This window comes from Hemibagrus wyckioides, linkage group LG26 (assembly GCF_019097595.1).
Source record: "Hemibagrus wyckioides isolate EC202008001 linkage group LG26, SWU_Hwy_1.0, whole genome shotgun sequence".
Lineage (NCBI taxonomy): Eukaryota > Metazoa > Chordata > Actinopteri > Siluriformes > Bagridae > Hemibagrus > Hemibagrus wyckioides.
The window spans coordinates 19,294,797-19,421,416 of record NC_080735.1 but is presented as its reverse complement, the minus strand read 5'-3'; the positions used below and the strand labels follow the sequence as shown (position 1 = coordinate 19,421,416).

At 40.7% G+C, this 126,620-nt stretch overlaps 7 protein-coding genes across 9 annotated transcripts; 5 read left to right on the top strand and 2 right to left on the bottom strand.

Moving 5' to 3' along the window:
• Positions 1-5,614: 5,614 nt before the first annotated feature.
• Positions 5,615-25,782, top strand: LOC131346874 (complement C3-like). Its single transcript, XM_058380600.1, has 41 exons — positions 5,615-5,774; positions 6,670-6,865; positions 7,660-7,828; positions 8,103-8,179; positions 8,361-8,449; positions 8,612-8,694; positions 8,778-8,865; positions 8,945-9,047; positions 9,350-9,470; positions 9,572-9,687; positions 9,924-10,070; positions 10,426-10,623; positions 10,791-10,982; positions 13,109-13,270; positions 13,479-13,608; positions 14,457-14,528; positions 14,719-14,910; positions 15,257-15,374; positions 15,460-15,551; positions 15,688-15,827; positions 16,038-16,244; positions 16,462-16,525; positions 16,684-16,770; positions 17,355-17,558; positions 18,128-18,203; positions 18,287-18,446; positions 18,571-18,666; positions 18,783-18,933; positions 19,010-19,173; positions 19,386-19,544; positions 22,189-22,248; positions 22,341-22,431; positions 22,569-22,617; positions 22,762-22,852; positions 22,965-23,054; positions 23,142-23,247; positions 23,332-23,427; positions 23,542-23,622; positions 23,793-23,876; positions 25,189-25,324; positions 25,465-25,782. The coding sequence occupies exons 1-41, from the start codon at positions 5,707-5,709 to the stop codon at positions 25,604-25,606; spliced, it is 4,947 nt and encodes a 1,648-aa protein (XP_058236583.1). The 5' UTR covers positions 5,615-5,706; the 3' UTR covers positions 25,607-25,782.
• Positions 25,783-30,463: 4,681 nt separating this feature from the next.
• Positions 30,464-41,940, top strand: prkacab (protein kinase, cAMP-dependent, catalytic, alpha, genome duplicate b). The gene is made up of 10 exons (XM_058380727.1): positions 30,464-30,913; positions 32,489-32,550; positions 34,114-34,242; positions 34,623-34,721; positions 34,816-34,898; positions 35,402-35,528; positions 37,199-37,294; positions 37,481-37,603; positions 37,752-37,916; positions 38,561-41,940. Exons 1-10 carry the CDS (start codon positions 30,868-30,870, stop codon positions 38,684-38,686), a joined length of 1,056 nt encoding a protein of 351 aa, XP_058236710.1. The 5' UTR covers positions 30,464-30,867; the 3' UTR covers positions 38,687-41,940.
• Positions 41,941-46,577: 4,637 nt separating this feature from the next.
• On the top strand, positions 46,578-58,008 carry samd1b (sterile alpha motif domain containing 1b). 2 transcript variants are annotated; one of them, XM_058380633.1, is made up of 8 exons: positions 46,654-47,836; positions 50,215-50,512; positions 50,589-50,683; positions 50,764-50,824; positions 50,960-51,056; positions 51,547-51,661; positions 53,427-53,595; positions 53,882-58,008. In XM_058380633.1, exons 1-7 carry the CDS (start codon positions 46,811-46,813, stop codon positions 53,574-53,576), a joined length of 1,842 nt encoding a protein of 613 aa, XP_058236616.1. In that variant the 5' UTR covers positions 46,654-46,810; the 3' UTR covers positions 53,577-53,595; positions 53,882-58,008. The 2 variants fall into 2 exon arrangements, with proteins under 2 accessions (XP_058236617.1, XP_058236616.1); XM_058380634.1 differs by having other exon boundaries at positions 46,578-47,836; positions 53,427-58,006.
• A 1,569-nt stretch (positions 58,009-59,577) lies between these two features.
• On the top strand, positions 59,578-64,650 carry ndufb7 (NADH:ubiquinone oxidoreductase subunit B7). Its single transcript, XM_058380771.1, has 3 exons — positions 59,578-59,859; positions 63,166-63,334; positions 64,456-64,650. Exons 1-3 carry the CDS (start codon positions 59,745-59,747, stop codon positions 64,535-64,537), a joined length of 366 nt encoding a protein of 121 aa, XP_058236754.1. The 5' UTR covers positions 59,578-59,744; the 3' UTR covers positions 64,538-64,650.
• A 339-nt stretch (positions 64,651-64,989) lies between these two features.
• On the bottom strand, positions 64,990-76,899 carry tecrb (trans-2,3-enoyl-CoA reductase b). Of its 2 annotated transcripts, XM_058380733.1 has the most exons (12): positions 76,801-76,899; positions 72,508-72,558; positions 71,422-71,473; positions 70,507-70,551; positions 70,032-70,135; positions 68,795-68,910; positions 67,793-67,898; positions 67,095-67,167; positions 66,831-66,874; positions 66,357-66,414; positions 66,153-66,241; positions 64,990-65,718 (listed from the first exon to the last, which is right to left on the bottom strand). In XM_058380733.1, the coding sequence occupies exons 1-12, from the start codon at positions 76,813-76,815 to the stop codon at positions 65,545-65,547; spliced, it is 927 nt and encodes a 308-aa protein (XP_058236716.1). In that variant the 5' UTR covers positions 76,816-76,899; the 3' UTR covers positions 64,990-65,544. The 2 variants fall into 2 exon arrangements, with proteins under 2 accessions (XP_058236716.1, XP_058236715.1); XM_058380732.1 differs by lacking the exon at positions 76,801-76,899 and having other exon boundaries at positions 72,508-72,848.
• Positions 76,900-79,516: 2,617 nt separating this feature from the next.
• On the top strand, positions 79,517-83,910 carry dnajb1b (DnaJ heat shock protein family (Hsp40) member B1b). The gene is made up of 3 exons (XM_058380737.1): positions 79,517-80,013; positions 81,014-81,555; positions 81,887-83,910. Exons 1-3 carry the CDS (start codon positions 79,794-79,796, stop codon positions 82,118-82,120), a joined length of 996 nt encoding a protein of 331 aa, XP_058236720.1. The 5' UTR covers positions 79,517-79,793; the 3' UTR covers positions 82,121-83,910.
• Positions 83,911-85,611: 1,701 nt separating this feature from the next.
• Positions 85,612-123,314, bottom strand: LOC131346704 (uncharacterized). The gene is made up of 20 exons (XM_058380280.1): positions 123,185-123,314; positions 122,710-122,776; positions 122,045-122,389; positions 103,565-103,810; positions 102,649-102,906; positions 102,273-102,542; positions 102,106-102,190; positions 101,985-102,030; positions 101,680-101,763; positions 101,481-101,580; positions 97,910-98,001; positions 93,055-93,121; positions 92,391-92,735; positions 90,434-90,673; positions 89,518-89,775; positions 89,142-89,411; positions 88,975-89,062; positions 88,851-88,896; positions 88,107-88,372; positions 85,612-88,022 (listed from the first exon to the last, which is right to left on the bottom strand). The coding sequence occupies exons 2-20, from the start codon at positions 122,765-122,767 to the stop codon at positions 88,007-88,009; spliced, it is 3,180 nt and encodes a 1,059-aa protein (XP_058236263.1). The 5' UTR covers positions 122,768-122,776; positions 123,185-123,314; the 3' UTR covers positions 85,612-88,006.
• Positions 123,315-126,620: the final 3,306 nt, after the last annotated feature.

Sequence of the window (126,620 nt, the reverse complement as noted above, 5' to 3'; positions counted from 1 at the left end):
ATTTTCTCTCACCTGAACTGTCGATTAGCAGGTTTTTATGTGTCCTGAAACTGAAAAAATGCCGGTTTCTTGTAGGTAAAACATCCGACTCGATTTGCACCAAGACGCTCAGCCGAAAGCGTCGATTTTCTTTTTGTTATTAAAGCCGGCGACCTTCGCGCTTACTTGTTCCTCATGCAACTGAGCAGCGTCCACCTGTCCGACAGTCACGTGGTTCAGTGCGCGCGCGCCATCACAGAGCACACACCTCTCTTTTCTCGTTCCCTCGTATTTTATTATTAAATCTAGCAATTCTATCCTACGGACTGAAATGACTCAGATTATCTCCCCCTCCATCATTTGTAATGCATTAAATTATGAAGAATGTTTCCTATCCGTACCTATACCGTCCGATTTATGGACTGTTTCCACGTGTTTATTGGTTTTTTTCCCCCATACCTGCTTCTGACCGTTTTTTAGAAAACAAACTCATCTTTATTTTTTATTAATTTTGTAGTTTTTCTTTCTTAAGAGAAAAATAGCATGAACAGAAATCTGAAGCGTTCAGGGTTAAGGGTCTGAACTAGCTCTGTTTCTCGGTCTCTGTACGTCTTTCTCTCTCAAACACACACATACAAACACATAGACACAAATACTTGCACAACGCATGACCTATAATGTTTTGTTTTGTTTGTTTTTTTTGTTTTTTTTGCATTACTGCATACTATTTTAGCCATAAGTCAGGGGCGTATCTAGGATTTGAAAACATGAGCCCGAAACATCAGGGACTAATTAGGGAGAGGGGGTAAGCAAGAATAACATGTTTTGTAAGAGCATTTTTATGTAATATTGTTTAATAATGAACACAAATTAACACAAACAGTATGCAACTTTAGAAAATTTCATTCAATCTTTTTTCTGACTCCTCCCATCATTTCAGAGTCTTGCTACCAAAAAAGGAGTTCATTAAATTCATTCCATTTTCTCTCACAGGTAAATTATCTCTTTTACAGCTTGTGTGTGAAGCAGTGTCCTGTAGATCCTTTTTATTCTTATTATTTTACAATAATCTATATTATACGTGCACCTCTTATTTCATTCCTGATTTATGCTGCACTACTGTATAAATTATTCTTTGTTTCTTTTTTTAACAGTCTCTCTTCTCTTCTCTTATTGTTCTCTCATCTCTCATTCTCTCATCTGTCTTGCTGCTTGTATCTTGTCTACTTCATGCTCTTGGTGACTTTTCTATCCTATTTTTTTGAGGGTGGAATCATCAGAGAGTATCTTCGAGACTTGACTTGAGTAAAATGGTCAATCACCATACTAGTATTTATAGAGCTGAGAATTCCTTTATCAACAGACAGAACAGCAGAATGATGGAGTCTGTTCTGGTCCATTGTTCACCTAAGCCATGTATGTATTTTAACTTAAATACTGTGTTAGTTGAATAATAGAAAGTCATGATGTTCAGACTGTAATGTCTTAGTGCTTTAACAGTTTATATTTTATTTAGATCTACACTATATTGCCAAAAGTATTCGCTCACCTGCCTTGACTCGCATATGAACTTAAGTGACATCCCATTCCTAATCCATAGGGTTCAATATGACGTTGGTCCACCCTTTGCAGCTATAACAGCTTCAACTCTTCTGGGAAGGCTGTCCACAAGGTTTAGGAGTGTGTTTATGGGAATTTTTGACCATTCTTCCAGAAGCGCATTTGTGAGGTCACACAATGATGTTGGACGAGAAGGCCTGGCTCTCAGTCTCCGCTCTAATTCATCCCAAAGGTGTTCTATCGGGTTGAGGTCAGGACTCTGTGCAGGCCAGTCAAGTTCATCCACACCAGACTCTGTCATCCATGTCTTTATGGACCTTGCTTTGGTCACTGGTGCACAGTCATGTTGGAAGAGGAAGGGGCCAGCTCCAAACTGTTCCCACAAAGTTGGGAGCATGGAATTGTCCAAAATGTCTTGGTATGCTGAAGCATTCAGAGTTCCTTTCACTGGAACTAAGGGGCCAAGCCCAGCTCCTGAAAAACAACCCCACACCATAATCCCCCCTCCACCAAACTTTACACTTGGCACAATGCAGTCAGACAAGTACCGTTCTCCTGGCAACCGCCAAACCCAGACTCGTCCATCAGATTGCCAGATGGAGAAGCGCGATTCGTCCCTCCAGAGAACGCGTCTCCACTGCTCTAGAGTCCAGTGGCGGCGTGCTTTACACCACTGCATCCGACGCTTTGCATTGCACTTGGATGCTTGGCTTGGATGCAGCTGCTCGGCCATGGAAACCCATTCCATGAAGCTCTCTGCGCACTGTTCTTGAGCTAATGTGAAGGCCACATGAAGTTTGGAGGTCTGTAGCGATTGACTCTGCAGAAAGTTGGCGACCTCTTCGCACTATGCGCCTCAGCATCCGCTGACCCCGCTCCGTCAGTTTACGTGGCCTACCACTTCGTGGCTGAGTTGCTGTCGTTCCCAAACACTTCCACGTTCTTATAATACAGCTGACAGTTGACTGTGGAATATTTAGGAGAGAGGAAATTTCACGACTGGATTTGTTGCACAGGTGGCGTCCTATCACAGTTCCACGCTGGAATTCACTGAGCTCCTGAGAGCGACCCATTCTTTCACAAATGTTTGTAAAAACAGTCTGCATGCCTAGGTGCTTGATTTTATACACCTGTGGCCATGGAAGTGATTGGAACACCTGATTCTGATTATTTGGATGGGTGAGCGAATACTTTTGGCAATATAGTGTATCTTTAGGTTTATTTAATTTAAAGCTTTTGTACGTCTTGGGTATGGAATAATAATCAAAAGGGTCCTATATGTCAGGGGTTTTCAGAATCAGAGACAGTGGGCCTCCTTTTTGACACAACATACATTTCTTAGCCTACTTTTATCAACTGTGTTAACATTAAATATTAAAAGTTAGACTTTTATCTGAATAATAAGATTGTTGTGTTTTTCTGACCGTTTTTTTAATTGCTGTCCCGCTCAAGGGCTGTAAGGTGTTTTAGTCACGTGGTGTGAAAGAGGCAGACCGACAAGTGTAAGACATTAAAGTATCGCGAGAGCGGTTCTAGAGAATATTCCAGCGCACACTCTCGCGGTATTTTAGTGTGTGTGTGTGTGTGTGTGTGTGTGTGTGTGTGTGTGTGCGCGCGCGCGGAGAGAGATGTCAGTCAAAATCGTGTACAGTAAACGGTAACAGTGATCATCCGATCAACATTTCATTAATTCCTCTACACTCCGGTGGCAAAATTCGGGATAAAACACTCGGGGCTAGATTAAAATCATCCGGAGTTCGAGCCACGAATGAATATCCCTAGCGATGCCCCTGAATCATAATCTATTCTGAATATATATTTTTTTTACCTGTCTTCTCCATACACTGCAAATTGTTTTGTACATATATATAGAGTGCATATATCCCTATTTATAATACCTACTGCACCTCCTGTACATAATATATACACTCCCCTGTATATATCTACATCCATAGCTGTATATATTTATTTTTAATTCATTGTAAATATACCACTTATGCCCTCAGTGTACAAATGTTTCTGCAAGGTGAAAAGCTTGATAATATTAATAATCCAAAAAAGCCTTTCACTTGTTGGCCCAGACGCAATCAATAACAGAATCCTAGTGGGGAGTTCCAAAGGTTCAGAGGTTAAATTGACACAAGAAGATGCCAGCAATTCTGCTGATTTACGGGAACTGTGCTGGATTAACCCTTCACATGCTTCTGTGCAGCAAAGGCATGAAGATCCCTTAGACCCAGGAACGGGTTGGTACAATCCTCCCTATCAATCCTTTGATATTACTCCCTAGTAATATCAAACAGGTGTTATTCTCCTGGATATGTGACTGGCCAAAGGCCTATGAGGTTTGAGTAAATGTTTTGGGTGAGAGGGGTGGGGTGGCCTGTATCACAGTCTAATCAAACAGATTTCAGAAAATAGTTAATAGAGAAATATGTTTATCAAAATGACATTAATAAATGATTTACAAACAGAAAAATGTATTAAAATCTGCTACTGCAGCTACCGAATGTGAAGGGCTGAACTGTTGCTTACACTGCATCACACACAGGAGCTCATGAGCTAGAGCCGCTATGATTGACAGGTGAGAGAAAATAGGCCACTCCCACCCAGAGAGCATGGACAATTTTGCTCACATGACTTGGATGGCTGTGTCATTGTCAGATTTCAAACTCACAATCTCCTGCTGAAAGAATGAACTTCTGTGTTGCACCACTTGGGAGTCAGATATTCTATGTTTGATCTAGATTCTAAGCAAAAGAACCATGATCTCCTATGAAGTTAACAAATAAAACCTCTGCTGTTTGTCTCTGGTACTTTCATTATTTTTGTAGCCTCTTTGTATAAAGTTGGAAACAGCATGAATTTAAATCTGAGTAGATCAGGTTTGAAGGTCTGACTTAGTCAAAGAGTATACATGGTTTTGCCTGGATTTGTCTCTTTCTGGCTCTCTCTCTCTCCTTCTCTCTCTCTCTCTCTCTCTCTCTCTCTCTGTCTGTACACACACACACACACACACACACTCTCTCTCTCTCATACACACACACAGCATGTAAATGAATTTTAAATTTGGCAGCAAGCTAAAATCAGTGTATAATGCGTCTGTCAGGTGGAAATATTCATCTTTCACACAGTTTTAAATAAAGATTTCCTGTTTCAAATGATCAAAGGTTAAATTGACACAACAAGATGCCTGCAGTTCAGCCAATTTACAGGAACTGTGCTGGATTAACCCTTCACATGCCTCTGTGCAGCAAAGCCATAGCAGAAAGATACTTCAGACCCAGGAACGGGTACAATCCTGCAGAAAATAATAGCAAACAAGAGTTAATATAGTGGATACGTGACTAGGCAAAGGCATATGAGGTTCCTGTTAATGTCTTGGGTGAGAGGGATGGGGTGGCCTGTATCACAGTCTGATCAAACAGATTTCAGAAAAATGCAGTAAATAAATAATATAGTTAACATAGAAATTTATTTCTAGAAAAAACAGCGCTTTAATGCAAGTTTTACAAAAAGAAAAATATATTAATATTAAAAAACTGCATCGTAAAAGTTTTATAAACAGAAAGAAAAATCTTAGTGATTTTAACTGATTTTATCGATTTAGTAAAATTTCAAGAAAAATAAATATATATTCACCTTAAATGTATCTAAGAAAGATTTAGGCAATAAAGCCTGCAATCTGCAATAATTTATAAAGAGGAAACACTACATTAATAAATAATTTAGAAACAAATATATCCAGTATAAGATAAGGAAATAGACCATGTACTTTTAAATTCAAGAATTATAATTAGTTTGGTGAAATGTTCAGATTCGTGCAAATCTCTTTAAAAGTATAAATGTTCTTCACAGATCTTTTTATGTCAGCACATTTGCGTGTGTGTGTGTGTGTGTGTTTAAACTTTGTGTATTGCACAATATGAAGTAGAGGCAGTGAGGAGTAAATGCCAGGATTGAGCTTATCTCTAAAAGTTTGTTTTTTCCATTCTGTTGAAACACCACTGCACCTCGTCCCATCACTTAACTCCCCCAATGTCAGTGTTTCATAATCACAGAGAGGGAGAGGTGTTCTGTAGCTGGTGTGTATAAGGTTGGTATAAAAGCTGTGATACTGCTTGATAACACACACATCCTCAGACTGAGCTCGGACCAGCAGGCAGGATGCATGTAGACCGGGTGTGGCTGACGGCTGTGCTTCTATCTTTTCCCTTGCTCACACTATGTGACCTGTGAGTATACATACACACACACACACACACACACAGACTAACATTAACTTAGCAGTGCACCGACTCTTATTGTTCCACACAGTTTTTCACATTTTGTTATTTCATATTATTCATACGTATGATTTTTCTCATTTTGTTTCATGTGTAGTACATGTGCTTTTATTTTTCACACCTGATCAAATTGTTTACATTGTTAAATGATCTCATGTCTTTACCTGACCGTAGACAATAACATTTTGTACATTTACATTCTTTTCACACAGATATTTGATACTTATCTTGAAAGTATTTTATTGATTATAGTTCAAGATAAAGTTATAAAAGCTGTAATTATAGCGCACAAGGAAAAATCCTGGTTTTGAGAAATTTACGTTGGGTGTTTTTCCCATTTTTTTCCCCATTTTTTCCCTATTTTAGTCACCTGCCAAATCCCACCCACTATCTAACTGTCCACCCATATTATGTAACAGCTACCAAATGTGGAGGGCTGAACTATAGATTCTGCTGAATCACACACTTGGAGGAAAGCGCTGTCCATCCTCTTCTGTGCACATGAGCTCTTGAGCTAGTGTTGCTGTGAGTGACAGATGAGAGAGAGAATAGGCCCCTCCCACAATGAAAGCATGTCCAATTAAGCTCTACTGATGTCAGAACTCCAAATCTACTTATGAAATTGAAGAGCACTTTCCTGGTGCACCACTCAGATGTCAGACGTGTTTTAAAGTGATTTATGTGAAACATACACATAGGTTGATAATGAAGTAAATATATCTGTGTATAAAATGTCTTTTATCTTTACCTAATGTTTTGTAAAGTAATACATGGAATCACTCTAAATATCACATTCTAATATACTTTTACTCTACAGTAAAACTTTTCCTTAATGTCATAACAGCAATGTCATGGTGGCCCCGAACCTGCTGAGGGTGGGCACACCTGAGAAAGTGTTTGTAGAAGCTCAGGATTATAGTGGAAATCACTTCAATGTGAGGATCAGTGTGAAGAATCACCCAAAGAAAACTTCAGAACTGACAACTGCATCAGTCGACCTCACTGCTGCTAACAACTACCAGGGAATTGTAGACATAAAGGTGGGTTCTCTAAGATTACTGGACAAAATGAACAGTATCCATGCATGTCTAGGCCTTTAACAAGGGATTTATTTATTCCCTATATTAGTATTTATTTCTCCACTTTAAGGAGTGGACAGTTAAATACAGTGTAACACAATGTAAAATATGATATGAGCTGTATTTTAACCAGGGGTCCCCAAAGAGGTTCTTTTTTTTCCCCATTTCACTGCAAATTATTACTAGTAATTATTACTTCAATAATGCCACGTCTGATGTTTACAGTAATAATAATAAAATCGCTGACCCCAGTGTCACGGCTAGCCCGGACATTTCCACAAATGACCACTGGAGGGCAACCTATTAAACCTTTTTGAACTTCATGATGCTGTTGTGTTTTCCATTTACCTCTGATCATGATCATCTATTGTGTATTAGTCCATAAATCACCTTATTCAGGTTTCTGGATTTTACTGTTTCTTTGATACCAAGTGTTTTTGTTTCGTTTTGTTTTGCTATTCATATTCTCCTGCTCCTGGAAATTAGTTTGTTTTGTTCACTTTTGTGCAATTAAAATAAAAAATTTACTTGCATTCACCTTCATTTTGTGACAAGCAGTCCATGCTTCACATTAATAGCTACTGTTAAATCCTTTCTTGTGTCAAAACAACAAAAAATAAATAAAATAAAATTTTATATACATAAAAATGTTTCAGAAATTTAGTCTGAAACAGAATGCATTTTAGGTGGTGTGTAGTAGATTATTCATCTGTATATTTATTGAGAATTAAGTGTGTAATTTTCCTTTGGTTCAGATTCCTGACAATAAGGGCTTCTTTAATGATGACCCACTGGAGAAGCAGTATGTGTATCTGCAGGCTGAGTTTCCTTCTAAAGTGCTCGAGAAAGTGGTCCTAGTATCGTTTCAGTCTGGCTACATGTTCGTTCAGACAGACAAGAGCATCTACACACCGGGAACAACAGGTAAAACAGTAACATATATATTTCTTTAAATATATATCAATATTGAATTATCGTATATATATATATATATATATATATATACAATATATATCGTATATATGTATTGATATATGAATATATCAATACATAATTTAATATATACGTCATAAAATATATAGTATTCCTTTCTTTCTTTCTTTAATTAAGCTTTCATCAGAGTCAAAAGATTTTTTGGCCGAAATCATGTTCAGTGTGGGTGTTCTAATACAAGGCGAATGAATCATCTTTGTTCCAGTTTTTTACAGAATCTTCCCAATGACTCCTGATCTGCAGCCTGTTGACACGAGTGTAGGAATCTATGTGGAAATCATAGTAAGTGCTCAAACAGCTCAGCTGGGGTTTTATCCACTCAATAGTTTCTAATTGTTTCTATTATTTCATCCTGAGGTACAAATACTGTATATTCTGATCTGCTTATCTCTCCATTATGTATTTTCTGTAAGATATTTGAATGATATCACAATTATTTTTTTATTTTTATTTTTTCCCCAAGAATCCTCAAGGTATCACAATTAACAGGGACACAATCTTTCCTAAGGAAGGAACCATAAAAGGGTCATACAGCATCCCTGAAGTTGCAAAGTTAGTCCACTGCATTAATATTTCTGATATGAAGTGTTAGAAAACAGTCATTATACTGGATTATGTTTATATGTAATAATGTTTGCACTATTATATTATTATTATTATTATTATTATTATTATTATTATTATTATACTATATTATATCCTTTTTTTTAACAGATCTGGAATATGGACTATAGCTACACGGTACAAAAACACCCCACAGAAGAACTTCACTGCTGAATTTGAAGTTAAAGAATATGGTAAGATTTATAATTCGACTACAAAACCACCCTACTTTTGTTTTGTCTACGTGTGTGTTTACATGTTGCTTTTCACTTTGCAGTGTTACCGAGCTTTGAGGTAGCATTAAAACCATCCAAACCTTTTTTCTATGTGGATGATGAGGATCTCAGTGTTGATATAACTGCCAAGTAAGTAGAACATGACAAAGACAATAAATTACTCTAATCCAATTCTGTGCATCATCTAACATTTGGGAATTACATGAAGGTACCTGTTTGGAAAAGATGTGACTGGTGTTGCGTTTGTGGTGTTTGGCGTTAAGACTGATGACACTAAAACCACTCTGCCTGCCTCTTTAAAAAGAGTACAGGTAAGTTCCATAGCTTTCTAATATTTCAATTTAGAACATCTGTGAGGAAATAATCACTGATTCATTCAGTCACTTCTGTTTGGTTAATTTCTTGAATTCAGATTTAAACCCAAAGTAGGCCAGGCCTAAACCTTGTAAATTATTAATTTCTTCATATTACACAGAAAGAAAACCTACCTGTGCAACTTTTGATCCCAGGTCTGATTTACATCTATAGTCTCTACCAGAGAACCTGTGACTCTTGTGACAGAGACAATTGTATATTACTACTACTTATGTGTAGTATTTTATGTTGCATATAGATTCTTAATGGAGAGGGACAAGCCAAGCTCACTAAAGATATGATCCAGCGTTCCTTCCCTAATATTCAGAAGCTGGTCGGAAGCTCTTTGTACATTTCAGTCAGTGTTTTAACTGAGACTGGTAAGACCCCAGAAAGTGTGTGTGTATTCATTTTTATCGACATTCCCACATAACATAATGCAATCTGACTCCTTCGTTATTTATCATTAATATTATTTCAGGTAGTGAAATTGTTGAAGCAGAGAAGGGCGGCATTCAAATTGTAACATCACCCTACACCATCCAGTTCAAGAGAACCCCAAAATTCTTCCATCCTGGAATGTCTTTCGATGTCACGGTATGCATACCTTTATAGCTCCTTATAATCTTGACAAGACTGACAAGTGACTTAATAATTTGCTGGGGAACTTGATAATATGTTTAAAAAATTAGAGTTGATGTGTTACTGTTATTAAATGTAATAAATGTCCATGATATTATATATAGCATTTTATTAGATGTATCATTTAAATCTCATTAAAAACTATTTGAATTACACCAATTACAATTTATGTCTGATCTGGGTATGAAAAGGTTTATGTGACCAATCCGGACCAGTCACCTGCTGAAAAGTTGGATGTGCTGATCAAACCTGGTGACGTTAAGGCTGTAACCAAGAGTAACGGCATGGCCAAGGCCACACTGAACACCCAGGAAGGAAATAATCCTCTACAAATCACTGTGAGTCATATACAGTAGGGTTTTAACTTGTATTTATGGAATAAAAAATAATTACACAGGAATAGTACTTATAAGCAAACATAAAAGTCCCAGCTCATAAAAAATCATAGGCCAAGCTGGTTGAACAGGTAAACCATCTTTTTCAGATGCTAAGTTATTTTCCAGGTTGCTTGTTAATTGACTGTTAATTGTACTGATCAGTACATGTTTGCCTTACAGTAGCATTATTATTTGCTGGTGTTTTGGAAGCTGGTAGCTGGATCAAGATATCTTTTTCTGCAGTGGTGTATTTCAATAGCAGTAAAGCATTCTGTAAATTTCAGACCTAACTAAAATGGTTTTGCTATGTAACCAGGCAAGAACTGCAGCCCAAGGCATACCAGATGAAAGACAAGCTGAAAACAAGATGACTGCCCAACCTTACACCACCAAAGGAGGCTCTGGCAATTACCTACATTTAAGTGTTGATGCTGCAGAATTGGAAATCGGTGCTCAGTTGAACATCAATGTGAACTTCAAAAGCACTGTCTCCAATCAAGATTTAACTTATGTGGTTGGTATCTCTTACATATACATTTAAAGATCTTGGTGACATTGTAAAGTATTTTTACTGGCTTGTGTAATAATAATAAAACCTTTTCCTAACCTTAAAACCTACACTGAACTTTGGTAACTTAGTTTATTATTATATAAATTAACTGGGGCTTCTCTTTGTGTCAGATCCTTAGTAAAGGACAGATTGTAAAAGGCTACAGGTTTAAAAGAAGAGGGAACTCGCTGGCAACTCTGTCTCTACCTGTCACCAAGGACCTGGTTCCTTCTTTTCGAGTGGTTGCGTATTATCACATAGGATCCTTAGAAGTTGTGTCTGACTCCATCTGGGTTGATGTGAAGGACACATGCATGGGAACGGTAGGCAATCTGATTTAAAAATATTAAAATATTATACTGAATAGTATTATGTTTATTATTCATTAAGTTCATCAGCATTGTAGGGAGTCTACATATGGAAACACACATCTATCTATCTATCTATCTATCTATCTATCTATCTATCTATCTATCTATCTATCTATGCGAAGATGCATAATGAATAGGTATATTAAAAAGTAAGTAAGTAAACAGATTAACAGTGCAGTGGGAGCGTGGGCGTGATTCCCAGCATGTCTGAAGTCTACAACGTCCTCCTTTGTTTTCCTGGTGTTAAGTTACAGGTTATTGTCCCTACACCATGCAGCTAGGTGCTTAATCTCCTCAGTATAAGCCATCTCAGCTTTACTGATCAGGCCCATCACCGTGGTGTCATCTGCAAACTTGATTGCAAGTTGATTGGAGGCATACACAGGTATGTACTCGTAGGTAAGTGGGAGTGTAAGAGAAGAGACAATACACTTCCCTGGGGTTTGTCCAGGGTCCTGTTGCAGAGAGGAGTATTGATGCCAAGCTGTTTAATCTTCAAGATTAACTTGGTCAGGTTGACTGTGTCGAATCCTGGAATAGGTGTTGTCCAGGGGATGTCCAGGTGAGTCAGAACAGAATAAAGCATTGTGGAGATGGCATCCTCTGTTGACCTGTTGGGGCCATAAGCAAACCGGTGTGGATCCAGAGTGGGAGGCAGACAGGCTTTGAGGTTGGTGAGGACCAGTCTTTCAAAGCACTTAGCTATGACAGGGGTGAGTGCAACAGGATTCTTCCTGATTGAGTCACTGATTGACATTGCAGTAGAGTGCTTGAAGACCTCCGCCCAGGCTCTAAACCCTCTGCCAGGGATGCCATCAGGGCCAACTGCTTTCCATGCATTCATCCTGCTTAGAGTAGCATATACTTTAGAGGTGGAGAGTGTGAGTGTCTGCTCTTTTCAAAACAAGAATGGAAGCGATTGAGCTTGTCTGGGAGTGAGGCAGAGCTGGTTGGACGTTGGAGTGAAGCAGGAGACGTTGTCTACAAAAATACACAAGACCCCACCTTTGTTTTTACCTGTGGCTGGTGTTTCTCTATCAGCCCTGAAGATAGTGTGCCCTTCTATCTCCAGCACACTGTTTCCGATGCCAAGTTTCAGAGAAAACCATTATGTTGCACTTCGTTATCAGTCTCTGAATAAGTGTCCAAATTCTGAGATCGTTCACTTTATTCACAAGGGACCACACATTGGTGTGAAAAACACTCTGCATGCTGGTCGGTGTAGATTTATCCTTAGCTTAGCCCACAGCTCCCTGCATCTCCCCTGTCTTTGTTTTTTGGCCTCTCTGCTGGCATCAGAACAAAAGGCTCCGGTGGTAGTGTTTGTGTGCGTGTAATTGATATTAAGTATCGACTGTCTGTCATATGTTAAAATAACCACTAATATGATAAATCTGAAGAAACGCTGAGCCTCGCGATGTATATGTGCCATCATCTTTGTGATGAGAATATCTAAATGGACAAATGTCTATAGCCATAATCAAGAAGAGTGAAGATTATCACTCTTCTACTCACTCACTACTAAGGCAGAGGTAGCTCAAGAGGTAGCTCAAGTGGTAGCACCTAAGAAAGGCCCGTAACCTTCCTTGCTTTGGGGCAATGCATTATGTCTGACCCCAACTTCCAAAGCTGGGATATGTGAAAGAAGAATTTCACTGTGCTCTAATGTATATGAGAAAAATAAAGGCTTTTTCCTGAATGGAATGTTCGACAATCACATTTGGGGGTGATATACAATTGCTAGGCAGTCTTGAATAATATTTGCACATGCAATAAAAGAATAACCTCAGTTTTTTCATTGCCAAAATTTGCACCACGTTCCAGTGAGTTTCCCAAACACACTGTGCTACATGAAATACTTTTAGACACCACTTTCCCAGGAATTTATGAACTCATTTTCCATTTGTCAGCACTTAACTAGCTGACTAGCTTGCCATAAGCTAGTACATTGTTTGCTACCATGTTTTGCCCTTTTCAGTTTCCAGGGCAATCAGAGCATTTGTGGGTCAGATATAGAATTTGTTCACTCATGACATATTTTGTTTCTCTTTATCCTTTCTTTATGTTATGTAATTTAGCTGAAACTGGATGTAAAGGAGCATTTAGATGTCAAGAGGGCATTTGAGCCTGGTGATGGCTTTCATTTAATAGTTACTGGAGATCCAAAAGCCAAGGTTGGTCTGGTAGCTGTGGATAAAGCTGTCTTCATCCTCAACAAGAACAGACTCACACAGAACAAGGTGAGTAATACCTGGCAAGGTTTTAAATTCTCTTATTCATGTTGTTTTATGTTTGGGTAATTCAGGAATTAGGTAAAGTGTTCAAAACAGCGTCCCCAGATTGGTAGTGAGACCCAGCTAGTCTAACTTTGCTATAGAAAATATATACTGAACATATTTACAGTAACAATATTTCTTTTTCTAATCTTTTTTTTTATTCTGTTAATAGATCTGGGACATTATTGAGAAGCATGACACTGGCTGTACAGCAGGCAGTGGTAAAGACAGTATGGGGGTTTTCTATGATGCAGGTCTATTGTTTGAGTCTGACAAATTAGGAGGAACCAATGAAAGAACAGGTAAAGCATATATTTAATTATAAATGAAACATTTATAGCATCATGCTATAATAGATAAGTAATACATCCCCAAGAGTTTCATTCTGCTAATACAACAGCAATTTCCCAACAATTAGAATTAATATTTATTAAAGAATCACAATGCATATTTTTTTAACCCATTTACAGTTAAACTTATCCCTATGTTAAACTGTTATAGCAGCTGTAAGCATTTGTTCTCTCACCAGCCAACTTAGTTACAGCTTTACTTGTAAAGTAAAGTAAAAATTCACCATATTAGTAATTACATCATATGGTTTGTGGATACTTGAACATCATGCCTATTTGTGGTTCTTTTGTTGAAAAAGAAGGAATCATGTAGTTCTTTAGAATGTCTTTGTGTGCAGTTGTATTATAATTTCCCTGAAATGGATCTAAGTAGCCAAAACCACAACCACCCTCTCTGGTATTAACTAGAATGCCAACTGCAGTCTTTTCATCAAACACAAGTGTCTGACCTCAGTCTTCACAAAGTTCTTGTGGCTGAATGGATAAATCCCCACAGCCATGCTCCGAAATCTAGTGAAAACCCTTCCCAGAATAGTGAAGGTATTTAGAACAGCAAAAAAGGTTTAAATCTGGAATGGCATGTACAACAAGCACTTATAGTGTGATGATAAAGGTGTCCATAAATATTTGGCCATTTAATATTTGGTTTTCGCTGTTAAATGACAGGGATAGATTATGTGGACTATATCTGTTAACTTTTAATGTATTACATATGTACAACAAAAATATGGGCGAAAAACTACAGGTCTATACTTCAGCTACAAGCCATTTTATTTTAAGAATTTTCCTTCTTTTCATAGCTCCTGAGTGTCCAACCCCACTGAAGAGAAAACGGAGAGCAGAGACTCTACTCCAGGTTACCCAAACGCTGAGTAAGAAACTAAGACTTTTTATTCACCAATTTTGTTCAGTTGTCATTAATTTCAATCTTGCCACATATTTTCTGTAAATAAAAGGGAGTTAGAGAGGCAGGCAGGCATAGACAGATAGATTTATGGTGAAGGGGTTAAGGGTGGATCCTCAGAGCATCACTAATGATTACCATTTATAATTTTTCTCAAGTTTCTAAATACAAAAATGAACAGAAGAGATGCTGTGCAGACGGTCTGAGGCAGAACAGGCTGGGCTACACATGTGAACGGAGAGCTTCATTTATTTTGGATGGTGCAGAGTGTGTCCAGGCCTTCCTGGACTGTTGTAAGGAGGTCCAAAAACACAAGGATGAGCAGAAAGACTTGTTGCATTTGGCTCGCAGTATGTACCCACTTTGTCATTTACTTTTATTACAGTTGTTAAAGGTTTCTAAAAAAAAAAAAAAATAATAATAATTATTAGCTTTACACCAAAAACTGTCCATGAATGCTTTGATTGGCCTAATTGATTAGGCTAAATGTGGTCATAACATAGTTGGCCAGTCCAGTACTTCAATACAGAGTAAATTTAGCCATAGCCATAGTTTATCCATAGTCTTTATCATACCTATGCCTGTTAGAAAATCTTATTTGATCAACTGCATGAAAAATAAAGGTGATGAATTGTTAAATCGATAAGTGAATATTTGCCTCTTCTCCAAGGCATGATTTAATATCAATTTGTTCAGGTCAAGATGATGATGACGATTTCGTAGGCTCTGAAGAAATTGTTACTCGAACACAGTTCCCTGAGAGTTGGCTGTGGGAGGACATAGAACTGCCAGACTGCCAAAGAAACACTCACTGGTAAATGCAATAATCTGAGATTCTTCTTTGCAAAGCATTCTGGAAGTAAATGGTATAACTGTTCTGTTTTTCCGTTTCACTGAAGCCATACAACAAGCCTCACGTTGGAAAAAAACTATCTAAAAGACTCTATTACTACTTGGCAAATCCTAGCCATCAGTCTGTCTAAGACCCATGGTCAGTGTCACATCCTCTTTATAGATCTAAGATATCTTGATTTTATCAATGATCATATGTTAAAAATCTGAAATATATGCCTGCAAGGACTGGCATATGATGGCAAATATTAAAACACATTGCTTTTTCCATGTAGGCATCTGTGTGGCTGAGCCCTATGAAATAACAGTGAAAAAAGATTTCTTTGTGGATCTCAAGTTACCTTACTCAGCAGTCCGCAATGAACAACTAGAAGTCAAGGCTATTTTACATAACTTCTCCAGTAGGAAACAGAAGGTATTTTTATTTTTGTCCACAGTTCAACATATTAATATGTTTTAGTAAATTTAGCAGGTTTTTGCAGAATTTTCGGTTGCTGTCTCAAGGGTTCTCACTTCGATCCTGAGCTCAGATTAATGTCCAGTAGAATTTCTGTTCATGTTGTCCGACTGGATTTTATGCATTGCTCACATTGAAGACATTTGTCTCACTTCCTTTTCCCACCAGGTGCGTGTGGAGTTCTTAGAGACAGAGCATATTTGTAGCGTAGCCAGCAAGAAGAAGAAATACCGTTCCATAGTTAATGTTGAAGCTGATTCCACAATTTCCATCCCATATGTGATTATTCCCATGGAACTAGGGGAGTATCACATAGAGGTTCTGGCTGCTAGTTCATCACTTCATGATGGAGTACGGAAAACCCTGAAGGTGGTGGTGAGTATGAGTGATTTTCCAAGACATAATTAGTTAAAGCTCTTAACTGGAAATGGGCTGAATTTTAAAGGAATAGTTACATGTTGCTGAAGAAAACAGAAATGCATGAACTGTCTTACAGATGTGAGAAAAATGTATACAAAAATAATTATATGATACTATGATGCAATCAAATGCACTGCTTTGATAAACATAAGGTCTTTTTTCCCTTGCTCAGTCAGAAGGTGTGCTAACTGAACTCCCTGAACAAAATTTGGAATTAAATCCCTCTAAAGTGCCTGGTGAGATCTTCTAAATTTTATAATTAAGCAACAGCAAACACTTCATGTTATTGTGTTACGTATTTGTCAGCATTTATCCTGCACATACTGATTTTCCATTTTTGCATGCAAAAATAAGTTTTAATTTTTTTTTGCTCTTTCTATGTGTTTTGGAATAGGTGGTGTACAATTTGTGCCGTTGAAGACTGAAATACCACCTGGGCAGGTTCCAAACACTCCTGCACAAACTTACATCACTGTGGCTGGTAAGAACAAACTCAAACACATAAATATAGGCCCATATGGACCAATTCAGGTTTGGGTCCATTTTCATTATCATCATCATATAGTCATACATAGTGGGATAGCTTCATCTCTTTAAGAGGACAAAGTTGTTACTAGCTTGGCAGTTATGGACTAGACCCTGCAGTACAATTTTTTTTTCAAGAAATAAGTAATATCTAAGAAGTTTTTACAGGGAGGTGTCTGAGCTATTTTATTTAGTTTGAAATGCATGGTAGACATGAAACCAGAAAAACTGTTCTCCATGACATGTGCAAAAATGACAACTATACTGTGTGCTTTCGAGTCCCACTGCTTACTGCACTACACACAGTCCAAGGTGCAATCTTGCTGAAGGATGAAAAGTTTCAAAAAGCTTTTTTATATATGATGAAACCAAAGCTGAGAGTAGGTGGAAACACTCATAGTCCACCTCCCATATTATTTTGCAATTATATTGTCCTTTTTAGACAATCATTAGACAGTATAATACATAATAATGTCTGCCACAAAGAGGGTTGTCTGTTTATACATTTTAACAACAATCTTTCTATTCATATATTTGCAGGTCAGGAGGTGAGTCAGACAATTGAACAGGCCATCAGTGGAGATTTTATGGGGCGCTTGATTGTACAACCACATGGCTGTGGAGAGCAAAACATGATCTTCATGACATTGCCTCTAATTGCCACACACTACTTAGATACCACCAACCAGTGGGAAAGGGTTGGCCTGCAGAGACGTAGTGAGGCTATAAAGCACATCCAGACAGGTGAGAAAACTCTTTCCTTACACTATACAGCAAACATAAAGGTCTGCTTTGCAATATTTGCCAAATGAATATTGCATACTTCTTTTCTTTTTAATACAGAATTCTTTCTGGTATCTAAATAAGCCTAAAAAGACCATAGACCATAAGCTATAGAAAATTACATTAAATCATTCTTACTTTATTCTTGTCAGAGTCATGGTCAATCCTAAACCTGTGAGGCATTAACACCACCTGCTATGCCACAGCATCATGCTAGAAGATTGGGGTTTAGCTTTATTTTATTGGGCTGATAGTGTTTTTGGTGCTTAGAATGTACGTATGTACGAGAATGTCAGTATTGTCTGGATCCACAGTTTGGAGATACTAAATGTTACTGCCTTTAGTTTATATGTTTTTGAGGTGCTATTAATAAAATGGCTCACAGTTGTATTTTATTTTATTTTATTTTTTATTTTTTTGGAAGACATTAGATGGTTTGGTGCTTGTATCAGGGCATGTGTATGCGAAAGTCTTCCGTATTTGCACTGCTTTGACTAAGAATATTAACCTTCCTTCTCACATACTTTTAGGATATGAACGAGAACTTACATTCCGTAAACCTGATGGTTCTTATGCTGCATGGATTCATACACCTAGCAGCACATGGTAAGAGACCAATCAAATTTTGGATAATTCGTCCATTTTTCAATCCTAGGCGATATGCTGACTGCTTGTTTTCTGTGTTAAAGGTTGACTGCATACGTGGCCAAAGTCTTTGCTCTGGCCAGTGACCTCATTACCATAAATGAAGAAATTCTTTGCAGTGCTCTCAAGTGGTTGAATCTGCATGGACAGATGCCAAATGGCTTATTTAAAGAAAATGCCCCAGTGTATCATGCAGAGATGGTTGTAAGTAGAGCTTATAGTTGTTTTGTCTTAAATTAGTGCCATGTATAAAAACCTTCACATCAACCATTTTTTAGAAATCTTGTATACTTATGTATACTGTTAAGAATTTTCTGTGCTATTCCAGGGTGATGTACGAGGGAAAGATGCTGATGCATCTCTGACAGCATTTGTCTTGATTGCCCTGCAAGAAGGAAACCATCTTTGTGCTAAATCAGTTGGAGTATGTCAACATATTTCACACCATATATCTGCATATCTAATAGTCCAAAACAATCAAGCACACTGACCAGTTTTTGTTGAATTCTGTCTATAATTCTACCTATTTTGGTCATTTAGAGTCTTCCAGAGTCTTCCAGGAAGGCCACTGAGTATTTGCAAAACAGACTTCCTTCTTTGACCAATCCATATGCAATTGCAATGTCTTCCTATGCCTTGGCCAATGCTGGCAGGTTTAACAAACAGCGCCTGCTGCAAGCTTCCTCTGGAGGTCAGTAAATCTTAATATCATATTAGTTCAGTCCTGAAGAAAGCACAATTTAATTTCATTCATATCTTATGCACAGACGGTGCTTTCTGGCAAGTTGCTGGAGGACATCACTTCTCCCTGGAGGCAACAGCGTATGCCTTGCTGGCTCTGGTAAAAGCCAAGGAGTTTGATGCAGCAGGAAAAGCTGTTCATTGGCTCAATAGGCAGAGCAGTCATTATGGCGGTCATGGCACCACCCAGGTAGATTGACAGGTTTTTCTGTTTTTCCTTCCAGTTGGAAACTTACTGAGTATGCTAAACAGATGGATTTTTTGTTTATCAAGAATTTATGTTACCAGCTGTTTATGAAGGACAATAAATTAGTTTTGTTTGATGGAATCACTTTAAGCAAACGATAGAGATTTTTAATCCGAGATTGTACTGAATCCTCTTTGCTTTTACATGTCAACTAGGCAACCATAATGGTGTTCCAAGCAGTGGCTGAGTATTATAAACAAGTAAGAGATCATCAGAATGCAGACCTTGATGTGGAAGTGAGCGTGAGTGGACGAAGTCGTCCCATCAAATGGAAATTCAGCAAGGACAGCGCACATCTTACACGCTCAGACAAGGTTATTTTCAGTTATAACAAAGCAAATTTACTGTTTATTATGCTAGTGTTTTATGGAGCAGATATTAAAGACAATTGTTTTGAGGAAAACAGAGAATTGAAGCTAGTAAGCATAGCAATTTGTTAAAAATATATACACTATATTGCCAAAAGTATTCGCTCACCCATCCAAATAATCAGAATCAGGTGTTCCAATCACTTCCATGGCCACAGGTGTATAAAATCAAGCACCTAGGCATGCAGACTGTTTTTACAAACATTTGTGAAAGAATGGGTCGCTCTCAGGAGCTCAGTGAATTCCAGCGTGGAACTGTGATAGGATGCCACCTGTGCAACAAATCCAGTCGTGAAATTTCCTCGCTCCTAAATATTCCACAGTCAACTGTCAGCTGTATTATAAGAACGTGGAAGTGTTTGGGAACGACAGCAACTCAGCCACGAAGTGGTAGGCCACGTAAACTGACGGAGCGGGGTCAGCGGATGCTGAGGCGCATAGTGCGAAGAGGTCGCCAACTTTCTGCAGAGTCAATCGCTACAGACCTCCAAACTTCATGTGGCCTTCAGATTAGCTCAAGAACAGTGCGCAGAGAGCTTCATGGAATGGGTTTCCATGGCCGAGCAGCTGCATCCAAGCCATACATCACCAAGTGCAATGCAAAGCGTCGGATGCAGTGGTGTAAAGCACGCCGCCACTGGACTCTAGAGCAGTGGAGACGCGTTCTCTGGAGGGACGAATCGCGCTTCTCCATCTGGCAATCTGATGGACGAGTCTGGGTTTGGCGGTTGCCAGGAGAACGGTACTTGTCTGACTGCATTGTGCCAAGTGTAAAGTTTGGTGGAGGGGGGATTATGTTGTGGGGTTGTTTTTCAGGAGCTGGGCTTGGCCCTTTAGTTCCAGTGAAAGGAACTCTGAATGCTTCAGCATACCAAGACATTTTGGACAATTCCATGCTCCCAACTTTGTGGGAACAGTTTGGAGCTGGCCCCTTCCTCTTCCAACATGACTGTGCACCAGTGACCAAAGCAAGGTCCATAAAGACATGGATGACAGAGTCTGGTGTGGATGAACTTGACTGACCTGCACAGAGTCCTGACCTCAACCCGATAGAACACCTTTGGGATGAATTAGAGCGGAGACTGAGAGCCAGGCCTTCTCGTCCAACATCAGTGTGTGACCTCACAAATGTGCTTCTGGAAGAATGGTCAAAAATTCCCATAAACACACTCCTAAACCTTGTGGACAGCCTTCCCAGAAGAGTTGAAGCTGTTATAGCTGCAAAGGGTGGACCGACGTCATATTGAACCCTATGGATTAGGAATGGGATGTCACTTAAGTTCATATGCGAGTCAAGGCAGGTGAGCAAATACTTGTGGCAATATAGTGTATATACAGTGTATATATGTATTGCTTGCTACTACTAGTTTGTGCTATGTTCTCATCTGATATGGATAATACAGTGGATATTAGAAATCAACACACCCCTGGCAGGTTTTTGTGATGTAAAGGTCCAAGGTATTTGACATCATGGGACACTGTAAAAAAATCAACAAGTATAGAAACTATGGCATAAGAATGGCATTACTAAGAATAGGATGTCCCTCCAAAACTAATTAGAAGCCTAGTAGAAATTTGTTTAGGGAAGCTGCCAAGGGGCCTACAGCAACAGTAAGCAACAGCAGAAATTTCTGCCGAGTGTTGGGTTGCTCCTACATGTGACAATTTCCTGAATTTTTCATATATCTCGGTTATGGGGTAGGGTTGCAAGATCGTTAGCTTTTTTATATATATCCAAAGAAAAATATTCAAGCTGTCATCTTGGCAAAAAGTCAAGTTTAAGCTGTCAAAAATATATCTAAATATATCTAATATATCTAAAAATAATAATGTGGGACAAAAGTTTTGTTTAAAATAAAACCACAGCACCTCAACAAAAGATCACAATCCTCAAAGTGAGGCAAGGAGGTGGCAGCATCATGCTTTGAGATTGCTTTTGTTCAGCTGAAACTGATGATATAATCAGGGAGGACAGAATAATTAATAGCTCCAAATACCAGTCAATTCTGGGACTAAACCTTAAGGTTGCTGCTTAACACCTATAAGGAATTTCAGCATGATGGCACCCAAATCTAATCTGGGGTGTCTGACAGGAGATAGATGGACAACTGATCTGTCAGAGTTCATATAAGGAAGAGTAACAAAAAATTGCTAACTTAGGATGTGCCAAACTGATCAAATCTAACAATGCTTAAACCAAGAATTAGTTGAGGGATGTACACACTTATGCAACCAGGTTATTGTGCATTATTTATTTTAAAATTTCTCCCCCAAAATGATTCTTATTGTTTTTAGTAAGTTGCAATTTCAAAAGGGATGTGTAGAATCCAATATATATATTTCACACTTTAGGCCACATTCTAAACAATGTCACCACACTAATTACACCAATTGTCTAAGTTGCCTCCCAGAGTCAGCAGTTACTCTCACACCTTTACAAAATCTTCTTCCACCTGTTTTGCGAAATAGCGTTTTGTACCAGAGAGGGCAAAATTTCGATACCTCTCACCCTGCAACTTTTTAGATCTCTGTCGTATATTATGGTAAAATGAAGACTAATTAGAATGTTTCTGTATCTGGACTTTTACAGGTTCAGCTCAGGCAAGAGTTTAATGTTACAGCTAAAGGAACTGGTGCTGGAGTTCTCAAAGTGAGTTTCCATTTCAAGAAAATCCTTTGTTTTGTGTTTGTAGTTGATTTATTACAAAACAATAATTTGTCCCTAATTCCTCTCTTTCATAGGTAATGACACTTTATTATGCTAGACCCACAGAAAAGAAAAGTGACTGCCAAAAATATGAGCTTTCAGTTGAAATGAGAAAAGAAGCAGAGGGTAAGTTTTACCTCATGTTTAAATCCCTGCATTCAACTCTATTTCCATTTGTGATGCCAAAATATATTGTAATCATTTCTGAAATATTTAAAATATCCATGCTATAATGTTTTGCTGCTCTATAATTTCTCTCTCAGTATCATACCCAGGTGCAGAAGAAAGTTATGAGGTCGGCATTGACATTCTGTAAGCAAAAGAGCATGTAGTTCTACACATTCATTAGTTGATTTCCATTATTATTTATATCATTTCACATTTTTTATTTAAATATTAAAACTTAATGCACTGTCCATTTAGAATGTGAAATTAACCTTTCTTCCATCATTTCAGATTTAAGGATCCAGAAAGAGATGCCACTATGACTATTTTGGATATCGGCATCCTAACAGGATTCGTGGTGGATGAAAATGATCTTGCAGATGTAAGCAGAAATCTGAAATATACTCAGATAATTCCGATCATTTCTGTACAATAAGCATGAGAAATCTTTTCATAGAAGGCAATGTCTGACTTTTTGACACTCATAATCTTAGCTAACCACTGGGGCAGACAAATACATACAGAAGTTTGAGATGGACAGACAGCTTTCAGAACGAGGCTCCCTCATCATGTATTTAGACAAGGTATATTGAAGGGGTGTTTTTTCAGTATTTGAATTATTACAAAACTGTAAAAGCTCCTCTGTTGAAGCTGATTTGCTCTCTTGTCAGGTATCACACAAATTGCCAGACAGGATTGTTTTCAGAGTGCACAAGATAAATAACGCCGCTTTGCTTCAACCTGCTGCTGTCAGTGTGTACGAGTACTACTCTCCAGGTAAATAATGTGCACACAAAGCCACACACAGGCATGCACAAACACACACATATACATTCAAGAAAACCTTTGTGTTCTTCTTAGGGGAACGCTGTGTTAAGTTCTTCCATCCTACAAAGAAAGATGGAACCCTGAACAGATTGTGCAGTGACCAGAAGGATCTGTGCCAGTGTGCTGAAGGTACACACATTTACAGCTGACAAAGATAATCAATATAAACTAAATTAATCAGATATAATAAAGATATATTTTGTCCAATTGTGTAAGAGAGAAATGGTCTATATTCCCTGACAGAAAACTGCAGTATACAGAAAAAAAGGAATATTGCTGAGGGAGATCGAGAGAACACAGCTTGTGAAGCCGGCATGGATTACGGTAAACATCGACAATTATTTAAACACCAGATTCAAAAATACATGCTATCTGCACACATTGCTCACTCAAGTCAAGCTTTAATATATAATAAGACAAGTATAATAGCAAATAAAATAATGTTTAAATAAATAATATAAATAACATAAATTAATAAATATTGTATTTTTCAGTTTATAAAGTGAAATTCATAAGAGTGGACCAGAGACCAAACACAGATTATTATGAAATGAAGATTGAAGATGTCCTGAAAGAAGGTAAGTTTTATTTATCTGTATGACAGTAGATCACAGTAATGTATCTGTAATGTAGAACAGTGCATCACTCACATCAAAAACTACACAATTAAAACCAAACTCAGGGTTATGCTTGTTTTTAGCAATACATAGTGTGATGTAGTGATAAAGAGAGACTGGTGTTGGAACACATATGAAATAACAGGAACTAACATATTTCATAGACATTTCACAAAATTGGGCATCATTCATCCATTGTTTAGAGAAGTTCTGCATAAATGTTTGTGTAACTCAAACAAAACAAAATTTCTGCCAAATTTACAAAAATGATGGAAATGCTGAATTTATTCTTAATGTCTATGTTATACCTATATACACCAGTCATGGTTGGATTTGATTCACAATACTGGCTTCATGATTTTGATTTAAATAATTAAAATCTTAAAATTTTATGAGCAAAATTTGAATGATGAAAAATGATAACTGAAAAGACATTATTATTAAAAATTATTATTATTATTATCATCATTATTATTATTATAAGACCCGGTGCAGCTGGATCCTAGGCTTCCTGTCAGGTAGACATCAGGTGGCAGTATGGGGAGCAACAACTCCTCCCTGCTGACACTCAACACTGGAACTCCACAAAGTTTGTTCTCAGACCTCCCCTGTATACCTGATACACCTATGACTTGGTGGCCACAAACAGTTTGTGAAATGTCATTATCAAATTCATGGATGACACAATGGTAGTTATGATCAACGACAATGATGAAAGAGCCTAACAGTGTGTAAGGAAAGTAAAGAGGATCGTTACAGTACAGTACAGTGGAGTTACAGTAACTTTATTTAACTCCATTTATCCTAATTAGGGTCACGGGGATCTGCTGGAGCCTATCCCAGCATTGGGCGAAAGGCAGGGGTACACCCTGGACAGGTCACCAGTCCATCACAGGGCCACACATAGACACTCACTCCTATGGGCAATTTAGAATACCCAATCAATCTAATGTACATGTTTTTGGACTGTGGGAGGAAACCAGAGTACCCAGAGTAAACCCACACAGGCACAGGAAGATCATGCAAACGCCACACAGAAAGGCCCCTGTCTTATCAAAGGCTACAAACTACATAATTAGAATTTATGGATATTTACATGCCATGAAAGTTGGAGTCCATAACATAGTTTTAATGCTATCTGGTCTGGAGATTCTATAAACGTTGCCAACGCTCATGACAGACAGTTTTTTATTTGACTCTCTCTATCAATGTCAATCTAACAAAGGATCCAGTGTTTCCATACAAATGCATGTGTTTGGGTTTTATTCTACAGGTACTGACCATGATGTACATGACAAAATGAGGACCTTCATGGGTCATGCTAATTGCAGAGAGTCTTTTGGATTTGTGGAAGGCAAGAGCTACCTCATCATGGGCCACAGTGTTGACCTCCCAAGGATAGATGACAAGTATGTTCACCACAGTCATCATGGGCTGAATCTAAAGTAGTTAAAGAGGGAAAACAGAAATCTCTGTAGTTTTCAGATAAGTTTGTTAATAATGTTATCTGTGTGAATGAGCTCACATTTGTATCATTTGTTCTTGTCAGGCTGCAGTACATCTTGGGCGAGCAGACTTGGATTGAATACTGGCCCACGGACCAGGAAGGTCAAACTGCAGCATACAGATCGCAACACATCGGCATCACTGCACTGTCTCAAATGCTTAAAGACTTTGGATGCACTACATAAACATATATTTTGTTTTTTTCTATACAACTTTCAAAACTTCTTTTCTATTACTGTGATGGTGAATTTATTGCCATTACACACCTAAGCAACTATTCATCATAACCTTTATCCTGTCCTCTCTCACGCTTTCTGTAATATCTAAAAGTAGAACACTGAATAAAATGTCTTTCTTTGAATCTGTTACATGTTCATCATTTGTTAAATCAGCTGTACAACCGATTGTACATTCTTCATAGTTGGGCAATTTTTAATAGTGGCTTACATCAAACTAAAGCAGCTATAAGAACTAAAGGTTTGTAGATCTGGTCCCATGTGTAACTGTTACCACAATATGCTTTCTGTTTTAGCCACTATTTAAATGAAAGTCATGCCCATATTAGACCAATTTATCTGTCATCAGTTTCCATTTTAATTGCTTACTTAACAGTCCTGATTTGTGTTAACTATGACAATACACAATCAGGATGAAGGGTATTAATTATCTTAATATTAATTAACACACACACACACACTGTCAAAATGCCTGCTGTGCTCCTGCACATTCACATCATCAAAACAAAGAAAGCTTAGACATCCTCTGTACAGTTGACAGCACAAGCATTTAAATGACCTAACAAAAAGACAAGAACTTTAGCCAGCATAACAGAAATGAGTGCATGAATCAGTGATTATTATTATTTCCCCAAAGATGGTAGTATGGACAAAGATCTGCGGTTTGAAAAGACGATGAAGAAGAGACAAGAAACCTTGTGTTTAAAAATGACTGACTTTTAACTCAGGTGGTGAGACAGAGACAATATGAACATAAAATTCTTTAAAACTGTCACTAATTTCTTTACTGATGGTAGATTGGGCTATAAATGTAAAGGAAGGTGGTGTGTGTGTGTATTATTTTTCAAAAACAAGTCTTTATTGAATCAGTTGAATAACAACACAAATTACATTAAACTATCACTAAAATCAATGCTTTTATGAATATTTAGGGATATTTTGTCTTGAAAATATTAACTAAAAACTCCCACTACACCTAATATTGACTGTCTTTGCCTCATGATTCATACATTCAACTTGAATTATCATGAAATAATTAAGTCTAATTTTCATCCTTTCAGTGTGTTTCCTCTATTAATTTATATAAACAATTGGATAAAATATATATTTTGTGTATTATTTGTAATTTCCATAATAAAATAACACATTTTGTGACTGCCCCTGGACACGTTCTGGTCAACTCTGTTATAAGAAGGCATAAAAATCTTTAAAGGATTCATAGAAAATGCATGTGACTTGCACCAAGTGATGACGCTTCCTTTGGTGGGAAACTCTGGAAGGCATTTAGGCATGTCATTATTCTTCTTTCACTAATTTGTACAAAATTTTCTCGGACCAATAGTAGATTAATTATACGTCAAATCTGTTAGTTATATTGCAGTGATATGGAATAATATGATGGAAATCCATAAAAAATCCATAAAGTTCGGATTTTAGACAGACAGGCCATGTGGCATCTGGCTTGAGGTTCTATGTGTATATAGTTGCTTGCTATAACATTAAAAGAAAACAGAAAATTAGCCAAATAAATATCGCCATCTAGTGGGAAACAGGAGAAACAGCAACACATCCAATCGCATGACAAAACCTACTGCCCAGCTGTAGTCATATATTTTATTAATAAAACATTACACTTCAACTGAAGGCATAAATGTCGCCTGATGATAATGCTATCCGCTAACCCTTATTATTATTGTTGTTGTTGTTGTTATTGTTATTATTATTGTTGTTGTTGTTGTTGTTGTTGTATGTTCTATGAGAAAATAAATTTTTCAATTCATTCTCAACTATGCTTATAAACATTTGATAGTTTAGGTCTTATTTCATTCAGAAAAGTTTGTTTCAATGCTCCATGATTATTGTTGTCATTAGCGATGTTATCAGTACCTGAATAATTGCACCAAGCTTCTCTTTGTATATTGCAAATGGTTTGTTTGCCTCTAATGCAGCCCATGCAGCATCAATATTTTATTTGTCTTCACCTATGAATCCATCCAAGGCCCTTGTGAGTGTAGCCTGTTATCTTGAGTCAGGGAATCTCACGTTTTTATCATCACATTCTCCTCTCATTTCTGGGATCACTAAAGACAAGCCTTTTATAATCTTTGTTTTGTCTGTCAAGTGTGTCTGGATCCCTCTGCATCAGTGAATATGTCTATAATAATTAGACTTTATGCATGGCTGCCTATGATGTGTTTTTAGAAGGATGTTTCAGTATTACACTATTACAAATTTAAATGCATGTAAGACTCCCTTGTTTTGTTTTTTTTGTTTTTTTTTACTAAGAGTCACAGAGGCCACACCTCCTGCACAGTTACTGTTACTGACTAAACAGAGGCCACACCTCCTGCACAGTTACTGTTACTGACTAAACAGAGGCCACACCTCCTGCACAGTTACTGTTACTGACTAAACAGAGGCCACACCTCCTGCACAGTTACTGTTACTGTTACTGACTAAATAGAGGCCACACCTCCTGCACAGTTACTGTTACTGTTACTGACTAAATAGAGGCCACACCTCCTGCACAGTTACTGTTACTGTTACTGACTAAATAGAGGCCACACCTCCTGCACAGTTACTGTTACTGTTACTGACTAAATAGAGGCCACACCTCCTGCACAGTTACTGTTACTGACTAAACAGAGGCCACACCTCCTTCACAGTTACTGTTACTGTTACTGACTAAATAGAGGCCACACCTCCTGTACAGTTACTGTTACTAACTAAACAGAGGCCACACCTCCTGCACAGTTACTGTTACTGACTAAACAGAGGCCACACCTCCTGCACAGTTACTGTTACTGACTAAACAGAGGCCACACCTCCTGCACAGTTACTGTTACTGACTAAATAGAGGCCACACCTCCTGCACAGTTACTGTTACTGACTAAACAGAGGCCACACCTCCTGCACAGTTACTGTTACTGACTAAATAGAGGCCACACCTCCTGCACAGTTACTGTTACTGACTAAACAGAGGCCACACCTCCTGCACAGTTACTGTTACTGACTAAATAGAGGCCACACCTCCTGCACAGTTACTGTTACTGACTAAATAGAGGCCACACCTCCTGCACAGTTACTGTTACTGACTAAATAGAGGCCACACCTCCTGCACAGTTACTGTTACTGTTACTAACTAAACAGAGGCCACACCTCCTGCACAGTTACTGTTACTGACTAAACAGAGGCCACACCTCCTGCACAGTTACTGTTACTGACTAAACAGAGGCCACACCTCCTGCACAGTTACTGTTACTGACTAAATAGAGGCCACACCTCCTGCACAGTTACTGTTACTGTTACTGACTAAATAGAGGCCACACCTCCTGCACAGTTACTGTTACTGACTAAATAGAGGCCACACCTCCTGCACAGTTACTGTTACTGTTACTAACTAAACAGAGGCCACACCTCCTGCACAGTTACTGTTACTGACTAAATAGAGGCCACACCTCCTGCACAGTTACTGTTACTGTTACTGACTAAATAGAGGCCACACCTCCTGCACAGTTACTGTTACTGACTAAATAGAGGCCACACCTCCTGCACAGATACTGTTACTGTTACTAACTAAACAGAGGCCACACCTCCTGCACAGTTACTGTTACTGACTAAACAGAGGCCACACCTCCTGCACAGTTACTGTTACTGACTAAACAGAGGCCACACCTCCTGCACAGTTACTGTTACTGACTAAATAGAGGCCACACCTCCTGCACAGTTACTGTTACTGACTAAATAGAGGCCACACCTCCTGCACAGTTACTGTTACTGTTACTAACTAAACAGAGGCCACACCTCCTGCACAGTTACTGTTACTGTTACTAACTAAACAGAGGCCACACCTCCTGCACAGTTACTGTTACTGTTACTAACTAAACAGAGGCCACACCTCCTGCACAGTTACTGTTACTGTTACTAACTAAACAGAGGCCACACCTCCTGCACTAAGTGTAATATGAACAGAGGCAACACTTTGTTTTGGAACAATGTTGTGGATGAAAACAGAGTGTGTGTGTGTGTGTGTGTTTCAACCACATCAACCACAAATACTACAGTTGGTTTTTTTTACTGTTTTTTATTGTTCTTTCTCATTATGTCATTTATCTAACTGAGCAGTTGAGACTTAAGGGCCTTACTCAAGGGCCCAGCAGTGGTAGCTTGCTTGTCCTAAGATTTACAACACTGACAAGTGGTCCAACACTAACCAGTGAACTACCACTTCCATTCTGTCACATAAACACACATGAAATTTTCTGGCTATTTAGGGCCTGATTTTTACAATTCATATTCACATTACACGGCCAAACGTTTATGGACACCTGACCATCCCAACCACATGTGTTTGTTGAACATCCCATTCCTGATTTCTTTCCCCTCTGCTATCACAATAAGGTCCACTTTTCTGAGAAGGCTTTCCATTAGATTTTGGACCATGGCCATGGGCACAGGTTTGGGCCTTTTAGTTCCAGTGAAGAGAAATGAACATGCTGCAGCATATAAAGACAGTTGTGTGCTTCGAAAATTATGGCAACGGTCTGTGGAGGAACCATGTTTGGGTGTGATGGTCAGGGGTGCACATACCTCTGACGTTATAGCTGAGATTATCTTAACTAGGTATGTCTGGTAGTTGGAAAACGCTGGAAAACTGTCATATAGAGCAGTTTCTAGCGGAGGCGGGACATGTCACGCAGAGAGCTGACCAATAGCATCGCTCCAATTACCGTTGCGCCCACGTTCGTGTCCAATCACATCGCTCTGTCCACCTGCCAGTCTGCGCCAGACGAAGCCAATGTTCTGCGCCGAGAGGCGGGACATGGAAGCGAAACGGTCGCCTGGTTGCATCCTTCCGTGATGCTGCTGTTTCTGCTCTAGCGTATTTTTCATGACCGATTTTAATTTCGGAGTTTTCGGAGAGCCCCAAAAAAGGGACTTGACCGACGTATTATCTGCAGAAGACACGGAAACAGGGTGGAAATCGGGGCGAAGGACGGCGCAGAGGGGCCGTCGGGGCCCGGGCTCGCTCCGGCCTGATGCGGATGGATGGTGCGCGGCGGCCCTGTAACCTGAGTTAAAGATATCGTTTGCGTCTAAAAGCGGATTTGATTCATCCTTGTGGTTTCGTTTCAAATCAACCGTCTCCAAATCCAGATTGGTGGAGAGAAAGAAAATCGAGCTGGTGTCCAGCGCTTGGACTCCCAGTCATGGGCAACACGCCGGCCGCAAGGAGGGGAAACGAGATGGAAAGCGGTGCGTCTTCATCAGCATCTCTGTATATATCTCGAATCCCTCCCTCCCTTCATCCCTCTGTTTCTCTCCCTTCATCCCTCCATACGTCGTTCTTCATATTTCTGCATCTCCCTCCCTACCTTTATCCCTCTGTGACTCTCTCTCTCTCTCTCTCTCCTTTTATCCCTCTATATTTATCTCTCCCTTCATCCCTCTGTGTCTCTCTCTTCATAACTGGGCATCTCTTCTTTTATCTTTCAGTATGTCTCCCTTCATCCCTCCACATCTCTTTTCCTTCATCTCTGTGATCTCTCTTCATCACTGTCTTTGTTTCTTCTCTTTCCTACTTCTCTCCATCCTAATTTTCCAGTGTGAAATGAAACAAGCTTCATAATTTCTATTGCTTATAACGGCATTCTTGGTTTTCTGAATCTGAGTCTTAGATATTAGAATATGACTGGGCAGAAGAAATTTCAAGTACAAATAAAAATGAAAAGTCCAGATTTTAAATGAAATAAGGCAATGCAAGATGAAAGGAGATTAAAGTTCTGAAAAGCAAACCAGGTGGGACAAATTTCAGGTCAAGAAAATCTATTTGCATCTTGGAAATCCAGGACAGGAGCTGAAAGTTTAGCACCTTGTACTCATTTGCATATGCACATTTACAGCAGTCGAAAATTCAGATTTCACCGTGCTTATGAAAATGAAGCAATGATTAGGAAGGTGAAGCAAAAATTCAGGTTGAAATAAACAGCAATATGTAAGTGATCCTATCATCCTAACTAATCCTAGAAGCTTGAGAACAGTTCTCTTTATTAGGATGCTTCCTGCCATTGTGCCGATGCAACAATTAATTTGGTAATCGTTTCAGACCAAACAGCACAGGCTGATCTTTAAACATGTTTACACGCACATTATCAATCAGATCAACTGATCTGTGCATTTATCAGATTATTGCAGTACAATAAAGTATCTTGGCCCAATACTCTGGTTAATTAGTGCATGTTAATTAGTGCTCACATGTACAAAAAGATCTGTAAAAAAATTTTTTAAAAGTGCAAAAGTAAACACCAGAATTACCTATTTACCAGTAACAGTAACCTCGAGTCAATTCTGCATCTAACCAACTAACCAGAAATACATGATGGATTAAAAAATGGATACTCTGTATGTTGAAAACAGAACAATGGAGCATTTATCAGTGCTAACACCTTACTATGGCTAAGTAAAATAGCAGCATTACGTGCTTGAGACTCCAGTTGCAGTTTATCCCAAAGGTGTTCAGTGCTATTGAGTCAGACTCAGGCCCTGTGCAGGACACTCAAGTTCTTCCACTCCAGCCTTCACCTCTACACCATGTCCTCATGGAGTTGCTTTGTGCACAGGGGCATTGTCATGATGGCACAGGGTTTGAGCCTCTTTGTTCCAGTAAATGGAAATTACAATGCCACAAAATACAAAGACGTTCTATAAAAGTGAGTGCTTCAAACTTTATGGTATCAGTTTTGGGGGAAAAACAGGTATGGGTGTCATGGTTAGGTTTTTGATTATATAGTATATGTTTGTGACAGCATTTTTTACCTAATTCCTCCATAGTTAAAGAGTTCTTGGCCCTCGCCAGGGAAGACTTCCTCAGGAAATGGGAGAATCCCGCTCAGGTAAGATGGAGATTGAGAGAGTGTATGGATGTGACACCAGCATTTCTGCAAGTCGTGACAAACCAACACACAGCCGTATAAACTCTCATGTTTTTACACATATTTCACGCATGCTACAGCGGTAAATAGCTATGTTCCTGTCTGTGTTTGTGCTGAGTTTTTAACAAAACTAATTGGAAAGTTGGAGACAAACGTCACGTTCACACTACAGAGTCGGGACAAAAACTTGGACAATATTTAAGATAAACATTTATGATATACATTGATCAGGCATAACATTATGACCACCTGCCTAATATTGTGTTGGTCCCCTTTTTTGCTGCCAAAACAGCCCTGACCCGTCCTGCACTGTGTATTCTGACCCCTTTCTATCAGAACCAGCATTAACTTCTTCAGCAATTTGATCAACAGTAGCTCGTCTGTTGGATCGGATCAGCCTTCTCTCCCCACGTGCATCAATGAGGCTTGACCGCCCATGACCCTGTCTCCGGTTCGCCACTGTTACTTCCTTGGACCACTTTTGATAGATACTGACCACTGCAGACCGGGAACACCCCACAAGAGCTGCAGTTTTGGAGATGCTCTGATCCAGTGGTCTCGCCATCACACTCACTCAAATCCTTACGCTTGTCCCTTTTTCCTGCTTCTAACATCAACTTTGAGGACAAAACTTGGACTTGCTGCCGAATATATCCCACCCACTAACAGGGGCCATGATGAGGAGATCATTAGTCTTATTCACTTCACCTGCTCCTAATACTATGCGTGATTGGTGTGTATACCTTTTAAAACAACGAGCTCTAGTCAGTATTACAGATGTAACTAACTACTATGTCTGGATGTTGGTTGATTGTTTGTTCAAAACAGAAATGCACTTTATATTACAGCCATGCGTCCCTCAGGCACATCTTTTCTTTTTCACCACACACAGCCGCACACAAACACACTCCTACTTATCATCTGTCTTTCGTGGTCGCTGGGTTTAACAGACTTTGTTTTCTCCGCGTCTACTTCTGTATGTTTTAAATATATATAATTTTTTAAATGGTATTTTGGTTAACAGCCTGTTACAGTTTTGGTGCCTTTATATTTCCTTTGGAGACGCTGGTGATGTGTCTGCAACACTCAACTTCTGTTTGAAAAGATGAACAGCAAATGCTTTATATACAGTAATGTAGATAATCTAGTATGTACAGAATAGGACTTGTGTACAAATAGGAGCAGTACTATGGAGATAATTACAGTTGGGTATAAACAGTATTATCAACATGATATACAGATGTATGTGCCATGGACATGATATACAGAATACTATGGATTATGTATAGCTAATACAATATGTACAGATAAGGGCAGATAGGAGCAGTATTATGGGGATAATTATAACGCCATTGTAAACATTCTGTCATGTGTACTGAGTGTATACATTTATTATTATATATTATATAATTTAAATAAGTTATAATATTCAACATATAGAGCTGTTATATGTTGGTGTTTTTTCTCTGTATATGTACAGTTTGCCTTTAATCATAGTGTGTGTGTGTGTGTGTGTTTATTCAGAATACCGCCTCTCTGGATCAGTTTGATTTGCTGAAGACTCTAGGAACAGGCTCGTTTGGCCGTGTGATGCTCGTGAGGCACCGGGAGAATGGCCAGCACTACGCCATGAAGATCCTCAACAAGCAGAAGGTATAAAACTTACACCTGCCTTTGACATTTACACTGTCGAGCCAATCAGAAAGTCACCTTGAACCTGTTTTAAAGACAGCAGTTTTATTTTTAGTTTTGCTGTTCCAAAAAAATAAAAAATAGCACTAGGCACCTGCACATTTACGCTCAGCAGGGAATCCATATTGTACTAATATGCAAATTAGAAATGCACACCCCGACCCCCACTCCTTCCTTTAAAAGGTGTTCCATGACCTGCATATCAGAACCTGTACATTATATTATTATATACTCTTATATATTTTGTGATGCAATAATACTTCACTAGTTAAACACCCACCTCCACCCCTCTCTCTCGCTCTCTCGCTCTCTCTCTCTCTCTCTCTCTCTCTCTCTCTCAGGTGGTAAAGTTGAAGCAGATTGAACACACGCTTAATGAGAAACGCATCCTGCAGGCTGTCAGTTTTCCTTTCCTAGTACAGCTTGAGTACTCCTTTAAGGTGTGTGTGTGTTCTCTACTGTTATACAGAGACTCTAATGTGAATGGGTGATGTATTAAACATGGTGTTATAAATATTGTGTGTGTGTGTGTAGGATAACACTAACCTGTACATGGTGATGGAGTATGTCCAGGGAGGAGAGATGTTTTCACACTTGCGCAGGATCGGCAGGTTTAGGTGAGCCAAACACTTTACTCACATCATGAAATGAAACGTTTTTATGATGATGAATTTTGGCAGCCGATAGTCAAAAGGCTGACAGTGTTACATTTTCATGCACCTTTCCACTATGACCGCTAAACAAACTTCCTTGAACTGAGTGCCAGTCATTCTATCAGGACATGATTTTGACGTTTCGCCCCCTAGTGGCAATGCAAATGTAATTAGGAAATTAAATTTTGATCATTTTATATATAATTAATATATTATATATAATATTGGATATAATAAACTGATTAGCAATCTGTTACAGGAAGTGATTTCATTCAAGTAAATCGGGTCAAAAATTTATAATAAACATGCAGCCATTTTCCATTTTATAGCTTTTTTATTATTAAGTCAATAAGAAATAGGCATAAAAAGGCTACAAATGTGCAAAAGTTTACACCCCCCCCCATGATAAATGAAACAAATTACCTCTCTGTCTGTTTGTCTTTCTCTCTCCCTTTCTGTTTAAACAGTGAACCCCATGCTCGGTTTTATGCATCTCAGATAGTTCTGACATTTGAGTATCTTCATGCTCTGGATCTCATCTACAGAGATCTGAAACCAGAAAACCTCCTCATCGACCAGCAGGGCTACATACAGGTCTCTCTCTCTCTCTCTCTCTCTCTCTCTCTCCCTCTCTCTCCCTCTCTTTCTCTCTCTTACACACGCACTCACAGGCACACACTTTCATTTTTTTAAACAGCACTTAATCTTATTTAATGGCCCTAAAATCTCTAATCGGTGAATTGTGACAGCTATTGGTGATTTTCCCTTTTCAGCCAATCAGATCCCAGGAATTACATTAAATGAAATTTCCACACTTATCCTCTGAGCATCCTCTTCCTGCATCATTGCGTTTTATGCTGTTACACAGTTTAATCACTGCCATTTTGAGCTCCGAAAGGGTTCATTTTCATTTAGACTGATAATCCAGTTTTCTAACACATGTCAGTACATAAAGTACATCTACAGCAGAAGCAGTGCTTCAGATTCTCCTGTCACACTGCATCTGGGGAAAGTTAACATATTAGCTGGTTTTTCTCCTCTTGAGGAATCACACTGAGATCTTTTACCAAAGATCCAAGATACTTTTTAAATGTTATGTTACTCTTCCGAGAAGGAGAAAGAGTCATTTATGATGAATATAAATATCAAGAAAACACGAATTTGGTAAAGCCAAAAGAAGAAGAAGAAGAAGAAGAAGAAGATGAAGAAGAAGAAGAAGAAGAAGAAGAAGTACTTTCCCCCATACTCCACTTAAACTGGCAAAAAAGCTTACCAAATTCGTGTCTCCACAGTGAATCATCTCTCTCCACCTATCCCTATCTTCTGCATCCTCAACACTTACACCCACTAGCTTCATATCCTCATTTATTCCATCCATATACCTCCTCTTTGGCCTTCCTCTTTTCCTCCTGCCTGGCAGCTCCATGTCCAACATTCTCCTACCAATATACTCACTCTCCCTCCTCTGGACATGTCCAAACCATCTTAATCTGTCCTCCCTAACTTTGTCCCCCAAACATCCAACATGAGCCGTCCCTCTGATGTACTCGTTCCTAATCCTGTCCAACCGTCTCACTCCCAAAGAGAACCTCAACATCTTCAGCTCTGCTACCTCCTGTCTCTGTCTCAGTGATACTGTCTCTAAACCATACAGCATGGCCGGTCTCACCACTGTCCTGTACACCTTCCCCTTGATTCTCGCCGATATTTTTCTATCACACAGAACTCCCGACACCTTTCTCCACCCATTCCAACCTGCCTGCACTCGCTTCTTTACCTCTCTCCCACACTCTCCATTACTCTGGACTGTTGACCCCAAGTACTTAAACTCCTGTACCTTCTTCACCTCTTCACCCTGTAATCTTACTGTTCCACTTCCCTCCCTTTCATTCATACACAAGTATGGGGGAAAGTACATATGGATCAAATCTAATTTTATTGGATCTGTCCAAGTATTGTTTATTTCAGTGAGTAATTTTAACCATTTCTCAAAATTCTGTCTCAAATATTGTTTTCTCAAAAAAAAAAAATAATAATGTGGTTAAAACACAAGGATACAGAGTGCGTGAGGAGAGTCTGGTCACGATTGAACTGAAATCTGCTGCCCTCTACTGTCTGCACAGAGCACTGCAGCATAATGCAACCACATTTCACTTATTCTCGAAATAAATGAAAGCAACATTTATAGTTAGCATAGATTTAAGGTGAAGATTGATGCTCGGTATGGTGTTTAACAGTGTGTGTGTGTGTGTGTGTGTGTACAGGTGACAGACTTTGGCTTTGCAAAACGTGTTAAAGGTCGCACATGGACGCTGTGCGGCACGCCTGAGTACCTGGCCCCAGAGATCATCCTGAGTAAAGTAAGTTTCAGTGCTGTTTCTGTTTCTATGAAAATACAGTATGATGCAGTAATGCGACAAATCCATGTGATTGGTTGAAATGATTCCTTGGACCAATCCTATGAGGCAACTGTAAAATTCGCTACAGGCTGAACTTTGTGTCATTTTCTCTCACACACAATCTCTCCCTTGGGTTGTCTCTCTCAGGGTTATAATAAAGCGGTGGACTGGTGGGCTTTGGGTGTGCTGGTGTACGAGATGGCAGCCGGGTATCCTCCGTTTTTTGCAGATCAGCCGATCCACATCTACGAGAAGATCGTCTCAGGAAAGGTGACAACGAGCCCAGACAAATAAGTTAATCTGTGCTTTTAGTTAACCCTTTAGTTAAATATCTGTTGTGTTGCTTCATATAGAAAAATATTAGTTCAGTGTAAGAATCGCTGTGTAACTGTGTGTGTGTGTGTTTCTGTGTGTGCAGGTGCGTTTTCCCTCACACTTCAGCTCAGATTTAAAGGAGCTTCTGCGCAACCTGCTGCAGGTCGACCTCACCAAGCGCTACGGCAACCTGAAAAACGGCGTCAACGACATCAAAGGCCACAAGTGGTTCTCCACCACTGACTGGATCGCCATCTACCAGAGAAGGGTAAGGTGCACACACACACACACACACACACTCTCACACACTCTCACACACACACACACACACACACACACTCTCACACACACAGACACACTCTCTTACCCTCACCTACTGAGACCACATCTCTTTTACTGAGACATAGAGGCCACACCTTCTTCACTGAGACACGCAGAGGCCACACCCCCTTCAATGAAACACTGAAACCACACCTCCTTCTCTGACACACAGAGACCACACCTCCTTCACTGAGACACAAAGGCCACACCCCCTACAACACAAAGGCCACACCTCCTTCACTGAGACAAAGAGGCCACACCTCCTTCATTGAGAAACAAAAAGGCTACAGCCCCTTTACTGAAACACAGAGGCCACACCTACTTCACTAAGACAAAGAGGCCACACCTCCTTCACTGAAACACAGAGGCCACACCTCCTTCACTGAAACACACAGAGACCACACCCCTTCACTGAGACACATGGGCCACACCCCCTTCACTGAGACACAGAGGCCACACCTCCTTCACTGTGACTCAGAGGCCTCACCTTCTTCACTAAGACACAGAGACCACATTCCCTGGTGTTGATTGCAAGAAAATGCTGAAATCTCTGTGTGTGTGTGTGTGTGTGTGGGGATGGGTGGGTTTTAGGTGGAGGCTCCATTTATCCCTAAATGCAGGGGTCCGGGGGACACCAGCAACTTTGATGACTATGAGGAAGAGGAGATTCGAGTGTCCCTCACCGAGAAGTGCGCTAAAGAGTTTGCCGACTTCTAGCGCAGCCGAGCGAGATGAGCGAACGAGAATTAGCATGATGGATGTTTTTTCTGTGTGTAGAACCAGTGTGAGCAGCTTAAAGAAGTACAGTGATGAGCCAGAAGGACAGACACCGTTGCCTTTGCCATCCCGTTTCCCCGTCCACGTTTATCACGTTTATTGTTGCTCTTTTATTTCTGTCTACATGCGGTTTGTCACAGCGACAGGGACGCATTCGATGAGTCCTTCCCTCAGGAGCGCTCGACTCCGCCCGGCATCTTCACCACAGACTGTTGCATAATATGTGACATATTTTAAAGCTTTGTGTTTCTTTTAGGCCTGTCTGTTGCTGTACTGTTTTAATGCATTGAAAGGATGACGGTGAGAAAAAGCCATGATTCTATAATGTTTATAGTTGAGTATAGAGCTTATTATGATATTATTATTATTATTATTATTATTATTATTTGTCCCTGGATCTGCCTGCATCTCGGCGTGCTGCATCGAACAGTCTCTAAAGTGTCATGTATGGAAAATGTGCCATGAGATCAGAGCTCGTCAACAGAGCTTGAAGGTAGTTTAGTTGATTAATGTTTTTGACAAGTCCACTGAAGTCCAGGAGCATGTGCACTCTGCGCCCTTTAAAACGTGAGGAGGATACAGAGAGCAGAACCTGACATTACACTTTCGTTTACACCTTTTTTTCCTGAAGGGATTCGTGTTTTTGTTTGATGAACAGCTGTTTCAGTGCTGCTGGATTTGATGAGGAACGTTAAACGTTAAAGTTTCGATTCTTCCGCTCTACAAGCTGACTCTACAAACACATCGCCGCGTGTAAATTCGATACGCCGTTTTGATCAGAAAACGAACGAAATCGTTTTATTTGTATGAGTTGTGATGTCACAGTCGCACCAACATAGGCTATCTCTGCTATATTTGCGTCACTAAGAGACACGTGCTGTTTTAGGCTGCTTTCACACTTTCACTTTTTTATATTTTATTTCATTTTAAAAAATAAACACATCACAGTTGTTGTTTTTTTTTTGTTTTTTTTTTTTAACTGATGACGGGTCAGCATCGTTTACAGTTGGAACTCCGATGATATGTGAATAAATTAACATACAGGAAAGTAAATGGCCGGCTATAAAAAGCAATTTTGCTGCTGATATGAAAAAAGGGACTCACAAAATATGCACACTGTAATCATAACGATGTTCCTACCAGTCCTAACTAGTAGTGGCTAACTAGCCTAGCTTGCACTCTAGATTAGATTTTTCATTGTCACTCATTTGGATGGAATACAGATTGGTGTGAATCTGGAGATGAGGAGGTTGTTTGCATTTGCTATAGCTTTGAAGGCAGAAAATCAAGAGAATCTCTTCATATTGCTTCACCAACAAGCAACCCGACTGGTCTTGTATTGGCCGCTTGATGTCACTCAGTGTTTTTCTGAAATACTTTGGAAGTTCTGTTGTGACCAAAAAGAAAAAACGCCAAAGGCAGCTCTATTTTTAAAGTGTTTGAATTCTGCCTGCCTTGTTGATGGATTACATGTAAAACATGCACTGACGGTTTGAGAAAAAATAGTGTGAAAGCAGCCTGATTTATTTACTTATTAAGCAATATTTTAAATGAAGTGTGTAACGCTGCAGGCTATCAACGTTCAAATAACAGTGAGTGGCAATCAGATCAGTGTCACCAATCACAGCTCAGGTGAGCTCATGTATACAGAATTAGCACTCTCCTCGGCTTGGAGGATGAACCTGTTAGTCCTCGCCGTCCCGGATTGGCAATTGGAATCTCAGTGGACATTTGCTATGAAAAATTCAATTGTGCTATGTTTGTGCCTTTAAAAAAGAAACCTTTTGTGCTATTTTATGTCTTAAATTTAAGCGGTAGTACGTTGTTTTGAAGCTGCGCTGTCACTCTTCAATATTTTGGTGCAATTGGCATGTTGTGTTGATGGTTTGCTGAATGATGTGACTCATTTTAAAAGTTAACAAACTGAGTAATAAGAGCACAAATGTCTGGATGATAGCACAATACTAGTGCTAATGGACTAGGCCGTTTTGGTGCGAATGGGACTTTGATGTTGTGCCGAGTGACGTTAAGAGTCGTCATTTGTTACGGCTAAGTCTTTTGAACACCATTCACTGGAACGGTAGACAGTGTTTGCTTTATAAAGGTGTTTTTACATTGAAACTTTTAAGGGTCCGTTTTAACCCGGTAACCTGCTCATTTTAAGCAGGGTTTAGAAAAGACATAAGACTGCAGCAGCTCAATCGCAGCACAAACAGATTGCTCTTTTGTCTATTTGTTTTCTCTTTTCATATTGAACTGCTCTAATCTCACCATTTAGTGAGGAGAATAAAAGCACGAAGATCCACAAATCCAGTTATCCTCAGGTTATCCACCGAATCCCAGCAGCATTCCAGTCAGGTCTGTCTGCAGATCACAGACCACAGAAAGTGTATGTTTAAGCGTATTTATGGAAATTTGGACGTTAGTGAGTGGGCCATAGATGTGAAGGTGGGCGTGTCTTTGACTCAATATATAGAAAAGCCTTCAAAAATCCATTTTTCTTGGTCCACTAGATAACAGGACCTAACCTGACAGTATTTTCTGAGAGGATTTTTACACCATATTCATAAACATTTCCCATTTATCTGAGGGAATCGATAATTTTTACTAATTTTTTTAAATTCTGTGTGTCACTCAAGCATTTAAATAGTGTTCATGCTTGGGTTCATATGGGTTTAATGACATGCCCACTGGTCTGCAGACAGATCTTCCTCCATGAGCAGGAATGTGTGGGAGGTGAAATGAGCAGTAGATTGGAAGAGAGGAAGGTGGTGAGGATGCACTTAGTATTTTCCATGTGTTATTCACATTCAGGTGCCCAAGTAAAGCAATTTGACTTGCATTTGAATGATTGTGAGAGGACAAGTCCAATGACATGCCAAAATGAGCATCTTTCTACTGTTTCATTTCAAACCTTGAGTCTCCCAAGTCTGAGCTCGTTGGCCGTGCATCTTTCTTCCCTTTTTTAAACTCTATTAAACATTTCCTTAGCTGGTAAAGTATGTTCTTCCTCGGCAGACGGGTAAAGTGAAACTGGCTTCTTTTGGGTGTTCTGAATTTTGTAATACTCAAGTCTGTTAACTCTCCAGATTCCACAGCATCATTAACCGACTGAAGACACGACGGAGTGCTCTGGTGATATTTTGCACCACAAGAATCATTCCAATAAAGTTTTACTTGTGTAAATACCACAACTGTGATGCCTTTTAGTTTGTTTTAATAGAAGTAACTATAAGGTGACATCAGATACATTATTAATTGTAATTGTAATTATGTAATATTACATATAATTTATTTTTTGTTTTCTTGTGTAAGGTATTCTTGACATTAATTAAAAAAAAAAAAGGTAATCCCCCCAACATATGACAACATATGATATGTGTTGAGTATCTACATGTGAAGGAATAATATTTTTTATCATAATTAAAAATATGAGTCTTTAACTAAGTCATTCACATGTTTTCATTGGTTTGGGCCTTTAGATTCATCCTCAATTACATTTTTTTTTGTTAGGAAGCTTCTTCATGGCACCAACCAATCACCTGACCATCACACTAATATGTGGTTCTTCCAGTCTGAAACGCACAGTTGTACTGAATGTCTCTGTAACATGACTGAAACTAAGAGACTCAGACACTGTTCCAGCATGACAATGCTCCAGTACACAAAGCCCCTGAGCTCCATGAAGATCTCCATGGTGTGGAGGTGAAGGTTGGAGAAGGTGGAAGATCTGGAGTGTCCTGCACAGAGCCCTGACTCTGACCTCAACCCCACTGGGATGAACTGGAGTCTCCTCAACATCCCAACATCAGAGTCTGATCTCAGTAATGCTCCTGTAGTTGAATAAACACTAATCCCCACAGCAACAATCATCAACAATAACATCTAGTGGAAAGTCTTCCAGAAGACAAAAGGGAATAAATCTGGACTGAGACATATATGATATGATATGATATGATATGATATGATATGATATGATATGATATGATATGATATGATATGATATCAAATTCAAATTCAAATTCAAATTCAAATTTTATTTGTCACATACGAAATCATACACAGTACGACGTAGTGAAATGCTTTTTACGACTGTCTTACATAAAAGAGGAAAGAGTAAAAAAGAAAAAAGTGTAACAGAAAAATGTGTAAAAGAAAATGTGTAACAGATATAAAAGTGTAAAAATATAAAAGTATAAAAGCAAAAACAAAAAAATATATATGTATATATATATATGTACAGTATAGTATATGTATAGTATATGTGAAAAATAAAACAATATAAATAAATATATGTGTAGACTCTATAATGTACAGAAGATACAGTATATGAATATATGTAGATAAAAAGTCAACACTGAAATGGTGTTGCAAAACAGTATAGTATGTACAGTGTACATATGTAAGATAAATATATAAATATATTGTAGAAGTGTATATGAGGCAAAATATAATGTCCAGTTTTACAGGGAGTAAAGTGACAGTGCAGTGCACACACAAAGATGTACAGAGAAGATGTACAGTGAGTGTTATTGTGTGTACAGAGTAGTGCAATATTTGCATGTGCAACAATCAGCTGAGGTGGAATGTCATGTTGTGTGGGGGTAAGACCAGAGAGTCCAGATCCTAGGTGTACTGGTTGAGGGCCCGAATGGCCTGCGGGGAGAAGCTTCTCCTCTTTCTCTCTGTGTTCGCCTTCAAGGAACAGAAACGTTTCCCTGACCTCAACAGAGAGAAGAGTCCATTGTTGGGATGGCTGAGGTCCTTCATAATCTTCTTGGCTTTGGTCCAGCACCGCTTGCTGTATATAGTCTCCAGGTCAGGAAGCTTGGTGCGGATGGTGCGCTCAGCTGATCGCACCACCCTCTGGAGAGCTTGCCTGTCCTGTTTGGTGCTGTTCCCAAACCAGGCTGTGATACTTCCCATCAGGATGCTCTCAATGGTGCAGGTGTAGAATGTTTTTAGCACCTTTGAGGGTTTAAAATCCTTCAGGTGTCTGAGATGATAAAGACACTGCCGGGCCTTCTTCACCAGGGTGTTAACGTGACAGGACCATGTCAGGTCCTGCGTGATGTAAACACCTCTCCACTGGGGTCCCATTGATGGTGAGGGGCTGGTAATTCCTCTCCTGCTTTGTGCTAAAGTCCACTATCAGCTCCTTAGTCTTGCTGACGTTCAGGACGTGTCGTTATTGGAGATCAGGCCCACCACCACAGTATCGTCCGCAAACTTCACGATGTTGGTGGAGCTGGAAGTGGCCACACAGTCAAAGGTGTACAGAGAGTACAGCAGGGGGCTCAGAACACAACCCTGGGGGGCTCCAGTGCTGAGGGTGAGTGAGGGTGAGACATGGTTGCCCACCCGTACCGCCTGAGGTCTGTCTCGCAGGAAGTTGGAGATCCACCGACACAGGGATGGGCTAAGGCCCAGGATCTCGCTTAGTGGTGAGTATGGAGGGAATTATGGTGTTAAACGCTGAACTGTAGTCGACAAACAGCATTTTGACATAATTCCCCCATAATGGGGGTGATGTCAGGGGTGCACATACTTTTGACCATTAGTATACATTAAGTAAGTTTCTGACATTCATTTCTTACAGTGATAAAGACAATAACAGGGTTTAGTGAATATTCATTATTATTAAATATTCAGTATTTCACAGGAGAAAGACAAAACTAATGTTAAGTAATAGTTTATAATTAATTCTTGCATCTCTGGTAGCACTGGTTACATTCAGCAGCACAGCAAGACAGCAACATCTAACCTTTAGGTTTTTTTCCCAGTCTAACACTAAAGTCATGGGATTGAGCTAATGTTAATTTGGGTTTTTGTTTATAGGTATTTTCTTAAATTCACAGTTGTTTATTAATTTTGAAGAAATCAGTCTGACACCTTTCTCTATCATACTAAAAGGAGCTTTGAAAGTGTTCTTACATATATGATGAACATCACTGGCATTCATTTTCGTGAGAAATATTTGAGCAAATAGCCTATTGCTGGAGATACTGTGTGATCTTTCGTTACAGAAACTTGTGCAATGAAAGTGGAAAGTTTTGTTTTCTTCTCCGCATATTTCTCAGGAGTTTTTTTTTTTTTTTTTCACATATACAGTTGGTTTTGTGTTTTGTTGCGTAATCTCATTATTTTTTTATAATAAAGCTTCAGTCTGGACATAATAAGGTCACTGCTTGCTTTGTGGTTCTTTTTTTAAAACCTGGTGTGTGTGACCATGTAACCTTCCACAGTCTCACAAAAACAGTAAGTTCCTTCACCTTAGAGACGTCTTTTCATTAAACAAAAAGTTAAATTTTTATGTTGTAGTAAATTAATCAAAGGTGGAGTTGTGTGAAGTGTTACTGATCTTCCTATAACGATGTGTGTTTTATTCCGCTTATACCAGGCAAACTATAATTTTCTATTAATTAACTGAGCAATGTATTTTTCTGTTTACTTTTTTTTTTAGTCATGGGCTGACTTAAGGGGGTGGGAGAAGGTTTTTTCAACACAAATCCCTGTCTCTACTGACTCACTACATCTCCATCACATTCCCACACATCTCCAGGCACAGTATCCTGCAGAATAACCGGTGAACACTCAGTAGCGAAATCCTATGGCAAAACCCACGGTCTGTCTATTGTAAACATTCTGAAATTAGAAATAAACAAATACAACTTTCATTTTTTGTTTAATTCTTATCATTTATGTACGCATTGTATTCGGCATGTATGTATTCGGTCCCAATTATATAAAATTATCTCATACAGAATCTTCAGAATCCTTATTTTTATTTGTCTTAAATAGCTATCTAGTTACAGTACAGTGTAGACTTTTAAAAACAAACTTCTGTAAGGCAGGGCTAATTCTACTCTCCTGTATTGCCAGTTAGACATGTAACAACCACAGAGTGTTGTAGCTCTGCACAAATAAATGGACATTATGCATTTCTAAGCGACATCTGCTCTAATTCCATGTATCGACAGCATATGTAATACTCTAAACGAGCTAGTTCATCGGAACAGCTTGATGTAAGGTCTTATGGCATAACAGGCACTTCTTATTGTCTTCTGTTATCATGGATAGTACAGTGCAAACACTATAAAATTGTACTTTTTTGTCCTGTCACCCCTTATTTGATATTGGGGAACGTCCATGAAATGAGTTAGTCCCTGTTATTACTTACACTGTAGCAGCTATAAATAGTCTTCCATTCCCCTCTCTCTTGATGTTTAGGAAAAATGTAGGAAAAGAGTTGAAGCCTCAATAAATGTCCAAATGCTCTGTACTATATATGCACAGTCTCTCTCTCTCTCTCTCTCTCTTTCTCACTCACACACACACACACACACACACAATACATATATCATGTTTTTTGCACTGTTTTGTCTTTTATTTACTGCCATCCTGCCACATTTGTGTCTTTTCTTGAACCTTTATCCTATTGCTCTTTGCAGTAACTGCATCTCATTGGCTTTGTACTTATAATCTCTACACAATGACAATAAACTTTAATGTAATCTAATTTTTAATATTATGCAAAGATTATTTCTAGCGTAAAATCATTATTAAACGTATTAAAATAATACGTTTGTCAACTACCTATATTGAATAAATGTAATAATAATAATAATAATAATAATAATAATAATAATAATAATAATAATAATAATAATGAGCATAAGTCCGCGCCTGCAGGAATAAAGTCACGGCAAAAAAGAAAAGGCAAGAAGAGCGCCTCTCTGACAGATAACTCCGCCATTCCACCTTAAACAATCGCCATAATGTAGAACGCGCATTGTCTCCGGCCCACCTTAAGCGCCAACGCAGGCGTACAGCGGGGCTTCCGCTTCGTCCGCGGCCGGGCTCGAGCGGAGCTGAGGAGCGGAGCGCTTCTTTTTCTCTCTGCTTTTTTTTTTTCCTTTTCACCGTCGCTTCATCTGGAGGCAAGCGGAGCAACGCAACGAGGCCACGAATCCTAGCGGAAACCCCCCTACTGCAGTCGCGTGCACCGAGAAGAAAACAAACAAACAAAACAAAACAAAATCAAACAAACCAGTATTTTCAACGATGTCCGAACCGCGGTACCGAGAGTGGATCCTGGAGACAATCGACTCGCTGCGCTCGAGGAAAGCGCGACCGGACCTCGAGAGGATCTGTCGGATGGTGCGCAGGAGACACGGCTCAGACCCAGACCGCACGCGGGCCGAGCTCGAGAAGCTCATCCAGGAGCAAACTGTGCTGAAAGTTAACTACAAGGGCTCTGTGTCGTACCGGAACGCAGCCAAAGTGCAACGGAAATGCCGACGGAAGGTCGAGCAGGCGGGCGAGCGCACCAAACACGCCGCTTTCGACAACAGTGGCAGTAGTAGTAACGCCAAGAACGACAACATCAGCGCGCGCAGTCCCGCGGACCTGGAGGCGCTCGAGCTGACGCCGTGCAGAGATCCCTCACCCAGCAGCTGCTCGCGCTCCGCTGAAGAGAAACGGGAAGAAGAAGACGACGGAGAAGAAGAAGAAGAAGCAGCGGTTGTATCTCCTGCGACAGGCGGAATCAGCAGTTTAACGAGTTGCGACGGGAGAAATGGCTCGTGTGACACCTCCAGTCCCGCCGCTGGACGGGTCGAGGTAGAAGAGACGCGCTCTGTTCTCGGCCACGCGAGCAGCGACCTGCCCGAGCCCGAGCGGCGAACTTGCACGAGCGCTCGAAACAATAAGCAACACGCGCCCCAACTCAGGGCTGTAAAGAGCAGTGTCAAAGCAGTAGATCTGGGCGACCGGCTCGTGGCAGCCGTGTGGAGTCTCAGCGAGCGGAACAGCCGGGGTCACGCGCCGCTCGGGCTCAAAGAGATCTTGGGCTACCTCGGCACGCAGGCCGCGCACGCGGACGGGGAGAAGCTGACCCGCCATCGCGTCAAAGTGGTGCTGGAGCGTGAGATCGAGAAAGGTCGCCTGCGCAGGACGCGCCTCGGTCACATCACCGTGCCCGGGAGGAGGTGGGGGGGGAGCACGGGGGCGGCCAAGGCGTCCGAGGCGTCCGCGCGACTCCCGGCAAACACGAACAGCGCGCCGCAGGACGGGCGCATCTCAAAGCAGGTAACTCTATAAATATATCTACACCAGAGGCGGTTAGAGCGTGTTTCGCTCATAAATAAATAAATAAATGATAACGGTACGTGAAGAAGAAAGAAAATTGGGAGAAAGCACGCGACAGACACATCCGCAACGACTCATTTCCGCTTTTTTTTTTTGTTTAATTTTCATCACAAGTGACCGAGTGCACGCGATTTGTTTTGAGAAACACACACTCGCAGATTGCCAAAAAACCTCGGCACAATCTTTTGTGTGTATATTTGCGTCATGTATGTGTTTTGCGAACGTGACGGCTGCGCTCCGGTGTGTGTCTGTGAGTGTGTGAGTGTGTGCGTGAGTGTGAGCGCGCTTGTGTGTGTGCAAGCAAGCGCGGGGTGGAGAAGGTGGGGGGAGGACAAAAAAACCCCGACACCTCTCTATCGTCTCTGTTCTGCTTTAGGCGCGCGCACAAACTGTCTGCGTGCCCCTGCTGTTTCACTTAAACACACCAAAAAAAAAAAAACAAGGTGCGGCGGACTCGAGCTCGTGCGAGCTCCCGCTTTCTCCTTGTTCGATGCACGCCGCACATTTCAGCGCGCGCCTCACGAGCTTCAGTAAAACAGCGCGCTGCAGTTTAGCGTCGAAATTTTATCCGTTGTGCGTGATTTTTTTTCTCCCCCCACAACGGCGCAGTTCGCCAGGTTTTGTTCACATGAAAGTTGTGCTGGATGTTTTTCACTAGGCGGTGTCTGTTAAGTTCCACGCGCTCGGAAAACAGGAGGGAGGGGTCGGGGGAGGGGGGCGCGAGCCTCGCGACTGAAAAAAAAATTTTTTTTCTTCTTCTTCTTCTTGTAATAAGTGAGAGAAATGGACAGAGCGCGAGCTTGCGCGGTCGAACTTGACCTGGGTCTCGCGATGGCGGAAATTTCACCGCGCCACGAGCTTTTTTCTTTCTCAGTTCCGTTTCGCGCGACTCTCCGTCTAGCATGAGAAGCACGCGAGTTTCATTGCGCTTTTTCCCCTCCTCGCGGCGGCAGTAACGTTTTACTCTTTTGATTACAAAAAAAAAACAATGGCGACGTCCCAAAACATTTGCACTAAACATTATTTCAAAACATTACGCCATCTCCGGTAAAGATGATGATATGTGTTTTCTTGTTTTAAGTATACGATTTGGGACGCGGCCCACAGTCCCGCAATCTCTGAAACGGACGTTCTCGTGCGTTACCGCGCTATTGTTAGAGAAGGGGTGTTTTGTGGTGGTGGTTGGGGGGGGTGCTGGCTCGCCAGACTCCGCTTCTCTTCATGTTCCGGTTAAAGCTCTGGCGCAAAAGAGCGCGTAATACATTGTCTCTTTCTGCGCGCGTCTCTCACATTAGCATCTGTGCACCGGCTTCAATGATTGGTGCGCACATCCGGTACTGTGTTTTTCAGCTCAGCAAGGTTAACGACCACCTGAACCGTGTCAACAAAGCAAAACCACTGAAAGCTCACAAAAAAAGGCCATGGTGAAAATAAAAAAAAGAAAGGAAGGAAGGAAGAAAGAAAACAAACACTTTACCATAAATAAATTATTTATAAATCTGTTATTATTCGTCACACGCCCCCATCGGCAGCTAAAATACCTAATGGTGTTCTTTCCGCGAACACAAACCGCGATTACTCTGGTGTTGTTTAGTGTTCACACTAAACTATGCCTTTATGGAAAAATGCCTAAAACTTCACTAACTCTATTCATTCACATGTCCAAGTCTAGACAAATGTGATGTCTCTTTTATCAACTCACACACACACACACACACACACACACACACACGTTTTTCTTTCCCTGTCGACTTAATTAATATGTTATTAACTATTATTAGTAGTAGTAGTAGTAGTTGTTGTAGTAATGTGTTATAAAATGACACTTATTTTATATTTTGTCTGATTTAGGCAATGTTTACAAAGTTTTCTTTAAAACATAAATTCACAGCATGTTATTAGACAGCAACTGAAGCTGGAAATGATAAGGTCCAGTAACAGTAAGTAACGGACTAGGTTGAGTTTTTTATGTTTACAAATAATAAAGAGGTGGACATCACTTACCTCAACTCAGAAATCAACAATTAATGATAACTTTATTTTTTAGGAAGGCAGCAGACTGGATCTGTCTATTAAACCGGCATGTTGGGTTGGTACCAAAAAAACCCACAGAACTCAAAACAGCACAATAATCAAGCAAATAACTAAACTACTCAGTCCATGTAAACCAGTGGCAGGGTTTTTGCTGTGATCTCTTTTTACTAATAAATTGATAGTCATGGATGTAAAGTGTGTGTACAGAATGACTCATGGTAAAAAAAAAAAAAAAATTAGTGTTTAGATCAAATTAGATAAATGCGTGTGTGTTGTGTATATAGGAAAATGTAAAGGAGGAGGAGTCGATGGAGGTGGAATGTAAGGAGGCTGGAAAGATGGACGAAGAAGAACCTGAGCCTCTGACCCAGCTCGAGCCACAGAACATCAAACCTGAAGGAGAAGCAGAGGTCAAGGTTCATGTACACACTCCACTTTCAGCTGGTGTGGAGGTGAAGGCATGTGGAGGTAGTGTTACTGACACACCAGTGATCATGGAGGAGGAACTCCAGCCTTCCACGCTGTCATCGCCATCGAAACTGAGCTCAGCTCATCAGGAAGCTGAACAGTGTGGCACTGAAGGTGTGTGTGTGTGCAAGTGGTGCAAGTGTGTGTAAGGGAATCATTTCTGACCTGTCTATTTTTTCTTTCTTTGTAGTTGAAATGGCGGTGCAGGGAGAGTCCATTCATACAGAAAGTTTAACACAAGATCAAAAAGAAGCCATACCTGACCAAGTGCAAACACTCACACCGGTAACACACACACACACACACACACACACACACACATTTCCAAGTACTCACTTCTCAATTCACTCCCTCCTCTTTTTCAGGATGAACCGGTTGTTGTCTCAGATGGTGTTACGATTCCACCCTCTATTACCATTAAAAATTGTAAGTATTAATTTGTAATTTTGTGCATGTGCGTGAAGGCATGTCTGTGTGTGTGTCAAACCAAAGCATGCACAGTCTCATCATCTAGTAAGTATTTGATTATAATTTATTGTGTGTGTGTGTGTGTGTACACAGATTCAGTTTGTAAGGCTGAGGTGGGCGTGTCCTCCTGTCTGCTGACTCCATCTGCCTCTCCAGGAGCGGCCGAAGAACGAGGGATGAACGGAGGAGTGTGAGTATACCTCAGGACAGTAATGAATGATGAAAGATGCACTCTTTTTGGTTTAATTTTTACATTTCTTTCACTGCTACATATAATACGATTAGGCTATGAGGGATAAAATAGTCTACATCCCACACACACAGAATTTCAAGCCTCTTAAGGCTTCGTTAAATTGTGCACACACTTAACACTAGTGAAATTATGCAAAATAGAAGGATGTGCTGGATCAAGTGCTATTTTATTAGGCTGCTAGATAATGAGTGTGAAGGCTATTTTGTTAAATCAAATGAAATTTGCAGTGATTGATGTGATAATTACACCTACATGCTAGTCATGAAGCAATATATTGGTAATATACAAGACTTATATTTTATTCTTCAGTTTAATTAGGGATACAGAGCTTGATCAGGGTCAAGGCTTTTACACAGGATTTAGTGACTTCCTTTTTATCGCTAACAGTCCCACTGATTAATGCCTCCTGGTTTCTGGTGTGTGTTAGTTTTGTAAAGTCAGAGTCAAGCATCACAAATCCGGTCGACTGGACAGTGGCAGACGTCGCCAGTTATTTCACAGCGGCAGGATTTCCAGAGCAGGCTCTTGCCTTCAGGATGCAGGTATGCACTTTACACTTCATTACCCATAAGCACCTGGCACCAGTGTGTAGACACCATTATCCATTAACACCACGTAAGACATCTGGACAAGGAATTAAATATACTCAGTTCCAGACAGGCATGACAATGTAGTATCAAACATTTATATATATTTATATACACACCGATCAGCCATAACATTGTGAGCAGTTCCAGGTGAAGTGAATAAGACTGAGTATCTCCTCATCATGGCACCTGTTAGTGGGTGGGATATATTAGGCAGCAGGTGAACATTTTGTTCTCAAAGTTGATGTTAGAAGCAGGAAAAATGGACAAGCGTAAGGATTTGAGTGAGTTTGACCAAAAGGGCCAAATTGTGATGGCTGGACCACTGGATCAGAGCATCTCCAAAACTGCAGCTCTTGTGGGGTGTTCCCGGTCTGCAGTGGTCAGTGTCTATCAAAAGTGGTCCAAGGAAGGAACAGTGGTGAACCGGTGACAGGGTCATGGACGGTCAAGGCTCATTGATGCACGTGAGGAGAGAAGGCTGGCCCGTGTGATCCGATCCAACAGACGAGCTACTGTTGCTCAAATTGCTAAAGAAGTTAATTCTGGTTCTGATAGAAAGGGGTCCGAATACACAGAGCATCGCAGTTTGTTAGCCACAGACCAGTCAGGGTGACCATGCTGACCCCTGTGCACCACCAAAAGTGAAAACAATGGGCACGTGAGCATCAGAACTGGACCATGGAGCAATGGAAGAAGGCGGCCTGGTCTGATGAATCATATTTTCTTTTACATCACGTGGATGGCCGGGTGCGTGTGCGTCATTTACCAGGGGACCACATGGCACCAGGATGCACTATAGGAAGAAGGCAATCGAGCATCTGTGGGATGTGCTGGACAAACAAGTCTGATCCATGGAGGCCCCACCTCACAACTTAGAAGACTTAAAGGATCTGCTGCTAACATCTTGGTGCCAGATCCCACAGCACACCTTCAGGGATCTAGTGGAGTTGACGGGGCAGCAAAAGGTACAATATTAGGCAGGTGGTCATAATGTTATGGCTGATCATAATGATATATAAAACATAAAATATGTAATTACAACATGTAACATATTAAAAAACAACACACAAGACAGTGAAGAGCGTCCTGCTGCACAGTTAATTAAAAAATGTGAATGTAGGAAATTTACTGTACTGTAAGTTACGGGTACCATAATTTTTGTCCAGGCCAGTTTTTGTTTTTTAAAATGCTTCTGAGGTTAGCCACAGCGGCTGGACTTGAGGGATCCCAAGGTTGGGATCTTCAAAAATCTGGTCAATTGATTAAAAAGGTTTTTGAATGGGACACTTTGGCACACTGGCAGTGACCCAAGTGTCATTTTAGCCTGAAAAAGAGCTCCAAAGTCAGTTAAAGTGCCATGGCTTCTTTCTTGAGTACCATAGATTGCAGAAGCCAATGTTTTGAAAGCTACTGAAGAGCTCTTTGCAATGGTTATAATGTGGCATATGATGGTCGTTGCAGTCCATAACTGTCAGACACTTCACAAGTGCAGCTGATTCCTGTATTGGTACTGGCAGCAATACTAAATCTCTCCAATAAAATAATGTGATCACATGACCAGATCATTCTCTTTCTATCTTACTCTATGATGTACTGTTAAATTTAAAAAATAAAATGTAGATAAAAATTCTGTTTGGTAGGTGATCGAGTACAGATTCTACTGCATGTCAAGGGAGTAGCTCAGTTTTAATTGGCTCTCACTGTTGTTATGTAACAGGAGATCGACGGGAAATCACTCCTTCTGATGCAGCGCAACGATGTCCTGACTGGCCTGTCAATCAGACTAGGCCCTGCCCTCAAGATCTACGAGCGCCATGTGAAGGTTTTGCAGAGGACCCATTTCCAGGACGATGAAGCGTTCTGCTGAGACACACACTCTCGGTTCGGTACAAACGCTCAGATTTCTCTCTGGCACACAATGGCGCTTTCTACTGAGAAACAAGAAACTCACATACACACTCTGATACTTCTGCACTCCATTCTGGACTTTTCCTTCCCTATAAACCGAAGAACATTCCAGATATTTGTCTTAAAGATACTAGCACACACTTGCAGACATTATTATCTCTTTCCATTCCTATGAGGATGAAGAACATCCAGTGAGGCGTTAAAACGCCCCTGAGATCACCCCACACTACAGAGTAACAAAAACAAAGGTGTTATTTCTTTCAGGATGGACTGCTTGCAGCTGAGATGGATTTGAGTCCTCAGCCCATGAACAATTACCTAGGGTCAAATTCAGCAGTTGATGCCACAGGCATGTGTGATGCCCAATAGGGGGCAGCAGATGGCTGGAATACACCCTAAAACGGAAGAGTCTGCTGAGTGGAAGATGCTACATTTGAGGACTTCATCATGGTCTGAAATCAGACTTTGTGTGCAGGATTTCACACCAGCGCTGGACGTGCTTAGTCAACAGAACAACATTTTCTTTTTTTGAGCAAGTGCTCACTGAGATCTTTTAAAACATATTGCTGAGTCACAGTTTTTGACCTACATAGCTGCGGCACTGCATCTTGGTCTTCCCTATGCATATGGCTTCATGCCGTGTGCAGAGATTCTAGAACAGATTCTGGAAACCTCAGAGGTTTCATTAGCAGGTTCTAGAATCTCCCATCAGAAAATGAAAATTATTATTGGAACCTATCATATTCTAGACCAGCTTCTAGAATCCTCCCAAAGACCATTAGAAAGTTCTGGATTCTGTATCAGAAAAGGAAAACAATTTATAGAATCTGTCAGATTCTAGAACAGGTTGTATAACCTCCCAAAGTTCCATAGAACATCCTAGAGTCTGGTATCTATGTAAGAAGAACTTGATGATAGCTAGATTTTTTGTTCTTGCTGAGCTCATATGCAAGTGTACACTATATGGCCAAAACTATGTGCACCTCGACCATCACATCCATATATGCTGGTTGAACATCTCATTCCAGATTTATTCCCCTTTACTGTTAGAATAAGCCCCATTCTTCTGGAGCTTTCCACTAGATGTTGGAGAGTGGCTTTGGGGGGTTGTGTTTATTCAGCTACAAAGAGCATTAATGAAGTCAGCCATTTATGTCAGGCAAAGGGGGTCTGGGGTGCAGTCAGTGTCCTAGTTCATCCCAAAGGTGTTCATTGGGGTTGAGTCAGGGCTCTATGCAGGACACTCGAGTTCTTCCACTTCAGCTTTAATACACCATGAATTTATTGAGCTGCTTTGTGCACAGGGGCATTGTCATGTTGGAACAGGGTTTGGGTCTCTTAGTTCCAGTCAAGGGAATGTTGTAATGCTACAGCACACATAGACATTCTATACAGTTGTGTGCTTCCATCTTTGAGGCAACAGTTTGAGGAAAGAACCACATAGATGTGAGGGTCAGGGGGTGCACATATTTTAACCATATAGAGTAGCTTGCAAAACGGAACTCCCTTTAAAATGCTAAGCAGTTCTATAATGCTTAGTGTGCTATAAATTTCCATTCAGATCTGGAGTCCATCAGCGAAATCATGTGGACCTAGAAATCATCACTGCAGACTGTTGTGCTTTGTACATATGTAAATGTGACATGAATTCCACCTGTTCGAATAATGAATTAATGACGGGCTTCTCACCAGCAGTTTCATCCTCCATAAAAGCTCTCACCATGGATGTTCAGAAAGTGTTTTGTATTTGGGAGAGCTGATCTACAGTGTGTCTACTGTAACCAAGGTCACTAAAACAAGCTGAAGAATCAAGATGTGGAAACAGCTGGATTTGTGGGTTAGCAAGCTTACTTCTTATTTACAATTGGATCAATGTGGAATTTGCATCCTTGTCCACACAAGTGAACTGGCTTTTTGACCATGCAGTTTAATTTCATGTTCACTGTAGACATTTGCTGACAAGTTCCAGTCGACAAAAAGGTTCTCTGCTCGTTTTTGAGCTACAAGTATTCATGCCATGTCTGCTGTGGCTAAAAAAATAACTGCAATTTTATTGTGGTCATTTATTTTGAGTCTTGATTCACTTGATTCACCTTTAGTAGTGTTTGGAGTGAATAATGTTGGACCAGAGGTGGACACACTGTTCAGTTTCGTTAACACACTGATAATCTGTTGGATTTGAGAGCGCTTTTAGAAAGTGGGTCATATTTTATTTGACATTCCATTTAAGACTCTTCGCTGATGAAACGGCTGATGTTACATTTTATTGATGGGGCATTTCATAAACAGCTTGCTTCTGTACTTAAAACTGTAATCTGACTGAATACGTAAATACTATTCATAACAATAGTATTATTGTTAATATTGTAGTTAACAGTTTACCATCAAGCGACGTTAGTTGTTGTACTTTTGATGTAGATATCCAAATATGACGTTGCAGTGTTGCTAGTTGTAAATGAGTGTATTGCAAGTCACTTATGAAGTGCTCTATAAATAAAATGGTGAGTAGGAAACGCAATAACATCCTCAGTCATTAAAAAAAAAAATTCAGACTAAGAAATAAGGTTGGACAATATGGCAAACATGATAATATCACAGTAACTAAAGGCTTTATCAGAATATATTTATATATTCTGAGGTTTAACATCAAATAAACAATAAACAGCTAGGTTAATGGGAGCTAACTCAATAAAAAAAAAACATAGATAATGATTTTAATTACATACCAGATAACTTGCTTATTGTTAGAGAGATCATGTTAAAGCAACAGTCATTACGTACCTGGCTAATATGAGTGCAGCACTACATTTTGGTAGCATACTCGTCTAAGTAATGATGCTAAATTATTGCATTTTGTACTTAAGGCCAGTATTTCATACTTACAAACTAAGCCAGAACATAAGAGGCTTGGCTGAATGCTAGACCCTACTATCTGGATGTACAAATTTATTTTAATAAAAATACCATGTTGTCATATTGTCCACCTTAAACTTGGATACAATGTGTTGTGAGGGTTCAAAGGGAAAATGATGACTTTTTTTCTGACATTTTTTTAAAGAGGCCCTGACGCTGTGTGTGACTTTCAACAGTAACTGTTTATTACTTATTTATTACTTCATGTTTTTATAAAACTTCCTTTTATGTGTTCTTGTCGTGTTGAGTATATTCATGATGCTTATAGTCTTTAACAAGCCTCCTGTGTGAATGTGATATGTAAGGTCCACTATTTCATTTGTTAACAGGATTTTTACACAGTGTGTTTTTTTTATAGACTGAAAGCAGTAGGAATGATGATAGGATGCATTGAGGGAAGTCCAGATTAAGAGACCAAAGTGAACACTGTGTGTTACAAGTACATGTGATGCTGTCTGAATGAACTGAGATTATATGCCATCTTAAAATCAATTAAGTGGTGTGTGAGGTGGATATTCAAGTAGATTTATTCTGTTAAGTGTCTCACCCATGGATGGATAAGCATCACCTGAGAAAATTGTTTAAATAATCAATTATTGACAGTAAACAGTTCCGGATGTTTTAAGGTGGCTACTTAGAGATCAATTTGGTCATTCTCAACTACAGCTGCCCAGCTGCTTTTTTTATTTGTCTTGTCACCTTATGATCTAGCGAAAAGAAGATAAGGTAGATGTGTAATGTTTAAAAAAAATAGTCAGCTACTTCAACTAGCATTGTTTTTAGGTGGCTTAGTCCACAGCTAGGTGACTGCCGAGAACGTGCAGGTTGTTTAACAGCAGCATAATTGTTGTTACATTTTTGTATGGCACTGTAAAATCAATGATGCAAGTACAGGCCTAATTGTTTAACTTGATATATCAATTCTCAGTAATGACTTAAAAAATATCAAGCAAAGGTCTTGAGATTAATGGGACAAATAATAATAATTATTATTATGTAATAATAACAATAAAGAAAAATATAAATAATAATAATGATGATGAAAATTAATGGTTCCACCGAACCTTTGTGAGACTGATCTGATGTCCATCTTTTATTTGTACATGTCACATACATGATAACGAAACCATTTTGTGAATGCAACTCTTTGACTGTTATTCTGTTTTATTCTTTTGCACTATAAATGCTCTTTAGTGCCGTGTGTTTGTGGTAGGGTGTGTACGATGTTCTCATTAACTTGTCCCAGGAACAAGACAGTGATGAATGTGCACATTAGTTTGATCACGTCTGAAATAGGTCCCACATTTCTATGCATCAAGGCTTTGTGTCGTCGAGGCCTTACTTGTTCTCATGCTGCTCTGTACCGTGTTTGGGTTTGTTGTGTCTGTAGGTTTATACCTCATCTGTGCAATGTGTCATGGCTTATTAATCGTCTGCTGTTACTTTTGTTAAGAAGGAAAATTTCATTTTAATTAAATGCAAAGATACACCTGTGTGTTGTTTTTTTTAGTTTGCTACTGTAGTATGGGATGTTCTCACCTTCATCAGCTCATAATTAGCTCATTTAGCAAGCTAACAATAATAACCTATGGTGAGCAGTAAGTAACTTCCTGCAGTAACTTTACATGGCATCCTGTGTTAAATTTAGCTATACTGATAACCTACTGAGGTAATTTTCGCTATAGTGATAACATCGTATGCTGAAATGAGCTGTATTGATAACCTCCTGTGTGAAATGTAGCTATAGTGATAGTCTCCTGTGGTAAATTTAGCTGTAGTGATAACCTCATGTGGTAAATTTAGCTGTAGTAAATTTTTTCTTTGGGACAGTAAAGTTTATCTTTATTTTTATCTTATCAAAACTAATAAATCCTGTGGTAATTTGATCAAAACTGATAACCTTCAGTAAAATTTGCTAAATTGATAACATTCTGTGGTAAATTTAGCTATAGTGTTAATCTCCTGTCAGAAATTTCGACATAGTGAGACTGTGGTAATTTTAGCTATAGCTATAACATCCTGCGGGACATTTAGCAATAGTGATAACCTCCTGTGGTATTTTTTTTTTATCAAAACCGATAACATTTTGTGGTAAATTTAGCTGTAATGATAACATCCTGTCGTAAATTTAGCTATCGTGATAAATTCCTGTCGTAAATTTAGCCATAATAATAACCTCCTGTGGTAAATTTAGCTATAGTTATAACCTCCTCTGGTAAATCTAGCTATAATGATAACATCCTGTGGTAATTTTAGCTATAGTGATAATCTCCTGGGCAGCATGGCGGCACTGTTGCCTCACAGCAAGAAGGTCCTGGGTTCGAACAGGCTGGGGCCTTTCTGTGTGGAGTTTGCATGTTCTCCCCACAACTCTGGGTACTCCGGTTTCCTCCCATAGTCAAAAAAACATGTACATTAGTGAGTGTGGTTGTCTGTCTATGTGTGTGGCCCTGTGATGGACTGGTGACCTGTCCAGGGTGTACCCCTGCCTTTCACCCAGTGTGTGCTGGATTCCTGTGACCCTAATTAAGCATAAAGTGGGTGTAGAAAATGGATGGATGATAATCTCTTGTGGTAAATTTAACTATAGCATACTATTGTATCACTTGTGTGGTCATTTTGTCAAAACTGATAATTTCTGTAGTAAACTAGCTATAGTTATAACCTCCTGTGGTAAATTTAGCTATAGTTATAACCTCCTGTGGTAAATTTGGCTATAGTTATAACCTCCTGTGGTAAATTTAGCTATAGTTATAACCTCCTGTGGTAAATTTAGCTATAGTTATAACCTCCTGTGGTAAATTTTAAGAGATTTATCTCATATCATCACCACACACTACTACTTCAGTGTCACAGCTTTACAGAGAATTAGTATTTGCTTTTTAAATTGATTCATGTGATTAAGAGCGCCAATACTGATGGAATAAGATCCGGGTTATATATATGTATAAAACTGTTCTGTATGACCAGCACTGAATGGCGTGTCCGGCTAAAACACCCAGTACGGAACTGATGTTGCACTCCGGAATGTATTACACGCCGTGCGAGCCGTTCTGCACGCTTCCTGCGCAAACCGGAAATAAGCAGAGGAGCGGTCCTGGAGGTGACCGAGAGAAGAGTGTGTTTTCTTGACAAAGGAAAGTACTGAGGGGTTTATTTTAATTATCGTGTTTGACCTCGTGAGTGGACGTATTGTCCAGGTTCAGCAGGTTAAATGGGGTCTCACCTGGTGCGGAGCTACATCACGGAGCGGGACGCGACGCCCGACCCGAAAGGCCCGCTTCAACACGACCCGCAGTTCGGGTTCGGCGAGGAACGGAAAGAGAGAGGTGTGTTTCAGATAAACAACAACTAATAACTGCATTATGAGAGGAATAGAACAATCAGTGCGAGTCAGCTCACTTTTACAGCGTCAGTGTAAAGGTTTAGTTTGAGTAGAAATAAGCCTGTTTTTGTTGTACGACGTGTCGTTTAACCTGGGGTTTAATCCCAAATGTCACCCTGTTCCATGTGAAAGTGCACTACGTACAGCCTGGAACCAGCTCTTATACACCCGACCTGCTGCACTGTGCAGCCCACATGGTGCTGTTTTGGATACCGGACCGTTACACGCATATGTGCTTCTTCCCCTAAATGTTACCATGAAGTTGTCTTTGTCACAGTCAAATTCTTTCTTCGCATTTCCCATTCTTGGGAGTTGGGGTCAGAGCACAGGGTCAGCCATGATGCAGTGCCCCTGGAGCTGGGTGGGTCAGGGGCCTTGCCCAAGGGCCCAATGGCGGCAGCCCGGCAGTGCTGGGGCTTGAACTTGATTTTCCGGTCAACAATTCAGAGCCTTAACCACCTGAGCCGCCACTGCCAACGGCAACACAGTTGCACAGGCCATGTCAAGACCAATATGTTTTTGTTTAAAAACGCGTGTTTTCCTATCCGTTTTTGGCGTTCCGTCCTCACCGAGACGCCGTTGTTAGTCAACGAAAACGTATCTTTTTGAAAACGCTGTCCAAAGTGGATGAATTTGAAAACGGCTTTCGAAAACGATGACATGACTTTTTTAGTCATGTGACACATTCATGTGATCGATTCAGCAATTCTAGATGGAGTCTACATTCTCGCTTGCTTTTGCATCTTTATACTCTCCACCTCACTGTCGGTCCATTTAAAAAAAAAAACAAAAAAAAACTCTGTGCTTTTCCATAACGTATTACTGCGACGCTTCAAAGAGCCGGACAGTAAATAAACAGCAGGTGGAAGTGATGCATGTCGAAGCGTCTTAGGTTTTGCTCATGTGCAGGACAGGGACGTGAGCGTTTTCAGACGTTTAAACTTTTGGGAAAGGATTGTAAATGTTCATGTGGAGGCGGAGCGTTTTTAGATGAAAACGCCGTTTTCAAATTTATCCGGATTCGTGTAGACGTAGCCACAGAAAGTCTGTATACTGCAGCATTAAAATTTCTCTTCACTGGAACCCAGAGACTCAGACACTGTTCCAGCATGACAATGAGCCTGTGCACAAAGCAGCTCTATGAAGAGTGTGGAGGTGAAGGTTGGAGAGACTGAGAGTCTGATCTCACTAACGCTCCTCAACATCAGAGTCTGATCTCACTAATGCTCCTCAACATCAGAGTCTGATCTCACCAACGCTCCTCAACATCAGAGTCTGATCTCACTAATGCTCCTCAACATCAGAGTCTGATCTCACTAATGCTCCTCAACATCAGAGTCTGATCTCACTAATGCTCCTCAACATCAGAGTCTGATCTCACTAATGCTCCTCAACATCAGAGTCTGATCTCACTAATGCTCCTCAACATCAGAGTCTGATCTCACTAATGCTCCTCAACATCAGAGTCTGATCTCACTAATGCTCCTCAACATCAGAGTCTGATCTCACTAATGCTCCTCAACATCAGAGTCTGATCTCACTAATGCTCCTCAACATCAGAGTCTGATCTCACTAATGCTCCTCAACATCAGAGTCTGATCTCACTAATGCTCCTCAACATCAGAGTCTGATCTCACTAATGCTCCTCAACATCAGAGTCTGATCTCACTAATGCTCCTCAACATCAGAGTCTGATCTCACCAACGCTCCTCAACATCAGAGTCTGATCTCACTAATGCCTCTGTAGCTGAATGATCACTAATCCCCACAGACACAGTCCAACATCTAGTGGAAAGACTTTAAATAAGACTAAAGTGGAGCTGATTATAGTGGTGAAGAGGGAAGTCTGGAATGAGAGCACGTGTGTGTGAGATGGTCAGGGGTGCACAAACTTTTGATCATATAGAATAGAAGAGATAACTATCAAAGCTAAATTTGGGGTATAAACAACTGGCACTTAATGTTGGTGATGATTCTTGCTGCAAAATAAGCAATTTTTGCACTTTTATTCAAAATCTTAGTATATTTTCTGTTCAAAATAAGTGCTTTATGCAGTTATCCTTCAGTCATGTAGCAGCAGCCTAGTGCATGAAATCCTACAGACACAGGTCAAGAGCTTCAGTTGTTAATGTTCACATCATACATCCGAATGAAGAAACAAATCTGATCTCTGTAACTTTAACTATGACATGGTTGTTATGTGTACTGTATTATTTATTCATTTGAAACCATGAGCTTTATTTTCCCCCTCAGTACCCTACAGAAACACCAAACCTTTACACTATAATAGTTATTAATCATTTTAACAGCATCTCCCGTGTTATTAAAGCTGCCATCAGTTACTTTTAAACAGTTTATTTTTATTTATTTTGACAAGTGACCAGGCAGTTAGAACTGCAGTAACTATGAATAATGTAAAATCTAAATAATAAACTAACATTGAAAACAGTAGAGACAGATAATAATCTGTCAGTCATTTTTAAAATATAATTAGTATTGGTCTTCCTGGTTATATGCCATAGAAAAATATTTGATTGGCATCGCAAAAAAAGAAATTCAACAACAACAAAAAATTAAAATCATCATTTTGGACAAAAACGTCTGTGTATGTACACCAACCAGGCATAACATTATGACCACCTGCCTAATATTGTGTTGGTCCCCCTTTTGCTGACCCGTCCTGCACTGTGTATTCGGACCCCTTTCTATCAGAACCAGCATTAACTTCTTCAGTAATCTGAACAACAGTAGCTCATCCGTTGGATCGGATCACACGGGCCAGCCTTCTCTCCCCACGTGCATCAATGAGCCTTGACCGCCCATGACCCTGTCACCGGTTCACCACTGTTCCTTCCTTGGACCACTTTTGATAGACACTGACCACTGCAAACCGGGAACACCCCACAAGAGCTGCAGTATTGGAGATGCTCTGATCCAGTGGTCTAGCCATCACAATTTGGTCCTTTTGGTCAAACTCACTCAAATCCTTACGCTTGTCCATTTTTCCTGCTTCTAACATCAACTTTGAGAACAAAATGTTGACTTGCTGCCTAATATATCCCACCCACTAACAGGTGCCATGATGAGGAGATACTGTCTTATTCACTTCACCTCTCACTGCTCAGTGTTATACCTGATCGGTGTATATGTGTGTGTAGCAGAAAATCAGTGCTGACCAACACACACACACACACCTGAGATTTTCCACTCTGCTGTATATAATTCCAGGTGTGTTTTGTGATTTCTATAGTGCCGGTAGCCACGCAGGAGCACATGAACTTGGCCATGTTGCCGCTGGAGCAGCGAGATTACTGCGCTCACTACCTGATCAAGCTGATGAAGTGTAAGAGAGACAACTTCCCCAACTTCCTGGCCTGTAAGCATGAGAGACACGACTGGGATTACTGCGAAAACCAGGAGTAAGTTATTTTTTCCACTTCTGTGCAGCTTTTAATGGTTGTTGCTTAGAAATCCACAGCACTGTTGGATCCTCAGGTCTGACTGGGCAGAGGATGTTGATTAATTTTCAGTAACAGCAGCCCATTCACAGTGACTTATTAATAATAATAATAATAATAATAAAGAGATTGAAAATGAAAATTAAAAAAATTCTTAGCATTGGTGAAGTTTTGTGTAAGGAGTTATTTATATAATATGTAAAGGAACGAGTCTCCAGTTTCAGTGTTTTGTAACATTCATAGGTAAAGTTGTAAGAATTTAAGAATTATAATGTGTTAAGGTTTACACGTTTATGGTGTCTTGGTAACATGTCAAAAAAAGATGAAGGAGAAGGAACGTGTTTATAGTATCTGATAGTGAGATGTGAATGTCTTCTCTTAAAAAAAAAAAAAATGCTTCAAGGAATATAATCAAATTCCGAGTGATGAGAGTAGTTCGATTATTTTACTATTTAACAGCACGACTTGCGATTTGTTCCTGACATAAATCCTCTCAGCAGGTGGGTCGACTTGGCCAAAATGCTAAGTCATGATTGTTTAGATTTAATATTTATCTAAATTTCTGTATCTGATAACGGTCACGGTGAAGGTCTATGATATTACGTGGTTGCTCAGTGCAGCAGAATTTGATTTCTGGGTAGATTTGCAGGAAAATCTCTTGACATCTTTCTCCTTTTCCTTAACACAGGCATTGTTTTGTTGGACAAATGGAGCCCAAATATGAGCTGAATATTCAAACATTCAAACCCTCTTTTAACCCAAAACAGACTTAAAATTCTACCTGCATGATTCATTTTCTATAAAATTGATAGTCATACAGTATATATCACATGGATGCTGCTTTTCTTACTGGATAAACATCAGGGCTTTAACCTGAAAGCAATCTTAGACCCTGACTACAGAGCATTTTTGGTAAATCTGCCAAATTCTACAACTATATTGATGAAGATCCAAAATTATAGTCCAGCTCTAGGCACAACTGTAACCTGTAGTGTATTTTTTCCCCCCTTTTTTTATGCATCCCGTCATTGTTAGCTCTGCTAATCTGTTTTCTTTGACTCTCCTGTCCTTCCCGTCTGCAGTTACGTGATGAGGATGAAGGAGTACGAGCGAGAGAGACGGCTGAACCTGAGGAAGAAGAGGATCGAAGCGCAGGCGGCGTAGTCGTCCATCTTCACCTCTCCATCTCAACCATCTGTCCTCTTGTGTATGGTGTCTTTCCCTCTGTAAATACCAACCTGCTCTCGACAATAAAGAGCACCTTTATCCTGCTTAAAGGCTTGGGATTCATGTGTGATTATTATAATGAAACATACAGACCGTTTCCAGACGTTCGTAAAGTTCCATTAAATAGCAGAATAAGTCTGTAAGAAAACCTAATCTATCATCTGATTTATGCCTAAGGTAAAGCTCCACCTTTGAACCTCAGGCCAAATCTCCTTTATGAATCTGTGTAGGCTACAGAAAGAGTCGTCTCACGATGTCGTAGCGCCAGCATCAAACTAAAAACACCAAACCTACATAAGCAGTCTGGCTGGTTAAAAAACATTTTTTCTGTATTAACAGAAAAACGTAATTAATCCCTCTGGTTTGAATGCATGACACAAACACCATAGCAGAATTACTTAGTGTGTATTTCGAATGTAAACATTAGCAACGGTAAACAATCAACATGAATTCATCAAGAGCGCTGATATTCAAAATTCGTGCCGTGTCATAAAATGGTTCACATCTTTATTTGATTAATATACATGTCTAAATACTGCGTTACTAATTTGAACTGGAAAAAAAACGACATGTTTTAGTTTACAGTGTTAAACATTACAGTATCTTAGGAAACACAGATTACTTGATTAGCTACTGTCTAGATTACGGTCATCTGAGTGATCCAGAAGCTGCAGAATGGTCAAGTCCAGAATCTCACCATCAGCCCTTTGCCTGTTCTCTCAGACACACACTGGACACCTGGACAGGTTTAATCATTTCTGATCAGGCCAAACAGATCACGCTAATAAAACTGTCAGTGCTGTGAATACAGCCTCTGATGAAGGGTTTTGGTAGCATGGCGCGTGGTGTACTGAGAACCAGGAAGGACGTATGGTCTTTCCGAAGGTGATTAGTTCAGTTGGGGTGATGCCAGGAAGTGGGTGTGGCTTGTCAGCAGGCTGCTTCTACAGGATGAACGGCAGGATGGGGGAACGCAGAGGTGGGTAGTCGCGGAACTCTTTCAGGTAGCTGCGGTGTTTTCCTTTAGCCCACACGGTCATCTGGATGAAGCCCACCAGTGTGAAGAAGGCCACTGGCAGGCACTGAGTCATCAGGGTGAAGCCCAGCCATGAGCCCAACTACACACACACACACACACATTATTAAACCTTTATTTCATTTAATATGAGCTTCTATTACTAACAACAATCACAGGAAGCTGCATGGTTAGTGAGCTACATCTAATAAACAGTGTAAAGTATAATCGCTGCTTTGGTGAAGTTTTCTACAAAGAGATTTTTATTTTCCATGTATGGAAGGAGTCTCCAGTGTCAGTCCTTGAGCTAAAGCTGTAGCTACGTTTCTGCTTTTACAGTTTTGTGGAAACACAACAATCTTTATTTATTTATTTTTTTAAAATTAAGTCAAGAGACTGAACACTGATCTGTGTTCCTGCTTGGAAATACCGAGTGATTTATGGTGATAGTTTCTTCCATATGGACATTAACTCCACGAGTGCTGTATTTAGTACGAGGCAAAATTAGCATTGAGAGAGAGAAAGACAGACACTCACCTCGTATGTGTAGTTGGGGCAGGACACGAGCAGAAAGATCCAGGTAAAGGGGTTCTTAGTTGGGTACGGGATCTTCCTAGTTTTAGATCCTGAGAAACGAAAGGATTTATTTATATATCTATAACAAAAATGCCAGCAGTCAAGAGAACACTAAATGTAAAATCTATGTCTTTGATGTTTACAGGTGAGGGAGTGACGCTTTACCTGGTGGTCGGAGATTTCTCAGTGCGATATGGATCGAGAAGTTTCCAATCTGGCAGAACTGCAGAAACAGAAAAGTGTTTTAAAAATAAATAAATTAATGAAAATATCTAGAACAGACTTCATTTGAAATCAATGTACTGTACAGGTCCAGTCGTGCCTAAGGTACGAGTACGTTCTTAAGTTTTCTATCATATTAGCTTGTGTTTAACTATAAACATTACTGGAGACCAGTATAATAATATCCGGATAAGTTTAGCTCATGTTCGGTAACTGGGCGATTATTAGCAATAAAAATGATGTACATTTATAACCTCTCTGAACTCTTGTCCGGTTAAATCATGTTATTTATCCAAGTCTGTCAGCTTACCTTGGGCATGTTTTGTATGAATGTATGAGTGTAAAAAAAGTAAGTTTATGTTATGCTGTCTGGCTAAAGCAAGTCTGAAAAATCCTTTCAGAAATCCTGTCACTTACCAGGAAAATAATCAGGGCCGCTTTCACCTGCTGCTCTCCGTAGGCTGAAACACGAGCACAATATCAGAAAATCAGAACGATAAAGAACGCAAACTGAAACTGAGCTTGGAATTTTAGACATTCTGACATTTTCGGTGGGCGACGTAACTACAACATTCTGTTCAAACCAAGCAAAATCGCAGTTGGAAACTTAACTATGAGCACTTTGGGTTGGAAATGCACTTCTGCTCAGTATGTAAAGTGTGTTAATTAGTATTTGCTCACTCGGTGGTGTGTATAGCGGGTGGTTGATGTAGTAAGCCATCCACGCTGCGAATCCCCAGTAGTACGTACAGTTCTGGAAAACACACACTGAGTTTGTCAATAACACGTTTAATCATTCCATCGACCCCCACACAAGCTGTTCTTTAACCTACATAACATAATATAGTGTTTTAAGCAAATATCAGTTAAATAAAAGCAAGCGAAACTAGAAAGGTAACAATGATAACTGAACTAACTAGCTGGGTGACAGCACAGTGTTGTGTGTAGCTAGTGTAAAAGATGTTAACTAACCTAACCTACTGAACTAAGGAGGAAAGTTTTCTAGTCACAAAAAATTTAATTAGCATCTGAGGTTTGCTTTGACGGATGTAACCCAATCTACATGAATGGTTTAATGTGCAAGTCCATAGACAGCAAAAAAAACAAGAACAAGATCAGCTCATATTTGTCTTATTTTTCTCCACGCAGTCCAGTGGCTTTACTTTAAATCTCTCTTGAGAACATCATGTAATGTTTTTTCTTCTTATACCACAAGAAAGTCCTAATGATGTTAGAGCAAGAGAATGTTACGGTTTTTAATTTAATAATGAACGGCATCTCATACTTTTTATCCATTCATAGGGTTTAAAACAGACACAGCTTGCCAAGTGGAAACGCCTCCGTCTTGGAGGAGTGTGTGTGTGTGTGTGTGTGTTCACCTTAAAGATATTGCGTAGAGGCATCGTCCCGTGAGAAAAGCGGTGGACGAACAGCGTCTCTAGCAGCCTCTTGACATAGTGGAAGGAGTGGCACATACACGCCAAGCTACAGCACAGGAGAACTGCATTACCCATCAGCCCTTTAGCTTTTAGAATATTATTGCAACACTGGCTAGTTAGTCTACACACACACAAACACACACACACACACAAACACACACCCACACACACACAGTATCTGTATCTAAGTCCTCACGTAAAAATAAATTCTAAAAAGTGTCAGTTTAAGAAAGTTTAGAATAGGAAGTTCCGGGTTTGAACACAGGGTGTCGCTAACACACACACACACACACACACACACACACACACACACACACACACACAAACACACACCCACACACACACAGTATCTGTATCTAAGTCCTCACGTAAAAATAAATTCTAAAAAGTGTCAGTTTAAGAAAGTTTAGAATAGGAAGTTCCGGGTTTGAACACAGGGTGTCGCTAACACACACACACACACACACACAAACACACTCAAAATCCAGAAGGAACTCAGCTCTTCATTTCAAGGTGACAGTGTGTAATAACAGTTTATGAAACAAAATTCTTGACTTTCAACAGATTTTATATAAAAAATTTTCCAAATAAGTGTGAGGGAAATAATATTTAAAAAAATAATATCAAAAAGTATTTCATGTTTCATCTTATTTGATCTTCAGTGACAATGAGGTTAATTCTGTAGACCTGTAGTAGTGTGCGCCTGTGTGTGTGTGTGTGTGTGTGTGTGTGTGTGTGCGCCAGTGTTGCTCTGCTGTATCAAGCAGACATAAGAGCCAGTTTATAACCTGCCTATGAAGCCTCCTACTTTAATACAGCAGTGAGAGTGAAGAAGTCCTGCTGTATTTGTATTTTTTTTTATTACAAAAAGCCTCAGATTTATTTACAAATCTGTTCTGTATAAGGAAGGTTTAAGAAAAATATCTGTAAAGCATCACTCACTGTACGACCCAGTGCTTGCTCGTGGTGAAGTCATATTTAGGCGGGTAAATAAACGGCACACGGAAATAAAACAGCAGGTAGATGATGAGCGGGCCGGCGTATTCCGTCAGAAACACCTGAGAGAATAAAAAAAATAAATCAGATAGTGTGGAAACATCATTTTGTGGTAAGAGAATATTCTACAGGAATAATTTACATTTCTGTCAAAACCAATATATGTATTGTAAAACTTTTGAATATATTAATACAATACTTAAGGTGGTTTTTTTTGCCTGGAATTAAGAACACAGCTAAGAACATGTTAAATTTAATGAGTGGAAATAATCACACAGGTAAATATTCAATGTATTGTACACAACAAACAACTGAACCTCAGAGAGCAATTGCAGAAGAGGTCATTTTAGCTTAACTAACAAGATAGCTGGCTATATGTTGGCACAATGCTAGGTTTTTAGAAAGCTAGATAAATCATTAAACTATTTCATTGATTTTTTAAGTTCAAAAAAGGCTAAAGGAATGCAAAAGCTGAGTTTGGAAAAAGACAGAAAATAAACTGTGGCTGAATGATGTGGTTTAGAAGAAGAAAAAAAAAGAAATTCTAAGAAGCTAATCATTTTACAAGACGACGATCCAAAACAAAATCATTTGACTGTAAAGTACGTGAGATGTAACTTAAGCTCCGCCTTTAGTGACCTGTGGAAATTCGTCACCCAGTGAAATCGGGACGTGCAAATAGTGTGGTGTTGTGTGAGCATGTGTCAGTAATAATCAAACTCTCTCACTCATACACACACACACTAAAATCTTGTGAGTTATTGTAGCTGTGTTGAACTGGTATTAATAAACCCCCTCAATATAGCACCACTTAATCCTCACACTCTCTCAGCTATGGAGCATCCAGTCTGTGGTGCAGTGTCTTATCTGTGTTTTGGTAGAACGAAACACAAACACTGTGACCCAACAAACTTTCCAGAGCAAGACGTAGTGAGTAAAGTTAAAGTGTATAGCGTGTAATATAGTGAATAATGTTTATGCTGAAAGAGCATTGTCATTGGTGGGTAAACATAATTGGCTGTTTGCCATGTCAATCAAGCTGTCTCTTCTTGTACAAGTAGGCGGTTTCTGCTCACATTTCAATTGACGTTATACACCTCATCTACCTCATAGGAGTAAGTGAGTATGGAAATGTGTAAGATAAGATAGTGTGTGTGTGTGTGTGTGTGTGTGTGTGTGTTACCGTGACCCAGCTGATCTGGGCTCCCAGGTCTCTGAAGTAGAAGGTTGCCGTGGTTCCCACAGGCAAGTGCTGCAACACGTCTTCATCCTTCAGAGATTTCCCCTCTGGATAAACAATCCCACAATGCATCAGTACACCTTACACACACACACACACACACATGTACTCACACACAAAGCCTAGTGTGATTGTGTCTATCGATATGATCTATAATAATATGCAGTGGTAATAAACAGTCGAGTATTTCTAGGTTCCATGTCAGTTTCACCTCCACCAGGTTTTCAGAATTCCAAATGTTTAAAAACACAACACTAAATTGATATAAGTGGAAGAACACCTTCCAGACAGTGTGTTTAAAGCGAGGTTCCATAACGCACACTCTAGCACGGATTATTTCTGTATATCCACACAGTTATTGGAAAAAGAAAGCGTCAATATCTGGACAGATCTGTCTAACAGTAATGAAATTACTCACTGGGGTCGAGACGAATAGACTGTCTGGCAGGATAAAACTGTGGGTCTGTAACAAAAACACACAGAAACATAATAAGAAAGTCCACCAACCAACCAGCTGATCATTCTTTTGATAGCTTAACATACTGCTTGGCATAAAAATACCAGATTTATTGCATGCTATACAGTGAAGTTATACAGTGAACCCATGCAATTCAAATGTGCAAAGAAATCAGACCATAGATGTCCATGCAGGACGTTATGTGTAATAATGTGAAATGTGAAAAGTATTGAACACATGAAGAAAGGGAGGTGCAAAAAGGCATGGAAAGCCAAGACCCCAGCTGAAATCAATCAGTAATTAGAAAGCAGTCCTGCCCGCTGGTCAGTGCAAATTAATATCAGCTGCTTCAATCCCAACTGATGGTCTACCTTATTGTTGCAAAGCATACTGATGGCATTGGAATTTCATGTCAATAGCACCTTTAGAAATATTTAGTTACTGAGAAAAATTGTGACGCGTTCAATACTTATTTTACCCGCTGTATGACCCACTGGAAAGCAGACTAGCTAACCAGCCAGCTAACTGTAATATACGATAATACATGACAATACATTTATACTATACATGTTCGGCTAATATATTCTACCCACTGGCTGATTTTATCAATCTAGCTACATTTTAAAGTACTTTGAAATATGCTAATGGAAACGAAAGAAAAGCAAGGAAAAAAAACAAAAAAATAAAACGTGGACAAACTACACTGAACTGATTTACCCAAATGATTCTTTTAAACATTTACTTATGTAAATGTAATAATCAAATGTGAAGAAAAATCTACGATGTGTAAAACCTTAACAGTTATCACAGAGTGAATCTGAAGTCGACAGTGGAATTAGTTCTTAGCACTGAGCTATTAGCAGGTTGTTTACTCACGGCTCTTATGGAACATCGACTTGATCTCTCCAATAGTTGCATTTGGCTCCACCTGTTCATCATGAACACACACAGATCAACACTCCACTCTACACACTCTATCTGTGTGTGTGTGTGTGTGTGTAAGATTACTGTACATGTACGTGTGTGACAAATTAGCAGTATATTTAGCCGCCATCCCTGGTGTTCCCACATGGTGGGTGTTTGGAACAGCTGACATTCTTAGACACAAAACACACCAGGCGCTGCACATGTCCTAAAAGTGTAACATCCGTGTCATGGCACTCGAGCTGGAATCTACACCATCCCTTATGAATCCTGTTTGCTCAAGTACACTATAAACACATGCTAGTGTGTGGTAGCTGTGCAGTGTGACCACACCAAAGTGGTACTGCCACAGCTGAAACACTTGCACACACACATGTACAGTAAAGAGATTCTGGACGTTATCAGTGGACACTAAGAATATCAAAATTCTCCACACACTACACAACCTGTCACCTGGTGGCATGCCTGACAAAAAGGACATGATCCCAGAATCCCACTTTTTTTTCCTGCACTATAAAAAGTACATTTCCAATCAAAAGTTTGCAATCACTGTAGAGAAATTTAAAATTACGTTTAAGAAGTTTGGAAACGTAAAAAGTTAAAAAGGTTGGAGTTACTGATCAAAAGACTGGTGTCTCTGTTCAGAAGTCTGGAGTCACTGTTTGGAGACACTTGATATATGACAAAATGACAGATGTCAACACGGAGACTCCCAGTCATCATGACTTTTGACCTTTCATTAAACTTTCTTCATTAACCCTGACAGCGTGTCGAGGCTCCTGGCTGCTGCAGAGACCACAGGATCATGGCACCACATGACGAAGAGCACCAGACGTTCCTCAAAACCCACGTTAGCAAGCTATAGATAGCACAGAGCCCCAAAAGTAGCTGTGCTATATTTAACTGAGAGAACATGCACTGCTACACGCTGAGCTGCCTGGTTGTTGGGTCAGTATTAACATTGCAAGCTGAATAATTAGGAATAATTTTAATGTTCTTGAATATATAAAAATAAAATCATATTAAACTTGCCCTTACCTTGTCCAAGAAGCAGAGCTTGTCCTTGGTCTTGGCATCCAAAATCTCCACCTCGAAAAAGACAACAGCTTTTTTAGTTTTTTTGGTGGGTTTGCGTTTGGCTGGCGCAGCCCCCAGAAGGCCTGTGGCCATGGGGTCATTCCCAGGCAGTTTGGGTCGAGTGGCCTCTAACGCCAAAGTGTCCATTCTGTCGCTCTCTGTTTTTGTCTGCTGTCCTATTTCTTTGTGTTTTCTATCTCCCTGCCAAATGAAATCTGTCTGTCTGTCTCTATCTCTCCCCTGCAGCCATTCCCTCTCTCATGCACACCCTCTAAATGGAGAGCTGAGAAAATCCCTGTCTCTCCCCCAATGCCATCCCTCCTCCACCCTGCCCTCTCTTTCCCTCTAAAAAGAGAGCCAGCCAGTTGGGGGAATCTCTCTGACTCCACCCTTCTGTCCTCCTCTCCCCCTACCTCATTGGGGTACTGGCTTTATTCCACCAACCCCAGTTCAAACCCCATAACCAGTCACAACCTGCAAATTAGTGCTTGTTGATATAACAATATGATGATATTAATATCACCAGAGATAACAACATGTTTCTCTAAGAGTATTGTTCGGTATATTTGGGAGTTCTCTGACAGGGCTACGGTATATTTGGGAGTTCTCTGACAGGGCTAACGAACAAACCTAATGAACTCCATCTCAATTATTGGTAAAAGTTTTACTGCATTAAGTAATTTCACTATCATAAGATTCTACACCACTGACCAACTCCATTACTACTCGCAGTATCACATAGCTGGAATCTTTTTCAACTTACCATTTGATCAAACAAACATTACAAACACTTTTGGAAATGTAAAATATATTTTAAATATGTAGCACTTCTGTTTTGATCTCAGTCAGTAATCCTGAGTGAATATAAATATCAACAAATATTGTGTACACTCTCTGCCTCTCTTAAAGGTTCTTCATGGTACTCAGAACAGACAGTTTACCCACGAGTACAATTTTTTCCCAAGGAGAACCCTTTATTGGTTAGTAAGTTAATAAACCTTAATTGTCCACTAAACACTTAGAGAACTGGCACTTTAATTACTGAGCAAGCTGTTTATTGACGCAAATCCCAAAAAAACCCTCACCCTTTTCATTTCTATTGAGTCACAAGCAAAAGCTTCCCAAACTCCAAGTCGAAGCTCACCTTGATAAAGTCAGCACAATGAGAATGCAACCACAAATGTGTCTTCCACATCCTACGTCCTTTCCCCTTCAGTGAATAAACTTTTATCAGGGGTGGATTTTATTTGTGTTTAAGGGCCATTTTTGGTGGAGAAAAAAAAAATAAAATAAAAAAGGATTTTAAAAAACAGGTCTTAGATAGTTAATGTATTTTCTATAGAAATGCTCTGTCATCTGTGTAACTACAATTTTATTATATTTGTTTGACGTGATGTTAATATGATACAGACTTTTTAAAGCACAGGTTAACACTGGTTTGGATTCAGCAAGCTAGTGAATTAAAATCCTCTGTAATATAGATTTGATTTGATTCATGAAATAAATCTGTACTGCAATCACCGGAGATATTTGTGATGCCTGGCCATATAAAGCTGAAGACCCTGTTGCTTTATGACTCTAGATAAGTTTACCATGTGTGAAAATATGACAGTATGGCAGTATGGTGCTTAATGCTCTCTCTCTCCCTCTCCCTTACACACACACACACACACACACATCTAGAGAGCTAATGTGAAAAATGCCCTTGCCCCTACTCCCCCCTTATAAATGCAACTAGTGCTAATTATAACCTGCCTACCGGCAATGAAACACACACACACACACACACACACAGACACACACATACAGACACACACACATACAGACACACACAGACACACACATACAGACACACACACACAGACACACACAGACACACACAGACACACACACACAGACACACACAGACAGACACACACACACACACAGACACACACACAGACACACACATACAGACACACACAGACACACACACACAGACACACACAGACACACACATACAGACACACACATACAGACACACACACACAGACACACACAGACACACACATACAGACACACACAGACACACACATACAGACACACACAGACAGACACACACACACAGACACACACAGACACAAACATACAGACACACACATACAGACACGCACAGACACACACAGACACACACACACATACAGACACACACAGACACACACATACAGACACACACAGACACACACATACAGACACACACAGACACACACATACAGACACACACATACAGACACACACAGACACACACAGACACACACACACATACAGACACACACATACAGACACACACAGACACACACATACAGACACACACATACAGACACGCACAGACACACACAGACACACACATACAGACACACACATACAGACACGCACAGACACACACAGACACACATACAGACACACACACATACAGACACACACAGACACACACATACAGACACACACATACAGACACACACATACAGACACGCACAGACACACACAGACACACATACAGACACACACAGACACACATACAGACACACACAGACACACACACACATACAGACACACACAGACACACATACAGACACACACAGACAGTTATACTGAGTGTTATACAAGGCTGCACATTTATACTGGTTGTTAATCATTACAATATAATCATCACTAATCACTAAGCATGATGTGTAATTATCCTGTCTGATATCAGCTAATCTACCTTTCTACAAGTTACTCTACTGATTCTACTCATTTTTCTGGTTAAAGTCAATATTCCTGAATCACAATCACTTTCTTTTTTCGTATTGTTCGCAAACTTACATAGTGATCTGTATATTGTGTATCTTTAAAATGCTTCATGCCCACTCTTAACTAGTATGAAACAATTCAGTTTAATTTAATTTCTTTGTATAGTGCTTTTAACAATGGACATGGTCTCAAAGCAGCTTTACAAAAGAATAAAAACATAGGGAAAAAAATTTTATCCCTAACATTTACCCCTAATAAGCAAGCCTGAGGTGACAGTGGTGAGGAAAAACTCCCTGAGATGACAATAACACTGAAAAACTGCCTTTAATACACACGAATCTAGTGAGAGTAAAGTAACACAGGTTAAATCTGAATCAGTGATTGAGAGGGTTTTAATCTGGCACACAATCCCCTTACCAGGTCAATTAATCAGGTTATAATCTTGATCACAATATTTGGCATTCCAAAATAATAAACCAATTATAATAATAATAATGAACTTCAACTACGTGATATAAAATATGCAATACTGTATTCTATTAAATCACCTTTAGGTCTGGGGAATCCAGTCTAACACCAGAGTCTGTAGAGTATTAGATTAGAATCAACCCACATTAAATTTCTTTCCTGGATTTTCCATTCAATTCTTTGCATGGGTGAAAGTTCAGTTGTTGTTTTTTTTTGTTTGGAATGTGACCAGTTTTGCCTGTTCGCTTGGTCAAAAATCTCGGCTTCGACTGCACTTTATTTCTGAGTGACTCTGTGGCGCCACCAGGTGGTTACTTTGCGTTAAAGCACATCTATAGAAACATTTCATTCAAAAAAAACATGTCGTCTAAATGGTTTATATGGCTGATATCCGGTTCATGGATTGTGTCTATGAACCCAGTCGTTTAAAGTTAAACTGGTTTGATGTGACAAGTTTATTTATGTCATGCATATATAAATATATATATATATATATATATATATAAAAAAAAAACATTAATGGTCAACTTCCGGGAGTCTGACAGCAGCAGCATGGTCGCTAGGTGCAATAGAAAAAAATCAACTGCTGTGGTCCATAGACTCGTTTACTAGCATGTAATTACTAATGCTCCAGAACCATGTCGCGTTTTAAAGGCTGTAAATAACTGGTATGTTGTTTAGCCTAATATAAGTGTGAGCTATATATGAACCTGCCATACCATAAACGCCCTATGGGTGTTAGAGCGTAATAAAGACGAAATGCAACATTATAACGCGACATGAAACACTGCTCACATCACCGTGATTCTCTACAGCTATAAAGCCTCTGCAATGACTTATTAATGCGCGATTATTGTCCAGTCAATCCACTGGAATCTAATCTCCCCTTCACCTTCTGCCCTGCGTCGCAAAATAACGAAATAAAAATGAGCTTCATTAACAGAACGCGCATGAGCATCATTTAAAAACGAAACTAATGTTACCCAGTCTGATCATCTTCAGAAACGATCTTACCTCGTAATGCTTCATTTTGTCTGCAGTTTAAACTCGTTGTCATCCGATATAACTGACAGACGCAACATCCAATCAGAGCGCTCGACCAACATAGCGCGGGCCAATGAAAACCAAGCTTGTCGTCGTTCTTAACGGAAGTTGTGTAGGATTAGAGGCAGGTCGACCGTTGGACAAAGAAACGCATTGGGCACGCCCACTTTTGCCCTCCTGTCCACATGAAATCGCACCTTATTCTCGCCCACTATACAGTGCACTTATTAGTCGTGTTTTTTTCTTGTACTCATGTAAACAAACTTTCATAATTTTCTAAATTCCACAATGCATTGTATAGGGTTGGTGTCCCTAGAGGGTGCAGAATACCCAGAATGCACTTTGCTGTGTGTAGGGAGTAGGGCAGGATATAGAGCAAAGGGCAAGTGCCATTAGTGCATTGTCGCTGTGATTAATAAAATATTTATATTATTAAGGCAACAACAAAAAATATTGATCATTGTTGAAGCTGTGTTTCGTCACATAAATAGCCACATTAATTTGTATTCATATTGTCCTTTAATTATTCCAGTGGTGTCACTTTTTAATAACCTTTGAATTATTTCGGGGCAGCACTGTTGCTTCACAGCAAGAAGGGCCTGGGTTCGAATCCCGGGTTGGAACAGGTTGGAACAGGCAGGGGCCTTTCTGTGTGGAGTTTGCATGTTCTCTCAGGAGTAAACCTGCATGGGTTTGACTTGCGTGGTCTAATGTGTGCTAGGATAGGCTCCAGCAGACCCCTGTTACCCTAATAAGGAACAAAGCGGGTATAGAAAATGGATGGATTATTTGGGCTGTTTTACTTTTTACTGTATTTGTGAAATCCTTGTTGTGGTGTGCTCGGATATTGTTGTCCCCTCCACTCCCACTATTATATATTTGTGGGTCATTACGGAGTCAGTTCACGAACCACATAATAGCAGTGTGAGAGGCATCTGGACAAATCAGAGCCATGAATCTCCTCTGTTGAGCTCCACGTCCCATACCAGCTCCCAGTGTGACCACTCGTTCTTTCCGGACCTGCCTGATCCATCCAGACGCTCCACCTCTGGTTGGACTCTCGTTGTTTGGTGGGGCTCACTGCTGCTGTGGATAGATCTCAGTGGACAGACTGTGACCCAGTGCTGTGGATAGAACCACTTGGAGACCATCAAGCCACCTTCGAACTGCTGTTGCATCAGTCAACTTTTGGCAAGAAGGAATTAATAATGAATTCAGTAATGAACTCAGAAAGTACACTGGTCTGTTAGTTCCTCAAGAACTTGTGGTTTCTGTTGTAGAAACGACATGATTTACATTATTTCCTGTCCAGAGTCACCCAAATGAGGATGAGGTTCCCTTCTGAGTCTGGTTCCTCTCTAGGTTTCTTCCTCAGATCATCTTAGGGAGATTTTCCTCACCACCATCGCCTCAGGCTTATCATTAGAGATAAAATAGTAACTTTAAACATTATATTTCTTTTCTATGTTTCTATACTTCTGTAAAACTGCTTTGAGACAATGTCCATTGCTAAAAGAACTATACAAATAAACTGAATTGGAAATTGAATCATTAGAAATATGTTTAAACATGAGTTGTAAACAAATGTTGTCACATGACCAATGTATTGTAACCTGCAAATCTTCTTTTGATGTGGCATCTCTTGATTTGTGCCTTATCTTATTTTCAAACTTAAAAGATAAAACTTTATTCGTCCCACAGTGGGGAAATTTCCATGTTATAGCAGCAAGAAGAAAACATCTATATAAATACAGAAGAAAATAACAACAATAGTAACGTCACAATCAAACAAACAATTATCATTATTATAATTATTATAATAATAATAATAATAATTATTATTATTATTATTATTGTGTCAATATTGTGGTACTGTATTAAAGTCAGGGCAGCACGGTGGCTTAGTGGTCAGCACTGTTGCCTCACATTAAGAAGGTCCTGGGTTTGAGTCCTGGGCTTGAACAGGGCAGGGGCCTTTCTGTGTGGTGTTTGCATGTTCCCATGCCTGTGTGGTTTACTCCGGTTTCCTCCCACAGTCCAAAAACATGTACATTAGGTTGAGTGATAATTCTAAATTGTGTGTGGTTGTCTGGCCCTGTGATGGACTGGTGACCTGTCCAGGGTGTACCCCTGCCTTTTGCCCAATGTGTGTTGGGATAGGCTCCAGCAGATCCCCATGACACTAATTAGGAATAAAGTGGGTATAGAAAATGGATATATTGAAGTCTTGACCTTTAGATTACAGGTTAATAAGTAACCTGTAATCTGTATAATAAACTAAAATAAATAACCTGTAAGCTAGTAAAAAAGTAAAAAAGTATTGACCTTGTCCTGTTTTCAGACAGCAATTATTACTAGTAAAGCATTAGCAATACTGTACCTGTGTTATTTAAACAGCAGCAGCAACAACAACATGAAAGCAACGTCAATAATAAGTATTTTTACAGTTAGTTAGTTAGTTAGTTAGTTAGTTGTAGGGCGTGGCACCGCACTTCTAGCCGAGCAGCAGACTTGGCAGCAGCATGCCTGATTCTGATCCAAACAGAGGACGGGATATTTGTGATCATTGTGACGTCTGTTCTGCCGAGGCGTGTTCCAAATCCCACCCACCTCCTTCACTCAGGCGCCCTCTGTCGGTTAGAGCACTACCAGTATTCTACACACTTCCTAGTGCACTAGATGATCGCTAGAGGGCGGATTGACATCCAGCCTGGAAGTTACCGTTGAGAACGCTCTTGATGCTGCTAGACTTTTCTCGAACTTTCGGAAACGCTTAAAAAAGGGAGGCCCTGGGTCCCGAAGCGTCAGTTTCAGAGCTGCTGCTTGACGGAATAACATCATAGTACACGACTGCGACGTTCATCTAGAGGATTAACGCCGTGTTCGGACGATCTGTGCCCTTTATTAAACTTCTGGTGGACTTTGCCAATTTTTTTTATCAACTTGTAGGAAAAACATTATAGATGGGTAAAATGGGAAAGGACTACTACAGCATTCTGGGGATTAAGAGAGACGCGTCTGAGGACGAGATCAAGAAAGCGTACCGCAAACAAGCCTTAAAATATCATCCGGATAAAAACAAGTCACCGGACGCTGAAGAGAAATTCAAGGAGATCGCGGAAGCCTACGACGTCCTGAGTGATCCGAAAAAGAAAGACGTTTATGACAAATTCGGGGAAGAAGGTGAGCAGTTTGGAGACATTTTTAGAGTTTTTCCTGTACGGGAAGGCTGGTGTCTTGGTTGAGGTCGAATCCTAAATCGCCTTATAAGTGCACGCTACCGAGTGTCCTATAAGATCGCCATTTGGGATGCGGATTAAATCCTCAACTCATTGGCAGGCAGTGAAGTAAATCCCTAATGCTATATTCTCCACGATTAGCTTTAATAACACTGACCTGAAAACACAAACATATACATATAGACCGTTTATCTCTAAACGGATAAACTTTATAAGGTCACGTTAAACTATCGCGATACTAGGGCCGAGTTAAACGTTTAACGTGACATTTCTCGCACAAACCGCTTCTTAAACGGGACTGGAACTGATTGCGAGTCTATCTTTAAAATGTGTTTTTTTAATGAAATGTGATCTCTCGAAAACATTTTAAACCCAAAAATGTAGTCAGCTAGTATCTTCCGTTAGACGAATTCGACGCTACGGTTATTATTTAGTAAATAAAAATGTTAAACATTACCAAAGTACATGGAAAGCAATTAATTGGGTAAAATATGGGGTTAGTCAGTTTTTTAAAAAAAAAAAACACAACAAAAAAAACACCCTGAATATTTCGACCTAACTTGGTGGCTAATTAAAACAAAAATAAAAATCCCTGGTGCCTCGCGCAGTTGTGTTGCGTCACTGGAGGTTTTTTTGGAAAGGCGCGCGCGCGCGCTGCTGCTGCTGGAAGCTTCCAGCGCGCGCTCCTGTCTGGTATTTATGTAGGCAGGGAGGGGAAATCGGTTTATTTACATCTACACCTATCGCATGATACGTTATCTCTAGTCGTTACGTCACAGACCAGTGTAATTGTAAGGATATACTTCAGAGAAACTATAGAAAGTATAGTGCTTGTAACCACATTGCAATTAACCGTGAACCATATCACCGTAAAGCATTTTAACCATAGATATCATGCATCACTGTATCTTCCTTTATAAAATGAAAATCTGTTCTGTTTGTAGGGCTGAAGGGCAGCCCTGGTGGAGGAGGTGGTGGGCCAAATGGCCCTGGCTTTTCATACACCTTCCAGGGTGACCCACACGCCATGTTCACCGAGTTCTTTGGTGGGCGGAACCCTTTTGAGCAGTTCTTCGGCCGTGGCATGGGTGGAGAAGATATGGATGTGGATGAGCCGTTCGCAAGCTTCGGCCTGGGTGGCAGGCGCCACTTTGGGAGGACGGAGAAAAAGCAGGATCCACCAGTGACCCACGAGCTGAGAGTCAGCCTGGAGGAGGTGCTCAGTGGCTGCACCAAGAAAATGAAAATCTCACGACGCAGACTGAACCCAGACGGCTGCAGCACACGCACAGAGGAAAAGATCCTCACGGTGGAGGTGAAGAAAGGCTGGAAAGAAGGAACCAAGATTACTTTCCCTAAAGAGGGTGACCAGACACCAAAAAACATTCCCGCCGACATCATATTCATTGTGAAGGACAAACCGCATCCAGTGTTTAAGAGAGACGGATCAAACCTCATCTATCCAGCAAAGATCTCACTCAAAGAGGTGAGTCTAGTGAAAAGATTGGGGTATGTTTGAATTTGTGAAGTGTTGGTGTAGGACCCATCACTTGGTTTGGTTTGGTTGTTTGCCTTTTCAGTTGCTTTATTTGATTCTGGGTAAAAATCTAGACCAAGTCTCTGAATGTTACCAAACAATTGAAAGTACAGATTAGTTGAATTGTGCAAAAACATGAAACCCTAAAATAAGAGAAAATGATATAAAATATATTATTGCAGTATTGTATAAATGTATCAGTGAGGGCAATGTATGGATAAAAGTCTAAACAGAAAATAAACTGGATATCAATAAGTGTTTGTCTTTGTGTTTGTTTCAGGCTCTCTGTGGTTGCACAATAAAGGCCCCTACTTTGGACAAGCGCTCCATTTCCCTACCAATGCAAGATGTCATCATACGTCCTGGAATGAAGCGGCACATCCAGGGCGAAGGCCTACCGATACCCAAGAGCCCCGAACGACGTGGAGATTTAATCGTTGAGTTTGAGGTGAAATTTCCAGAGAGACTCACTCACGATGCCAAGGAAACAATTGCACGGGTTTTACCCTCATAATGTTTTTACACGATTATTGCACCCACTGACCGGAAGCTGTGGTGCATGAAACTGTGAACTGAGTAAACTGCAAGACGGCGAGTCTCCTGGTTTACAGCAAGCAAAACTACATGTACCGCTGGAGGATATTCCACGAAGAGAGCAGACCTGACGAGGCAGGCTTACTTCAACAGGCCTGGCTTGTTTCTCTTGATTTCCTTTCTGTGAAGAAACTTTAACTTCACTTCACCGTGGCAACATGTGCTTCTGGACAAGGTGGCTTAGGCTGATGTTGAAGCTTAATCGACACCTTGAGTTATTTGGTGCTTTAAATAGACTGATGATTGATGACGTTACCCATTTTCTGTCAGGTAGATTCTATGCCTTTATTAATACTCAGGATATTTCCTTTTTCATCATCCCTTGTAGCATTTAATAAACAATCTCTGCTTCATGGGGTAAAAGGGTTGGTCTATCTTTGCTGTTTTTAGTCAGTGTTTTTGCTATTTCTGATTTCTGCAATCGATTATCAGGGCCGTTTGTATATATACTCAGTTGACATGTATATACAGCTTCTCTGGAATTAGCTTAAACATGTTGCACTTGTTAGTGAAACTCCCTGAGGGTGGAGTCGCCTGTTTGTTTAATCGAATCAAGGCTGGATTTTGAGCTTGCTTTGTGGAACATCCTCCTGGTGTTGAGTTGCATTAGGTTTATGGTTCATTAGGAACCGTTTTCTCTCTCTCTTTTCCCTCTGTATACTCTTTCGCACTTTGGGATTGTAAATACTTTTGTATATTCGTTGATGAGCTGAAAGTTTTATTTTGATTTACTTCGGACACACTGAACACATTTTGATACAGTACTGAGGTCAGAACTTTAACTTACACAGATATTCTCACTGTGACCGATCGGGTTTGGGCTTCAAGACTGGACATGAAAGGTTAATTCAAATGTTTGTGTCTAGTGCTCTTGTGTGAAAATATCAAATCTGGTCATGTAGTAATAGAGGTAGATATCAGGTCAGAGTCTGATGTGGATACTCCATATTACATTCACGCATTATATCATTTATTTTTGTTTTGTGCAACACTGAAGTAACGGTGCAGGAATAGCAGCTTGAACTGACCTCCTGGTGGTCCAGTGGCAGGCTCTCCTTGCCGCGGCCCGGGTTCGATTCCTGGGCAGGGTGCTAACCCACCCACTGTAGTGTTAACTCTCAGTGCTGGGCCCAAGCCCTGATTAAATGGGAGGGTTGTGTCAAGAAGGGAACCCGATGTAAAACCTGTGCCAAATTAAAACATGGACCAAATGATCCGCTGTGGCGGCCCCGAACAGGGAGCAACCGAAAATACAACAACGACAGGAACAGCTTGCACTGTGTAAATTTTATGAACCTCACAGTTTGCCCAAAGATAGATAGTCATTAATGTTGCATCTAAAAATTGTTCGTATAATTGACATTTGTATATAGGGCTTTATATCCAGACTTATTAGAACAAATGTGTGGGTTTATTTTTTTACGTGTATATTGGAAAGCTGTAAGAGGGTGTGGTAAACTGGAACATGTAATCTAAACCTGTCAACTCCACCCAGTTTTTTTTTTGTTTTTTTTTGTTTTTTTTAGCCTTACAGCTTTTAGTGTATGAAGTGCTTAACCCTGTGGGTGTGTGTTTCTGTCCAATTCATCCTGAGTGGATCATAATGAAGCTCTAGCAAAAATAAAGGACTTTTTTTTTTTTTTTTCTCAGCACCTGAGAATGGTCAACTATCATGCATGTAACCATGCTTATGATGCTGTGTCATAAAAATGACCAAAACCTGTAGTATGTATGTAGCTTTCTTTTAAATAAAAAAAAAAAAAAAAAAGGCAACAGGTCAGCTGGAATGTTCAGTGAAACGTATTACTCTGGGCTCAGTGCCATTCCAGATATGCACTAACAGGTTGTTATGGTCAAGGCCAGATGGTTGTCAGTGGGCTGAAATTGTGATATTTCATAAAGAGATGTCACAAAAGTGCAATATCCTTACTATGTGTATGTTGGTTTTAACAGTGTGGTCATTTCTATTCTATGTATTAATTTCTATGGTTTTTCTTCTCTTTAGCTTGGGAGTTCGTAGTGCCACAATTGAATAGTCTGCCCTGCGTAGCCAAAAACAATGCAGTATATGAATGTTTCGTTTATTTTGGAAGAAAATAAAGAAATTGGCGTTTAATATTTTTCAGTGAGTTTTGTGTACTTTTATTGAGGTTTATTTCAGACAAGCTCTTTATCAGATCCACTCACTACACCGCTATAGACTGTGAAAACAATATACAATACTTTTAAGTGATAAACAGAAGAAGGGACTAGTATGATCTTTTTTTTTTATGATGATCTTGATTGGAGGTGCTTTACAGTAGCATTTATAGTAAACTATCTGCAGTTTGAACTTGATTCATCTTTAAAAATAACAGGTTATAATAAACAAACACATCCTTAAGCACAAAAAAACAATCTGTATGCAAAAGAGAGTAAGAATCTGTCATTAGTATTAGCATATTTTCGCAGACCAGTGTGCACAAGGTTTATAGGTGTGTGTGTGTGTGTGTGTGTGTGTGGTTACCTGGCAACACATGGCAAGTTTTTACTGGATCGTGTCCCAGAGACAGAACCGGAGTCATCAGCAAACTATGTACACACACAGGAATGTAGTTTTGCCAAGCTGGAAAGGTGATTTATGAAGGTTAGAATTATTTATATTTAAGATTTAAGATATTTAACATTTACAGATAAAACTTAAAAGAAAATATATGCAAGCAACTTTCTAAATCGGCAGAAAGTATTTTTTTTAGACGCACTACACGCAGGTGACCAGCAGATGTCGCCCTTGTAAGTAGTTCCCTGTTTAGTGTTTAGAACCAATACACGTTTAAAGCTTCCAGTCACCTAACAAAAACTGCCAGGTCGCTTGGAAACAGAAGAGTGATTTGATTGGTTAATTTCAAATAAGGATTATTTAAGAATTTTGATTGGTTCATTACAGCCGTTTCAATGTACATCAGTCCAGACCTCAAGAAAGTGCTATTTACCCTCTTCCACACAAATTCATAGATGTTCACAGCTGGCTAGTGTTACCCCTCCCACCTAGAGAGATTTTTCAGTTTTTCCTCCTTGACTCCCTGCCATGAATAACTGTGGCATCATCAGGATTTATTGAGGATTTAATTCCTCAATATTATAGAAAGAAAGTTTTTTTTTCTATACACAGGGATGAAGGTGATCATTTTGGGCAACTAGTGCAAAGTTTCTCAGAATCAGAATACTCAGAATCTCCTGTAGCAAGCTAGTTGTGATCAAACCTTATTTGTTAAAAACTCACCAATAAAACCTGTTTAACATAATAGTGCTGCTTAGAGTTATCTTCCCACGCTAGGCAGCTAATTCTAAACAGGAGCAGAGCAGCTGCAATCACATAATGTGGTTATATGTGGTTAGTGGCCAATTAATGCAACTGCGAACAAGACAGCAGACAACAAAGTTCTGGTAGTGTGAGAAATTTTTATTAAAATCTCCAGAGTGAGCAGTATTTGATGCTGTACACCACAGGACAGTTTCAAATAAGGAAGTGCAAAAGATAGAACAAAAATGAAGAACTAATTTTCTTTAACTTATATCTTGTTTTATAATATTTCCAGAGTATAATACTACATCATCTTACAGTCTGCTCTAGAATTCAGTCAAGATTTTATGGGCATTATGTCATACAGTGCAGCAAGTAAACATTACTTTTATTCACAGAAAACTATTCAGTCTTTTTCCTAACATTTTAATTGATATAAAAACACAAATACTGTGAAAAATATTTTAAAAAAATAACTTTCTTTAGATAATTTGAAATCAAAGTAATATTACAGTAAAAAAAAGACACTCAAGCACTAACATGAACACTAAAACATCCCATGATAAATATACTAAAAAAATTCAAAAACATAAATACCAGAGCCAAAAAATTAAATTCAGCCAAGTTTGAGATAGTGTCTAGTTTAATCTTAATTCTCAATGGCCAAAAGTATGTGGACACCTGGCCATCACAACAAAACCACTCAAATTAAGACATATTGGTGTTTGTTATTATTACTACCTCCATGTTTCTAGGAAGGTTTTCCACTAGATTTTATTGCATTGCTTTGGGAATTTGTGCCACAAAACATTAATGAGCTCAGTCACTGATGTCTGGGGTGCAGTCGGTGTTCAGTTCATCCCAAAGGTGTTCAGTGGGGTTGAGGTCAGGGCTCTGTTACAGGGCTCTGTTAAAGACACTCCAACCTTAACACACCATGTCTTCACCATGTCTTCTTCTATTCTAACCATAACACACCGTGTCTTCACCATGTCTTCTTCTATTCTAACCATAACACACCATGTTTTCACCATGTCTTCTTCTATTCTAACCTTAACACACCGTGTCTTCACCATGTCTTCTTCTATTCTAACCATAACACACCGTGTCTTCACCATGTCTTCTTCTATTCTAACCATAACACACCATGTCTTCACCATGTCTTCTTCTATTCTAACCTTAACACACCATGTCTTCACCATGTCTTCTTCTATTCTAACCATAACACACCATGTCTTCACCATGTCTTCTTCTATTCTAACCATAACACACCATGTCTTCACCATGTCTTCTTCTATTCTAACCATAACACACCATGTCTTCACCATGTCTTCTTCTATTCTAACCATAACACACCGTGTCTTCACCATGTCTTCTTCTATTCTAACCTTAACACACCATGTCTTCACCATGTCTTCTTCTATTCTAACCATAACACACCATGTCTTCACCATGTCTTCTTCTATTCTAACCATAACACACCATGTCTTCACCATGTCTTCTTCTATTCTAACCATAACACACCATGTCTTCACCATGTCTTCTTCTATTCTAACCATAACACACCATGTCTTCACCATGTCTTTATAGGGCTGCTTTGTGCACAGGGGCATTGTCACGCTGGAACAATGTCTGAGTCTCTTAGTTCCAGTAAAGGGAAACTGTAATTTCACAAAGACCTTTTATACAATTCTGTGCTTCCAACTTTGTGCAAGTTTGGGTAAAGAACCAATACAGGTGTGACAGTCAGGGTGAACATACTTCTGGTCTAAGCGTGTATAATTGTGTAAATTGTGAACAAATCAGTTTAAAGGGTTATTACATATATAACTGGGCTGGATTTCAATATACAAAAATCAGTGCATTAAAAGCTAAGCTGCCATCTTGTAAATATAATAATAATAATAATAATTATAATAATAATAATCCTGAGATTTGTGACTGAAAACTAAACATTGTACCTACTGTCTACCATTTCTGAAACATTAGCATTTCAGAGATCTGTTTATTTTTGTGTATAATATGAACTAAACAGCTGCATGCAGAAAAATATCAATAACAAAATAAACTTATTAAGGAAATACTGGAAATAAAATGATGAAGAAACTTTTCTTTAAGTTAAACGTCTAATAGAATTTCTCCTGTTCTTTAAGTGGTGATTAAAGTCATATACGGTTGCATTTGTGTAAAAAGTATGATGCAATATGTTGATGTAACACAAAAAAGTCTATTCACAAGTATTTTTACAATAGATTGAAGAACCTGACTGATGTCCCTGATGGACTGATCTTAAAGGATGTTGCATCCTAAAAGGAAATGAAGTGTTTGGAGTACTTAAAACAATTATCCAATAGGATTCTTTCTATAGAATGCAGAAAATATGAAAATAACGTGTACTGTTTATAGTCAACCAATTGCTCATCTTCTTTTCTTTTATTTTCCATTGCCTATAATTGAGTGAATGTTCAGGTAACACTTGCCCTGGGCAGATCTGTGGAATTTGGTCACTTCAGCTGCTGTAAATCACTGAGCATCAGACCTGCACCAAAAGATGATGCATTATTAAAGTGTACAAGCATTAATTAGTTTAAATTATATTTAAGTGATTCTTGGTTTCTCTTACCTGTTGGCAGCACCAGTGAGATTAAACGTGACATTAGCATAGTGATCATCATTCTCTGGAGTCTTTTCCTCCACTCTGTCACCCCGGTACTGGATAGAAGCATACTGAACCACCTCAGCAGTACTAGAGCCAGAGGCCTGTACTGGAGAACTCCCTGCCCTCCTGTGCTGGATACTGGCATACTGAACATCATTCTGATTGACCAGATCTGGATGAGGTGTTGGATTGTTGCTTGCATCACTGTTAACAGTGGAGTAGATATTTTCCTACAGTGGAAAAAATATATTTTTCAGATAATCAGTGAGCAAATCATCTCACAATCAGAGAGTCAGGTGGCTAGGAGTGTGTGTGTGTGTGTGCAGGTCATGATAGACCCTGGCTATTGTCTAGTCTCTTAGATATACTTCTAGCTGGATATGAGCTTACAGCTATTAATGTTTATTTGGAAAGGCAAGTATACACACTTCTGAACGCAGGTTTAAACTGAGAACATTCCCTCTGGTGCTAAAGGATCAGCATTAGCCTGACTGATTTTTTTTATTCATCACAACAATTGTTAAACTGACTGTAAAAGAAGACATTACTTTGGTAATATATATTTATTACCCTGTTATTTTATCTGGTTCTCTCAGACTGGCACAGAAAACTGTGGTACAAAGTAGACTCTTCTTAAAAGGAAAAAAACAAACTACCAAGTAAGACCAAACCACACTGTGTCTTTCCATAGGGTGTTAATAGACTTGCCTGATTTGATGTTACATCATCAGCCGCACCATTGTGTCTCTTTCTCCTAAAAGTAAAAATAATGTTATGGTATATGCTGTGAATAATAATATTACTATAATGACAAATGTGTGCATTTACTTACCTCATATATAAAACACCAACAATGACAAGTAAACATCCACATCCAACAATGACTCCAAGAACTACATACAGTACTACACTCCTGCTCCCTGTGTACAGATAAATATTAATCAGCTGTAACTCTTTACCTTTATCAATGTAATGGGTACAGATTATTAATTATAATACCTGTAATAAAATTTAAAGTGAGAGGCACTGCAGGAGATCTCTGACTCCCGTATCTATTCTGAACCACACAGTAAAACCCTCCACTGCTGCTGGAGGTCAAGGTGAAGCTGTAACTCTGTCCAGATCCTACAGGTGAGCTTTCATTCACCTTATACCAGGTGTAGCTCTGTACAGGTGGGTTAGCATCACTGCTGCAGGTCAGAGTCACTGAACTGCCCTCCACTATCTCACCAGAGGAGTTGATGGACACTGAGACACTCTTTGGAGGATCTTAAACAGACAAGAAGGTAAGGATACAAAAACACTTCATTATTTTTCAGGTTATTGAGGGTAAAGAAGTTATATCATTAAATGTAGTGAACTATGTTTAACTCACACAGGACATTCAGAGACACAGCAGTAGATGTCTGATCTCCGTGTTTATTCTCAGCCCTGCATGTGTAATCTCCTCTATCCGTAGCTCTGATCCTGTTCATGGTGTAGGATTTTCCTGTTCTTATAGAGGATCTTCCCTTATACCAGGTGTAGCTCTGTACAGGTGGGTTAGCATCACTGCTGCAGGTCATAGTCACTGAACTGCCCTCCACTATCACACCAGAGGGACTGATGGACACTGAGACTCTCTTTGGAGGATCTAGAGATAGAACCACAAACTGCACACTATGAAGATTTTCCTCTCTTTCTCTCTCTCTTTTTATTAACAGACAGATTATAAAAGCCATCATTACTTAATGTTTTACTGAATTGTCACATGCATTTATGTAAAATAAACAGATGTGAAATTACAGAAAATGTCAAAAAATCAGTGTTAAATGTATTAATTAATTTTAATTAATTATATGTTCTTTTGCTGATGTTAGTGAAATGATTAATAAATTAGTATGTTTGCTAATATACAGGTGTGTATGAAAGTTAAATGTTTGAGTGTTCTAGTGTTAAAGTATGCTAGTGTTTGTGAATGCAACAATGCTAGGCTGCTAGTATGCTAATAAACAGCAACGCTAATATTCATATATTCTAGTCAGTTAGTATGCAGCTATGCTAACATGCGTGCATGCTAATATTCTTATAGTCTAGTGTACAACTCTGATCAGAAAGTATCCAGTGAAACTTCATATCAGCTGATGAACTGTTGTGTTCAGAACAATAATTTAGAGCCATGTCATAACATATGTACTTGTATTACTGATTGTTACTGTTTCATTACTGATGGGATTCATTTTACATGTGGATTCAGCATGAACTTTTAGTGTTGTTAGTTTTAATGAGTGAATGAATCAATCTGTACTTACATTGTACATTAAGAGTGACAGCAGCGGAGAGATAACTTTGTCCCTGTACATAACAGCTGTATCTGCCTGCATCCCTCTGACTGACTGATGGCAGACGGAGCGGGTTCGAGGAGGAGAAATAATGTCCATCTTTGTACCAGGTGAATGTTGGAGTCTCAGTCAGACTGCAGGTGGTTTTACATGTGAGAGAAACTTCATCTCCTTCAACAACTGTATCAGGAATCATCTCCACCTGAAACTCTGTGAATGAGAGGAAAGAAGGAAAACATGCAGTGCAGCCTGTGGAGATTATTCAATAATGTTTATGCAAACACAATGTATGTTTTATTTTAACATTTATTGATAAAATATATGTGGCAGCATGGTGGGCCTGGAATGTAATCTAACAACCTTCAAAGCACTAGTCTAACACCTTAACCACTAAGCTACGACATCCCACATACTTTGCATGTAGAATATAGTAACTGCTCATTTATTAATTCTGTAAGAAGATAAGGAATATCATGGGCACTGTAAATACACTGCTCAAAAGTGAGCACAGGGCCCACTAGAGGACATTGGGCCCTCAGGCTAACCTCATGAAGTCTGTTTCTGATTGATTGGTCAGAGACATTCACACCAGCAGCCTGCTGGAGGTTATTTTGTAGAGCTCTGGCAGTGTTTATCCTGTTCCTCCTTGCACAAAGGAGCAGATACCGGTCCTGCTGATGGGTTAAGGACCTTCTACTGCCCTGTCCAGCTCTCCTAGAGTAACTGCCTGTCTCCTGGAATCTCCTCCATGCTCTTGAGACTGTGCTGGGAGACACAGCAAAACTTCTGGGAATGGCAGGTATTAATGTGCCATCCTGGAGGAGTTGAACTGCCTGTGCAACCTCTGTATGGTCCAGGTATCTCCTCATGCTACCAGCAGAGACACTGACCCTAGCCAATGTCAGTGGCCTCCACCTGTAAAACCATTCCCGTTTTGGGGGTCGCAAGAGTTTAACTGACTTGATGCTATACTCTGATTAAAAAGTGTTCCTTTAATTTTGAACAGTGGACATTTTATTAAAATATGCAAATTAAACCTTGTAGCTACTCAGAATGATCCACTTACAATAAAACACAATATATTGCCATGTTACTTTTAACTGTTTAGAAATGTATAACAACAACAACAACAACAACAACAACAACAACAACAACAACAATAATAATAATAATAATAATAATAATAATAATAATTATTATTATTATTATTTTAATACTTTCTATATTTGGGGCAGCTAAGTGCACTCTGTGAGCTACTGTGCAGTCTCCTCTGTAAATTTGAGGTGTTGTTTGTGGATGTCTGAACACCTGTCTTTTTGTTTGAGTCTAGAATATTATGGTTTTAGAAATCCTACTATATAAAATATATCCTGTACTATTACATATAAATATTTATGTCACCCACGAGGTGTATAACCACCATGATTCTCATACATGTCCTCTAGTCAAGCTTCTCTCTTCACAGTCACTGGATTACTAATGACTCTCACCTGCCTCCAGTCTCACTACTCTCTGTAAATACAAGACACTTTGCAGTTCTCACTCCAGCATTGTGTCTGTGTTGAGTCTAAACCATTCTTATTAGTCTGGTAGTGATTTCATAATTAAGTTTCTTTTAAGCTTTCCTTCAGCTGCTTTGAAAAAGGTACATTACTCAAAGCTTTTAAATACAGTGAACACTAGTGACATCTGGTGGACAACAAGCTGTTAAAATATTTACAGATTTATCTCAGCTGACAAGTGAATTTTAAGGATTAGCTAGATAACTAAAGCTAATGCTAACTGTCACAAAAGTCCTCAATGAGAGTGTTTTCTTTGAAGAAAATGTAACTTCTTGAATGGAAAATCGTGTACAAGTGTTAATGTAAAATATTGTTTTATGATGAATAAAGTACAGTGTGTTATTATTTCAGCTGATGTGGCTTACCTGTGACAAAAAGTTCAACTCCATCTTGACCCTGATACTTTTCTTCAGGGTTTGTTATAAATCTGAAGTAGTATTTTCCTCGGTCCTGTTCTCTCACATTACTCAGTCTGAGATGGCAGTTATTCAGGTTGTCTCTGAGGTACTGAACCCTGTCTCTGTAGTTTGGGTCTGAAGACAGATCAGGAGGCTCTTTATCTGTAACTAACTCTCTGCTCCAGAAAGCTGTCTGAACTGTGTAACCAGATGGATATGTGTATGTGCAGCCCATGGTCACTGTAGATCCCTTTACAGCACAGATGGAGCTCGGTGTATAAGTTACACTCCACTCTGACTGGGAGACAACTCCTGCAACACAGAATACAGAAATGTACTGATAATGCATCTACAGGTCTCAGACAGTGAGAAACCTGCAGAAACTCTACACTACAAAAATCTGAGCTTATTTATAACTGAAAGCCCACAGTGAGAAGCTTCATAGGTCATGAAGAAGAGAGAGAGAGAGAGAGAGAGAGAGAGAGATGCAGAAAAGAGGAACTTAACACAGAACTGCTGATGCTGAACAAATATTACTAACATTAAGCATGAACATTAACATTAAGCAATTCCCCCCTGGGATTAATAAAGTTTTTGAATGTTGAAGTTAAAAATATGATAAATTACTCACTTGAAATTATGAGCAGAAACAGCAGAGGAAGGGGAGGAGTCAATCTGAGTGACATCATCAGTGCTGCCTGTATAATCATCAGAGATGAAAAATACTGTTTGGTTTTAATGTCCTAAAAAGGTGATTAAATCTGCCATGTGTTTATAATTGTAAAGTAAAGTGCTGTGCATATATAAATGTAGTGTTCATTACAGCTGTGTCCTTTACAGTACAGTTCAGTGTGTGAGGAGGAAGAACACTGAGTAAAAAGAATGTCTTAAAATCTGATCTTTAATATGTGATATGAACTGGATATACACAAGTCTCGTATTGTCTCAATTATACACAAGTCTCAATGTTTTCTAATAGAAATGACTAAAAAATCAACTTACACTTGACTTATAAAGAATACACGCTTTAATTTCAGTCCATAAGAAAAAAAATGTAATTAATTATAAAATTCAAACTGAATAATTTGTTAAAGAAACTTTCTGACCTCATTAAGAGATGATTATCTCCTTCATCCAGGAGAAAATAACAGGAGCAGCTCTGAGGGTTTAAACTGTTAAACTGTCCAAGTTCAGATATGTTTCTGGTTAATGTTTCTTCCTCTTTCTTTACTGAATTAGTCCTTCCTTCTTCTACATGTTACGAAACACCTCAAACACTTAGAGTTTAAATTCTTCTTTTGTTTTTACTCTGGTTTTATTTTGTTTATTTGATAGTTATTATCTAAGAATTTTTAACTTTCAGTTTACTTTTTTAATTTAAACTTTTAAAGTTATAGATGGACTGCTGAAGTACAGTATTTAAACATACTTATTATTATTATTATTATTATTATTATTATTATTATTATTATTATTATAAATAACCAAAATTTCTACTTCAAAATATATTGATTAATTTAACCCTTATCTTGATACCACACTGCTCTGTTTGATGCAGCACTCTCATCAAGTCTTTAAGGAGTTTGTCGTCCTTGCTGAAATCATCAAGGTTTCATCATCAGGGCTGGGAATGTAGACATCATCTTTTAGCTCTCCCAAGCCTCCTTCCACATACCTCAGGAAAGCAGCAGGTGCATTTGTGATGCTAAAATCAATCCTAACCCACTCGTGGATGAACCAGGGTTTTATGAAAATAGTTCATGCCCTACTGTCTTCATTCCCAAAACCTTGATGCCCTGGTGCAACACAGTAAACCAGGAGCTCCCCCCTAGGATATCCAGGATCTCTTGAATCTGTGAATCTCATCCTTCTTTCTCACACACGACTGGAGAGAAACAGAGTGACATCCACTTGTGGATCCAGCCACGTCTCAGTAAACCCTGTATTCTATGTTCTTTAAGAGTGAAAGGATTCCTTTTACTTTCCCATGACCAACTTCTAATGTGTTTACAATGATATCTGAAGGAATCTGCTGGGCCACATCACTTTGTTCTAATTCCTCAATTACATTAAAGCCAGTTATTGGCCTCTCCATCTCACTGCATGCAAAGAGAATTAGTACTAACAGCTCCACCTTTCTCCTTTTCAGCATTTATTCTGTTTGTTTCATTAAATTATTGAAGCTGTTATTGAATATTGTATTACATAATATAGTATGTTGCAAGGGAATTACTCATTCTAATTCAAACAAATTCAATAAATAAAAAAATTAAGGTCTAATATAAAGAGAGTCTGCTGATGAATCCATGTCTCTCAGGAAGAACGGCAAACTTCTAATAGTTCGTCACAGCTGCATCAGCCAATCAGAATTGATGTGCGGAAAAAATCATTAAGCCAATAGGATTTCAGTCAGGCCAGTCCGGCCCGCCCCCTGCTGGCCAAAAGAGAAAGTATTCATGTGAGCAGAAGCAATAGTTGAGAAAATCAGCAGTGGCATGATTTTTCTTGTGTATACAGATCATTCTATTCTACACTCTCCACACGTGTACATCTGTTTTCCTCTCGGCTGCATTTCACCACGAACGCGAGCTTCTACAGAAATCAAACATTTTACTTGAGCTCATTAGAGTTACAGGAAGTTTTTTTTCACAGATTTGCCTCCGTACTTTCCGCTCACAGATCACCTCGAGGCCTGCACTTGCTTTTTCTCCTTCCTGAATTTCACACCAATTTTATGTTTATGACCAAAAAAGATCAAGACAACAACAAATATTGGTGAAATTTTCTAAATGTATTTGTCCCAGAGATTTTTTTTTAATACACATCTCTCTTTTTCTCTTATTAATAACAGAAAGGGGATAAACTTTTGTTTCTTCTGTTTTTCTGCAACAATTTATTTTTTTATGGAGACTGAAATCATTTGATGAAATGTGAAAATTTATAGCTGTAATGAACACTGTGTCATTTTTAACATTATATTATAACGTCTGTTTGACGACAAAATGTCAAAATATAAGAAAATTGCTTTTATTTAAATGTTTTGAAAATGATAATAAAATATTCAAGATTTTTCATACTATTTGTATTTAATATATTAACACTTAATAGAACTCAACACTGTATATTCTGCGAAAGAGGTGCAGAGAGTGAGCAGCTTCAGTTTCCTGCGTGTTCACATTTACTGAGGATCTCACCTGGTCTCATAATACTACACATCTAGTCAAGAAATCACATCAGCATCTAAACTTCTTGAGAAGGCTGAGGATATCTGGCATGCCCAGCTGAATCCTGAGTAGATTTTATAGATGTGCAATTAAATGCATCAGCACCAGCTCCATCACAGTCTGGTTTGGAAACTGCACAACACAGGACCAGAAGACTCTACAGCAGATGGTGAGAGCTTCCCAAAACATATCTGGAATAGCTTTACCATCACTGTAGAGCCTCTAATATTCCAGAGCCATCAACATCATCTACGACAATAGTCACCCCCAAGAAGAGCCTTTTTACACTCGTAACATTGGGTAAAGCCAGAACATCAAGGCTGAAAGTCAGAACATTTCATTAGCGGCATTTGGCAGATGCCCTTATCCAGAGCGACTTTTTATCTTATTTTGCACAACTGAGTAAATGACTAATAAGTGCCTTGTTTAAAAACAGTTTCTACCCACAGGCCATCAGGCTTGTGAACATCACCCATCAACTGCCTCTACACCCTTAACCACAGACAGAGCGTATACTCTGACTCTGAGTGGTGTCAACTACCTCATCCTTCACCCAGAGACACACACACACACATACCCCTCAATGCAAACAAACATCAGAGACTACAGACTATCTCTGCATTCAATGTACACACACACACCCTTCTCAATGCAGATAAACAACATGGACTCATCTACTTCTACAGGACTTTGCACATGCATGTCTTCGGTGTTACACTGCACACTGTACACTTTACACTTACAATATGGTAATCTCTTGCATTTTGCACTATTAGTAATTTTGTAATTGTAAATGTGTAATTTACTCCTTTTGTATCTTTTTTTTATGTCTTTCATTTATGTCATAGGCTGCTGAAGGATTCACGGGATAAGAATTTCATTGTATAGAATAACACACTGTTTCTAGTACATGACAGCAAACTCTTAATTAATCTTCCTTTAAGAGAGTCATAGTCTCTAATCAACTTGTAAAGACAATGCAATGTTCATAGCTGAATAAATGAGTAAAAAAAGCTTCTGACCTCATTAAGTGATGATCGTCTACATCCAGAGAAAAGAACAGGAGCAGCTCTGAGGGTATAAACTGATGAACTGTCCAAGTTAAAATGTCCTGCTTTTTCCTTTTCACACTCTGACCACATGTAACTGAATTAGTCCTTCCTCTAAGAGCTAACACCCAACAGAAACAAGTCATTAATTTGTGACACATTAGGCAGTGCATTAGGCAGTAGGTTCTCTGCACATAAAGGTATTTTAAGATCGAACAAGTGATGCATGATGTTTACTTCATGTTCTTAGACTTAAACATTTTCACAATCACCTACTAACTCACTAACATTTTAATTAGTGCATTATACAAGAACAATACAATGACTATATTCAAAACATAGAGGTAGTAACAGGTGACAGAATACATGATCAAATGATCCAAAGAGGAAAAGGCTGCCACTTGGGTAACAACATCATATGTGTTTACAGCATTTTAAACTCTAATCATCTATTGTGCATTTATTTGTGTAAAACATCACAATCATTTTCCATGTTCATGTTCATGTTCCACATCAATCTAGAATATTTGTATATATATGCAATGGAACAATAAGTGAGAAATCATTTCCTTGGCACCTTTACAGCAGTTGCATTGGTGATCAATATTTTATTTAAAACACTCCAACATGTTTTACTGTAAAAATCTACACATTATTTTAAGAAACTGTGTTTAGTTTGATACTGAAGTGAAAATAACTCTTCATTCACTGCAGATGAAGTAATTTCCTGTGTAATTAGGAAAGAGGAAGACAGGAGTTACACTAAAAAGTAATGCTTTCGATGAATTAACACACACATGCTACACAAACAAACTACACTTCTATTTTGTTCTATTAAGTTAGTGCTATATTTGAGTAAATCATAACTATAATAAGTCAAACCAGAGAGGAGAGCATCATACTGAACAGATGGGAGAATGAGAGCTAGCTCAAGTGTTTTCTTCTCATTTTGGAGAAGATTTGGATGTAGATCCTTTATCTTCACTGTCACAGACATCAAACTACATTTTCCAAAATGCATCACAGTCCACAACATGGCTGCACCAGACTCCACATCCCACAACTCACCTGCACCCCCCTTGTGTTCTGTCTATACCAAACCTTTTTCCATTGTTTTCTTCTCTTTCTGTCCATGAAAGTGACAATTCATCAAGGGTTGCAAAACTGTGAGTTACGGACCACTCTTGAGTCCCAAGCCATGTGGCTTGATCACCTGCTTCACACTTAGCTGCTCCCTCACCCCGAGGGGACGACGTCTGAAACCATCGTAGTTGCCAAGCCCATGTAGCTGAGACACAGTATCTCCTGTTCGCAGAGTGTGGGTCCATTCCAGTCACTCCAAGCTTTCACTTGGAAAAAGTAATACTTAGTAATACAAGACTTGGGCACTCTTTGTTTTCACTCCAGTGCATCTTTGGCCTTGTCAGCTTCTATCAACACTAACTGGGCTTTAGTGCCCTCACTCTCCCTCTCCTGTCCCTACTGTGAGGCAGCCCCAAATGCCTGGTGTGGAACCCTGCATCTGAAAAAAACATCTTAAGTCCTCAAGCATCCTGACTCTTCCAGAACATTCATAGTAGATGTACATGCCTCAGAAACATGGATTGGAGCCATCCTCTCACAGCACAATAGTGTAAGCCCAGGTTACATCCCATCAATTTCTTCTTCCCCGAGCTGTCAGTGGGTGAGTTATAACACAGTTATAGCACAGTTATAACATAGTAGAATGAGAGCTACTGTCAGTAAAAATGGCACTGTAGGAATAGAGACAGCGGCTGGAGGGGGCTAATCATTCCTTTATCGTTTACAAGAGGCCCATAAAAATCCACACACCCAAGCACTTGAACCCCAGACAGGCCAGCTGGTCCCTGTTTTAGTCCTGATTCAACTTTACCCTTACCTTCTGACTGGGCTCTAAAAATACCTTGACCATGAACATTTACCAAATGATCACATCCTGTATAACAGAGCCCTTCCAGCTGGTAAAATCATGCCACTGCCCACACCGCAACATCCCTGGTAACATAACCATAGCTTTCCTCAATTACTCATGCTACACCACCATTCTCGTATTCCTAGACCTTCTTTCCTTGGCCCTAAACCTCATAACTCTCCCTTGGTTCCTGTTTGCATTTACAGCTACTGAGCTATGGTTCATTCGTGTGTTCCATTACTTTGGGCTTCCTGAGTATATTGTGATTGACCCAGGTCTGCAGTTGACCTCCAGGGTCTGGGCTAGTTTCATAGAGCAATTGGGGGTGAATGTCAGCCTCACTTCCTGCTATTACCCTGAGTCATGCCAATAGGAGGCAACTATGAGATAAGTCACTTCCTGTGCTCATTTTGCAGCAACAACAACGGTTCCCACGTTCACTAATAAATAGAAAATAGAGAAATTAAATAGTCAGACTATGGTGCACAATGGTACAGCTGTTGTATATCATTAATATGTTAAATGTACTATATACAAACCAGAATAACAACAGGATCATGATTGTTGTTTTGTGCAATACACTTGGAGATCTTCTCAGCAGCTATATTCCAGATCTTTAATATATATGGATATTTCCAGCATTATAATGTCCCGAAGTTGTATCAACCACCTGTACATATCCAGGCTATGTGGTGGAAGCCAGAGTTGTAGAAAAAAATTTTTTTGAAGTTGTTAAGCCAGCCAGCCGAACAGTTTTTTTGTAACTTAGAGAAATCAGAGATCAGAAAATCACCACTGAGTAATAATATATTGGGGTTCAGCAGTATAGGATATTCAGTTATTTTTTATAAGATAATACACACAACATTCCAAAATTGTAAACTTTTTCACATTCCCACATCATATAAAAAGGATCTGAGTTGTTGGTCAGGACATTTATCACAGAAAGGACTAAAGTAGTGGATATGATGTTTTGTGAGTGGTGTCCAATAAGTTCTGTGAGAAAAATTATAATGAATCAGTTGGTGAACTCACCTGCCTCCTGGATAGTCTCCTGGATAACATTCCTGAGACTGCTGATGCTTCCACGCAAACTCCTGGCCCTTCCAGTGGTTTCACTGAAGTCATTGATCTCACTGGGTCTCTGTTACGACTTCAAGATGGTAGGTCTAAGGGTACCAGAAGGAACATTTAAGTTGTGACTCATTTAAGTGAAGGTTGGTAGTAATTGACAACAGAACAACCTTATAGCAAAATTAAATATAGTATTTATTGGTCCATTATGGAATCGGAATAGAAGAAATATAGATAGATATATATTTACATACAACTGAGAGTTATATTATAATCAATACAGGAAAAGAGAGGATTAATAGTGGCGCCAAATAAAAGAAAGAAATATAACAAAACCAAACTAACTCACCACAATCCTCTAATCTATCTAGAAAATAAAAGGGAAAGAAAGTCTTTGGCGTTTTCACGCCCTATCTAAACTATTCTCACTAACCAGAAACAAAACATACAGAGAGTGGCGCTCGCTCCTATCCTGGTGTATTTATACACAGCCGCTTCTCTACATGTAGCACAATGAAACCCAGGTATAAAATAAATAATTGCTATTTTAAACTTCTTCTCATCATGTGGTTAACTTTGTCATAGCTGATAACTGTTATTATATTGCTTATGTACAGATTAAAATAAGTGAGATTAATATATGTAAAGAAAAACAAGTAAAGATTAACATTAACTCTGGATTATGGATTAAAATAGTCTTAGATTTGAATTAGTGTAAATGAGTAAATTTAAAGATTAAATTTTGTTTTATTTAATGATTAAAGTAGATTAGAATTAGATTTATGAAAAATGAGTACATTTTTTGAAAAATTTAAACACGCTGTACAACAAAAAGCACCTTCTACAACATGGAATGAACATGTAACAGACTTTTAAATAATTATAATTCATTGTAATTGATAGTGATATAGAAAATTCTAGTCAGATACAGTTAATGTGGAAGAGAGGCTGAGTAGCTGCTATGCTGTAATAAACTGTCTGATAATCCCATGTTATATCATGACATTACAGTATATTAGTGACTGAGTGTAGGTTCATTTCATGGTGTATGTATAGGATAATAATGATTCAAGCCCAAACCCATCTCATTATACAGAAACCATGCTAAGAGTTTGTACATCATACTTGACTTTATTGTATAAAACGTACAAAACATCAACAGTACACATTTTTTCAGATAAAATATACAATCTGATTATTAAAACAGGATAAAAACCTATAGTACACATGTAGAAAAAACATTCATTAAAACCACAAGCAGTCATGTACAATTTAATATTCATAAATGGAAAGTTTGGATTCAATTTAAGATAAGATAAGATAAGATAAGATAAGATAAGATAAGATAAGATAAGATAAGATAAGATAAGATAAGATAAACTTTAATAACAAATAAAATTCTTTTGCCAGAGACTGTTTTAGATAACAAGAAAAATAAATATAAATGGAATAAAAATAAAAATAAATGAAATAATCTATAAATGCAATTGTATTTAGTACAGAAAGTAGTGAAGAGAAATATATGAAATGAAAAATTCTATATATACAAAATTTATTCAAAATACATAAAGCTAAAATCCACAGCTAAAAAAACTGAATCATTCTTTCTCTCTCTCTCTCTCTCTCTCTCTCTCTCTCTCTTTCTCTCTCTCTCTTTCTCTCTCTCTCTCTCTCTAGTATGATGTAGGAAATATCATGTGATATCCTACTAACATTAAATCAATGTGGCTTTAACAGCTTTAAATAAAATATTTTAGGCTTTAAAGCTTCCTTCGGCCTGGTACTATATTCAGTGATGAACAAATGGAAGCGCTCACTGGATCATTTTCGTAATCATGAGAGATGGACTGAGAATCAGGAAGGTTCGGGTGAACCGTCTGTGTGAGAGAAAGAGAAATAAATCATGTGTTCATCATTCTTAGTGATTCTTTTCAGATCTGAATGTCTGAGTGAAGTGTGTCTCTGAATACACTTACTGTAAGCGTGTCGTACACGTCACTGGACCTGGTCTGAAGATCAAGAGCTGTGTATGTGTCATCAGTAGGACTGCAGGAAACGTTCTGTGTGAAGATTATAAAGAATGTGTTTGGTGTTTTGAGGAATTCCTCAATATCTATCCATTTACTACTATAACTATGTTTAGTGATGAAAAGTGCCTAGAGTCTGCTGTTTCCTCGTGTTCATTATGATCTGGGTCTAGTGTTGATTATCTGTTGTGATGTTTTGCAGGTAAGTATGAGCAGAAGTCACACTGTCCAATGTCCAGTTACAGTCCACTTACCTGACGAGACTCTGCATTATCACCTGACCTTCCTGTTCTCTTTCTCCTAAAAATGAACAATAATTAGATGGTTCATGCTACAGATATTCAACAAAAGTTGATGAAAAATACACATGCTTACCTTATACATAAAACACCAACAATGGCAAGTAAACATCCACATCCCACAATGACTCCAAGAACTACATACAGTACTACACTCCTCCCTGTGTACAGATAAATATTAATCAGCTGTACCTCTTTATCACCTTTATCAATGTAATGGGTACAGATTATTATTTATAATACCTGTAATAGAATTTAAAGTGAGAGGCACTGCAGGAGATCTCTGACTCCCGTATCTATTCTGAGCCACACAGAAAAACCCTCCACTGCTGCTGGAGGTCAAGGTGAAGCTGTAACTCTGTCCAGATCCTACAGGTGAGCTTTCATTCACCTTATACCAGGTGTAGCTCTGTACAGGTGGGTTAGCATCACTGCTGCAGGTCAGAGTCACTGAACTGCCCTCCACTATCTCACCAGAGGGACTGATGGACACTGAGACATTCTTTGGAGGATCTTAAACAGACAAGAAGGTAAGGATACAAAAACACTTCATTATTTTTCAGGTTATTGAGGGTAAAGAAGTTATATCATGAAATGTAGTGAACTATGTTTAACTCACACAGGACATTCAGAGACACAGCAGTAGATGTCTGATCTCCGTGTTTATTCTCAGCCCTGCATGTGTAATCTCCACTGTCCATAGCTCTGATCCTGTTCATGGTGTAGGATTTTCCTGTTCTTATAAAGTATCTTCCCTTATACCAGGTGTAGCTCTGTACAGGTGGGTTAGCATCACTGCTGCAGGTCAGAGTCACTGAACTGCCCTCCACTATCACACCAGAGGGACTGATGGACACTGAGACTCTCTTTGGAGGATCTAGAAAAAGAACCACAAACTGCACACTATGAAGATTTTCCTCTCTTTCTCTCTCTCTTTTTATTAACAGACAGATTATAAAAGCCATCATTACTTAATGTTTTACTGAATTGTCACATGCATTTATGTAAAATAAACAGATGTGAAATTACAGAAAATGTCAAAAAATCAGTGTTAAATGTATTAATTAATTTTAATTAATTATATGTTCTTTTGCTGATGTTAGTGAAATGATTAATAAATTAGTATGTTTGCTAATATACAGGTGTGTATGAAAGTTAAATGTTTGAGTGTTCTAGTGTTAAAGTATGCTAGTGTTTGTGAATGCAACAATGCTAGGCTGCTAGTATGCTAATAAACAGCAACGCTAATATTCATATATTCTAGTCAGTTAGTATGCAGCTATGCTAACATGCGTGCATGCTAATATTCTTATAGTCTAGTGTACAACTCTGATCAGAAAGTATCCAGTGAAACTTCATATCAGCTGATGAACTGTTGTGTTCAGAACAATAATTTAGAGCCATGTCATAACATATGTACTTGTATTACTGATTGTTACTGTTTCATTACTGATGGGATTCATTTTACATGTGGATTCAGCATGAACTTTTAGTGTTGTTAGTTTTAATGAGTGAATGAATCAATCTGTACTTACATTGTACATTAAGAGTGACAGCAGGGGAGAGATAACTTTGTCCCTGTACAGAACAGCTGTATCTGCCTGCATCCCTCTGACTGACTGATGGCAGACGGAGCGGGTTCGAGGAGGAGAAATAATGTCCATCTTTGTACCAGGTGAATGTTGGAGTCTCAGTCAGACTGCAGGTGGTTTTACATGTGAGAGTAACTTCATCTCCTTCAACAACTGTATCAGGAATCATCTCCACCTGAAACTCTGTGACTGAGAGGAAAGAAGGAAAATATGCAGTGCAGCCTGTGGAGATTATTCAATAATGTTTTATTTATGTATATTGTTAATTTAAAAAACATTGTTAAAATATATATAAAATACTTTTGAGCAGGAAATCATTAAAAATAAAGAAGTGTACTTCTTACTGCTACAGTATATGAACTCAGTAGTATTACACTATCTATTAGCCAAAAGTAACACCACACACACCCCTCACACACACTCTTACACACCACACACACCCCTCACACACACTCTTACACACCCCACACACAGACTCTTACACACCACACACACCCCTCACACACACTCTTACACACCACACACACCCCTCACACACACTCTTACACACCCCACACACACACTCTTACACACCACACACACCCCTCACACACACTCTTACACACCCCACACACACACTCTTACACACCACACACACCCCTCACACACACTCTTACACACACATCCCTCACACACACTCTTACACACCCCACACACCCCTCACACACACTCTTACGCACCACACACACCCCTCACACACACTCTTACACACCACACACACCCCTCACACACACTCTTACACATCACACACACCCCTCACACACACTCTTACACACCACACACATCCCTCACACACACTCTTACACACCACACACACCCCTCACACACACTCTTACACACCACACACACCCCTCACACACACTCTTACACACCACACACACCCCTCACACACACTCTTACACACCACACACACCCCTCACACACACTCTTACACACCACACACATCCCTCACACACACTCTTACACACCACACACACCCCTCACACACACTCTTACACACCACACACACCCCTCACACACACTCTTACACACCACACACACCCCTCACACACACTCTTACACACCACACACACCCCTCACACACACTCTTACACACCACACACACCCCTCACACACACTCTTAAACACCACACACACCCCTCACACACACTCTTACACACCCCACACACACACTCTTACACACCACACACACCCCTCACACACACTCTTACACACCACACACACCCCTCACACACACTCTTACACACCCCACACACACACTCTTACACACCACACACACCCCTCACACACACTCTTACACACCCCTCACACACACTCTTACAGACCCCACACACACACTCTTACACACCACACACACCCCTCACACACACTCTTACACACCCCTCACACACACTCTTACACACCACACACACCCCTCACACACACTCTTACACACCACACACACCCCTCACACACACTCTTACACACCACACACACCCCTCACACACACTCTTACACACCACACACACCCCTCACACACACTTTTACACACCACACACACCCCTCACACACACTCTTACACACCCCTCAGACACACTCTTACCCAACCCACACACCCCTCACACACACTTTTACACACCACACACATCCCTCACACACACTCTTACACACCACACACACCCCTCACACACACTCTTACACACCACACACACCCCTCACACACACTCTTACACACACCACACACCCCTCACACACACTCTTACACACCACACACACCCCTCACACACACTCTAACACACCACACACACCCCTCACACACACTCTTACACACCACACACACCCCTCACACACACTCTTACACACCCCACACACCCCTCACACACACTCTTACACACCACACACACCCCTCACACACACTCTAACACACCACACACACCCCTCACACACACTCTTACACACCACACACACCCCTCACACACACTCTTACACACCACACACACCCCTCACACACACTCTTACACACACATCCCTCACACACACTCTTACACACCCCACACACCCCTCACACACACTCTTACGCACCACACACACCCCTCACACACACTCTTACACACCACACACACCCCTCACACACACTCTAACACACCACACACACCCCTCACACACACTCTTACACACCACACACACCCCTCACACACACTCTTACACACCACACACACCCCTCACACACACTCTTACGCACCACACACACCCCTCACACACACTCTTACACACCCCACACACCCCTCACACACACTCTTACGCACCACACACACCACTCACACACACTCTAACACACCACACACACCCCTCACACACACTCTTACACACCACACACACCCCTCACACACACTCTTACACACCCCACACACCCCTCACACACACTCTTACGCACCACACACACCCCTCACACACACTCTTACACACCACACACACCCCTCACACACACTCTAACACACCACACACACCCCTCACACACACTCTTACACACCACACACACCCCTCACACACACTCTTACACACCCCACACACCCCTCACACACACTCTTACGCACCACACACACCCCTCACACACACTCTTACACACCACACACACCCCTCACACACACTCTAACACACCACACACACCCCTCACACACACTCTTACACACCACACACACCCCTCACACACACTCTAACACACCACACACACCCCTCACACACACTCTTACACACCACACACACCCCTCACACACACTCTTACACACCACACACACCCCTCACACACACTCTTACACACCACACACACCCCTCACACACACTCTTACACACCACACAAATCCCTCACACACACTCTTACACACCACACACACCCCTCACACACACTCTTACACACCACACAAATCCCTCACACACACTCTTACACACCACACACACCCCTCACACACACTCTTACACACCACACACACCCCTCACACACACTCTTACACACCACACACATCCCTCACACACACTCTTACACACCACACACACCCCTCACACACACTCTTACACACACCACACTCTTACACACCCCACACACCCCTCACACACACTCTTACACACACCCTTCACACACACTCTTACACACCACACACACCCCTCACACACACTTTTACACACCACACACACCCCTCACACACACTCTTACACACCCCTCACACACACTCTTACACACCACACACACCCCTCACACACACTCTTACCCAACCCACACACCCCTCACACACACTTTTACACACCACACACATCCCTCACACACACTCTTACACACCACACACACCCCTCACACACACTCTTACACACCACACACACCCCTCACACACACTCTTACACACCACACACACCCCTCACACACACTCTTACACACCCCACACACCCCTCACACACACACTTACACACCACACACACCCCTCACACACACTCTAACACACCACACACACCCCTCACACACACTCTTACACACCACACACACCCCTCACACACACTCTTACACACCCCACACACACACTCTTACACACCACACACACCCCTCACACACACTCTTACACACCACACACACCCCTCACACACACTCTTACACACCCCACACACACACTCTTACACACCACACACACCCCTCACACACACTCTTACACACCACACACACCCCTCACACACACTCTTACACACCCCACACACACACTCTTACACACCACACACACCCCTCACACACACTCTTACACACACATCCCTCACACACACTCTTACACACCCCACACACCCCTCACACACACTCTTACGCACCACACACACCCCTCACACACACTCTTACACACCACACACACCCCTCACACACACTCTTACACATCACACACACCCCTCACACACACTCTTACACACCACACACACCCCTCACACACACTCTTACACACCACACACACCCCTCACACACACTCTTACACACCACACACACCCCTCACACACACTCTTACACACCACACACACCCCTCACACACACTCTTACACACCACACACACCCCTCACACACACTCTTACACACCACACACATCCCTCACACACACTCTTACACACCACACACACCCCTCACACACACTCTTACACACCACACACACCCCTCACACACACTCTTACACACCACACACACCCCTCACACACACTCTTACACACCACACAGACCCCTCACACACACTCTTACACACCACACACACCCCTCACACACACTCTTACACACCACACACACCCCTCACACACACTCTTACACACCCCACACACAGACTCTTACACACCACACACACCCCTCACACACACTCTTACACACCACACACACCCCTCACACACACTCTTACACACCCCACACACACACTCTTACACACCACACACACCCCTCACACACACTCTTACACACCCCTCACACACACTCTTACAGACCCCACACACACACTCTTACACACCACACACACCCCTCACACACACTCTTACACACCCCTCACACACACTCTTACACACCACACACACCCCTCACACACACTCTTACACACCACACACACCCCTCACACACACTCTTACACACCACACACACCCCTCACACACACTCTTACACACCACACACACCCCTCACACACACTTTTACACACCACACACACCCCTCACACACACTCTTACACACCCCTCAGACACACTCTTACCCAACCCACACACCCCTCACACACACTTTTACACACCACACACATCCCTCACACACACTCTTACACACCACACACACCCCTCACACACACTCTTACACACCACACACACCCCTCACACACACTCTTACACACCCCACACACCCCTCACACACACTCTTACACACCACACACACCCCTCACACACACTCTAACACACCACACACACCCCTCACACACACTCTTACACACCACACACACCCCTCACACACACTCTTACACACCCCACACACCCCTCACACACACTCTTACACACCACACACACCCCTCACACACACTCTAACACACCACACACACCCCTCACACACACTCTTACACACCACACACACCCCTCACACACACTCTTACACACCACACACACCCCTCACACACACTCTTACACACACATCCCTCACACACACTCTTACACACCCCACACACCCCTCACACACACTCTTACGCACCACACACACCCCTCACACACACTCTTACACACCACACACACCCCTCACACACACTCTTACACACCACACACATCCCTCACACACACTCTTACACACCACACACACCCCTCACACACACTCTTACACACCACACACACCCCTCACACACACTCTAACACACCACACACATCCCTCACACACACTCTTACACACCACACACACCCCTCACACACACTCTTACACACCACACAAATCCCTCACACACACTCTTACACACCACACACACCCCTCACACACACTCTAACACACCACACAAATCCCTCACACACACTCTTACACACCACACACACCCCTCACACACACTCTTACACACCACACACACCCCTCACACACACTCTTACACACCACACACATCCCTCACACACACTCTTACACACCACACACACCCCTCACACACACTCTTACACACACCACACTCTTACACACCCCACACACCCCTCACACACACTCTTACACACACCCTTCACACACACTCTTACACACCACACACACCCCTCACACACACTTTTACACACCACACACACCCCTCACACACACTCTTACACACCCCTCACACACACTCTTACACACCACACACACCCCTCACACACACTCTTACCCAACCCACACACCCCTCACACACACTTTTACACACCACACACATCCCTCACACACACTCTTACACACCACACACACCCCTCACACACACTCTTACACACCACACACACCCCTCACACACACTCTTACACACCACACACATCCCTCACACACACTCTTACACACCCCACACACCCCTCACACACACACTTACACACCACACACACCCCTCACACACACTCTTACACACCACACACACCCCTCACACACACTCTTACACACCACACACACCCCTCACACACACTCTTACACACCACACACACCCCTCACACACACTCTTACACACACATCCCTCACACTCACTCTTACACACCACACACACCCCTCAGACACACTCTTACACACCACACACACCCCTCACACACACTCTTACACACCACACACACCCCTCACACACACTCTTACGCACCACACACACCTCTCACACACACTCTTACACACCACACACACCCCTCACACACACTCTTACACACCCCACAAATCTCTCACACACACTCTTACACACACCCTTCACACACACTCTTACACACCACACACACCCCTCACACACACTCTTACACACCCCACACACCCCTCACACACACTCTTACACACCCCACACACCCCTCACACACACTCTTACACACCACACACACCCCTCACACACACTCTTACACACCACACACACCCCTCACACACACTCTTACACACCCCACACACCCCTCACACACACCCCTCACACACATTCTAACACACCACACACACCCCTCACACACACTCTTACACACCACACACATCCCTCACACACACTCTTACACACCACACACACCCCTCAAACACACTCTTACACACCACACACATCCCTCACACACACTCTTACACACGACACACACCCCTCACACACACTCTTACACACCACACACACCCCTCACACACACCCCACACACCCCTCACACACACTCTTACACACCACACACACCCCTCACACACACTCTTACACACCACACACACATCCCTCACACACACCCCACACACCGCTCACACACACTCTTACACACCACACACACACCTCACACACACTCTTACACACCACACACACCCCTCACACACACTCTTATACACCACACACACATCCCTCACACACACTCTTACACACCACACACACCCCTCACACACACTCTTACACACCACACACACCCCTCACACACACTCTTACACACCAAACACACCCCTCACACACACTCTTACACACCAAACACACCCCTCACACACACTCTTACACACCACACACACCACACACACCCCTCACACACACTCTTACACACCACACACACATCCCTCACACACACCACACACACCCCTCAAACACACTCTTACACACCACACACACCCCTCACACACACTCTTACACACCACACACACCCCTCACACACACACTCTTACACACCACACACACCCCTCACACACACTCTTACACACCACACACACTCTTACACACCACACACACCCCTCACACACACTCTTACACACCACACACACCCCTCACACACACTCTTACACACCCCTCACACACACTCTTACACACCCAACACACCCCTCACACACACTCTTACACACCACACACACCCCTCACACACACTCTTACACACCACACACACCCCTCACACACACTCTTACACACCCCTCACACACACTCTTACACACCCCTCACACACACTCTTACAGACCCCACACACACACTCTTACACACCACACACACCCCTCACACACACTCTTACACACCCCTCACACACACTCTTACACACCACACACACCCCTCACACACACTCTTACACACCACACACACCCCTCACACACACTCTTACACACCACACACACCCCTCACACACACTCTTACACACCACACACACCCCTCACACACACTTTTACACACCACACACACCCCTCACACACACTCTTACACACCCCTCAGACACACTCTTACCCAACCCACACACCCCTCACACACACTTTTACACACCACACACATCCCTCACACACACTCTTACACACCACACACACCCCTCACACACACTCTTACACACCACACACACCCCTCACACACACTCTTACACACCCCACACACCCCTCACACACACTCTTACACACCACACACACCCCTCACACACACTCTAACACACCACACACACCCCTCACACACACTCTTACACACCACACACACCCCTCACACACACTCTTACACACCCCACACACCCCTCACACACACTCTTACACACCACACACACCCCTCACACACACTCTAACACACCACACACACCCCTCACACACACTCTTACACACCACACACACCCCTCACACACACTCTTACACACCACACACACCCCTCACACACACTCTTACACACACATCCCTCACACACACTCTTACACACCCCACACACCCCTCACACACACTCTTACGCACCACACACACCCCTCACACACACTCTTACACACCACACACACCCCTCACACACACTCTAACACACCACACACACCCCTCACACACACTCTTACACACCACACACACCCCTCACACACACTCTTACACACCACACACACCCCTCACACACACTCTAACACACCACACACATCCCTCACACACACTCTTACACACCACACACACCCCTCACACACACTCTTACACACCACACAAATCCCTCACACACACTCTTACACACCACACACACCCCTCACACACACTCTAACACACCACACAAATCCCTCACACACACTCTTACACACCACACACACCCCTCACACACACTCTTACACACCACACACACCCCTCACACACACTCTTACACACCACACACATCCCTCACACACACTCTTACACACCACACACACCCCTCACACACACTCTTACACACACCACACTCTTACACACCCCACACACCCCTCACACACACTCTTACACACACCCTTCACACACACTCTTACACACCACACACACCCCTCACACACACTTTTACACACCACACACACCCCTCACACACACTCTTACACACCCCTCACACACACTCTTACACACCACACACACCCCTCACACACACTCTTACCCAACCCACACACCCCTCACACACACTTTTACACACCACACACATCCCTCACACACACTCTTACACACCACACACACCCCTCACACACACTCTTACACACCACACACACCCCTCACACACACTCTTACACACCACACACACCCCTCACACACACTCTTACACACCCCACACACCCCTCACACACACACTTACACACCACACACACCCCTCACACACACTCTAACACACCACACACACCCCTCACACACACTCTTACACACCACACACACCCCTCACACACACTCTTACACACCACACACACCCCTCACACACACTCTTACACACACATCCCTCACACTCACTCTTACACACCACACACACCCCTCAGACACACTCTTACACACCACACACACCCCTCACACACACTCTTACACACCACACACACCCCTCACACACACTCTTACGCACCACACACACCTCTCACACACACTCTTACACACCACACACACCCCTCACACACACTCTTACACACCCCACAAATCTCTCACACACACTCTTACACACACCCTTCACACACACTCTTACACACCACACACACCCCTCACACACACTCTTACACACCCCACACACCCCTCACACACACTCTTACACACCCCACACACCCCTCACACACACTCTTACACACCACACACACCCCTCACACACACTCTTACACACCACACACACCCCTCACACACACTCTTACACACCCCACACACCCCTCACACACACCCCTCACACACATTCTAACACACCACACACACCCCTCACACACACTCTTACACACCACACACATCCCTCACACACACTCTTACACACCACACACACCCTTCAAACACACTCTTACACACCACACACATCCCTCACACACACTCTTACACACGACACACACCCCTCACACACACTCTTACACACCACACACACCCCTCACACACACCCCACACACCCCTCACACACACTCTTACACACCACACACACCCCTCACACACACTCTTACACACCACACACACCCCTCACACACACCCCACACACCCCTCACACACACTCTTACACACCACACACACCCCTCACACACACTCTTACACACCACACACACCCCTCACACACACTCTTACACACCACACACACATCCCTCACACACACTCTTACACACCACACACACCCCTCACACACACTCTTACACACCACACACACCCCTCACACACACTCTTACACACCAAACACACCCCTCACACACACTCTTACACACCAAACACACCCCTCACACACACTCTTACACACCACACACACCACACACACCCCTCACACACACTCTTACACACCACACACACATCCCTCACACACACCACACACACCCCTCACACACACTCTTACACACCACACACACCCCTCACACACACTCTTACACACCACACACACCCCTCACACACACACTCTTACACACCACACACACCCCTCACACACACTCTTACACACCACACACACTCTTACACACCACACACACCCCTCACACACACTCTTACACACCACACACACCCCTCACACACACTCTTACACACCCCTCACACACACTCTTACACACCCAACACACCCCTCACACACACTCTTACACACCACACACACCCCTCACACACACTCTTACACACCACACACACCCCTCACACACACTCTTACACACCCCTCACACACACTCTTACACACCCCACACACCCCTCACACACACTCTTACACACCCCTCACACACACTCTTACACACCACACACACCCCTCACACACACTCTTACACACCCCACACACCCCTCACACACACTCTTACACACACCCTTCACACACACTCTTACACACCACACACACTTCTCACACACACTCTTACACACCACACACACCCCTCACACACACTCTTACACACCACACACACCCCTCACACACACTCTTACACACCACACACACCCCTCACACACACTCTTACACACCACACACACCCCTCACACACACTCTTACACACCACACACACCCCTCACACACACTTTTACACACCAAACACACACCTCACACACACTCTTACACACCCCTCACACACACTCTTACACACCACACACACCCCTCACACACACTCTTACACACCACACACACCCCTCACACACACTCTTACACACCACACACAACCCTCACACACACTCTTACACCCCTCACACACACCCCTCACACACACTCTTACACACCACACACACCCCTCACACACACTCTTACACACCACACACACCCCTCACACACACACTCTTACACACCACACACCCCTCACACACACTCTTACACACCACACACATCCCTCACACACACTTTTACACACCCCACACACCCCTCACACACACTCTTACACACCCCTCACACTCACTCTTACACACCACACACACCCCTCACACACACTCTTACACACCACACACATCCCTCACACACACTCTTACACACCACACACACCCCTCACACACACTCTTACACACCCCTCACACACACTCTTACAAACCACACACACCCCTCACACACACTCTTACCCACCCCACACACCCCTCACACACACTCTTACAAACCACACACACCCCTCACACACACTCTTACCCACCCCACACACCCCTCACACACACTCTTACACACCACACATATCCCTCACACACACTCTTACACACCACACACACCCCTCACACACACTCTTACACACCACACACACCCCTCACACACACTCTTACACACCACACACACCCCTCACACACACTCTTACACACACATCCCTCACACACACTCTTACACACCCCTCACACACACTCTTACACACCACACACACCCCTCACACAAACTCTTACACACCACACACATCCCTCACACACACTCTTACACACCACACACACCCCTCACACACACTCTTACACACCACACACATCCCTCACACACACTCTTACACACCACACACACCCCTCACACACACTCTTACACACCACACACATCCCTCACACACACTCTTACACACACCCCTCACACACACTCTTACACACCCCTCACACACACTCTTACACACCACACACACCCCTCACACACACTCTTACACACCACACACATCCCTCACACACACTCTTACACACCACACACACATCCCTCACACACACCAGACACACCCCTCACACACACTCTTACACACCACACACACCCCTCACACACACTCTTACACACCCCTCACACACACTCTTACACACCACACACACCCCTCACACACACTCTTACCCAACCCACACACCCCTCACACACACTTTTACACACCACACACATCCCTCACACACACTCTTACACACCACACACATCCCTCACACACACTCTTACACACCACACACACCCCTCACACACACTCTTACACACCACACACACCCCTCACACACACTCTTACACACCACACACACTCCTCACACACACTCTTACACACCCCACACACCCCTCACACACACTCTTACACACCACACACACCCCTCACACACACTCTAACACACCACACACACCCCTCACACACACTCTTACACACCACACACACCCCTCACACACACTCTTACACACCACACACACCCCTCACACACACTCTTACACACACATCCCTCACACACACTCTTACACACCCCACACACCCCTCAGACACACTCTTACACACCACACACACCCCTCACACACACTCTTACCCAACCCACACACCCCTCACACACACTTTTACACACCACACACATCCCTCACACACACTCTTACACACCACACACATCCCTCACACACACTCTTACACACCACACACACCCCTCACACACACTCTTACACACCACACACACCCCTCACACACACTCTTACACACCACACACACCCCTCACACACACTCTTACACACCCCACACACCCCTCACACACACTCTAACACACCACACACACCCCTCACACACACTCTTACACACCACACACACCCCTCACACACACTCTTACACACCACACACATCCCTCACACACACTCTTACACACCACACACACCCCTCACACACACTCTTACACACACCACACACATCCCTCACACACACTCTTACACACCACACACACCCCTCACACACACTCTTACACACCACACACATCTCTCACACACACTCTTACACACACCCCTCACACACACTCTTACACACCCCTCACACACACTCTTACACACCACACACACCCCTCACACACACTCTTACACACCACACACACCCCTCACACACACTCTTACACACCACACACAGATCCCTCACACACACCAGACACACCCCTCACACACACTCTTACACACCACACACACCCCTCACACACACTCTTACACACCCCTCACACACACTCTTACACACCACACACACCCCTCACACACACTCTTACCCAACCCACACACCCCTCACACACACTTTTACACACCACACACATCCCTCACACACACTCTTACACACCACACACATCCCTCACACACACTCTTACACACCACACACACCCCTCACACACACTCTTACACACCACACACACCCCTCACACACACTCTTACACACCACACACACTCCTCACACACACTCTTACACACCCCACACACCCCTCACACACACTCTTACACACCACACACACCCCTCACACACACTCTAACACACCACACACACCCCTCACACACACTCTTACACACCACACACACCCCTCACACACACTCTTACACACCACACACACCCCTCACACACACTCTTACACACACATCCCTCACACACACTCTTACACACCCCACACACCCCTCAGACACACTCTTACACACCACACACACCCCTCACACACACTCTTACCCAACCCACACACCCCTCACACACACTTTTACACACCACACACATCCCTCACACACACTCTTACACACCACACACATCCCTCACACACACTCTTACACACCACACACACCCCTCACACACACTCTTACACACCACACACACCCCTCACACACACTCTTACACACCACACACACCCCTCACACACACTCTTACACACCCCACACACCCCTCACACACACTCTAACACACCACACACACCCCTCACACACACTCTTACACACCACACACACCCCTCACACACACTCTTACACACCACACACACCCCTCACACACACTCTTACACACCCCACACACCCCTCACACACACTCTTACACACCACACACACCCCTCACACACACTCTTACACACCACACACACCCCTCACACACACTCTTACACACACATCCCTCACACACACTCTTACACACCACACACATCCCTCACACACACTCTTACACACCCCACACACCCCTCAGACACACTCTTACACACCACACACACCCCTCACACACACTCTTACACACCACACACACCCCTCACACACACTCTTACGCACCACACACACCCCTCACACACACTCTTACACACCACACACACCCCTCACACACACTCTTACACACCACACAAATCCCTCACACACACTCTTACACACCACACACACCCCTCACACACACTCTTACACACCACACACACCCCTCACACACACTCTTACACACCACACACACCCCTCACACACACTCTTACACACCCCACACACCCCTCACACACACTCTAACACACCACACACACTCCTCACACACACTCTTACACACCACACACACCCGTCACACACACTCTTACACACCACACACACCCCTCAAACACACTCTTACACACCACACACACCCCTCACACACACTCTTACACACCACACACACCCCTCACACACACTCTTACACACCACACACACCCCTCACACACACTCTTACACACCACACACATCCCTCACACACACTCTTACACACCACACACACCCCTCACACACACTCTTACACACCCCACACACCCCTCACACACACTCTTACACACACCCTTCACACACACTCTTACACACCACACACACCCCTCACACACACTCTTACACACCCCTCACACACACTCTTACACACCACACACACCCCTCACACACACTCTTACCCAACCCACACACCCCTGACACACACTTTTACACTCCACACACATCCCTCACACACACTCTTACACACCACACACACCCCTCAGACACACTCTTACACACCACACACACCCCTCACACACACTCTTACACACCACACACACCCCTCACACACACTCTTACACACCCCACACACCCTCACACACACTCTTACACACCACACACACCCCTCACACACACTATAACACACCACACACACCCCTCACACACACTCTTACACACCACACACACCCCTCACACACACTCTTACACACCACACACACCCCTCACACACACTCTAACCCACCACACACACCCCTCACACTCACTCTTACACACTCCTCACACACACCCTTACACACCCCACACACCCCTCACCCACACTCTTACACACCACACACACCCCTCACACACACTCTAACACACCACACACACCCCTCACACACACTCTTACACACCACACACACCCCTCACACACACTCTTACACACCACACACACCCCTCACACACACTCTTCAACCTCTTGCCATCTGTAAAGATGAACCGGAGCATTCGGACCCTCACAACCAGACTGTGTAACAGTTTCTTTCCTCAAGACATCAGGCTCCTCAACACCTGGGAGTGAACTGTTGAACACACACACACACACAGGACTGAACTGTACAAAACTCTCTCTCTCTCTCTCTCTCTCTCACACACACACACACACACAGGACTGAACTGTACAAAACTCTCTCTCTCTCTCTCTCTCTCTCTCTCTCTCTCACACACACACACACACACACAGGACTGAACTGTACAAAACTCTCTCTCTCTCTCTCTCTCTCTCTCTCTCTCACACACACACACACACACCTAGAACTGAACTGTACAAAACTCTCTCTCTCTCTCTCTCTCTCTCTCTCACACACACACACACACACACACACACACACACAGGATTGAACTGTACAAAACTCTCTCTCTCTCTCTCTCTCTCTCTCTCTCTCTCTCTCTCGCTCTCTCTCTCTCACACACACACACACACACACACACACAGGACTGAACTGTACAAAACTCTCTCTCTCTCTGTCTCTCTCTCTCTCTCTCACACACACACACACACACACACAGGACTGAACTGTACAAAACTCTCTCTCTCTCTCTCTCTCTCTCTCTCTCACACACACACACACACACACACAGGACTAAACTGTACAAAACTCTCTCTCTCTCTCTCTCTCTCTCTCTCTCGCTCTCTCTCTCTCTCACACACACAAACACACACACACACACACACACAGGACTGAACTGTACAAACTCTTGAATTCTTGAATCTTGAATCGTGGAAAAAAGCAGTTCACTAAAGGAACCAGATATTAACGTCAGTGTGGGCATGAGTAGAAATAAAAGGATTGATTGGATGAGATGAAAAAGAGATATCAGAACATATGGGACACAGAAACAAAAGGAAGACATCTGTATGCAATACAAAGAAATGTGGGGATGGAAAGGAAACATGTTAAAAACAGGAAAAAGGACGAGATTTTGACAAGATTACAAATTGGCCAAACATCATTAAACCACAATTTATACAAGATAGGGAAACACGAAAATGGGAATTGTAGTAAATGTGGACTCCCTGAAACAGTATGGCACATATTACTAGAATGAACTGCAACAAGTATAGAAAGGTCCAAGCTATTTCAATCACTAAAAGACTGTGGCATTAAAAATGATACACTTATGGAGATACTAGAAATATTCAGATATTTGAATGTCACAGGACTGACAAACAGGATATAGATTTATTTAGTCAGGCAATTTATTTATTTATTTATTTATTTATTTATTTATTTATTTATTTATTATTTTAAATCCACATTGCTACCAACCAAGTTGGCTCCATACTGCAATCCAGGAGGTGGTGGAATATGCACCTCAACAGAAGAAGAAGAACACACATGGTTGGAATGTAGCCGAATTAGCTATGCTAACGGAGACCACGTGGGTTGGTGCGACATGACGGAATAATTGTAGTAAATTAAAATGTTTGAGATACTTTATTAAGATAGAGTAATGATAGTTTATGAAGACGTTTGTGTTTTGTTACGTTGTTTATCAGTATTATGTTGATAATAAGAAATCAGTATTATGTTTATATAAGGAAGTTATATATAATTAAATGCTTATACTTTTGTATAAATGTTTGCACATTTATATATGCCTATGTTTATTGAGAATTATTGTATACCCTTGCACACTTTATATATGCATGTTTGTTTAAGGATTATTGTTTAATTACTACAATATTATTGTAAAGGAGTTATAGTATTTTTGTTATAAGTAATAGCTATTTTTCTTGTATATCGTGTCTACACCTGTAGATGAAGAAGTCACACCCTGCCAATTCATTACAATACATGGCAAAACTAATTTATTTCTTGTGTGTTTTATTATAATTATTTTTATTTATTATTTTTTATTGTGACCACAATGAAAATAACCAATGTGCCACCAGAAAAATTCTGTTAATTCTGTGTGTAACACCAACACTTTAAACATTAAGCTGCTACACCACACCCACTTTACATGTAGAATGAAACTCTCTCACATTTCAATAGTAGCTGCTCAGTCATTCAGTCTGTAAGGAGAATCTGAATATCATGGGCACAGCAAATACTCTGCAGTACTACCTCAATTCTGTTGAATTAATATGTCACTGATGTTCAACAGTTTTCTCTACAGATTTCATCCAAGACATTTTATTAAAATATGCAAATTAAACCATGTATCTACTCAGAATGATCCACTTACAATAAAACACAATATATAGACATGTTACTTTTAACTGTTTAGAAATGGATAATAATAATAATAATAATAATAATAATAATAATAATAATAATAATTATTATTATTATTATTATTATTATTAGTAGTAGTAGTAGTAGTAGTAGTATGTATGTATGTATGTATTTTGATAATTTATATATTTGAGGAAAGCTAAGTATCTGCTAATGATTTCATAATTAAGGTTTTTCTTTACTTTCCTTCAGCTGCTTTGAAAAAGGTACATTACTCAAAGCTTTTAAATACAGTGAACACTAGTGACATCTGGTGGACAACAAGCTGTTAAATTATTTACAGATTTATCTCAGCTGACAAGTGAATTTTAAGGATTAGCTAGATAACTAAAGCTAATGCTAACTGTCACAAAAGTCCTCAATGAGAGTGTTTTCTTTGAAGAAAATGTAACTTCTTGAATGGAAAATCGTGTACAAGTGTTAATGTAAAATATTGTTTTATGATGAATAAAGTACAGTGTGTTATTATTTCAGCTGATGTGGCTTACCTGTGACAAAAAGTTCAACTCCATCTTGACCCTGATACTTTTCTTCAGGGTTTGTTAGAAATGTGAAGTAGTATTTTCCTCGGTCCTGTTCTCTCACATCACTCAGTCTGAGATGGCAGTTATTCAGGTTGTCTCTGAGGTACTGAACCCTGTCTCTGTAGTTTGGGTCTGAAGACAGATCAGGAGGCTCTTTATCTGTAACTAACTCTCTGCTCCAGAAAGCTGTCTGAACTGTGTAACCAGATGGATATGTGTATGTGCAGCCCATGGTCACTGTAGATCCCTTTACAGCACAGATGGAGCTCGGTGTATAAGTTACACTCCACTCTGACTGGGAGACAACTCCTGCAACACAGAATACAGAAATGTACTGATAATGCATCTACAGGTCTCAGACAGTGAGAAAGCCCGCATAAACTCTACACTACAAAAATCCGAGCTTATTTATAACTGAAAGCCCACAGTGAGAAGCTTCATAGGTCATGAAGAAGAGAGAGAGAGAGAGAGAGAGAGAGAGAGATGCAGAAAAGAGGAACTTAACACAGAACTGCTGATGCTGAACAAATATTACTAACATTAAGCATGAACATTAACATTAAGCAATTCCCCCCTGGGATTAATAAAGTTTTTGAATGTTGAAGTTAAAAATATGATAAATTACTCACTTGAAATTATGAGCAGAAACAGCAGAGGAAGGGGAGGAGTCAATCTGAGTGACATCATCAGTGCTGCCTGTATAATCATCAGAGATGAAAAATACTGTTTGGTTTTAATGTCCTAAAAAGGTGATTAAATCTGCCATGTGTTTATAATTGTAAAGTAAAGTGCTGTGCATATATAAATGTAGTGTTCATTACAGCTGTGTCCTTTACAGTACAGTTCAGTGTGTGAGGAGGAAGAACACTGAGTAAAAAGAATGTCTTAAAATCTGATCTTTAATATGTGATATGAACTGGATATACACAAGTCTCGTATTGTCTCAATTATACACAAGTCTCAATGTTTTCTAATAGAAATGACTAAAAAATCAACTTACACTTGACTTATAAAGAATACACGCTTTAATTTCAGTCCATAAGAAAAAAAATGTAATTAATTATAAAATTCAAACTGAATAATTTGTTAAAGAAACTTTCTGACCTCATTAAGAGATGATTATCTCCTTCATCCAGGAGAAAATAACAGGAGCAGCTCTGAGGGTTTAAACTGTTAAACTGTCCAAGTTCAGATATGTTTCTGGTTAATGTTTCTTCCTCTTTCTTTACTGAATTAGTCCTTCCTTCTTCTACATGTTACGAAACACCTCAAACACTTAGAGTTTAAATTCTTCTTTTGTTTTTACTCTGGTTTTATTTTGTTTATTTGATAGTTATTATCTAAGAATTTTTAACTTTCAGTTTACTTTTTTAATTTAAACTTTTAAAGTTATAGATGGACTGCTGAAGTACAGTATTTAAACATACTTATTATTATTATTATTATTATTATTATTATTATTATTATAAATAACCAAAATTTCTACTTCAAAATATATTGATTAATTTAACCCTTATCTTGATACCACACTGCTCTGTTTGATGCAGCACTCTCATCAAGTCTTTAAGGAGTTTGTCGTCCTTGCTGAAATCATCAAGGTTTCATCATCAGGGCTGGGAATGTAGACATCATCTTTTAGCTCTCCCAAGCCTCCTTCCACATACCTCAGGAAAGCAGCAGGTGCATTTGTGATGCTAAAATCAATCCTAACCCACTCGTGGATGAACCAGGGTTTTATGAAAATAGTTCATGCCCTACTGTCTTCATTCCCAAAACCTTGATGCCCTGGTGCAACACAGTAAACCAGGAGCTCCCCCCTAGGATATCCAGGATCTCTTGAATCTGTGAATCTCATCCTTCTTTCTCACACACGACTGGAGAGAAACAGAGTGACATCCACTTGTGGATCCAGCCACGTCTCAGTAAACCCTGTATTCTATGTTCTTTAAGAGTGAAAGGATTCCTTTTACTTTCCCATGACCAACTTCTAATGTGTTTACAATGATATCTGAAGGAATCTGCTGGGCCACATCACTTTGTTCTAATTCCTCAATTACATTAAAGCCAGTTATTGGCCTCTCCATCTCACTGCATGCAAAGAGAATTAGTACTAACAGCTCCACCTTTCTCCTTTTCAGCATTTATTCTGTTTGTTTCATTAAATTATTGAAGCTGTTATTGAATATTGTATTACATAATATAGTATGTTGCAAGGGAATTACTCATTCTAATTCAAACAAATTCAATAAATAAAAAAATTAAGGTCTAATATAAAGAGAGTCTGCTGATGAATCCATGTCTCTCAGGAAGAACGGCAAACTTCTAATAGTTCGTCACAGCTGCATCAGCCAATCAGAATTGATGTGCGGAAAAAATCATTAAGCCAATAGGATTTCAGTCAGGCCAGTCCGGCCCGCCCCCTGCTGGCCAAAAGAGAAAGTATTCATGTGAGCAGAAGCAATAGTTGAGAAAATCAGCAGTGGCATGATTTTTCTTGTGTATACAGATCATTCTATTCTACACTCTCCACACGTGTACATCTGTTTTCCTCTCGGCTGCATTTCACCACGAACGCGAGCTTCTACAGAAATCAAACATTTTACTTGAGCTCATTAGAGTTACAGGAAGTTTTTTTTCACAGATTTGCCTCCGTACTTTCCGCTCACAGATCACCTCGAGGCCTGCACTTGCTTTTTCTCCTTCCTGAATTTCACACCAATTTTATGTTTATGACCAAAAAAGATCAAGACAACAACAAATATTGGTGAAATTTTCTAAATGTATTTGTCCCAGAGATTTTTTTTTAATACACATCTCTCTTTTTCTCTTATTAATAACAGAAAGGGGATAAACTTTTGTTTCTTCTGTTTTTCTGCAACAATTTATTTTTTTATGGAGACTGAAATCATTTGATGAAATGTGAAAATTTATAGCTGTAATGAACACTGTGTCATTTTTAACATTATATTATAACGTCTGTTTGACGACAAAATGTCAAAATATAAGAAAATTGCTTTTATTTAAATGTTTTGAAAATGATAATAAAATATTCAAGATTTTTCATACTATTTGTATTTAATATATTAACACTTAATAGAACTCAACACTGTATATTCTGCGAAAGAGGTGCAGAGAGTGAGCAGCTTCAGTTTCCTGCGTGTTCACATTTACTGAGGATCTCACCTGGTCTCATAATACTACACATCTAGTCAAGAAATCACATCAGCATCTAAACTTCTTGAGAAGGCTGAGGATATCTGGCATGCCAAGCTGAATCCTGAGTAGCTTTTATAGATGTGCAATTAAATGCATCAGCACCAGCTCCATCACAGTCTGGTTTGGAAACTGCACAACACAGGACCAGAAGACTCTACAGCAGATGGTGAGAGCTTCCCAAAACATATCTGGAATAGCTTTACCATCACTGTAGAGCCTCTAATATTCCAGAGCCATCAACATCATCTACGACAATAGTCACCCCCAAGAAGAGCCTTTTCACACTCGTAACATTGGGTAAAGCCAGAACATCAAGGCTGAAAGTCAGAACATTTCATTAGCGGCATTTGGCAGATGCCCTTATCCAGAGCGACTTTTTATCTTATTTTGCACAACTGAGTAAATGACTAATAAGTGCCTTGTTTAAAAACAGTTTCTACCCACAGGCCATCAGGCTTGTGAACATCACCCATCAACTGCCTCTACACCCTTAACCACAGACAGAGCGTATACTCTGACTCTGAGTGGTGTCAACTACCTCATCCTTCACCCAGAGACACACACACACACACACACACACACACACATACCCCTCAATGCAAACAAACATCAGAGACTACAGACTATCTCTGCATTCAATGTACACACACACACCCTTCTCAATGCAGATAAACAACATGGACTCATCTACTTCTACAGGACTTTGCACATGCATGTCTTCGGTGTTACACTGCACACTGTACACTTTACACTTACAATATGGTAATCTCTTGCATTTTGCACTATTAGTAATTTTGTAATTGTAAATGTGTAATTTACTCCTTTTGTATCTTTTTTTTATGTCTTTCATTTATGTCATAGGCTGCTGAAGGATTCACGGGATAAGAATTTCATTGTATAGAATAACACACTGTTTCTAGTACATGACAGCAAACTCTTAATTAATCTTCCTTTAAGAGAGTCATAGTCTCTAATCAACTTGTAAAGACAATGCAATGTTCATAGCTGAATAAATGAGTAAAAAAAGCTTCTGACCTCATTAAGTGATGATCGTCTACATCCAGAGAAAAGAACAGGAGCAGCTCTGAGGGTATAAACTGATGAACTGTCCAAGTTAAAATGTCCTGCTGTTTCCTTTTCACACTCTGACCACATGTAACTGAATTAGTCCTTCCTCTAAGAGCTAACACCCAACAGAAACAAGTCATTAATTTGTGACACATTAGGCAGTGCATTAGGCAGTAGGTTCTCTGCACATAAAGGTATTTTAAGATCGAACAAGTGATGCATGATGTTTACTTCATGTTCTTAGACTTAAACATTT

Bases quoted from the DNA above. Each gene is read 5' to 3' on its own strand.
- ndufb7 (XM_058380771.1), top strand. From the start codon at position 59,745: ATGGGGTCTCACCTGGTGCGGAGCTACATCACGGAGCGGGACGCGACG. The intron at 59,860-63,165 runs GTGTGTTTCAGA...TGATTTCTATAG, and splicing joins CGAGGAACGGAAAGAGAGAG to TGCCGGTAGCCACGCAGGAG. The intron at 63,335-64,455 runs GTAAGTTATTTT...TCCCGTCTGCAG, and splicing joins GATTACTGCGAAAACCAGGA to TTACGTGATGAGGATGAAGG.
- tecrb (XM_058380732.1), bottom strand. From the start codon at position 72,693: ATGGACACTTTGGCGTTAGAGGCCACTCGACCCAAACTGCCTGGGAAT. The intron at 66,875-67,094 runs GTGAGCAAATAC...CTCGTGTTTCAG, and splicing joins CCCGCTATACACACCACCGA to CCTACGGAGAGCAGCAGGTG. The intron at 66,242-66,356 runs GTAAAGCGTCAC...TTCGTTTCTCAG, and splicing joins GAGAAATCTCCGACCACCAG to GATCTAAAACTAGGAAGATC.
- LOC131346704 (XM_058380280.1), bottom strand. From the start codon at position 122,767: ATGATGTCACTCAGATTGACTCCTCCCCTTCCTCTGCTGTTTCTGCTC. The intron at 92,736-93,054 runs GTGAGTAATTTA...TCTGTGTTGCAG, and splicing joins GTTTCTGCTCATAATTTCAA to GAGTTGTCTCCCAGTCAGAG. The intron at 88,897-88,974 runs GTAAGTAAATGC...TTTTACTTTTAG, and splicing joins GTTGGTGTTTTATATATGAG to GAGAAAGAGACACAATGGTG.
- prkacab (XM_058380727.1), top strand. From the start codon at position 30,868: ATGGGCAACACGCCGGCCGCAAGGAGGGGAAACGAGATGGAAAGCG. The intron at 34,722-34,815 runs GTGTGTGTGTGT...GTGTGTGTGTAG, and splicing joins AGCTTGAGTACTCCTTTAAG to GATAACACTAACCTGTACAT. The intron at 35,529-37,198 runs GTCTCTCTCTCT...GTGTGTGTACAG, and splicing joins ACCAGCAGGGCTACATACAG to GTGACAGACTTTGGCTTTGC.
- dnajb1b (XM_058380737.1), top strand. From the start codon at position 79,794: ATGGGTAAAATGGGAAAGGACTACTACAGCATTCTGGGGATTAAGAGA. The intron at 80,014-81,013 runs GTGAGCAGTTTG...TTCTGTTTGTAG, and splicing joins TGACAAATTCGGGGAAGAAG to GGCTGAAGGGCAGCCCTGGT. The intron at 81,556-81,886 runs GTGAGTCTAGTG...TGTTTGTTTCAG, and splicing joins CAAAGATCTCACTCAAAGAG to GCTCTCTGTGGTTGCACAAT.
- LOC131346874 (XM_058380600.1), top strand. From the start codon at position 5,707: ATGCATGTAGACCGGGTGTGGCTGACGGCTGTGCTTCTATCTTTTCCC. The intron at 8,866-8,944 runs GTAAGTAGAACA...AATTACATGAAG, and splicing joins AGTGTTGATATAACTGCCAA to GTACCTGTTTGGAAAAGATG. The intron at 10,071-10,425 runs GTGAGTCATATA...CTATGTAACCAG, and splicing joins ATAATCCTCTACAAATCACT to GCAAGAACTGCAGCCCAAGG.
- samd1b (XM_058380633.1), top strand. From the start codon at position 46,811: ATGTCCGAACCGCGGTACCGAGAGTGGATCCTGGAGACAATCGACTCG. The intron at 47,837-50,214 runs GTAACTCTATAA...TTGTGTATATAG, and splicing joins ACGGGCGCATCTCAAAGCAG to GAAAATGTAAAGGAGGAGGA. The intron at 50,684-50,763 runs GTAACACACACA...CCTCTTTTTCAG, and splicing joins AAGTGCAAACACTCACACCG to GATGAACCGGTTGTTGTCTC.